Source organism: Melanotaenia boesemani, chromosome 9 (assembly GCF_017639745.1).
Source record: "Melanotaenia boesemani isolate fMelBoe1 chromosome 9, fMelBoe1.pri, whole genome shotgun sequence".
Classification (NCBI taxonomy): domain Eukaryota; kingdom Metazoa; phylum Chordata; class Actinopteri; order Atheriniformes; family Melanotaeniidae; genus Melanotaenia; species Melanotaenia boesemani.
The window spans coordinates 31,266,038-31,410,216 of record NC_055690.1 but is presented as its reverse complement, the minus strand read 5'-3'; the positions used below and the strand labels follow the sequence as shown (position 1 = coordinate 31,410,216).

The window sequence follows — 144,179 nt, the reverse complement described above, 5'->3', positions numbered from 1 at the left end:
TATCATTTGGTCTGTAGTGTGTTATGAGCCGATTTGTCCCGATAATTCGCTCCAAAACGGGTCGTAGCCAACAATTTGGAACAGTGAACATTTTTAATATTTCAATGCCGATTTCAACGCCGACAACACGTACATTCTGACTGCATGGATGGTGATGTGGTGCGGAATGTAGCCAATCAGAGAGCGAGCTGGCTGGGGAGCAAGGAGTAAGCAAGGACTAGATTGGATTTGAATTACTGGACAGCATCGTCATGTGTGTGTTGTTCCGTGATTACATTTTCAGAGCATACCACACACAGTACGATCATAACTGATTTTTTTTATCTTCACGTGTGACGTCTTGATCAGATAAAAAATCTCACAAGATTAAAAAAATCGTTATGTGTGTACCAGGCTGAAGATGTTCTCACTCTTTTCACTCGACACGGTGTTCCTGCGGCCCGGGGCTGAGTCACTGCGCCATGGGTTCCGGGTTGGCTGTTGAGCTCCTTCCCGCATTCCGCCCGCCATTCCTCTGGAAGTCCCGAGGCACCTGCCGTTCTCGACCGCCTCACAGCCTCGGCCGCTGCCTCCGGTCACGGTTATCTCTCTTCCCCCTGCTTCACTCTGCGGGCTCTGCTTAAATCCTCTCAGGACTGCTCGCACCTGTCTCTAATTGGGGCTCGTTAAGGCTTGATTGGCCTCAGAGGGTGTCAGTAAAACCAATACAATACACTGCATAAAACCAAGGATATAAAACAAGTAAAACATGTGGTTAAAATATAAATAGATATCAAATAAAATAACATGCAGTTAAAAAAAAAAAAAAAAACATGTCCTAATTAAAATAAGTCCCACACCCTCTTTGACCCCGTCACACAGGCGATAAACAGTCTTACCTCAGTTACAAAGCCAGAGGAAGGTCCAATGATAACATTAAGAAAGGAACACGTGTTAGGTGTCAAGAATCAACCACTTCCAGCAGTTTGGATGACTCCAGGATTGTGACGAGACTTAGCAATATAGCAGGAGCTGCAGCAACCACAGGTGCATGTATCTTGTCTTCAGTGTTGGGGGTAATGCGTCCATTACTAAAACAATATTACTTTTTTGGGTAACGTAAATTTGTGCATTACACTTAAAATATTGGTAGCAAAATTACTTTACTGGACTACAGTAATGTGTTTTTCTGCGTTACACGAGTCGTCTTTGCCTATGTGTAAAGTTCTGATCTGTTTTAAGTGGTACGCGCATGCTGCTTCCTGTGTGTGTGCTTGCCTGGGCACGTTGCCATAGAAATAGAGTTGCCTGATGTAGCTGATTGTGCACCAACTAAAATAAAGCTGTAGAGTCGCGATATGGGCTTTTGGTCAGTGGCATTATTTTCAGTTCAGTCCAGTTTCAGTCCAAACTTGTGGCGAAAGATCCTGCTCACCGGTCAGTGGAAGGAGTCATTCAGCAGCCGACCTGCCTAAAAAAGCTAAGTTTTTTTCAACGTTTCCTGGCGTGCAGCAGCCAGTAAGACAGACATTAACAAGCTAGTTGCAGGTTCATTGTAGGAGACATGCTTCCCCTGTCGACTATGGAATGGCCCAGGTTTAGAAAAATACTAGATAAAACGATTATGAGACAAGTGTGCCCATTTCTTCCCACAGACGGGAATGTTGTTCTTATGGTTTTAAAGCTGTTTTGTTTACAATATACAATAAACACTATGCAGACAGGCAGTGATGATTCGGCTATGATTTTTGTCCATGTCTACACGGTGAATTAAGAAATGGTAAAGTAATAAGTAGTGGCATTACCTTTCAAATGCAGTAATGAGTAAAGAAATTTTATTACAATTTACAGATGTAATGAGTAATTAGTATCTAATTACTTTTTTAGACTAACTACCACAACACTGCCCGTCTTCTTCTCTAGACCATCGTCTGTAGCTGGATTAAACTCAGTCCAACTCATCCTTACAAAGTGTAGTAAACAGCAATGACATTTTTAGTATGTTGCTAATACAATGAGGAGAAAAAGATGTACTGACATGCATCAGCATAGATTTTTAATCATGTCAAATGTTGAGGTGTAAACAGATTTCCTCCATTATGTCACGGTTTCTGGGTTTTGGTGGGTGTTTTGATTGTTTAGGATTTTGGTTTTTGTCATGATTAGTTTGGTCATGTTCTTGGTTTGTAGTTCTTATGTTCATGCTTTAGTTTTCAGTTTTGTCATGCTTGGTTTTCCCTCTTGTGTTCCTGTGGTTTTCTGTTCCTGCCTCGTTAGTTCACCTGGTCTGATTAGTCATCCACTTCACCTGTGTCTTGTTACTCCCTCTGTGTATAAGTACTCCCGGTTTTCAGTCATTCATTGTCAGATCCTCATTTTGTCATGTTTGGTTTTTGTTCTCTGGAGTTTATCCCCGTCGTCTGTGGTTCCCTGTCGTGAGTTCCTGGGTAATAAACCTTTTTACCTGCACCAGTTCTGCCTCCTGCCTGCATTTGGGTCCTCACCTTCACCTCCATTCGTGACACATTATGTCTCTGATGAGACCACTTTCTTTTGCAGGTTCTTTCCTGACTTCTCACAGGTTCGGTGGTGATAAAAACCTTTTAGAATTGGGCTTCATTTATTATAAAAACAGAATGAATAGAAGTTTTTCTAACATTGTAGCAAGATGCAGAGGTGCTTTGTCTTCCTCCGGATGGTGGGCTATATCTGCACCATGGGTGAGGAAGAGTAGGATGAGGAGGGACTGACTATGGTAATCACCAGGAGGTGGACCGGTTGCTATGGCGTCCATTCTGCATGGTGACACCAACAAGAGCTCATTGAGTTTCACAAAGGAGAGGAGAGCTGTGGAGAGCACCCAGCATCACACACAAAAACACACACTTGTATTGCACAATACAGTGTGGCTTACCAAACCTGTGAAGACCACTGGATTCATCCTCTGGCACAACCCGTGTCCCTAAACCCAACCCTGATACAACTGATAATAATAATAGAATGATGCATGTCATTGGGATAGAGCTTCTAGTTCTGCTCACAAACAAAAACAATGTCATTAAAAGCAAATTGACATACTCATCCAGAGACACACACAGCTGCACACATATTTACCTGAAATAAGCATATTCAAACACACACACAAACATGCGAGGCAGCAGTCACACCAACCATGTAAAACACACAGCAGCGGTTTCAGTTTGAGACAAAATGTTCTGATAACAAAGAACTTCAGTCCAACATCAAATACTGAGCTAAGGGGCTGAGTCAAACTAAGGCTGAGATTATATCTGCTTCAAATTTTGAGTCTGAATGTTTATCATGCATCATGCATTTTGCTTTTGTTTGTAGCGTCGTTTGTGCACATCTTCAGAAAATAAGCTACATGTTTGAAAGCTGCAGCATACAAGTAACCAGTAGGGGCAAGACATCCCAAATAGCAAACAATGTTTGGCCCAATTATGGCCCACATCTGCAGTATGGTTCGGCCTATATTTGGCCTCGACTCACGCCACTGACAAAACTCTGCTACATGAAAACCACATGTGACCCACAAGGGTCAGTAATCTAAAGTGCAGTAATCTATGTCCAGGCTGGCAACTGACTTTTGACTGGACACGACAACAACTGACATCTGGACCACGTCCGGCCAACCCAACGCTTGCTGGAGCTACTGAGCCCGAGGTGCCAAAAGCAACCTGGATTTGGCCCAAACGTGTTTTCTATCCCGAGTGTTGTGATGGGATTAGGGGCCCTACATACAATCTACGATACAAGTACGGTTGTTTTGTTCTCAAAATTCACAATTTTTTTAATCTAAAAATTAATCAAACACAAACCTCCTCTGTTGCTACCCTATTCAGTAACTCTATGTGGCCTTAGTTCTAAAATGCGCTCCCTAGTGAAATCCTCTGTTAACAAGGGTAGTTTACAAAGTGTGTGAACAATTATGCTCACAATGTGAACACAAGGTTATAAAGCAAAAACATCCTTGGCTTAGCTCCTCCAGATGTATGCGGCAAATAACGGAAGAAGAAGAGTTTACTCTGTGAGGAACCAAGCTAACATGCACAAAGACACACAAATCCCTGACAAATTCAGCACTCTGATTCTAATTCACATGATGCCTCCTGACACACACATACACACACACACCTACACACACACACACACATGTAGCACCTCAGTGCCAAAATAGCAATTACTGACTCTGAGCTGTGAGATGGGAGCTGCTGGCCCCGGAGCAGCCGTCTGTTATTACTTATGTAAATATTGCATGGCACTGTCTCTATCCAATCTGAAACACAGTGACACTGTGAATGTGTGTGTGTGTCTGCCAGGGAGGTTTATCTGCGTGTGTGTGTGTCGTGATGGTGGGTGCTGTCTGTGCAGCCGTGACAACAGAAGATGTTTTAAGTTATTTCCCTTCCGTGGGGAAAAAAGGAGCAGCTAACTTTAAAAACCAGAATAAATGTTTGTTTCTGGGGAAAAAAGACTTTGTTTTAATGAAGGGAGGGAGAGTCTGGAACCACCAAAACTATCTGACTCACTTTTTCTTTTTCAGAAATTAACAAGACTTATCTGAATATTCCTGTGTCAATATGTATTAATCAGCAAGTAATCAATCCAACAGAAACAAAGAATGATGTTATCACTACACCAATTAGAAAGATTTGGAAATCTGATGCTTTATATCCATGAAATAAATGTTTGTGTGAAAAACTTATTTGTGGAGAAATTACAGAATTCGCTCCTTTAAACTGCAGCCTTTGCTACGAGGATTTTAAACACCAATTCCAAAACTTTTAGCTCATTTTGAATTTGATGACAGCAACACATCTGTAAAAAGTTGGGACAGGGGCAATAAAAGAAATCATTAAAACCATTGGAAGATCCTTTGCATACTAATTAGGTTAACTGGCAACAGAGGCAGAGCCTCTCTGACCTAAAGATGGACAAAGGTTCATCAATCTGTGACAAGCTGCATCTAAAACTTGTGGAACAATTTTAGGAAATTGTTCTTAAATGTAAAATGTAAAGTCCTGTTTCCACTGAGCGGTGCGGTCCAGGTCGGTGCGGTTCAGAAGTTTTACAATGGTCCAGCAAAAGGTGATCGTTCCCACTCCGAGTCGGACCGCCACTGTGTATGCATGGTTTAGACTAAATGCCTAGCGTGGCATCATACTAGTGCGGCGTCAACAAACGTGATGTTACAAGCAACAATGGTGGCCAGTCAGCAGCGAGCTTTTGAACTGTGTTTATTTTGTTTTTGTTTGTTTGGGCCCATTTTATAATGGAAACACACAAAATAGCATACAGGACTGCACAACTCAGTGGACCCCAACAGCAAGAGATAACCAACTCCAGTCATTTTGTGCCAGAATAAAGCATATTACATGTTTCCCTGCTGCAACACACCGTACTCAGATTTGAGTAGGTGATCCCTGATACAGCTTGTATGATATTATCAAAAGAGTCAAACAATCAGAAGGAATCTCTGTGTACATGGGACAAGCCAAAGGTCAAAACTATGATTTTGTTTTGATCTTTGATGATCTTGGGGCATTTAGGTAACGCTGCACTAAAAACAGACATGATTCTCTACTGGAAATGACTGCACATAATGTAGTGATTCATTTCTGACATTGTGTAAAAGAGTTACTTTGAAAGTAAAGTTAAGTGGAGTTTCGATCTCTTAGATGATCGATTAAAAAATCGATCATCTAATCTGAATCAGATGACTGAGATCATTAAAAAAAAAAAAAAAAAAAAAGAAACAAGAAAGGGTAATTACATCCCAAAATAAGGAGAACAAAAATAATATGCTTAAAAATATGCTGACACATTTCAACATGATTATTTTTTATCTGTGATATGACCCAAGTAAAAGGGCTAAATGTGATTTTTTTTTTTTTTTTTTGCTTTAAATTGGAGACGTTCTATCCTCTTTCCTCAGTCAGACCCCCTTCGGACCACCTTCGGGGGGCGGCCCTGTCTGGGCCACTCTCGAAGGGGGTCCCTGCACCACCAGCCTCCTGTTTGGTCCCTGGAGGGGTCCCTGCTCCACCAGTCCCATTAGAATGTAAGTGGTCATCTGGTTTGTTCCAGTGTTGGTCCTGTGATGGACCTGCTGATAATTTTTTGGTTCTTTATTATTATTGATGTGCATCAATATAACACGTAGAATAAAAACTGCCAAATGATGGAAAAATATAAATATGACATAATTATGATGTAAAAACTGAAAACCATATTCTTCCTGCAGAAAGGGTGGGAAATATATTACACAAGTTCCTAAATGTATGTGTGACTGTGTTGACAGAAATATGAAAAAATTGCTGACTGGGACTTTTATTCAAACATTACTCTATCATCCAGCTGAGGGTCATGGAGGACCAGGTCTGTCCCAGTCCAAGACAGGGATGATTCATAGACGGATGACTCACCTGTTAACCTGCCGTGCAGGTGTTTGGACTGTGGGAGGGAACAGGAGACCCTGGCCCACAGAGAACAGCTTCCAACCCCTCTAACAGTGGGGTGACACTAATAAATATGAAAGAGCAACATTACATTTCCACCATATTAAAGGAAAGAAGAGCATGTCTGAAAGTGGGTGTATTTTTATCCTTCCTGAGTGTGTACAGCCTGCTGCAGCAGAGGAAGGTCTGCATTAAAGCACTTCACCTCAATCCACTCGCAGATAAAAGCAGGTGGGCTTCCATCCATCCATCCTCCCCCATATACTGTATATGGATATACCCTTGGAGTGCAGCCCCCCTCACATCCTAAATCCTGCAATAAAACCTGCTGTCCTCCTCTCCAGTTCCTTCTTAAAGGTTGCAGGTAAATGGAGTAATCTCCTGGCCCATCGCCCCCTCTCTGTGGATGGATGAAACTCAACCCCCCCTTCCATCACAGCATTTAAATCCCCACCCTGCCCACTCCCAACAAGGCCCTCCTATTTCTCTCTTCTCTCCCTCTCCTATCTAATCACAGTCCATTAGCCGCCCCATTAAAATTCTTTTGTCCAATTTGGGAGGAATGCTACCTTCGTGGAAAAACAGAACTGAGCCACAATAGAGCCTTTTCAAATCGTGCTCGACTTTTATTACCGAGAGTCGCTGAGGAGAGCCACCCACCTCTGAGCACCACTGTGTTCCACTTCAATGTGTGTGTAAGAGAGAGCAAGCTCCCTGGTTAATGGGTCTCTACATGTATATATATATATGTGTGTGTGTGTGTGTGTGTGTGTGTGTGTGTGTGTGTGTGTGTGTGTGTGTGTGGGTATTACATATAGTGCTTTGAATATAGCTTGATAAAAGAAGTCTAATATTTATTTTACAGTTATTAATGATTGTTTTTTTAAACCACTTCACACAGTTAGAACAACCATTCACACATTAATTTAAAACAACTCAGATCTGTTGCAAAATTAAGCCCTTTTTAAAAAAAAATATGTTAATTCGCACAAACTGTTCTGTTACCATATCAAAAACATATTGTTACCCCTGTAAGAAACCAGTAATGTAAAAAGGTCAATAATGTAATAATTGTCTAGCCTTTTAAATGTAATGAAGCCAGTTTTATAATCATACTAATTTGTGAGGGCCAAACTGCACAAAAACTGCTGAAAATGCTTGCATTTCTGAGAAATGCTGCATTATCGGCTTACATTTTTAAACAAATGTTTTCATGCTATGTCAGTGACAAACCTACAGCATAATACCTTTTTATGAAGGTTCCAAAACATTGCTTTATTAATAATTTACTTATTCTATGTACTTTATCCATCCCATTTGGGAAATTAGCTTGTGCATTTTATCCATTTCTAGTTTTACAGTGTTAGTGAGCTGCTATATTTTATATTCATTATATTTAAGTATGTATATTTATTTATATTCATTACATTTAAAATGCCTAAATGATTAAAGTTATTTGCAGGTAATTCTTTATTACATTACTGTTGCTTCAACCTCTTCACACACTGATGTCGCAATTTTGCAGGTTCACTTTCCTCCTTATATCTGTCAGTGAGGTTTACAAAAGGAATTTAGTAAACAGTGCTCAAACCAACCAGTAAACACCTCTCAAACTGATGAAAATTAATATTTCTTAGTCAGTCAACAAGGAACTCAGAACAATTTAAATTCCAGTTTTCCTGCTGCTTTAAGTTCAACAAACATTTGTGTAGACAAAAAAAAAAAAAAAAAGTCCTGGAAGAAGCTCCTGGTGTGTTGAATCCATCCCTACACAGACATTTAACCCTCTCTGAATCTATAACTGGATAAAGTTACTTCTTCTATTTTCTATGGACTCGGGTTAATGACAGAGAAACCTGATGAATATGAAAACACTGACAATATTGGCTTGAGTTTCTCTCAGCCTAAAAACATCCATGTTTAGATTTGTTCTGTCTTGTTTGGGTAACTCATGTTGGCCTTGTCAACCCTCAGTCACACGTAGGACAAGAAAGAAATCATGTATCCAACCAGAAGTGCTGATAAAGCTGCTGATTTTTCTTTTTACTGAAGTTAGAAAACAGTTTTCATCTCAGTTATTGACAAACTGTCCAAATTATGAACACCCTGTATACCTGTGATTTTAGTTAGTGGTTATTAGTGATAGTGGCAGATGTCTTTCCAAATGCAAGGGATTTACAGCGTGATATCTCTGTTTCACAGGTACATGAATGTGTGTAGTGTTTTGGAAAAAGTGTGAAGCAGTTTTTTTCTGCATTATTCACCTTTTTTTTCCTTGTATGTTTGAAACAGAGAAAAATACCAATACGATTTCTGAAATAAACTGAAACTTTACACATGTAATGTAATAAAGATAAAAAACCTTTAACAATGAAAATAGTTTCCTGTACGAGGTGAATTCAGTAGTAAGAACAATCCCTACTACGAGCACATACTGACTACATAAAATAGATAGATGAAAAAGATAGAACCAGTTAATAGTAGCAATCTTGTTATTTTTAGACTTGATTTTTGTATTTTTGAAGTTTTTTTTAACCATGTTATATGTAATTTAATTGTTATTATACATGAAAATGTCTTTCATTAAACAATTTAAAACCAAAATAAAACAAAAGATCGTTTGTAAAAGTATAAACTGTATTTTTATGATAGAATTTTATAATTTTTTTTCTGTTATTTCACAGTATTTTTCCATTTTAGATAACATTAATTTGGTTTTGTTTTCTTAACAGAGTAATTGTGCAAATCTGGTCTGATGTTTTAGTCCTTGAGTGTAAGGTTATGCTAGCTGTGGAATGATTTTTATTTTTAGTGGGTAAGCAATCATAAAACATGTAATGTGATCACCACACTGACCCAAAGAAAGACAGAGGAAGGGCAGGAGGAAGATAAGGCCGTTTCCACCCTCTGGCTCCACCGTCCTGTTCTCGTCAGGTTTCAAGGATCATGTGTTTGCTGAAGCTTCTCTGTATTTTTGTGACAAATCAAACCAATAAAACACATGAGCAGTGAGAAGCAGCTGTTTCATGTGTCTTCATTCTCAGTGATGATTTCCAGGTGTCGCTGCTGAAGCTGCTTCTACAACAAGACGTCTTCTGTGGCAACGTGTTTGTTTTCATAAGCATGTTGTTCACTGTGTGTGTGTAGATAACTCAGCAGAACATGGGAACTCCTTAAAAGTGGATGAGTGGAGGTTGCTAAAAGTGCACGCTGAAACTTGACTGGTATCCACTCTGCACACACACGCACACACACAGACACAGACACACACTCCTTCTATCTGTGAATATTTTAGGACACGAGCTGCAGACGACAGGCAGGTATGACAGGCCGAGACATGCTGATAACAGATTGGACTGACCGTCTGAAAGATGGCATGTGTGTGTGTGTGTGTGTGTGTGTGTGTGTGTGTGTGTGTGTGTGTGTGTGTGTGTGTGTGTGTGTGTGTTAGTGTGTGTTTCTGTTGGGAAGAATTCTGACTGCAGCTATAAAGAGAGTAATGCAGCTAAATGTGACAGTGAGAGGTGTTTGAGTGTGTGTGTGTGTTACTGTGAGTTGCTCAGGGGAGAAGGCTTCCATTACACCATCCACAGTAATTACTAAATGAGGCCAGGACATATCCGGGGCTTTCCATCAGGGTGTGTGTGTGCTTTCAGTGTTTTGCTGATTGTCCATTAACAGCGCTTACAAACAGATTATAACAAGTACATATGAAGTGGGATGTGAAATAGCTGTAGTGTCATTGTATGTGCACGTGTGTGTGTGTTATATACTGTAAATCCGGGGCAGGAAGCATTTCGGTGCTGTTACAGTAGGTGTTAAAGCTCTGCTGCTTCTCTGAAACTCTGCTGCTGACTGCTTCACTCACTGCCTACTAATACAGAACCCCTATTGGGTTTCAGCCCGGTCCGCCGGGCTCTACCAGCCTTTATCACCGCTGCAGGAACCAACCGAGCGTACACTCAAGGTCGCTCTGCGCTGAGACTCAGCAAAAGAACCAGTTGGCTCATTTATAAAAGTGTGAGACTGTGCAGCAGAGCAGAGAGGTGAAAGACACGTCCATGTTTCTGCAGAGCGACAGAACTGAAGGTTTATTAAAAAGCATGTTGAGATGCAGACATGTGAGCCGTCAGCACACAGCATGCTCATTTTTATATAAAACTTCTCCCAGCAGATGTTTAGAACCTGCATCAGAGTTCTTGGTTTTATCTCAACATGGAAAGATTTTCTTATGTTATGTTTCCCAGTTTTGACAGTCAGGAAATTACCCAACATGTTATTTCCTTGACTCTGAACCCTGTCTTGTTGAATCAGTGTAGAAGAAGACAATGTTATACATCACAACATGTCAAGGACTTCCTGTAACCCGTTGTGGCATCGCAGGAGATGTTCACTTACTTCCTCCACTGATGACGAGGACACGAAGACCCAGCTGTCTCTTCAAAGAGCAAGACACATCAACACGATTTGTGTGACCATCCCATCAGACACAGTGTGGCCCATCGGACAACGACCTGTCAACAAGATCTCAGAGCTTTATCACCCTGCCCTCCCTTTCCCAGACCACCCAGACTCTCTGAAGCTCAGATAGCGACAGGCGTTGCATCTCTGTGAAGGTGAGACTGACTCTGCTGCTCCTTCCTGCTGCTTTTAACTCTCAGCTTAAACATGAACTCTTATCCTGATTCATTGTCTTCCTGAGTGGACTCTGCACCATCTATTAATTTATGTTTATTGAGTAGATATAGCTCTTAAACTGGGCTGAGAACAGCTCATTCTCAACTTCTTCAAACCATTACATCATTTTACCAGAACCACTGAGTCATTCTTGGCTCCTCAGGCCTAATATTAAGGCTGCAGGAATCAATTCACTGAATCTTTTACGACTTTGCTCCACCACACTGTGTTGATTCCCTGAAATCTTCTACTGTCTCCATGTCAAACTGCTCCTTGGTTGTTTGCTCTGCTTTGTGGATGTTTGTTTGTCAGATTTCTTCAAATTTAATCTCTGTAAATGTATTGTCAAACTCAAAATTGTCTTATCAGGGTTTTTTTTTTTTTTTTAAATGCATTGGCCTGTTCTAATCTTACATGATAGATAAAGAGTGAATAAAAAGGTTAAAGCACACTTTGCTAAAGTCCCATTGCAGTGTCAATTCACCCATTAAGGAAAATTGCAACGTAGTCTGATTAAACACATTTGGTGATACTGGTAGAATAAAAGTTGCAGCTGAGCTCAAGTTTAGAGATTTCAAGACAAAAATCCAGAGTGGAAATCTTGGAGTTTTACTTGATGATGCGTTTGATTTGACTCTGAGCTCGGAAGTTGGTATCTGGGAATAACATCACATCCTAGCTAAAAGCATTCTTGCTGACAAAGATAAAATTCACAAAACCAATACATACAGGAAACTCTTTGTTTTGCTCATGCTGTCTCTTTACAGAAGTTTCTCACATGGGCAACTTGTTTTTAGCTTAGTGCATTTAGCACAAACTTTATTTACATATGGTGATGTTGGGCAGCCATTTTTACTGGGGGAAGTCAGGGTTGGTGAGTCAGATATCTGACTTCAAGGGGCGTTCTTGTTGGATTTCCAACTGGGAACTTGGAAAATCAGTCTTCCGAGTACATATTGAAAAATAAATAAATTAACATTTTATCATTTCAAATAATTATTGGAGAATCAGAGAGCTTGTGTTTGGATGTAACTGAGAGGCTCATTCTCCAGCAGATCTGACTAGTGTAACTGTCTTCTGTTGTCTCTTCCCAAAAGACAACGCAAACAGCTTCACCTCATTCGGAAAGCTGCACTGAAGAAATGATTTTTCCTGCTTTTATGTATAAATATTTACACAATATAGTTGTTTTCTAATGTGTGTACTACGGTTGTTACCGAAGGATTCCACTAGGGGTTGTCAAAGGCGACGAAGAAATGCTTGGTTAATTTTGAGATCACAACAGAAAAAACAGTTGTGCTGTAGATGATATGTGAGGCTCCCAAACAGTATGATCATGGCAAGTATGCCGCTGGCTTCGTCAACGAAAGAAACTGACAATGCATCATAAAGACATGGGTCTTTTCGGACTTGGTCAACAAGCTAGTCTTCAAAATGTTGTCATTTTTAATGCTGTTGATGTTGTCACCTTACTTAACCAGTTTATTTTGAAATCACAGCAGATAAAGACATCAGAGGTGTGTAAGTATCTGGTTTTACATCTATCAAGCTGGTCAATAGTTATTTAAAGCAAGTATATTCTCAACCTTAGAGCTCATTTATGCACAGTGGATGTTTTTGGCCAGTCTTCTGGCTGATCTCTGTGTTCATTTTGTGTCTCTTTCAGGACATTTTCAGAAAGCTTACTCATGGTTGTCAAATGCAACAAAGAGAGAAGTACCATCAGAAATCATGGAGGTTGTTCTACACCATATAGCTCACATTTCACCAGCAAAAGAAAACAAATAATAAGCTGCAATGTATTTAATGGCCACACAGACCACCACCATCTACTGTCTCCTTTTATCTCTCTTTCGAAGAATTGCATTGTCATGATGAACTTGACATTTGAACTCTGCACTACCTTCTAGTGGATGTATTATCCAACAACCATGTCAACATAAAGCACACATGGAGAGCATATGGTCAGTTTGACTATGTTTGGAGTGGATGTAACTAATTACATACGTGAAGAAAGCATAGAAGAGCCCTTCTTCATACAATAGACTTTGTTGCTGTTAGTTCACATATCCATCAACAATATGTGGCCACAATATATTTCTGATCTTTTTGAACAGTAGAGTATAAACCAAGTAGAGCACTTAGATAATTACAGAGCAGTCAGCTGGTAGACCATAGCGTCTGAGAAGGTAAAAAAGCCTTTAGCTCTGATGCTGCAGACAGATGGAAACCCCCCCCGTTGATATTAAACATATCACAGCTTCATCCACTTTTAAAGTTAAACTGTTGTTTTCTTGTGTGCACTGTAATGATACAAGTGTAAAGCTTTAATAAAAATCAACATATCTTAAAGGGGGTCACCTGAATGTGACCTAAAGTCTGTTTGATTCCATATATTATTCTGCAGTACTATGAAATGATCAACCGGAAACAGACAAAGAGAGGTAAAAGCTAATGTGTCAGAGAAGCAGAGGGAGGTGTTTATTGGAGGGTGGATGGAGGTGTGGATGATCCAGGAGATCAGTGAGGACTGGTGAGCTGTAAGTCAAGTATTAGTGAAGGTGTGAAAGCAGAGGTGTGAGGGCTGTTTTGGAGTAAAGTCAGTCTGTGGTGAGACTAATACCAGCTACTAGTTGTGAAGTCAGCCTTTTATCACTTAAAGAACATATCAAAGGATTAAAGGACTGACGTTACAACAGGATTTCTGCATTTATCTTTAGTAAACTAGACTACTGTAATGCTGCCCTTACAGGTCTCCCTAAAAAGTCCATCAGACAGGTGCAGTTAGTCCAGAACGTTGCTGCTCCAGTCCTCACTGAGACCAAGAAAATGGATCATATAACTCCAGTCCTCAGATCTTTACACTTTGGTCCTAGCTGTCAGCTGTAGCTCAGGAAGAAGAGCAGTTGTTTGCCAACCAGAAAGTTGGTGGATCGATTCCTTGACTACATGCTGAAGTGTCTTTAGGCAAGACACTGACACAGTGCCGCCTGATGTGGCTATTGGGGTATGAAGTATATAAGTACAGTCCATTTGTCATTGAATTGACTTCAAAATTCGGCTGTTAGTTAATGAAGCACTGAAAGGTTTAAATACAAAATCCATTTGGGATCTTCATCAGGGTCAAATCTACTTTCTGTTCCCAGAGTCAGAGCTAAATTGCAGGTATGCAGAAACTGCTTTAAATAAAGGTGAAAATCTTTTATCAAAACAACTCTTAACCTTTTAGTCACCAGAGTTTTAGGCATGTATGTAAGGCATACTGGAAATGAAAAAAAAAAGTTGATCATGAAGCAGAGTTTATGATAGCAGTGAAATTACCCATCTTATTTCATATTGTGGCATCACAGGTTGGGAGGTTCCATTCATGGTGCACACAGTTGTTTGTTTGTTTGTTTGTTTATTTGTTTGCTTGTTTGTTTGTTTTTCCTTTGGTTTTTTTGCGACGTCCTGTTAGAGAACAGCATGTTGTGAAATAGACACTCAAACACTGAGAAGTTGTACATTTGCATTCAAAAGTTTAGAGAACATCAAAATCAAGGTCACCTTTTAGTGTACTTTAGGTACACGTTTTTTCATTGTGCAAAACGTTTAACATCCCTAACTTTTTGTGAGTACTTTATATATCAGTCAGTGTTTGCCTTGGGTTTTTGGCTTTGGGGTGTTGGGGGGTGCGGCGGCGGCCAGTCATTTACAAACCACAGCCAATTCACATGTCTGCCATCTGGTGGAAAGTGGTGAAAGGTTTAAGCTCTCTTTCTGGAGACATGGTCTGGTGCTATGCACAGTTTTGCACTTTGGAACTTAGAGGGTTAACTCCTTACACTATAACTTATATTTCTTGCATTTTGTTTTATTTTAGCATTTTCTGTTTTTATTTAATTTCTTTTATTTCTCTTAGTTTGTTTTAAATGCATTTTTCAATGCTTCGGCTGCACTCCACGGTAATTCTTTCAAAGTTTTATGTAAAACACTTTTAATTGTTTTGTACATGAAATGTGCTTTACTAATAAACCTGATCCTTCGATGTCAGCTCTTCTTTTCATTGTGAAGCAGAATTCACCAAGTGTTGGATTGTTCACCCACTAATAGGGAACGTGAGCTGGGTTAGACCATCATGAGACAGAATAGTTTTACCCTAGTGATGATGTGTTGTTGAGATACCATACTCAGAAGTCAATCATCTATCCATTTTTCATAAATGCTGCATGATGTTGAGTAGAGGAGGTGGAGCCTGTCCCAGCTGCCATGAGGCCACAGGATGGGTACACCTGGACACACCACCAGTGAAAGACACTGAGCACTACATTTAAATTATGAACTGTAGATGAGGGAATCAGCAGGTATGTGTTTTTACATCTCAGACAGTTGCTATGATAATGTAGTTCCCTCATCAGAGTTTACCCTTAACTGCTGGAAATGCTGCTTTAAAAGTGCCACATATAACTTATGAATTTCCGATGTAAATACAGGAGACTAAACTATCATTTGAGCAGAGAGAGTATAAAAGCAGTTTTTCCTACAAGCGAAGTGAGCCAGCTGACTGTCAGATAAGATGTATGCTGGCCGTTTCAGTATTCAGCAGGATCGCATCATGGCCTCTTGTCTTTACTTTGGAATGACTGAAGACATATGAGAAGATAGAAGATAGATAGATAGATAGAAGTACTTTATTTATCCCAAGCTGGGAAATTTAGGTGTTGCAGCAATACAGTCATTTAGCAGTTGTGCTTCTTAAGGTAGCAAAAAATGAAAAACAGTATAAAAATTTCAATATTTACAAGACTTATACAAGGAGATATTTAGCTATACACAGTAAGAGTGAGAATAGCCAGCGGATAATATAGTCCAGTGCAATGATTAGTAGTGAAGATGAGGAGTTTAACTGTGCAAGGTTGATCCAGTCAGTGCAAAAATTCACCAGTTACAACAGTCACTCATATTGTTATCTCTGAGACCATGATGATGAGTTAAACAGTCTTATTGCGTGTGGCAGGAAAGATTTCCTAAAGCGGTCCTTGAGGCAGCGAAGCTGTCTGAGCCTTTTGGAAAAGGAGCTCCGCTGTCTGTCCAGCACAGGGTGGAGAGGGTGGTCCGGGTTATCCAAGATAGATAACAGTTTGTTCAGTGTCCTCCTCTCCACCACTGCTTCTAAAGTGTCCTGTCTGCAGCCAATGACAGAGCCAGCCTTCCTGATCAGTTTGTTCAGTCTGTTGGTGTCACTGGCTGCAATGCTGCCCCCCCAGCAGACCACAGATGAGAACAGGGCACCGGCCACAACAGACTGGTAAAAGATTTCCAGCATCTTGCTGCACACGTTGAACGACCGCAGCTTCCTCAGGAAGTAGAGTCTGCTGCAGGCCTTCTTGTACACAGCTGTGCTGTTGGTCTTCCAACTTAGTCTGTTATCGATAATCACTCCCAAGTATTTATATTCCTCAACCGTGTCCACATCACTACCCAGGATGCAGAGGGGCTGTGGAGCTGATCCTTTCTTCCTGAAGTCTAACACCATCTCTTTGGTCTTGTCCACATTAAGCAGCAGGTGATTCTTACCCGCCCACTCCACAAATCCGTCCACCAGCCCCCTGTACTCCTCCTCCCGTCCACCACTTATACACCCAGAAAAATACATAAAACAGCAAAACAGCGTGACTCTTTAAGTCTACTTGAGCAATCCAATAAAAACATCATTGTGTCTAAACAGGAAGTCAAACTAATGAGTTTAAATCTACAGTTTCTTATGTTTCTTGTGTTAGACTTTGAATCCATTTCAGTCTTGGACTTCCTTCTCTTATTGCCTTTCTGTTTACCTGTGTGTTTGTAAGGTGCAGTGGAGCATTTCTAAAACATAAAAATGGCTGCAGAAAGTGAAGCACACACAGCTGCATGATTGTCTGTGAAGCTTCATGTCTTGCCATCATCATTTGACTGTCTGACCTCAATGAAAAACACATGCAAATACTGCAGAACATGCATGAAACATGAGCTCTCTTTGTTTGGTCTGTGTCTCTGCATGACACACTGCTTTAAAAATGCAGAACTATGCAGCTCCAAGACAAAAGAAGCTGACGTTTAATGTGGCCGTTCAAGTCCTGCTGATGGCTCTTTTCTTGAATATTTAAAGGAGACTATACTGACGTTTTTCCCTAAAAATATTCCATACTTTTTTGGTTTCTCCTATGTAAAACCATTTAAATGACAATGATGCTTTGCTGTTTTGGTTGTATTTTACCTGAAACCAAGCAGTGATAGAACAACGGACTTGGACAGAGAATTACCACAAACACAGATCTGACAAAGATATACACTGCATCTTAGATTTAGAAGGATAAATACTTTGTAATGTTGAATGAATGCAACCCGAATTCCAAAAATGTCAGACGCTGTGTGAAATGCAAATAAATAAATAAGTAGCAGTGATCACACTGCTGAACAAAGTCTGTTTTTTTCTGAACCACAACTGTGGCTTGGAGATGATAAATGAACCAAATACCAATTTTACCATCAGAGCTGTGTGTCTGCAAAGAAAGGCACTGAAAAATATCATTGTCTGTTTGTTTTTCCAAATTTAACATTTGATGACCACATAATTTCTAATAAGCAGCTAATTATTTATTAAAATCTAGGCCTTAAAATTTTTTCATTTGTGCCCCCCTTTACCTGGTCAATGCTCCTGCTTGGCCCCCCATTGAAACTTTTCTAGACCCTCCCATGCATATAAATCTTTCCTATCACCTGTCAACCACATGCTTAGAGAAGGTCCTGCACTGATTTGTATTTCAGAACCTGCTTATAATTTCCCTTCACCTCCTTAAAGGTTAACCTGCCTATCCAACATCTGTATAGCACCACTAATTTAGAGAAGACATTGCTTGTTTAATCTTAACACTCGTTAGATATCTGAACCTGATCCATCAGGCTGTATTATGACCAGTAGATTTTACAGCTGTGTCACCAGCAAACCACAGCTAATAATGAAAATAATATAAAATTAGTGCAAACAAATGGCTGTCTAATTGAAAATGGCTACCATTTGGCATAAACATCCTGCAAGTTTCTTCCTCCCCAACATGAGCTGAATAATAAACAAACAATAAGAGAGACGCGATGGGACAGATAAGCCAATCAGCGGAGAGAGGAAGAGGAGTTGCAGACTGTATAACGTTTGCGCAAAAGTTTATAAAAAAAAGTGTAGGCGTTGGACCCTCTCACCACAAAAAATGCTGGTGTCAAAACATCCACATCTCCCACGGGTGCGACACCAATGCACAGAAGGCAAGGCTGAAAGCCAAAACTAGATGCTGGTGATGTTGGGGTTCTCAGGCAGCACTGCTTTAAAAACAGATACGATTCTCTACTGGAAATCACTGCTTGGACTCAGGAAGACTTCCAGAAATTTCTGTCTGTGAACACAGTTCACCCTGAAATCCACAAATGCAGGTTAAAGCTTTAACAAGCAAAGAAGAATACAGGTGTAAAAATGCTCCAGAAACACCGCCGTCTTCTCTGGACCAAAGCTCAATTAAAATGGTCTGAGGTAAAGTGGAAAACTGTTCAGTGGTCAGATGGATGAAAATGTGAAATTCTTTCTGGAAAGCATGGACGCCGCGTCCTGCAGACTAAAGAGGAGAGGGAGCATCCAGCTTGTTATTAGTGGACAAGTGAAAAGCCTGCATCTCTGATGGTATGCGGTTGCATTAGTCTCTATGATGTGGGCAGCTTCCACAGGTTATCCATAAAAATTAGAACAAAATTTCTTACTTAACCCCCATCACTCCGTTCTTTATGTCACCTCAGCATGACCTGTCAGAATTTGCAGGTGGTTTCACGATGACTCAAAAATCTCACCTATATTAAAGTTGTGTAACCTGTGATGTAGAACAAGGTGCTTCCTCCCCTTACTGTACTACATCATGGAAAAACATTGTGAAGGGCTGTTTGGCTTCTTTGTTTTTACAGTGTGTGTGCAGATTTATGTACACACAGTGACTGCTGCCATCCTTCTGAGCAGGTCCTACATTTATTTTTGGGAGAATTCTTTGTTTTCTTCAACCTTTTCCTCTCATTACTGCACGAAGGGCCCAGGAAATCGGCCTTCAGGATTGTTTTCCAACTCCAATAAAAACAGTGTGGAAATATGAGTTTCAGCAGCTGACCAAACAGTCTCACCTCAGTCAGTTTCACTGCTGTACTTCTGTGTTTGGTTGTTTTCAGTCATTTCTGATGATCCTCATTAACCTATGGAAACTAACAATGAGGTCATTAAAGCGAGCAGGAAAAGTGGAGATTCAAAAACATGCATTTCTGCTGTTGAAGATCATGTGACCTAGAACTCCAACATATCAAACAGACCTTGAAGTCAGGGGGTTTTGTCAACTGGACCAAAACAGGGTTTTACAGTTTTTCCTGCATAGACCTGTTTCACAAATAAACCCCAAACAGGAGTTGGAGCATGGATTATTTTCTCAGTGTAGCATCTAACAAGTTGAACATCGTCATATTAATCACTGACGGGTTGAAGTTTTCAGCACTGAAACGTTTCAAGGCTCCGACACACTGAGCTACATATGAGCCATGAACAGCGGCCCGAGGCAGCGGATTTCCAAATCAGCCTTTGTTTTTGCAGGAGGCCGGGAAGGAGAGCAGATGCCTCGCTCATTCAATCATGCATGTCACGTGCCGGATCGCTCTGTGGCTGCTGAGCTCGACCTCTTTATGGCCATGACTCCAGCATGCTCGGTGTGTATGTGTGTGGACGCTGCAGGAAGACACGTCAGTGTTAATCTGGACCAGGTGGTGGAAGACCCCATCACTGCTGTCATGAATGTGACAACAAACTGCCATCAACCTCACACCCTATCCTCACCCCACAATGAAGAGGAAATGTGTGTTTTATTTCTTCTGTGTTGTGTGTGAAAGAAACAGAAACCAAAGCAGCAATAAAAAGAAAGAAATCAATTGTCTTCAGCCATGTGTTGGTGTGTTTTAATCTGTGTCCACAGCAGCCCACCCATACGTTGTCACTTTGTGGATGAGGATCAGGGTCCTGGTGGAGTGTTATCAGGTGTCAGATGGCTGTTTACCTATCATGATGGATGGGAGCAGGGTCATCAGAGAGCTAAGTATTCATCTAACACCACCTTTGACCATATTCCACAACACACACACACTCTAACACACAGCCTCTTTTCAGGTTTTATTCAAACCCAGCTTCTCCCAGATAACTAATATTTATTCTTCTGCTCATTAATCTCAGAGTAGCTACGACAGCTTTGCTCCAGGTGCAGGTTGGACCTGAACCACATGGCTCTGCTGCTTCACAGCAGGAAGGTTAAAGCTGTTCATTTGGTTTTTTCTGTGTTTGGATGTTCTCCTCGTGCATGTGTGGGTTCTCTCCAGGTTTTCTAGTTTCCTCCCACAGTCCAAAGATATGATGTTGGGTTTACTGGAGAGGTGAAACGACCCGGAGAGTGAGTGTGAGTGGCTGTTCGTCTCTGGGATGAACTTTACTTTTCCAGGTGTACCTGCCTCTCACCTGAAAGTAGCTGGGATAGGCTCTGCCCCTCCATGATCAGGAATTGTGGAGAAAGTGGTTATAGAAAATAGATAAAGTAAATGTGTTGACTTGGTTAAGTTTAGTTATTATTAGTTATTGGTTTGACTGATTGTTTCTAGTTAAGTCATTTCAGATGGAACATATTTCTGTTTAACATTTTTAATCTCATCTTCATTTTATTTATGTGAATATATTTTCAAAAAAATCAAAATATGGTCTGAAAAATGTTTATTTTCTGTTTAGCCGGCTGTTTTCCATGTTTCAGCCTGTTTCCTCTAAAAAAAAGTCAGAAAAATTCCAGACAGAGTACAAACTTGTACAGGTATAAACAAAGAACGTGAAGTAAGTTACTGAGAAATTTAGATATTCAGAAACAATGTTTAGACAGCATAAGTGGGCTGGACTGCTGAACCTGATGCTCCGTCTCTGCTCACATCGCTGCACTGTGTAAACTTCAGCTTTCATACTGAGCGGATACACTTTGAGTTTAAAAGTTACAAAACCAGATCTGATTCCAGAGACTGGTTAAATTCAAACCTGTTATAAAACTTCCAGAAACATTTAAACTCTGTGTTCATTTTATGGAGTTGGTTTAATCTGTCAGTATATTAATGAAGATTTCTGCCTTGGAGTTTTCTTTCTTTTTTTTTTAAGTTGCGGTGGGCCAGTACAGCAGAGTTTGGATACAGCAGAAAAGGAGTGAAACAGATAGATTCTACAGCTCCTGATGTCTGGCGGCTTTAACTGACTTAAATCTACAGTAGTCACATGTTCAATCCATTTTTTATAACAAGGTTTACTATTCCAATTCCTCAATATAATCCTGGCTGCACTGATGACACACTTTAAGGGCCAAACCTCTCTGGGCCCGTTTTTGTCCAGCTGGACGAGCAGGTACATCTTAATCAATTTCATATAACCAACTTTGGTCCTACAGGAAGTCCTGCATAAATAAATAAATAAAGTCCCTTTATTCTAGTAAAGACAACACTCTTGTGCCATTTCAGTTCAAAGTCTCCATTTTGATACATGAGCAGCACACAGTGTGGTCATACTGACAAACAGTGATGATCTGTCAATAAAAACACCGTCGTATGAACCTGTGTGATGTAAAATAGTACATCCAAGATAAAACAGAGATTAAAAAGTAAGAAGTGTGTGAGGGAATGAGTGAAAGTGGCTTGTAGTTAAAAAGCTAATTGAATTGTCAAAAAGACTACAAAGATTTTATTTAAGTACAGCTCAATTATGGATTATAAAGTTTAATAATCTCTAGTTACGGTTCTCATCACAAAGTGTGGACCTACCTGAAACAAGGCTTCTAATTATACGTTGTCTTGATTGTGAATATACAACATATTGTATGTGTGGATAAACATTTGTAATTTCTGGTGAGGCTGGGCTGCAAAATCTGCTCGGAAACATGAAAAGAAGAAAAAGACCTGGTTGTTAAGGTTTCCGTGAAAGCACTGATCAGCATAAAGCTGAAGCTTAGCATGGCTTTAGTGCAGCCATCTCCTGCTGGATTTCCAGCTAGATCAGAGGGAGTTAATTCTACGAGGTGAAAGCCTCGCTGGGCTTCTGGCCTTTGAAACAAAAAAGTCATTAAAGGTGGCCTGAAAGGAGGATTGACCCCAAACCTTCTCAGCTGTAGACACGCAGAACAATTCACAGAACCAGCACTGGTTTGATTGGTTTAATCACACAAACAATACAGCTTAGAGACATCAGACACAAAGAGGGACATCTGAAGGATTAAAAAAAACAAAAAGGATTTCTCTTAAGTTGTGACAGCTGTAAATCATGACATAAAGAAAAATTGTTTGCCAGAGATATGAGTGCATTTTCAGGCAGGAAGAGAAAATGTTGATATGTAAGCCCAGGCTCAGAGCCAGTACAGAAATATTCTAAAGCTAATTAGGTTGATGTCTCCTGGGCTTAAACATAGGACCATTTAGTGACCACTTAAGCACTCACAGAGAAGTTCTCCAGCCTGCAGTGCCTCCTCTGATTATCTGAAAAGAAACAAACCACTGTAGATCCATTCTTTCCATTAGGAATCTGTGTTTTCTGATTGTTAGGCAACTTCAGGCCAAATAGGGGTAACACAGGGACAGTGATTCATAGCACTCTGTCCCTCATAATATGTTGCCTGCTTATCATTTAGGAAATAGTGAATGAATAAGGGAGTGATTGCAGTAGCAGCTGAGGGTCACATAAGTTCGCTGCCCTCATCCTGTCGGCAGAGGTTGTTTCTTTATCGCTGGAAAAAAAAAAAAAACAAACCTGCTCCAGCTTCAGCACAGTCTTACATGCAGGTTTCTTTGCACCAGCGTCGCCAGCAGTGTCCAAGAAAAACAGTCCACTGTAAAAGTCCCTGCAGCACAGCCCATGTGAGTTTAGGTTGGCATGGTGGGCAGTGAAAGTTCAGGTTCTCCAGGTTCCCTGACGAGCTGAACTGCTGCTGCTCACCAGGTGGCTGCACCAGCTGCTTCCTGCAGAAGTCCCAGCAACATAGCGTGTTAGAAATGCAGAGAAATATGTGTGGTTTGCTTCTGTTGACTGACAAGATTCTGGCAAAACTGATCAACATGTGCTTCCCATTTTTATTAATTTATTTTTTCCATTTAAATGTTTGTGTCGAACAGTTTATACAAAACAGTGAAGCAAGTTCAAATACATTTGTAGGACATTTTCTGGAACCTTCAAACATAACATTGCCCCTCCAACCCCATGCATGTCCTTTGCCAGCTAATTAATTTGCAAGCAGTGTGTCTCTAAATGCAACAGGATCAATAATAGAACAAGAATCATAATTTGCTGATGTAAAGGGGCCTCAGTCTGGAAGTAGTTTCCTTGTATCCGGCTATATTAGACATCAGTTCCATCCAGTGCTCAGATAATGATGGTGTGGGTGTTTTCTATTGTCTCACAATAATCCTGCATCCTGTTAGCATGGCCAGTTGGCACCACAGTCTGTTGCAGCCTCTAAGTTAGCATATGGCTTTTATACATAGCATCCTGGAGTACTACCTTTTAATCTTGAGTATTTTGGTCTAGACTTGATTTTAGTATAGAAAAGAGGCAGTGTCTAAGCTAGAAATATTTCTGTAGATCTGCTTGAGGCAAGTTCTATTTTCATTTCTGGTCGTCAAGCCTAAAAATTCCCCATTCTGCCTACTGGTTCCTGCAGAATGGCTTGCCATCTCTATTATCTTTTTCCTTGGATTACACCATACAGATGACGATGAAGTCAAAAAGGAGATCCCTTTGATGTGTTATCTAGCAATCTCTTAAAAATTTGATTTGAGCATGTTCTTTCTAGTGACACAATAGATAGTTTAAAAGTCATCTGATGTTTCGTGATGCATTTCATTAACAAAATATGTCAAATTTGTTTTAGATAAATTACAATTACAGATTAAACTATCCAAATAATGAACAATGTGGGATCTGAGCTGAAAGGTGAGCTGGGATTTAAATATAACGTAGAAATACACACTTCTACAGAGGCAGGTACATCTGTAACTATCACATCATTCTTTTTCTCTTCAGTCTGAGGCTGGCAGCAATGACTGGTGCAGACTGAGCTTCTGTGAGGAAGGTGCTGCTTATTTTAGCTGCTACCATCTCATGTGTCTCTGAATCATCTTTGGGTCTCAGCAGAAAATCATCCACATCTCTTTTCTACTTCTGTGAAACTGAGACAGTCGTAACACTAACTGAGTGCTGGGCAGCAGAGACCTTTGCTTGACTTGCGTGGGATCATGACACGATGGGAGTTTTCTCTGCTGTCTTCACATGTATTTGATATATTTTAGAAAAACAGCTGTCTGGAAAGTAAGGCCAATGATACTTGTGGGATGTGGGGGAAAAATGCTGTGCATTCCTACAGAAAGCAGGACACATGGAGGTGTTGATATAATTTAGCTATGAATAATAATTAATCTCTTGTCCTGTTGTTCACTGATTGGTCCATCAGCAGGGCTGAGCTTCTGCTCTGCTCCTGTAGCAAAGTAGTTGGACTGCTGGGTATCACTGAGCCTGTCTCCCCAACAAGTAAAATCAGAATAGATGAGGGGGAAGTGATCTAAATTCAGAGTGAGGAGCAGTGGTGATGATCCCAGAGATGACTGAAATGAATAATAAGAAGCAGAAAAGAGTAAAACATCAGCTTGTACACAATCAGCACTTTAATTAACCAGCTGATTACAGAGAGAGTGTTGGAACAAATTTATTAAACAACCTACATGGGAAATAAAGAAGCTAAATACATCTTCACATGCAGAGTTAAACATGCATGTTCGAGCTTTAACATTCTCGTTTAACATTAACTGTCCATTCAAACTGACTGACACAAGGAAAGAAAGGAGAAGGGCTGTCACATGTCTCATCTGCTAATAAGAGCTTTGCAGCTGATGCTGATCAGAGATAACAGCCTCTTTGTGTCTTTAAAGTGCCTCCCAAACAAATCAGACTTCAGACAAGTCTTCCTGAACATAATTGTGTCGTGTGACATCTATGAAATCACCACAATGCTGTGCTGCCTCAGCCTTTTTACGACTGATTGGGAGGGAGGACAGAGATGCTGTGATGACAGAGGTAAAAAAGACAGGTGGGTCACCTAAAGATAAAGGAAGGTCACTTCCTCTGTGAAGAAGACAGGAGCTTTATAACAATTCAGCAGCAGAATGAAACGTGTTTTTCACCAACATGAAGTCCATAAAATGACTGAGGAGATGTACAGTTAGGTCTGCAAATAGTTCATTAATAACTTTCCTTTTAGATGAGAAACAAAACCTCCTCAGGCTGCAGCTGTGTGACACATATGGGCTAAATGTTTAGATTCTTGGCCTTAATTTGAGCTTATTCACATAGAAACAGGAGAGAAAAAAGATTCAGAAACTTATTTTTCAAGAGAAAATTAAAGCTACTTGAACAAACAAAGATAACCATAAATACATTTCTTTAGAGAAGAAGTTTGGAGCCCATGACTATCAGCACAAAATGGATTCTTCAGCTGTTTCCAGTCCTTGTTTGCAGGTCTTTCTGTACCTAGTTCTGTCCTCATCAAATGAAATGCAGCTCAATGAGTCTGAGATCAGATTATAATCGCATTTATAGTAGGCTTGGAGTCATTGCTCATCTGTACCATCTGAGTTTTCCATCCAATATTTCCATCATTCTGGTTCAAGTTGGTCTCAGTTTCTTCACCAGTTCATAGACGGATCTGACTTTCTTACATGTTTCTTGGTCTGATTTCGTCTGAATCTTTTCTTCTGTGAATGATTTTCAAGTTGGAAGGGGCCTCTGTATGAGGTCTACTAAAGTCTTTTGTAAGGTAAAACCCTCCCAAAGACTTTTCTTTAACTGTCTGGATGTTTTTCTTCGTTATGGAACTGGACCGCCATCAAGCCATGTTTATGTCAGAAAAACCTACAGTTACCACCCATGTTTTTCATTTTTTCTCAGAATAAAACAAAATGTTGGAGCCACTTGGATTAAAGATTAGATTATTGTGGACCCAACAACATGCTGAATTTAGATTATATTATATCGCTGCTGTTAAATAAAATGTACAATTATTTGTGTCTAAATGCTTATTAACAGTCTATATGAGTTTAGTAAGTAAAAAATAAGTAGAAGAAACATTTGTTTCCATTCAAAGAAGTATTTTTATATCTAGATCTGGATTGCAATAGAAAAATAACAAATATGGCCAAATATGGAGAATCTTTTGCACCTGTTGCATTTCACCTGAATTTTATTGACTTTTAAATGTTTTTGTTCAGATTCATATGTTTTCAGGCACTTAGTTATAGATGGCCAGAAACTCACAAGCATGCTCAGTACTTAAGTCTAAAAAGTGGAATAAGAAACCTAGCCGAGCCAAAAGCCGATAAGCAAATGCAGCCTCTCCAAATGACACATGGCCTGAACCGCAGCTCGTGTCCTTGTCACGCATCAGTGGTTAGAAACCTGACAGCAGCATCGGTGCTGCAGCTCTGTTAATAATAAGCCAGCTCTTTCCCAGGGTTAAAGTCATTGACTACGCCTGTTCTCCTCCCTCATTCCTCAGAAACAAAACACTGCCTCCATCCTTCAATGGCACATAACCCAGACCAGCAGAGACAGCTCATATTTATCATACTAAGCCAATGACGACTCGGTCCAGAACACATCCCCGACCAGAGTCACCTGATTCGGCCTTAGAGCAGTGGAGGAATCAAATATGACTCTAGGAGCATGCTGTCACTCTGCTCTACAACAAATCCTGATTTTATCACTGTTCAGAAACTTAAAGACAACAACTGTGCCATGAATTCATCTGGACTTAGATGGACCATGATCTCCCACAGAAGAAGTTAGAAGCTGCTGAAGGTCTGCAACATTTCCTCACAGCAATGTGCTGTCGGACACGATTCCGTGGCCCGGTAAAATGTGACCATACTGACGACCACCTGGGAGATGTTCACCTGCCTGACCAACATGGCTTTATCTGAAGATTTACGTTGTAAAGGAGAAACCCTTGAAGGAGAAGCATCAAGGCTGCATTAGAAGATTAATGTTGGTGATACATGAAACCAGCTCCTCTGATCCGTTTTTTGTTCTTTGATATTAAATGAAGTGAAGAAACAGATGTACATTTTTTATAATTATTATTTAATTAGGGACCATGTACAATTTCAATCATAAATGTTTCCATTTGAGGCATTTTACTAAAGTTAGCCTAAAAACAATAATTGGACAAATGATCTCTATGCAGCAGTTTTTAATGTGAGCAGCTAAAACTCAGAAGAGTGGAGCGAAATGAAGTTGATATGTGATGGAGGAATTACAACAAGGTGTCATTAGTCATCCACCAATAATTGTTCTGCTGTTCTCTTTTATTAACTTGGACCAGTTTCGCCGTGGTGACTCATGAGAATGTCCATGGTTCAGCTGCAGATGAAGGAAATGTGAGTATTTTAGGATGATATTGTCTGTGATGTATTTTTCTGTCAGTTTGGTCTGAGCTCTTAGCCTGACAGTCTAAGAAAAGTCTGAAATGGGGCAGAGCCTGTGGAGGGAAAACAGGGTGGAGTCGAATGACCTGAACAGCAGCCATGGAGGAGCTAAGGAAAGGAGCTCTGATGCTTGCTTTATTTTGTACTTCAGGAAACAAAGGAGAGGAGATTATTAAGATCGCACTAAATGAAATATCTGAAGTTTTTTCTGTAGAAAATTTATTGATAATCTGTACTTTCAGAACATCAAAGATGAGAGTCAATAGTGGTCTGATTCTCATTGCGGTTGCTAAAGTGCCAAAAGCCGCTTCCTTTTCTGAGTTCTGGTGATGAACAGTTAAGCTGAATGTATTCTCCCGCGGCGTGTGTGTAAGGTTGGTTACGGCGTCACCACCGTAGGCACCACATGGATCCTTGGAAGATCGACGTGCACCTCTTCCATACCTGAGCTTCTCACTGAATTTGTGTGGTAAAACAACACCAATGAATGAAGTTAATGAGAGGCTAATCAAATTATTTCTTCATTTGCTTCCACAAGCTAATAAAGACTCTGCACCATGTTGGACGCCATTGTTGTTTTAAAACAAGAAATATCTTCCAGAGCTGAAGTGAATCATCAAAAGAACTCCAACCCGTTGTGTTTGCCAGGCGATACCACCACTGCTGCCACCTTCAGATTAGGAAGAGAAACTACAACATGACACCAAAATGACGCGTATCCCCTACGTTCAAGTGTGAGAGCACACTTAACCAGCATCAGCTACGCCATAACCGACCGCAGCCAGATGCCACACGAGTATAAATCCAGCTTTAGCATTCTAGCTCAGTGGTTCCTAAGGTCCTTGATCCCCAAGGGGGTTGCCAAAGAAGCACAAGGGGGTCTGTGAGGTTTTGACTGTACAGAGTCTGTTAAAATTGTTAACTCCATGTCCAGAGTAGGCCTGTCGCGATAAGCAATAAGTCAATTAATTGAACGATAAGAAAATAAGAGCACGATAAGTTTGCCGGCCGCGATAATTTTTTTTCGTCCCCCCTTTACCATAGACTGTGTATGACAATAGGTTTCACTATGGAGTATTTCGACTAAACGCTCTGGTTTCTTGCGGAGTGATCTCTCTAGTGTCACACTTGACTGCAGCATGTTGCAGCACGAGCCGGTAAGCCGCATTTGTTTTGCACGGCTGCCAACACGCAATGGCCATGAGACTTGCGTATTTAAGTGGCTTCTCACGCTCTCGCGCTAAACCTCCGATTCTCATGCTGAAATATGTAAATAATAGATGCAAGCATCTCCTCTTTTATTGTTTCGCTGCTTCCCACATGTAAGCAGAACACACACATTCTAGCTTACGACGTCAGTACAAAGCCCCCACTTCCTGGTCTACCGTAATAACCCCTGTAATCCGCAGGCACATTACGCAAATAGAATCAGCCTATATACTACCGTATATGACAAAATACACATTAAGAGCAATGCCGGCTAATCGAGAGGTTTGGGAGGATTCCCAGTGGGCCGCATAACTTTTGGGCCGGTGTCCCGGCGTATGTGAATGTGGTATCCCAGCTAACTGCTGGGTTGTAGTTACTTATAAGGCCAACAGAGGGCAGAATGACTTTGTTTCACAAGCAGTAGATTTTGAAGAGCAGAAGAAGAACACGGGTTTTTGTTCGATGTAAAGTGCTGAAGTTTGGTTCGTCATTAAAACCGGCATGCTTGTCTACTTGTCTGGAGTTTATTTGAAGATGCAACAGTGAAAAAGGCGCTTTTATTTATTTAGTTTATTGACCTTTGAAAATGTGTACTTGCATTATTACGGCATATGTCACTATATTAGTTGAGAATGGTCTCAAAATGACACATTAGCGCTCTGCGCAATATTATCGTTTATCGCGATAATTTCTGAGAAAATTTATCGTACAGCTAAATTTGTTATCGTGACAGGCCTAGTCCAGAGATGAGTTTGGGTTTGTCCACCTACGTGTTTTAGTTTTTGGATGTTTCATTCACATGTAACTGGTGTTCTGGGAGCCTGAAAATGCTCATTTTTATTTATATATATATATATATATATATATATATATATATATATATATATATATATATATATATATATATATATATATATATATATATATATATATATATATATATATATATATATATATATATATATATATATATGTATATATGTATATATGTATATATGTATGTATATATATGTATATATATATGTATATATATATGTATATATATATGTATATATATATGTATATATATATGTATATATATATGTATATATATATATATATATATATATATACATATATATATACATATATATATACATATATATATACATATATATATACATACATATATACATATATACATATATATATATATATATATATATATATATATATATATATATATATATATATATATATATATATATATATATGTGTGTATATATATATATATATGTATATGTATATATATATATATATATATATATATATATATATATATATATATATATGTGTGTATATATATATATATGTGTGTATATATATATATATATATATGTTAGTGGTTGCATTAAGGAGTCTTCAAGGAAACTGGGTTGGGAATCACTGTTCTAGTGAGCAATGTCAGTCAGAAAGCAGGTGTGTGTGGCGGTTTCAGGTAAACGTGCTCCACATTGCACACTACCATCCTTTCTTGTGAGTTGATGCTATCTGTCATTTGAAATAAAGGCCTCTTCTTCTTCTTCATTTTGAGTCCTGACCCTGGTGTTGTCCTTTCATTTTAACCAGCAGGTTGATGTTACACCCCTGTAATCGCTCTGAGATTTGCAGTCATTTCCTAATATGACAGCGACCTGAAACTCCACCTCAGTCAGCCTGGCAGGAGTTACGAGGGCTTCATCTCCAAGAATCATCTGCAGAAAGTGAAATCTGCTGCTTTGTGTTTGCTCTTGGTCTCTTTCACACGTTGCTTCACAGGAACTGTCGCTCTCCTCCCACGAGGATGTCACATTTCTGTGTGTGAGTGTTAACTGCTGCCATATGGCTCTTCGGTCCCAGATCTGCCGTTGGGGACGGGGCCCAGGGCCACAATTGCAAGTCATTAAAACTCATTGACTCAGGCAGAAACAGAGAAGTGAGGCTGCTAACAGATCCGGAAATGTGGACACAGTGTTTGTTAAACATGTGATGCAGCTGTACTGTGTGTGTTCATCTATATAAAACAGAGCTCCTCATGAACTCTTTGGTTTGTGATGAGAAAGTGTTGGACAACATGTCTCAACTGAGATCCAGCATCAGGACGTTACACAAACAAAAGCTGCAGCATCTTTTTTATTGGCATCTTCAGCCTCTTCCTCCCCATCACATCATCTCTCAGCCTTATTTAGCATGAGAAAGACTTCAGAGCGTACCTTTAAATCTCACAAGTCACTTACCCAAAACTTAATCACGTTTTGGGACGTCAACCCCCTCCACTGGTTTCGTTAATCCTCCCCCGGCTTTTGTCTTCAACTGAGACTGGAACTTAAAGGAGCTTAGAGTCATCCTGAGAGACAGAGGCCGGGTTTGTCAGAAGCACTCTGAGCATCGACTCTATGTACACAGAAATATTCACATATCAGCACAAACCTTTAAATGCAGCGTGTGTGTGTGTGTGTGTGTGTAAGACCAGAGGAGTGTGTAATCAGTCCCAACTGGTTGAGTCTGATTATTATTTATTATTATTTCCTCTAAAGCTTTTATTCACCAAACCTCAGGAAACAGCTCCTAATTACTAATGAATGATGATTAAACCGTGAGGTCGGCCAGGGTGTGTTTATGTTTGTGTGGATATGTAGAAGTGTGTAAGAAGTGGAAAAAGACACAAAGAAACACAAAATAGTGTCACTTTTAGAATGTTTAATCAATAAATTAACTAATTTCCTCACATTTATAGATATTTTTCCAAAAAAAGAAAAACAGCATCCTGCAGAATCATTTGTTCATGACCCAGTTTAAATGCGTGTAATGTAATTTCCCATCATTTGTTTAGAAAAACCACAAAACCAATGTTTACTTAAAAAAATGATGTTAAAGAAATCATTCTGACTTTGAAATCATCCCTCTGAGATGATGATGAACTAAAACTTTGATGATCCACAACAGAGAAGCTGCTGAGCTTCTTCAGTCAGAAAGAAAGAAAGAAAGAAAGAAAGAAAGAAAGAAAGAAAGAAAGAAAGAAAGAAAGAAAGAAAGAAAGAAAGAAAGAAAGAAAGAAAGAAAGAAAGAGAAAAACAACATTTAGAAATAGTTATACTAAGATGGCTGGAAGAAATTACTATCCACCCTGTAACAGAAGACCTGACATAAAGGTTGATCGGCCAAATCACATGTTAAAATTAAATTTCAAAGAAAAAATTGGAGGCTGTATTTTCCTTTCTGTTAAATCTGCCGTCATGTCTGCATGAAACGAGAATCTTGAGCACAAGTTTGCAGACAGGAAAACAAACCCAGAAATGTTCCTGTGTCTAAAACAGCTCTGATAATGCTTACCAGAGTTTTAAATAAAGTTTGAAGAGGCAGTTTTTCAGTACAAAGACAACACACACCGCTCAGCAAACCCTTTTCTACTTCAGTCAGGGGGGAGGTGCTGTTTCAGGTATGCCCCCATGTGGTTTAGGGACCCCCGGCTGCTCATCATTAATCATAAACTACTGAACAGAATTTTCTTTCCACCGTAAGAAAGGAGGTTTCAGGACTGGAGGAAAGAAAGAAGGGGGACACTGGTGAAGGATGTGTGTGGGTGTGTGTTCCCACCCCTAAGAAAAAATCACAGACCCCCCGACCTCCCCCCCCCACACAAGAGCACACAAAGTGGCATGAACACACATTTGTGTCATACCCTGGAGGTATCATTACATCTGTTAGAAGACGGGTGTTAAACGGCTCATTGATTTTTTTTCTTGCTTCTCCTTCAGTGCACATCTTAATTTAGCTGCTGCTGTGTGTGTGTGTGTGTGTGTGTGTGTGTGTGTGTGTGTGTGTGTGTGTGTGTGTGTGTGTGTGTGTGTTTGCATTCCTTTCATTGACAGAGATAAGAGTGGCCTCCAGACATTCCCAATCCCCCCTGCTTTGCTCTTCTTCATACCACCTTACAATCCATCTATCCTTTTATTTCTGCTCCACATTTGGCCTCTTTGTCCTCTCTCTCCCGCCCTCAATACTCACGGACCACAATGTTAACTTCACCAGTTTATTTCTTCTCTTTTGTTGTCAGCATCTTTGTTTCTTCATCAGTTAACACTACCTTACAGTCGCCTTGATCCTTTGCCTTGAATCAACATCATTTATCAAACCAGACCGATGTTTGCTGCACTAATTCAAACAGGAAAGTCATGCTGCCTGAAAAATGGCATTCCTCATGGGAGGGAGAGGAGTGTGTGTATGTGTGTGTGTATTTGTTATGTCATGATCTCATCAGCCTCCCAGTCTGACCTGTGGCATAAAAACAATGACAAACTCTCAGACAGGAAGTCTCACTTATCCACGATTGAAGCATCACACAGAGTATGATACATACACACCAAGCATGTTTCTCATGTGCACAAACTTGCGAATTGATCCATTCACACACACACACACACACCCACACGCACACACACTCCGGTGTGGAGCGTCCAGGTGCAGAGTCTGGCGCTGATAAAGTCCCAGCAGGTCAGAGTCCAGACAGACATGCTGGCTAACATGGGAAGTAACACGGCTGTACATGTAAACATTTACTCTTCTGACTGTGGAGGTGAGATTGATCGCTGCTCTCTGCGTTTCTTATCACACACAGTTAATTAGAGCTGGATGGGTCGAATGTGAAAGGTGACATTGCAGCTCAGGATGGGATAAATCAGTGAAATGGAGCCGAAATGCTTCACATCAGGAAGGTGAATTATTTCCCAGCCAATCCATTAAATTAAACAAGTCAGCTTTAAAAATGCAGGAAACATAAACTGGAAGTAAATGATGGGAGATTTTAATTAGATTGGATTGGAATCTAAATAAATTACAGTTTCTGTTCACCACAGCAACGACTCACCAACATGAAACAACATTTAAAGTGTGCACTATGCCACAACCCCAATTCCCAAAAAGTTATGACGCTGTGTAAAATGTAAATAAAAACAGAATGCAATGACTTGCAAACCTCATAAATCCAGATTTTATTCCCAATAAAACTTAATCAACATACTAGATGTTAAAACAGAGACAAACTGAGACATTTTACTATTTCATGGAAAATATTAGCTTATGGCAAATCTAATGGCAGCAACATGTCTATAAAAAGTAGTTCCAGGGTTATGTTTAGCATTGTGTAGCATCTCTGCTTCTTTAACATCTGTCTGTAAACATCTGGGAAGTGTGGAGGTCAGTTGCAGGAGTTTTAGGAGAGGAATGTTGACCCATTCTGGTCTAATGCAGGATTCTAGCTGCTCTACAGTCCTGAACCTTTGTTGCTAGATTTTTGCTTTCATGATGCTACAGATGCTGTATATTAGTGAAAGGTCTGGACTGCAGGCAGACCAGTTCAGCAGCCGGACTTTTCTCCTGTGAAGCCGTGCTGTTGTGATGGATGCAGGATGTGGTTTAGCACAACTGATAACAAGCTGGATGCTCCCTCTCCTCTTTAGTCTGAATGACACTGCATCCATGGTTTCTAAACAGAATTTTAAATTTTCATCCATCTGACCACATAACAGTTTTTCACTTTGCCTCAGAACTTTTAAAATTAGCTTTTGTCTCAAGAAGCCGAAAAAGAATTAAGTAGCTCTTTCTCAAGCACACACTCAAATACTGAAATTGAAATTTTTAACCATGTGAGTATTATTATAATGTTGGTAGGATATTACATTGTTTTTAAACATAGATACATATTTTTTTCTTAAACAATAAAGGTTATACAGTAATACCTGGTCAGTATCTTCATTTTTTTTTCTCATTTTTATGCTACATGTGTTGTATTCAGCAAGCTGGGATGTAGCCTGATCTTTGGTGATTGGTGTGGAGACTTCAGTGCGGTTCTATGATTTCATGGACAAGCATGAAGAGGCGTTTTGTATGTCCAATGAAATATACAAATATGGTTCTTTACCCAATAAAGGGTTATGGGAAAAAGAGGTCTAAAATCCAAGGTGGTGGTTTAGATGAATTTATTGGTTTTGGGTGACCTTTTAAAACAAACAAATAAGCCAAAAAAAACTTATTTGTATGAGACATATTGCAGAAGCCTTTATTTGTAGGTCCTCTTTCTCAGCTTCTGGGGGTCAATAGGTAAGATCTGCATCTGTGAGCATTCATTCATACCAAGGTTTTGTAACACTGCCCCATTAAGATATCACCTGACAGCACTGAGGTGTCCTGGGAGGAGACACCTGCCAGACTTGATCAGGTTAAGTAACAAGTTGAGTGGTGACTGTATGGGTTTAAAGGAATAGGGTAGCTGTTGTTGGGTAAAGTTTTATGAGCAGCATCATTTACTGTGAGGTGAACAAGGTGTGTGAGTGGTTGTGTTTTTCTTGTTCACGTCGCAGTTGTTTTCCACACAGACATGTCTGGGATGTTTGTAATAGAAGACTTTTCTTAGCACACCAAGCGCAGAATAATGAAAACCTTTTCTAACCATGAGCTTCTTTGCATGCATCAGTTTAACAAGGTTTAAGATGCTGCACACACACACAAAGCTCAGAGATTGAAAACAGAGCGGGACACATGTTCGTGCTTTATCCCACTGCGGTTTTTGTTGCTTTACTCTGAGCCAAGCTGCACCTGTGACTCTACGGCTGTTGGCTGATGAGCTAACTGATAAGCAAATCTTTTCTGTATCTTATCCATCCACACTCAGAAAGAGCAACTGGTGTTTCGCTTTGCCTCCAGGGCCTGTCACCCTTTCTCCTCCGCCTCCCCTGGGACCCCAGCTCACTCTGACCAACTGCAGGGCGTGAGACAGCCATCTAACTGACCTCTGTGTGAATGAATAAGAAAGCAAAGGGAAGCATAGTCAATAATGAGGGAGGCCTCTTTATTGTCAGGTGCTGATTATGTGCAAGTCATCATCTGAGTCCCGAGCCAACTCTTGTTCCACTTGCGTTAGCCTGGACTGAGTGATGAATCACAGATCAATAGGAACAGTTAGATAAATCCCTGCTCAGGATGCCACAGAATGCAGATTTTATTCCCTGATTCTCCTCCATGTGGAGGTAAATCTAAGGTTTTACAGGCTGAATTGGTCTTTTTTCCTCCCGTCTTTGCAGGAGTTGCATAAAAAAGAGGAAGCCGTTAAGCTGTAATTCTGATAAATAAATAATTAGTAAAGCGCTTTAATGAGAGCAGTAGGGGTGATGTAAAATTTATGGTGCTGGTAAAAACGTGTGAAATATAACCATGACGACATGTGAGCAGCCTGTTCATTTGGTTAAGTGAGTGTTTGACGATAAGTTAGTGCAGTTTGGGGGGTGGAGGTCAGATCTTGCCTGGCGCTGGTGCTGCCCGTTCCTTTACCCACTGTTTCTGTATGGGGATGATTAAGATGCCCCGTCCTCCTGCGCTCCATAAACTCATGAACTTTAGGGCCAATTAAAAAGATTAAAACTATAAAATCCACCTGCAGCCATCCGTCTTATGGTTTGAGCAGAAATCATGTTAACCATGGCTGCAAATGTCCTTATAAAGACATGACAATATTAACATCATGAATGCTGTGAGAGACGTTCAGGTGGTGCTGCTCCCTCTTCTTCAAGGAGAGTCTAACCCAAGCATGTAAATGCAATTATCCAAATGACTGAGGTAACCTTTAACATTAGAATAATCATGTTCTGGGTGTCCCATTTGTACAATTTGCAGCTGGTAATTACATATTTAGATCCTGCTGGCGCCCCGGTGCAGAAAGCTGCAGAGCATCTGTGTTGCAGAGGGAAATATGAAATGCTAACAGCTTCATCCAGGTCCAAATATAAACACACACCAATCCTTTCTCCGGTGGGGATGCTCCAAAGACAATAATTTCCATCTTTTATTCATGCTGTTTACTGTAACCCTTTAATCTGGGTGGGAGCCCAGGGGGCCTCTAATCCAGGAGTGCCAGCCGCCTGCTGTTTGCTGTATACCACTCTGAGTACATGAGCTTCTATTGTGGTCCCAATCAATCACACACTCATTACACCAGCTCTAAAAATGCCAACAGTCATGCCCACAGCCACAGTCTGCATGTCTTCCAGATCACGTTCCTGACAGACCCACCAGAATCTGGGCAGGATTATTAGTTTTCCAGCCTGGCTATCTGCCGCGTCTCATGTCCTGCACCTTTCAGTGCCATGTTGTTGTGTTGCACGGTTGCTGTCTGATGCTGTCACATAGCAGCACTTTCAAGTTGGAAGAGCCCTCTGGGAACGCCAGTAGCTGTTTCAACCATTCCTGATTATTCATCCTCATCTGCCTGCCAACACACTGCTGCATAAAAGGAAGAATGCACAGTGGAATCATGGGATATTGTTAGATTTGCATGACTGGCATTTTTATTCAGAAAAGGTGGAAGCAACACAAAGCAGTTTCTACAGCTGTGATTTAAAAAGGAAGAAAACATAAAAACACTAAAACTTACTTATCTCCACCAAGGCGGAGGTTGTGATTTCAGTGGCTTTGGTCTGTCTGTCTGTCTGTTAGCAACATAACTCAAAAAGTAATGGCTGGATTTAGATGAAATTATCAGGAAATCTCTGAAGTGGAATAAGGAGCAACTGATTAGATTTAGGGGGTTATCTGGATCACGGCCTGGATCCAGTAATTTTTTTAAAGGATTCTTCAAGGCACAGGGCAGGTGCAGTCAGGCACAAACATCCGGGAACATCTGTGAACTCTGTCACATCCGGATCTTTCGCCGGTGGAAACAAAATGTTGCTAAAGCGAAACACCATTGGATTTTCAGGGCCAATCCTCATAGATTTTTCTTTGATTTTCATAGAATTTCCTTTAAATATGCTGAAAAGTTGTGTTGTACCACAAAATGTCTGGTTACAGTAACAATAACAAACATCTGTTGGTGGTTTTTGTGAAGTTCTCAATGTTTCCTGTTCACAGTGTGACGGCGGATAGACATGAGGGCACTGGCATGATGGAGGCTGTGGTCACATGACCAACGGGTTGCGACGCAGGTTCCTTGTTCTCTAGGGATAACTTTGCCATTAGAGCCTCCAACTCAAAAACTAATACAATCATTGGCACAAGAAAAATTACAATGATTTGGTGGAGGTCTGCCTTCTCTGAGTACTTTTGGTTTCTTCTGTTTTTGCTGCAGTTTACAAAAACAGAAAGAATGTTTCTTGAAGCACATCAGGCCTGTTAACCCTTTCAGTTACAGCCAACGCAAGTGGCTGGTGGATAAAAGGGGGGAAGTGACAGGAAGAGGACCACAAAAGACCAAATCATAGAACAGTTTGAGCCACCTTTACCCCTCAGTTGTCTTAGTGATGACCTCTAACCCCTCTTTGTGTTTGACAGCATGATGGCTACACAGTCGTGTCTGACCATGTTCTGTGTATACAATTAGTTTGCTGCCTCTTGGCTGGTTTCTGGAACCAGATCAGGACAGATTAGTAAAATTTTATATGAAAATGTGAGTTCAGACTGTGCAATTTGAGTTCTAGAGAACCTAGTTAACACAAGTTTGTGTAATGTCCTTTCATTTTTAGAATATAAAAGTCAAAGTCCTGCACAGTTACTGATAAATAAATCTCTATCAGACGCTAACATACTTTACAATTGTTTCTATATTTTTTTGTCCAATAAAGACCTGTTGTTGGATTATATTTTGTCTTTTTTAAAAAAAACTGCTATGCGTGCGTCATAAAATTATGGAAATTGTATTATATATTCAATTTCACAACTTTTTCACACATTAATGTGAAACTTTTTTTTTTCCTTTTTGAACAAAGTTACGTCTGACTTATTTTCGCAGCTTTGTAAACCCATCTTCTTCTGAGTCCTGGTCACCTGTCCCCCTCCTTGGCTTCTCCAGTCTCCTCACTGATTGGTCAACTTTAAAGCTCCCCTTCACAAAGAAACACACAAAGCTTAAGAGGATTACTGAAACACTTCTGTCCTACACTGTCCTGTAATCACAGGTACTTGTAGCTAACAATGACCTACAGGCTTAATTAAAAACCAGGTTTTTGTTCAATACTGGTTTCAAAAGAGTCCACCAGGAGCTTCAGCTTCACTGTCAGAGCATCTTCACAGTTCTCCAACATATTTCTTCAAACAAATAACTTCTGTTAGTGGAGCATGAATTATGTCTCTTTCTCCTGTAAAGCCCTTTGATGATTCACATTATTATCATTCAAAGAGCAACTCCATCACTTTTAGACTCCCTAAAGTCTTTAAACAGGTGTTGGGAAGTGCTGCTGTATATGATCTGAGCTGAAGACTGAACATCAGAAAGTAAAAAAGATGGATGTGAGTTTATCATATCCCTGCAGCCTCCATCCATACATGAATAAATGAATAAAGATGTTATTTTTTCCATAGAGGTATGTGTATTCATGAAAAGAAAGTCCCCTTTCTTTCACTGTAAGGATGTCAGGTCACAATGAAAGTAATCTGGTTCTTATCACCTCTGTCATTTCTCCTTCATAGCAGAACAAGAACACCTGGCTGGTTGCTAAAATTTTGACAATTTAATATCACAGTAATTAAAGGCATTGTTTTGATTCAAGTTTTTAGTTCCCTTCACTGTTGGAGGATCTCACTGACTCCACTAGCATACAAGATCCTTCCAGTACCAGCAAAACCATCACTCACAAAAAGTTGGGGATATTTTTGTCCGTGTAAACTTAAAATGCACTATAACTTTTACAGGTGAACTTAATTAGACCTTCTTTAAACTTTTAAATGCACACAGACGTGTGGTAAATGTTTAAGTGCTAAATGCACAACATGCTGTTCTCTAACAACGTGATTAACCACGAAAAACAGTGTCTGAATCATGTACTGACTATTAATTGCTCTGATTCAAAGAGTTTGTATATAAATAGTCTTCATCATCATGCTGTTCATATCTTAACATCATCAGACCAAGATGGGACCTAACACAATGAGTTATTGAGACATTTCTGTGTTGTGATATACCCACCACTGTTCTTAGCTTTAGTTTAAATTGTTTGAGAAGAAGGAATTATCATTGCATGAGTTCACCTAAGAGTCCTACATATGAGCATATGTGTAAGAATTTATTTAGTCTACTAGGTTCATATAAATAGATATAATGTGCAGCTGGTGGATGGATGGGTGGGTGGGAGCCCAGGGGGCATCTAATCCAGGAGAGCCAGCCACCTGCTGTGTGTTGTACAACAATCTGAGTATATGAAACACATGAAGAAAACACAACTTTTATTCAACAATACCTGTGTAAACATGGATTAAACAGTGGCCAAATAACCAATCTGATGTTTAGGTTTAAAAATAGTGCAAACCACAGAGAAAGGAACTCTTATCAAAGCCAGTGATTTATAGGGTCTTATTCTATAGAGAATACATGAAGTTTTGACCTGATTTCACATCTCCAGCTGGATAATGTATCTCTTAGGGGTTCCTGTTAGACAGCAAGAAAAAAGAGGATCACTCTGTCTCTTCTCTCAAAGAGTCCCGAGTGCTGTTTGGTCCTAAAGTACCAGCCAGAAACCAGTCCAGAACTGGTCTAAACACACTGCAGAGGCAATCCAAAGAGCAGATGACTCAGTTCAATATTAAAAAAAGAAAGATGTGAACAGCACCATTACACTACAGTGTGGAGTTACAGCTCTGATTCAGGGCTCTGATCCTCCCAGGAGCCCCTGTCAAGCTGACCTTTCAACAGACAGAGGACAGAAGACAGAGATTATTATGTTCTATGCTGCATTTTCTACCAGCAGTTAGCTCATTGTGTCTGACTCCTAACAAGGAAGAAAACCGTAGGAGAATTCTCCACTGCTGCTTTTTTCTTGCCTTCAGGAGCTTTCCTGATTGACACCATTGTCTCAGCGAAAGCCAGCTGAAGCTGTTTTATCATTTCAGTTTAGCTGTTTCACCCCTGTTGTTGTGTTAAACTGCAGCTGGAAGTGTGGGGGCGCTGCCAGGGGAAATCATCTGAATCCCAATATTCCAATCATTCTGCAGGAGACTTGTGAATGGCTGAGGTACCAAGGGTGCAGACAATGTCAACGAAGTTGTACTGGCAGCATCCTGCAAGATTGCCAAGTCTTAGCCCCTTATCTAATGGGTTTCCACACAATAACAATGAGGAGACAGAGAGGACCACAAAGACAAAATCCTTCCTGAATCTCAATGAGGACAGATGCATTTTTACATGTGCAGCTGCTTTGCATGATGAGCTCTCATGCACTTCCAGTCACTGTTAATCTAGAAAGACATTGGCGAGAGGTGTTCTTGTTACAGGACATATTTTCTGTATGATGAAAGGAGCAGGAAGGAAAACTTGTCCCAAAGAAGTCTCTACTGCAATCTGAGTCCAAACCACCACACCCAGCAAACAATCACAACACTCGCGGTGGTTTTCAAGCTCTGGATGACGTGTTGGAGCAGAAACCATCAATCATCCATTTCAGCGAGAAACATGTTCAACTGGATGATGTCTTTTTTCTATCTTACTCTGAAACATGAGCACAGTTTGACATTTGAAACAGCTTGTGTTGAAAACTCAAGCAGGAACTTTAGCAGGTATGACGTATGACACCAAAACACATGCTGTATATTTAGTTTATGAAGAGTACTAATATAGACAAGCAGGTGTTGTGGACTGCACAGCATAGGCTACATTACATGACCAAAATATGGAGCAATGGTATCAAATAAAGTGGGTTAGTGGGTCGGAGGCATGAGCTAACAAGAAACACACTTTTTACATATGCTGCAGATGCTCATATAGATTTATTTATCATGTGCAGGTTTCTAATGTTGAGTCAGCGTTCAACATCCGAGAAGTAATAAAACATTTACAGGATATGGTGTGATGGGTCAAAATTCCTAACTTCAAGAAGGTGTGGGCGGCTGTAGCTCAGGAGGAAGAGCAGTCGTCTTTTGACCGGAAAGTAGGCAGATCGATTCCAGGCTTCCACTGACTACATGCCGAAGTGTCCTTGGGCAAGACACTTAACCCCACGTTGCCTCCCGATGTGCCTATCGAGGTGTGAATGTGTGTGTGTGAATGGGTGAATGTGATAAGTAGTGTAAAGCGCTTTGAGTGGTCAAACTGACTGGAAAAGCTCTATATAAGTACAAGTCCATCCAAGTCCAAGTCCAAGACCAGTCTGGCACACGGTTAGCTGGAGCTTGTTTGACCTCAGACAGACAGATATAAGCAGAAGTAAATGTCACCTATTGTTTCTTTGACTGAGTAAAAAAAAGTGTGAGGACCAACCATTTAATGCTAAGGGTGAGCAATACCACAAATTTCATATTGATTCGATATCAAGTAAATCCAGGGCAAGTATCGCAGATACTGATGTTAATACCAATATCTTTTACTTAAAATTTCACAAACATTTAATTGCTTTGTTTTGGATGTTTACATGGAGGTACCTCCTTATGATTGGTCAACTTGGGATCATGTGTTGCCAGATATCTGGATCTTCTGGCTGAATTTGTGCAGTAACCACCGTTTTTAAAAACAATAACCAATGGATCAAGTTGATGAGAGGCTGATCGAATTATTTCTTTGTTTTCTACCACAAGCTAATAAAGACACTGAACCACACTGGACACCATTGTTGTTTTAAAACAGAAAATACCTACCAACCTGAAGTGAACATCAAAAGAACTCCGACCTGGTGAGTTTACCAGCAGATACACCCCCCCTGCTGCCACCTTGAAGTGCAAGAGCAAACTCACCAGTGTCAGCTACACTGTAGCGTACCACACGCAGACACCGCACGAGTATAAATCCGCCTTTTGCGTATAAACCCACTGGACAACTCTGTGTCAGGAAGTGCAGTGACTGTGTCGGCATGCAGAGTATGAGGAATGAAGAGTGATCAGAGATGAGTGTGATGTGACCACGCCTCTATGGAGGCATCCTAGAGACCTGGGCGATCAGCAGCAATCCAGGAACACAAACCCAAGCCCCCTTACCATGATGACCTCGGACCCACCCTGAAGGTGGCAGAGGAATGCCCCAGCCAGAGCCCCCCACGGCCACGGGGCACAGGCCCCTGCGAGCTAAGATCGATAGCCGCCGACCCCACCAGACATTGTCCATCCAAGGCAGCCAGAGTGAAAGGCCTAGCCCCCAGGAGCCCGAAAGTGACCACCAATGCAGAGGGGCCACGCAAAGGAGGACCTGGCCCCCCCAGATGACCATCAGCACCCACCCCAAAGTTCCAGCTGCACACCCCAGGAACAGCGCACCATTGAACACTCCCCCCTTCTTCCCTTTACCCACCCTTACCCCCGACGTGCTCTCTCCACTCACCCACAAACGAGCCCCAAATCCAGCCCTTACCACCAAACCCGGCTAACACAGTACTTGCAAGGTGGACATGGAAGCAGCTGATGATCCACATCTTATTTCTGACAATCGAGGTCAAAATACGGTGTGAAACACCTTTTCCTTCTCTTTTGTCCTTCTTACTTGCTAGTTTATATTCCCTTGCAGTTTCTCCATCTCTATGTATCAAGTTGTGGTGATACTCAGTGTTTGTGTTTTTGCAGCAAACTGCCTCATCTCTTAAAAATGGAAAGGTGATGCATCTGAAGGGATAAAACATTTATCGGAGGACGATTTTTCATTACAGCAACAGAAGAACTTACATCAATATTTCAATGGGCCTGCCGCCCACAGTATGTTAGTGTGTGCTTGTGTGTTCCTGCATATTTTATAATGACAAAATGCCTCGCGGGAAAAGACCAAATCCTTGGGTTTTAAGGTTTAAGTTTAAAATTTACATCTAGATTCAAAACTTAAGGCTATTAAAATAAGTTTTTTCACTTCCATCAGTGATCACAAAATTGTAGTTTCTTCTTCTTCGGCAGATTCTCCTGCAGATGTTCTGCAGTCTCACCTCATCCTCTACTCTCACACGATGCAGCTCTGCCTTTATTTTGCTTCTCCATGGCTGTTGTGAGCCTCCCTCCTCTGAGCATTTTTTTCAGCTGTCACACTTTCAGAGTTCACTGCGCTGGTTTTAGTACCCAACATCAAATATTTATTGAGACAGGAGAGGCAGGTTTACCATGTGATTTCTTTCCAGATTCTTCTTTAATCTCCTTACTCTTCTCCTCCTTGTCATCTCCTGCTGTCCACCATCAGATTTACATCTGATGGATGCTCCTGAGGACAGAGATGAAAGATAGAAAGAAAAATATCAGTGAAATATTCCAACGGTATTACAGCACTGCATTATGAGTTACAGCTCCACAGTCATGTTTTTTACTGGGGTTGTTACTGTAGTATGAACAACTTTATTGTTGTTTCTGATTGCTCCTAATCACTGACACATGCAGGAATCATAACCTGATTTGATAGTCAGAAAACCTCCAGTAGATGAATTTAAAATATGCTGTCATGTTCAAAGCTGTCAGTCTACAGCAGCTGCAGCAGAAACCATGAAGATGTCTGACATTTTCACAGTGTTCACCAGTCACTAAACAGGCCGTCATCTTCTCTTTGGTTTAGTGGGAACACTGCTAAAAATCTTACAACTGAAATAGAAAAACTGTGATTTTAAATCCACATGAGCTCAGATGGGCTTCTTAAGAAATTAAACCATAAACATAAAATAGATGTCATAATTGCATATCAGGGTTATATTATTGACTTAATAATACGTATGCATGCAAAGCACTGCAAAATATCTTGTAATCTCTAGAGGATTTTTCAGACTCAGCAAAAAATTGGAACTAAGCACTAAAACCTGCAGTTTGAACGTAGCCAACGCCCGTGTCCAGACATTTCTTGGTGGCATGTTTTGAACAGGTTTCTCCACCATTACTGCCACACTGAACCCTACTGCATATTTAAAAAAAAATTAATTTACATGCATTAGAATAAGCTATATGTTTTTTCACATAATCGACTTAGTGTAAGTTATATACAGGTTATTCCATTCATAAAGATTATGCAGTAACTATATCATTGTACTTTGTGACTGTGTGGTGTTCATAGTGATGTTGGAAAAAAATTAGATTTTATGGTTTTACAATAGATAAACTCAGCCCTTTAACACCTGACCTAAGAAATAATAATCATATTAAACAAAAAAAACCTTATGGTTATCAATGTGCTGAACATATAGTATAGAAAACACAAAGACATTCCAAACACAGCCAGAAAACTAAAGTATAACTAAAAGACACTCAAAGAAATTAAGACCGTGATACACAAAAGACTAAAGTACACTAAAAGAAATCATTTTAAAGAAATTAAAATATACTGAAATCTAAAATACACTTAAACATAAAAAACAACTAAAAATACATATGAACAAATTGTGTTTATTATGTTATCAAAATTATTAAAAAATGTATCTACCACGAGAAGACAAGTATCAGATCGTATACAACAGGGTTTTGAGCAAAGTTTTCACCATAAAATCATGCAATAGGTCTCAGAAACATCATGTATAAAATATTATTCATGTTATTGAAGGATATAATGCTGTGCTCTATTTCTGATAGTGTCAGAAGTCACATTTGGAGATGAGACTAACATCTGGTGTTTTTAATTGGTGCGATGACATCCAATCTCAGTGGTTTGGTGTGTGTACTATAATTTAAAAAACACGCACACATACACAAATCTAAAGTCTAATTTAAACAAATCTAAGAGCGTGTGCTCTGTATGATATGTTAAGATTTCTGATGTTGACACTCATCAGGATGGAGAGAGCTAGGTTTTCGCTGTAATTCACTGAAAGCTGGCTCTAAGCAGACACGCCCAACGGTCTTTTTGAAATTCTAGGCTTTACTCTGGTACAAGCAGACATAAATGCGGCCTGTGGGAAAAGCAGAAGAGGAGGCATCTTCATGGACATAAACAACTGTTAGTACCTTCAACATACAGTAAAACAAACTATCTGTAACTCCAAAGTGGAGATTCTTGCCATAACTATTCATTCATTCAACCTACCAAGAGAATTGGGGAATTATTTACTGTTTGTAGTTTATGCACCTCCCAGTGGCAAACCCTTTCAGACAGCTACCATCATAGCAGACTGTGTTCATGAACTGCAATAGTTATTATTGATCTAAATCAGTGTCACCTTGAGAGTGTGTTACCTGGCTTTTTACAGCATGTGAAAGAATATAAACAAAAGGAAAATATTCTAGACAAGTGCTTTGTGGATGTGAAGGATGCATCTGTGTCCAAATGCAGACCTCCTGTGCTGAACTCAGATCACAGTGTTGTACATATGAGTTGTCCCAGTATACAAAACTCAATTAAAGAGGGAAAAGAAAATATTTAGGACAAAAAACTAAAAGCATGTTTTGACTTGACTGATATTTCATGAAAGTCACTACTTTCTAGTCACCACTGTTCTAAGTAGCTGCATTCATTTCTGTGTGCAGATTATCATTGCAAGAAAAAAGGAGACAGAGATATAGCCAAATAACAAATCCTATGTGACTAAAGATATTAAAAAAGTAATAAGGAGTTTCGCCTTAAATATAAAAACATAGAAACACTAATAGACCAAAAAACAGCTGAAAACTGAAGTGAGGCAAAAAAAATCAAAACATATAGAAAAACTAGAGGAAGCCCTTAATACATGCAATCCAAAAATGTTTTTTGACACGTATTTCATGACAAGAATTTCAAATACAGCAAAACCCATAATGATCGACACTAAAATTCAGTTTTCCAAAGACTTAAACATTTTCTTTGCTAAATTTAAACATTCTTATAACCCTGACAAGTGCAACGAGAGTCTGTAAAATATAAAACCTAATGTTCATCAATGAGGATGATGTCAGGAAATCCTTCAAACATACAAATTCTAAAAAAGCTGCTGGACCTGATGGTTGCAGCAATTTTCTTCCTGAAAGCAAAATCTGAAAAATTTTGCATCTAAATTGGCTCCAGTGTGACAACCAATATTATAATCCTCAGCAGCTCAGTAGACTGTAGTTTAGAAAACTTCAGATATAAAACCATCACCAAAACTCCAGAGTCCATTTTACTGACGTGATATAAAACAAATTTCAGGCATTTCTGACAATAATACGATCAATACAATCATAATGTATCGTATCGCATCGTAAGACAACCACATAACAAATAAACATTAATGAAAAGAAAAACAAAGCAATTAAGTTAAAACATGCATGCAGAAGTCCACATATGCATGTATCAAAGCACATGGTACACATAAGCAGTGGTTTGGATGTAGTGGAATTGGTATGGAGGTGTTGAATAGCAGAAACCAGTGTTAGCCTCCACAGCAGTTGTTGACCAATAAAAATCTCTGTAAGAAGACAAAGACACATACATGACTGTGAGGTACCTGAGTTCAGGGTAACAGCTTAGGCATCTAAGACCCCTTTCACATTAGCTGACTATGATGTTCATGAGTCCACCATCAGGAAAGCACTGCTTAATAGGGACGGTTGAACTGAGGAGAAAGGCAGCATCATACAACAGAGGGAGGTCATCTGTGGAGCATGGTGGTAGTATGATCATGGTTTGAGCCTGTGCTATTATATCTGGGTCAAGATTGAACGGAAAACATAAATTCGTGTGTCAGTAGCTGCATTTACATGGAGCAATTTTGATCCGATTGAACATCCAAAAGGAATAAAAATGTCACGTAAACAATTCAGCTTATCCAATCGGAAAGATTTTTCTTTGATCAAGAAGGGTGGTTTAAAGGATGGTCAGGGGGAGGTGGTGAGTGTGATGGAGGCTGTCAGTGCCTGAAGAGGAAGGAGGAAGACAAGCTACATCTTCCATTTATTTCCTCCTCTTTCAGCTTCCAGTCAGAGGCATCAGTGTGTCATATTAACGTTGCCCCGCTGACACACATCTGATGTGTTAACTGTATGTGAGGTGAGAGCCACATATGACACACACACATATGCTGCTACAGCTTCACAGCCGGCTGCTCCACCGGCATATGGACACAGAGGGATGTGGGAGCTGAAGTGTGGAGATGTGAAACGTGAGCAGCGTGAGTGGGAGTGACAGAACTGAAAATGACGAGCTGTGGGGGTTAAACACACCGAGGAGAGCAGAGATGATGGGAGGACATATGAATATTTGAACTTGTTGAGACGGGGTGTGTGTGTGTGTGTGTGTGTGTGTGTGTGTGTGTGTGTGTGTGTGTGTGTGTGTGTGTGTGTGTGTGTGTGTGTGTGTGTGTGTGTCTGTGTGTCTGTGTGCTGTTTCAGAAGTCCTTGTGATGAGTGGAGCTGTGAAAATATTTACCTTCAACATAGCAGTATGGGACATGTTCCTCTTCCTCAGTCATTGCTTCTATCAGATTAAGTGGGTCAGCATTACACATCCGAGCAGCACGCTGGAGAGGAGGAAGAGGTGGGCTTAACTTGGGAGACAGACAGAGAGACTAAATTAAAGAGACACTTTGTAGGAATCCAAGACGAAGCAGAGGTGCTAGAGAGGGGAAATGAAGAGGTGCATGAAGCAAAGTCAATGATTTATTTATCTTGATGTTTCTGTGGGCCTCATGCAGACCTGTTCTGTCCGCTGCAGGTCCTGAGAGGCTCTGCATGATGGAGAGCCAGCCATTAGCATACCTAAAGCTCTGCTTCCCCACACTCCTCCAACTCCCCCCTCATTTAGATCCTCAGGTTTGAGCAGCTCTGTCTCAAAGTGTGTGAAACGATGAGGAGATTAAGAAGGAGAGCTGGGGGAGAGGAAGACTGAGAGTGAGAGAGATAGATTAAGAGTTTAAGAGAAAGATTAGCTCGGCTGTGTGTTAGCACGGCATGCCACTTGATTTAACCCAGATCCAGTATTTGTGAACACAGCAGCAGTCTTTTCTGAAAGCAACCTCAGAATCAAACCAGGCCAATAACATCTACAAATCTGAGCAGACGATTCACCGATTGAGCTATGAGAAACAATCTAAAGACAATTACTCATATTTTGAACAGAAGAAGAAATATGTCAGACTCCACATCAAGCTTATGATGATGGAAATATCCTGAGAACTGTTGGTGTTTCAGAAGTCTCAGCCACGGTATTGAGGACAGGATCTCTAAAGAAAATACATGAACTACAGATTTAGGGCCTAGAAAAAATTCTCATTTTACTTACTTACATCAAGGTATTTCTTATCAACCCTCACCTACTCTAAATACAAACATAAAAAACAAAAAACAAAAAAAAAACACATCAAAAATAAATAAGAAAGAAAATGAGAAATATTTGCAATAAAGCTTTATATCTGGGGCAGCCATGTCTCTGTGATGCTGCTGCTGTGTAGCTTCTGTGACAGTCTGAACATTCAGCTGAGCTTCTCTGTTTGCCACCAATTCCCTTACCTCCTCTACTTTCTGTTTAAGCATCTGCCAAAACAAATCAGCCACGTCTCAGACTCCGTTAACCTTCCTGAGGAGCCTTCATGTTACGCAATCCAAACCCACCTCAGCTCCCGACAAGACTGCTACCAGAAGAAAATGCTGGGACTGTTCTTGGTGTGTTTTAACAGCAAAGCAGAGGAGTCTTTTTGCTTTGCAGCATTTGGCAGCAGGATGCCGTCACAAGAACCTTGCTGAGCTCCTCCTCAACATCAAACGGTTGGCAGAGGGTTTGCCACCCAGCTGGTGCAGATGGTCGCACTCAAGTGGGACGTTGTAAGGAGGAGCAGGTCGAGCATTTGCAGTCTGAGCAGGGTGGCTGCAGACACACACACACACACATACACATACACACACAAATACATGCAGCTCTTACAGACGGTGAATGTGTGCATGCTTCAAGGAGGAAAAAGGAGGAAGCCATGCTGGACAACTTACTTTACCCTCTGGACATATTCACATATTTACAGGCATGCACACACATACAGAACCTCCCACAGCTCAGTCTGACAGCTCAGCATGTCAGGAGCTGAAACAGCATCACACTGGCTCATATTTCTGGTGGAGTTGGGAGGCTGAGGATTCTCTCTGTGGGGAGGAAAGTGGGGGCTAATGGGTTCATCAACCCGAGTTATCAGAGCAGGCTGTTACTGCCACCCAGTGGGCTGATCTGTTAAGAACTGACCTTGCTAAGAAAGATGAGTGGATTTAAATCTATTGTGTTGGACAAATGAGCAGTTTATTTTTATTTCCTAGAAGAAACATTTGTCTATTTGAGCAGAGAGAATCAGCGAAGAGAAAAAGAGAATTAGATGAGTTAGATGATGATGAACTTATTTGTTTTATTCTGAAGATGGAGATGCAGTTTGTTCTCAGACAGAGGGTGGACAGAGTCCGTTAAGGTCACAATGTCCAACATCCACACACTTCATCACATTTTCACTTATTATTACAAAACCAGTTCCAAAAAGACTGGATTGCTTTGAAGTTTCATTATGTTTTATTTACAAAAAACTCGGGGGCCTCGTGTCAGAATGTTCCGTACATAATTTTCTACGCACACGTTGGACGTACAACAAACAACTTTGCGTGGATCTGTGTGGACCACCATGAAAATTTTCCACCTGCCACGAGAATGTGCGTACACAAACTTTTGGAATTTGAAAGCAACGAACTACAGTGAGATTCTCCTTTATACACTTAAATATTTCACCATAAACTGTCTGAAGTTAAAATGGAGTTGCAAAAAAGTGACATGCGTTGAGCTTTCAAGATGAACACCCATTTAATAAAACTAAACCACATTTAATCTCATTTCCTCCATATATTGTGCCTTAATAAAATCCCACATCCTAACTGCTCAGTTTTTCTCTGTTTATGTCATGTTACACATCAATGAGCACACACATTTACGCACATGACATGAAATGCTTTGATTCTCACTGAGAAAGCTACACAGTGTCACACGATTTATTAAGAACAAAATAGTTTATATAGGTTCCTAAATGTAGAATATTTCAGCGTCAGTCGCCTCATCCTAACTCCCCCAACATCTCTCTGGGATCAAAGCTTAGTGTTGGTCAGTACGCGGTCAGACTGGTGTTCCTCAGCATCTGAGCTGAGATCAGAGATGCCTCAGATCTGTGCTCCTCCCGTTACGCAGCTGCAGTGGAGATTACTGGCCTCGTCCGTGTCCACCTCCTCGCTCATGGCGGTGGATGGTGTGTCTGTGACACTGCTCTCAGTTTACACTTTTTCTTAAATGTGCTGGCAGAAAGTCAGAAAGAGTAATTGATGATGGAGGCTCCGTCATCTCTCTGAACCTCGTCCTGAGGCTGCAATACTTCACTGATGTGCAGCATTCCTCTTTTTTTTTTCTTTTTTTTTTAATTTGACTTTGATGTTGGGTCTTTTTCTTTTTACTTCATCTGGATACACAGGAGTCTGTGTATTTGTCTGAATAAATTATAAACACTGGATCCTCACAGCTCCTTAGAGACTGCAGCCTTATCAATGAAAAAATATCTCTTTAAGTTTAAACATAAGTTGGTAGTTCCTTTCACAATACATCACAAAGAATGCAATTAAAGTATGTCAGCAGAGGATTAAAGACATCCTAACTCAAGTTACCTTCTGAATAATGGTTCCACCTTATTCCACCTTATACACCATTTTACTTTTCCTCGAACTTTGATTATTCAGTTTCATATTAGTCCTCTCTTTTACATTTCTGGTGTGTTTCTCATTGTAATCTGCGCTGAAAGCATCTATTTATTGTTATTTGCCTATTTATTGATAGGAGGAGACGATGTGGCCTTGAAGTTTCCGCAGTTCAATTGTGATGTATCAAGAAAAGATGCGCAGAAGCAAGCGTTCACAGAGATTCATGCATATGAATATCTTTGGGCATTCAAAACTAGGCAATCCTTCATACATGAAGCCCATGGGGCCACTTATAGTTTGTTAAAGATAGGTAGGCGGAGTGTTCCAGCTTGTGTTCAGTATCTCAGTAGTGTTTAAATTTGTTCAGATTTACTTAAATACAGTAGTTATGCAACTAGAGTACAGAAATCTATGTTTTTCTGTTTTAGTGCTGTTTTTTTTTTCTTTTTTCTTTTCTTTTTTTTAACTGATGGGGAACCATTGTTCAGAAGGTAATTACAGTTCAACTGTGTTTATTATTGCACTGTCGTTTTCACAGCTTGATAGACTGGGAAAATCACACGATGATCTTATATGCTGTGTCCCAATTCAGGGTCTACACACATCGAAGTGCAGGTTTGTAGGACACTAGCCTACGTAGTCTGTGCATTCTGAAGTGTGTAGACCCTGACTTGAGACACAGGTATAGCGTGTCATAGACCAAACTGGATTTAAGCTGGATTTATAGTCGCACAGCATCTGTACTCCCTTGTGATTGGTCAGTCTGTGATTACGTGTTTCCGGATTTATGGAGCTTCTTGTGGAATTTGTGCAGTAACTGCGAAAGAGAACATGATGCAGTAACCCTATGCTCGGTGCGAGAGCACATTTCACCAGCGTTAGCTGGACCACCCCATCCGTTACACACAAAGAACTAACTATTGATGTTAAACACCAAATTTATTTATTCCATTCCATATTCAACACCACAACGTCCCTCACTTCCGTCATCTTCATCTCTACAGCAACCAGATTTTCACCACCTTCACAATGACATACACATGTGACAACTACGCAATAAATACTTTAGTATGTGATAACTAGTAACAGTTACTGTATTTCAAACTTAACAAACTCACTCTCTTCTTTAAAAAAAACCACATTGTATCTTTAAGAATAAATTCTCAGCTCTAACCACCAAGACAAAGTGAGCAAAAAGAAACACGTTCCCCTGAATAAGAACTGTACTTAACACTTTAATCAAGTTTCTATTGTCCTTCACTTAATGTCTTAAATAAATTGTATGTAGATGCCCCCTTGCCCCCCACTCTGCAAGCTGTTCTTTGGTATTGTGCCACAACACTTGCTCAGCTTTCTGTATCGGAATAAGTCTTTGATGCCACTAATCTCTAGATGGAGTGTTTTTTCAGTGACTGACTTTAGTGCATCAGCAAGTTCAGGACCACCTTCCTGTGTTTCAGTTTGCACACTGTTCTATTTGTTTCATGGATTTTGTAGCACAGTTACATTTTTAATGCTTGAGGCCAAAGTGCTTGCATCAACCAAGACATCTGGTCAGCTCTGCCTTGCGACCCATGGAACCACGGAACTGGGTAAATCCTTTTCCTCTGCAGAGGTGAGTCTTGCCGTACAGCCCGCAAAGGATCCATGTGTATGGCCTGCAGATGCTGGATGTAGTTTTCCTGGTGTATCTGAACTTTTCTGTGAAGAGACACAAACTCTATTCCCACATAACAGAAGTTTTCATGCTTCACGCATCCAGCTTAAAAAGCAGATCTCAGTTCAGGTATTACAGTTGTGGAGAAACTTTGTGTGCCACGCCACCCATAAGAAGTCATCCACATGGCAGGCAAGAACCCTAGTAACAGTGTTTCTCTAGAAAACAGCAGGATCAATCTTTTTCCTCCAACTACCTGCACAATGTCCATCACGTTGTTGTTTGTGAAGGATAATAATTTTTTAAAATGTTTGAACCTAAGGCTGAACTGTCCTTCATTGAAAATCATTGAAAATGTTCTTTTTAATCTCACATTAATCTCAACATAGATTAATACATTAATTTATATAAAGTTTTTATGTTGAAGGACAAGCCTTCAACTTGTAATTTTTATAGTAGTTTACCAGATAGTGTCACTTTTTCATCTTTCACCCCATGCAGCAAATATCAGTTTTTTACCGTTTTCTGCAAAGATGCCACACTACTGAAATGATAAGTGTGTGTCACAAATGGTGTTGGATAATGGCGTGTTTTTATGAAAAAAATACAAAGGTTTGTGCATATGTGTGTGTACACGTGCACGTATTTCTTTCAAGTCCAAATTTACTGACAGTTCGACTGATGACTGATAACTACTAACATGCCTTGTGGTTGAGAGTGTGGGTGAGACTTAGAGGTGTGTGTGTGTGTGTGTGTGTGTGTGTGTGTGTGTGTGTGTAGTTATGCATGAGTGTTTATCTGCCAGGGTAGCCGGGATATAGGTGTGTATGTGGGGAGGGATCACATGCACTTTTGGAGGAGGCCAGGGTGGGCCCAGGGGTGGTGGGTCGTGGTAGATGGTGGGTGGTGCCTTCTGTGGTTGGTGGTGGCTCATTGGCTGCCTTCGCTGTGCGTCCTAGTTGTGGCGGACGGCTGCTCCTGGTCTGTCCTGCCCTGGGGGCCTTCCAGGGAACAGGGGTGCCTACTGCCACCAGCAGCTCATCCTCTGAGCTCATCCACTGAGCTTCAGATATGTCTTCAAATATCTGAAGCTGTTAGGGCCCTGGGCTCTGGCTGCCTTGGGTGGCCGGTGCCTGGCGGGGTCGGCAGTTGCCGATCTTAGTCAGCCAGGGCCAGTGCCCCATGACCACAGGGTTTTCTGCCTTGGGCCTTCGTCTGCCGCCCTCTGGGTGGGTCCAGGGTGGTCTTCATGGTGGGGTGGCTTGGGTTCGTGCTCCAGGATTGCTGCTGATCGCCCGTGTCTCTGAGCCACTCTAATCTGCCTCTAGCCTCTGTAAAGGCATGGTCACATTTACACGATCACACTTATCTCTGAACACTCCTCATTCCTCATACTCTGCATGCTGACACAGTCACCGGGTTGTCTAGTGGGTCTATACACTAAGAGCTCTTGATGATATTCAGCTTAGTTTACTTGTAAAAGATGTAAGAAATTTTCTTTTGTGTTTCTGTACAGGTGCAGCAGTTGGTTGTGTGGTTTTAGGTTGGACTGAAGGCTCATTGCTCTTTATCTGCTGTATCTTTGTCTCCTTAACCTTTTTTCCACTTTCCTTTTTACTTTTTTTTTATTATTCTCCTTTTTTCTGTCCCCTAAATAAATAAATAAATAAATAAAAATATCGGATTTTCAAGAGAAGTCTTATACCCATAAAGCAAATTTGTTCAGCACAACACAGCAGCCAGACTATTATTGTGTTTGTGACAATGCTGGACAGGACAAGTTAAAAAAAAAAACCAAGTTCAACTTTATAAGTTATTTCTCTAAAAAGGTCACACTGTGTTATTGTAATGAGGGACCTCAAGCAGACAGATCAGATCAAGGCTTTTATTCACAGAGAAGGATCCTGTACTTTACACTGGATCTTGGAGTAGCTCAGAGGAGAACTCTGGAATCAGGATAATCCCCAGGGAGTCGAGACCAGGAAGGGGGATAGTATTAACACATTACTAATATATATTATATATTTATTTTCATATATATATATAATATATAATATATATTACTATATATATTATATATACATATATTAATATGGACAGCTCCATACATATATATATATATATATATATATATATATATATATATATATATATATATATATATATATGTATATATTAATTACCTTTTTATAACTTTTTTTTTTTGGCACATGTTGCATATTATGGCCTTAAGATCAAATGTGTGAGTTTGTATGAAAAACAGAGATTTCTAATATTAATATAATGTTAGAAATTTACTATATATATATATATATATATATATATATATATCCTCTGCTGTTGCCACCCACAGTCAATAATCATCTCCTTAGTGGTAAGTAAGTAAGTGAATTGAACAGGGTCCACAGACTCAGGGAGAGAGGAACAGATGTGCCCCCTGACCAGTCTCTCGAAGCACTTCATGGACTCAGACGTAAGGGCTCTGGGTCAGGAGGTTGACACAGACGAGGCTTCGCTCCAGATTTGCAACAGGAGGTTAATAGATCTGAGAAATCTCTGACATCAGCTCCTGAGGAATATCAGTCTGACCACATACTGATTAATATTGTGTTGGAATCCCAGAGAAACTTGTAGAGATATGAGAGTAGTTATGATTAAACAACGATTCAGACTCAGAAAAATCATACATTTAGGGAATTTATCAAATGTTTTTTGGGGTGCACACAATGTTGTTTTGTGTACACCCCAATGTGTGCATGGGAAACAGAGCTAACCATTTCCTGTCATCCTCCACCAGATGGTGGTGTTACTCTGAAACCAATGTCCTGTAGGGCATTTTCAGTGGATCTAATACTAACCAGTGTAGTGACTGCTGCACTGACGTTTATTACCTTCAGGTCATGCAGACTGCAACAGGAACTCAAAAGGAGTAACAACACCTGATACAGATGTAAGCAAATAAATCAAATATGTCTGTTAATTCTTTGATGGAGAATTAATATGAGGCACATAGTTACTCCAACATTTTATAGGAGTCAGCCTATTAATTATATGTATATATTTGAAATTCTCCACATATTTTTCAGTCTGCTCCAACAATGTATGAGTTTCACGTTATGAGAGGAAGATGTTAGCAGCTAGAAGCCAAGTTATATTCGGAAAAAAGTTCAAATTTAAAGTTTTAGTTCAGGGATCTCCAACTCCGGTCCTCATGAACTACTGTCCTGCAAGTTTTGGATTCTACCCTGATGCAACACACCTGACTCAAATCACTGGGTCACTAACAGGCTTGTGCAAAGGTGTGTTGTAGTAGGAGACATCTAAAACATGCGGGATAGTAGCTCACGAGGACCGGAGTTGAAGATCCCTGTTTTAGTTCTTCTGTTTTTAACCAACAGACTATTTTCCATGCATAGACTTGATTGGCTGACGGTCTAAATGTGCAACAAAAGTTACACAAGAACCTTCAAAACGATAGAATCAGCACATGTTCATTTTTTTTTATTTCATTTCATTTTGTGTGTGTGTGTGTGTGTGTGTGTGTGTGTGTGTGTTTTTTTAAAGAAAGGTATGATACAGTTTATAATTTTACATTTGTATTATTTTAAGTGTTAATTTAAAGAATTTTTTGCTTTTTTTGCAGGTTAGATAGAGAACACATTATGGAATCACTGAGCCATAAAGGGATGAAAAAAAAAGAATTGTGTTATAATCTGCATTTCTGAAAACAGTTCAAGTCGCTCAATTTATTGCTGCTGATGGGAAACGTAGTTCCCACAAAGACCTTCGACAACAACTATATTGACAAAACTCCACTCACGTCCAACGTCACACTTTTTACATTTCATCACCAGCAGAGGTCAGTGTTGAGCAAGAAATGGCCATCAGAGGAATCGCAACAACTTTCTGGTGTTTATTATTATTATTATTATTATTTATTTAAAGTTTCGATGGGAGGGTTCAACATGTTGCACAAAAAGTAGAAAAATATCATTCATTTTGTCATCCATCCATTTGATCATGGATTGTGTTTTATTCCTTATTTCAATGTAGCATTGCTTATTTGATCAGAAGAATTTATTGATCCCAGTAAGTCTGCTTCAGACGAGGCCATGACGTAACATGGGAAAGAAAATATGTTTATTGTAAGAACCCAAAAGAAAACTTCAGTTTTTTTTTTTTTTTTTTTTTGTCTTCACCTGAAGAGCAGTCACATCAGATTTTGTGCTTGTGGTGCTGCGGTTAATTATTCCCCTCATGAAGCTGCAGCAGTCGGTAGGATCTAAATCTGTTTTTGCTTTTCAGCTGCTGATTCTGTTTCTTGTGATTTTTCTGAATATCTTGGAGGTTGTACAGCAGGGATTCTTCCATCTGGAAACTTCACTTCTCTGATTAGTTTTACTTTGCTCTACCTTCACAGGATCTGATTTATTGTGGAGATGATGACACCAAAAACAAATCTTGCCATGGAGCTGCTGCTCAGGCTGAGGCCTGTCGGGGGATAAAACCACAGAAATCTTTAATGTGTCGGTTTGCATCATGTTTCTGTGTAAATGAATGTTTCATCATATATTACAATTAAAGACAGTTCAAATACAACAAAAACTTTGTTTAACACAGATTTACCTTAATGAAATGTGTTTTTCACAAAGCTTTTTTTTATCTCCATCTAGTTTTCTGTTCCATCTGTTTCTTTTCCTCTCATTGGCTTCTTCTAATGTCTGAGGAAGAAATCTGGAATTAGACCCGAAGTGGAGATTTCATGTTCAGCTGCCAGAGGATTTTTTCTGATTTCCAACCATCTCACAAATATCAAGATGTCGTACATGGAAAATGACCAAATGGACAGAAACAGAAACAACGGACTGTTTTTCTCTTGCATGGGCCCTTCTTTGATTAACAATGTATTAGGACAACACTGAGCATGTGCAGACAGATCTGGGGACTTTGTCCTAAAACCTAATAAATTTTACTTGATACTGTCTGGAAAAAACTTGAAAATGAAATGAATATAAATGACAAAAGTTGCCTTTTAGAGAAGGGGGCCACCGATTAGTTTTCTACCTTTTATAGGAGGAAATGTGATGCTAATGTGAAGAAAACAGCAGAAAACTCAGACAACATCAGCAGCAGTCTTTTCTGTTGGATTTTTTTTTTTTTTTAAAGCCATACAATATGTTTGATGAACTGAATGAGCAAAAATTAGACAGTCTTACAGACTAAAACCATTCACAACAAGCTGCAGGGATAAAAACTATTCAGTTACCCATGTTTGGTAAGTCAGTAACACACACACACACCTCACATATAGTCCTGCACACACACACAAGTGAGTCATGTTACATTATATTAGTCAGTTTCCATGAAGAAGGTCAAAATTGTAATTAAATATATTATTCTAATGTACTTATCTTTTCAATTCACTAATAATAAGAGGAAAAGTTAATCCAGAAAATCTGACTATTTTATTTATTAGGATCAGCTGATTTCTGTATTTAATGATACATTTGAAACATCTGATTATTACTTTCATTTCTCAGTTTACTTTCACCGATTACACATCTAAAACTGTTGGTGCTGAATGTGGTGTAAATCTGCAGCACGCATAAGAGCTTGTTGTCTCAGTGTGTGTGTGAGAGAGAGAGAGAGCCAAGGCCCATCTGGCTCCTGTGAGGGCCGCAGCTTCACGGTGCCTCAGCCTGATTCATGGGCAATGGACAGCTTCAGCTGCTCTCACACTTCCACCGTTTTACATCCCATACCTCTCCAGAAAAACTCTGCACACCTCCCACAGCCTGAGATGATATATTTCACTGAGTCTGTAGAAAAGTTGGCCATCATTTCCATCTGTTTCTGTCCATCTGCTCTGTAGAAATCCCTGCTTGTTCTTGATCTGAGTTGTTTCTCAGAGATGTTAAACACTCCTCTGTGCTGCCATCATTTAGGAATGTGTGTGTGTGTGTGTGTTTTCCCCTTTCTCTTCCTTTTAATTCAATCTGCATCTTCGTTGCTCACTTTCTTTCCTTGTCTTTTCAGCTTTCACACTCGTCAACATGATGTAACCACATGTGCAGCGTTGCCAGTTTGTCCTCACACTGCAGGCCAAACCTCACAGCATTGGCTGTGCAGCTTGTAGGCAATTCTGTTGCACAATCCAGAGCCACAAGGCCTTCATGAAGTCTCAGATATGCACTCATAGGAGTTCTTCTGTCAATCATGAAGTAATACCACACATCCAATGAACAGACTAAAGGAAATGATGGTCATGTATTATGAATGGTTATTGACAGCCGGATTGGAGTCATCTCCTCTCTGGTTGTAGCTGTATGACCTCCAACATGCTGCTGCTGCAGTGAGGTCCATTACCTCTGATGCACTTATCACACAAGCAGAGAGAAATTCAACTGATGCTAGCTGAGCTGACGCATGCTAACACATCGCTTCAGTGACCACATCACAAGACAAATCCAACAAAACGTTGAATTTCAGAACTTTTAAAAGAGGAATTTCATCTTTAAAAATTCAAGCAGATTTTTCAGATTTTCTTGATGTTTACGTAGCTTCTTCTGCACAGTGAAATCTCATAACGTTAAATTGAATTAACTGTACTTTTATTAAGAATTTGGTGTAATTAGATGAATTGTCAACGTCATGTCAGGTGAAGTCACGAGTTCAGGGTCCATACTAATGAACTGGCTCAGAGTCCAACTAATTGTTCCCCTGTTCAATTATTTTCTGCTAATGCCCATAATGCATTGCACCTGGGTTGGAATTGTCCACTAAACATTTACATAATTGAGGTTGTGTCTTTCAGATGAGTCACATGAACTTGTCTAATAAGATTACAGAGATCCCTGAGTTCTGGTATCCACTTCAAATGCTCCATATGCTGTGTGGGCATTAAAGCCATATTTTATTTATCTGAGCTGATGCTGGCCTAAATATAGATGCCAGCGGCAGATTTTTTTTACCAGTTGCAGGGAAATAATTATTAGTGCTCTGCAGATTTCCTTCTCTCTTTTTAACTTGGTGTAGAGTTGAAATTTTTATTTTATTTTTTAGTTTTATTTCTTTGATATTTTTTGGTCTTATTTTTAATTTTTTTTTTATTTGTTTCTTTTTTTAAGTTCATTAATATCCAGCAAGGATTCTAGCTAAAATAATATCAAATGTTCCGTTTAAAGTTCAGGGTTTCCTCTTCTCTACTCAGCTGATTTCATTATAGAAAAAAAATCTTTGGAAAGATCTCATGTAAACAATATAATCTAAAGAGATTAGATTTTCTTCTTTTTAATGATATAAAACCTGCATGCAACATTATCTTTAGTTTAGGTCATCTTGGGAATGATTTATTGCTGGCTGAAAATAAGCATGTACATCCTCTCAGTTCAGGAAGATTTCTGTTATTCACATGCAGTCAGTCATCACGCTTCAGTTTTTTCTAATGGGATTTCTTTCTGCTGGAAACTAAAGAGTATTTGGACTTTCTCATGAATAAATGAGGTCTGTGTTGTCATGTGATGTTTTATGAGCTACCTTTATAACTTTGCAGTTGATCTCACAGCCGCTGGCTTTCCATCGACTTGCAAATTAGATAAAAAAAAAATGCTTCACAGCAAATATGCATCATGATTGGTTCCATGACCTGATTCAGAATGAATGAAATAGGCAGAGCGATGTCTGCAGGCGGCAGTGTAGGCTACAACACCCAGACAACAGGAAGAAGACACAAACTAAACCTCCAGAGTGTATCTGAGAGAATCAGCCAGTTTTTACTGATGTTGTGACACATGTTCATTCGGTTTACAAGCTGGTTGGTTTTCTTTCTTTCTTTTTTTCCAGGACAGACCTGCTAATGAGACAGAAGAGGAATATTGAATTTTCAAATGTGCAATGGAGCTTAACACAGGACCTGGATGCTGATGTTTGCTTTCAGATGAGTGAAGTCAAAGGTTTTTCTGACTCCATGTTGGACCACATGACTGTCAGGAGAGATTAAACAGAAACAAACTTCTCATATTTTCATTCATTTATTATTTGTCTTTGCAAGCCGTCATCAGTAGCACCACTCAGTTGCATTAACATAGATTGCATCATACTGTATGCTTATATTAACAGTGACACATGCAGACACGAGGCCCTGATGTTACAGACATGGTTTTAAGCAAAGTAAACTGGTGGTGCTGCTTCTGAGCTGGTGTTGATGCTGTCACATTGCTCTTAATTTCTTCAAACTTCTGATCTGACTTCATTCCTCCAGCTCTTCTGATCTGCGTCACTGTCTGCAAGCTGTCTTCTTCCTTCACAGAGAAACACATGCTAGCTGCATCATTACTTCCGCTGACACACATACAAAACACTGAACATATTGTCCGCAGCCCTCCAACGTCCCTCTCTCCTTCCCTCACATCATTTCTGTCTGATCATGTGAGTCCATAAAAATGAATCAAGCCAGTCCTCCTCTCAGAAAACAGTCTTTCTCCACGGTTTAATCTTAAACAAAATTGGTCAACATTCACCAGCTGCTGGCTTATGAACTAATGTTTTCCATCTTTGTATCAAACAGCAGCTTGGATTCATTTCATGGAGACTGATTTCAACAGTGAAGACGTTTCATGCTGGAAATATGGCTGCAAAACTTAGAAGCAGTGTAACAAGCGAACATGTGGAGTTGGAGTGGCTATATTTTTACAGAAAAGTTGGTGATATGGTGATAAACCAATGTGTAATCACCTGACTCTGCAGTTTCCCTCAGACAAAATGAGCCTTTTAGCTCTTGATTAATATAAAATTTTTGGTTTGGCAGTTGATTCACTCCCAGAGACGTCAGTTGCATTTTTTACATTTTTTTGGTGTAAGCAGCAGCTTTAAGTACCAAAAGCTTCTGAGCACACTTCACATTTCCTGTCCTGCTCTAAGTATTGTTTAACAATACTAAGGAAGTATTGTTAGCATTTAGCCAACCAACCACGAAAAAAATAAAAATAAATCCCAGAGGGAAATTGCAAAATCACAGTAGATTTTGCAATTATTCAGATCTCAAACATTAAAATGGTTTCTCTGAAATATCCTGTCTCTCAATATTGGGCCATTTAGCAAATAGAAATCTCCTAAAACTGGCAGAGTTTAGTCTTTTTTAACTTCAAACAGTGAGGGAAAAAAAAGATGTATGTCATTTTACAGAGTGTATGTAAACTTCTGGCTTCAAACTGGAAAATGAGGAATTTCAGCTGCTAGTTTACAAGCAGACCATGTATGTATGCAAAGGTCAGAAATATACAAATGAAAATATATAAATCAATAAGATATCAAAGTATACAGTATCTCACAGAGATGACTATAAAAATGAAACTTTGATATACAGGACACCAAATAATAAAAACTAAACTTTGATATTCTGTATGTCAAAGTTTAACTTCTATAGTGTTGTCCCATGAGAAGATATAATAAAATATTAGTTGAAATGTAAAGGGAGATACTGTAAGTATAATCAATAATATATAAAAGTTTTCAGCAGGGGTGTCAAACTCCGGTCCTCGAGGGCCAGTATCCTGCACAACTGTTAGATCTATTATCAACTTCATTTGTTTATATGAGTTTTGTTTGTCAAAAGCATTTTCTCCATATTAAACCAAGCAAGCATTAACCCTAGAACACTAACATTATGTGAGTAGCCATTCAACACCAATGCAGCATGGGTGACTTTTACCCAACCTTAGTGTTCAAGGGTTAATAGAACTAGTGATTTTTGCACAGTTTGCATGTATTTGTGGGTTCACTGTGGGAACTCCGGCTTCCTCCCACCGTCCAAAGACATACATGTTAGGTTAAGTAATCACTCTAGATTCTCCCAAGGAGTGAGTGTGAGTGTGAATGGTTTTTTGTCTCTCTGTGTTGGCCCTGCGATGGACTAGCGACCTGCCCAGGGCGTACCCTGCTAATTGCTGAGATCGGCTGTTTCCCTGCGACCCTGAACTGGACTGAAGTGGTACAGAAAATTGATGAATGGACAGTCAAGCAATCTGTACTGATTCACTGAAACTTAAACATTTGTTAACACCAGTTTGAGTTTAAAATTTTTCCAGTTTGCCTTTTTATTCAAGAAGTTATTAGCTAAGACTTTATCATCAGGATTTTCAGCAGTTGTAATCAATCTCACAGGAGCAGCTAATCCTAGCCTGATTATCAGCATTTCTGGAAGATCACCCAGTAAACAAAAAAGAGAAGAATTTATAAGACAGTGAAGAAAACCCATGAAAACACGACATCATAGTAATAAGTTTTTCTTAAAACTCTGTATTTTGTGATGCCTTCTTACTTTCTTTCTTTTTGGCTGATAGTTTGTAAAAGATACATAGCCAACACAAAGAAGGGCAGGTAAGTACAGACATTTAGTGCACAAAATGTTCATGCATGACAGAAAAAAAAATACTGAATCTCCAGATTCGCAATGGAGAGTCAGATTAATGAGTAAATATCAGAACACAACCACTGATCACTCGTCCTCCTCTGTCTGTTCCCTCCCCCTGGTCGGATGCCACCCTCTTCCCTGTCAATGTGTTTTTCTGTCTGGAGGTCCAGAGGTTAAGTTGTCCCCAGCATGTGTTGTTGCTCAGGTCAACAGCAGCCAAGCCCTGTGATGACAGAGTGTGTGAATGCAAAGGAGTGTCAGGGGTTAAGTGTGTGTACAGGGACTGCACGGTGGGCTGGGGCATGCAGGAGACGCCCCGAAACACTTCCCTCCACCTGGGGCACAGAGAGGACAGAGATGATGTTTCACTACATCCCAGCACTGGAACAAGTTCACATCAGATCAGTATTTAACTACACTATCTATTCTATGAATCCAGTACAGATGAGAGTTGATTCAGACCATTTTCAGTGAGTACTGATTCTTTAAGACCGGTATGCAAAGCTTTTAAGTTTGGACTCAGTTATAATTTTCAACAAATTTAATGATCCTTATTTAATATGTTTTAAAAGTACCTGCTTGGGTCTCTCACAGAGACGGACTAACACTGATCCAAATGGAAGGTTACTACATCCATTCTGTGTTTGGACTGAATGAGACCAGAACATCTGGACGGAGATGGAGCGAACACCAGCTGGGCATCAGATTCCAACTGAACCTCCTCAGAGTCAAAGTGCCAACAGCTTTTTCTTTCACTACACGATTCTTCTAAAGTTACACAAACAATGTCAGAAAAAGCCACAGAATGCAAGCTGTGGAGACAATCACACACACTCACGTACACACTCGCAGTAAGAATGACAGAAGCAGCTGCTGGGCTGATCTAGAGGTCATGTTAAATCACAACACAGAGGAAAAAACAAATTCTTTAACCTAGAGGGTTGTCTAAGATGTGAGTTCCGGGATCACATGGTTATACAAGGCTGTGAGTGTTTCCCTCACTGTGCAAGATAAAAACAGTGTGTGTTCATGTTTGTAAGAAAGCTCTTCCATTTGAGCCAAAACAGGCTGAGCAGGAACATGTTTGTCTCAACGGGGTGAGATGTAGAAGCTCATCAACAGTAAATGATCCATTACAGAAACACAAACCAGCTGATTTTGGGTTTTGTAATGCAGAAGGAAAAAATCTGATTAAATTATAATTTTGAGGAAAAATCATATTATTAAATTTGGATTCCTTGGAGCAGAAAGGCCATTTCAGTATGAAATGTCAATAAAATATTTCTCTGTAACGACACTCTGGGGTGTATTGGAGAAATAATCGCCTTTTCAGAGCTGCAGTGTTCATTAATAAGAATAATTTCCCAGTTTAGGAACTCTGCAGGTGTGATTTGTCTTCATCTTTAATGGTACGGACTGATTAAGAAAGCAAACAGTGTGTGTGTGTGTGTGTGTGTGTGTGTGTGTGTGTGTGTGTGTGTGTGTGTGTGTGTGTGTGTGTGTGTGTGTGTGTGTGTGTGTGTGTGTGTGTGAAGGTGTGTATCCGCAGGAGTGTTTGGGTACATTGCAGGGGATTAGAGCACCAAAGCTTGTACTCAGTGTGTGTGTGTCCTCTTATTGGCTGCATGATTCAGGCTCAGCAAACAGAGTTGACAAGACTGTGAGTGATCCTCCACGTTGTTATTGACTCAGGCTTTATTTATGGAGTGTGTGTTGAGTGTGTGTGGTGCAGCAGACCTGAGGCCTGTGAGCAGACACCATTAATCAGAAGAATGTTATAATTAGGCCTAATACCCTCAGGCTGCTCCAACACATATGCACACAGAAACAACAGTGAGCATGACCATAATGTATGAATACATCCGATCCACACACACTCACACACAGTGAAGCCCTGTTTGTGTGTGTGTGTGTACGTGGCTGTGCTGTTTGTGCAAAACGCTTTAAGGCGTCTCTCTTCATTGGAGAGTTTGTTAAACAAAAGTCAGTTTGTTGCAGTAGTTGGCGAGGGGGGGTTGGGTATTAATACACACCGATGCAGATGTCTGAACATTTACTGCCATCAGTGAGAAAGCCTGTTGTGTTCGGAGTTGAAGCTAATGTCTGGTGATCCCCGTCTGGCTGGGCCTATTTTGGTTGGAGGGTTCACATGAGCCCCTTCAAAAGTACATGTTTGTCTCCCAGTGAGTTTTTCTTCTTCTGTGGCCTGAATCACAGTCACTCGCTTTCTTCTTCTCATGTTGTGGCAAAAATAAACACAAAGCCTCCATTTAGTAATTACTGCTGGATGAACAACAGAAGAGACCAAAACAGCAACTATTTTCAGAAGTTTTTATTTTAATATAAATAGCAATGATAATGTGCTTGTACACATGACATTATGTCATATTGTTTTGTCAAATACTACAAAAAATATACTGAAGGAATGAAAGAACCGGGTCAGTCTGTGCAGACAGATGGACAAAACTAGAGTGGATGTTGTCAGTTTGATAGATAAAGTATTTTTGTCTCCATCACTCTGTTGTATCACATGGAAAAGCTTTTCTATGACACAGCTGACACACAGAACACCTGTGATAATAAATATGTTCACATCAGAAACCTCATCTGCATTTTCTGCTTCTGCAAAATGGAAGTAAAACAAAAGGTCCCAAGCAACACAATTTTGGCTTTGTCATTCCTTAACTGGCATTCCCTTGATTCGGTCTCTTGTTCCACTGCTGATTCCTTACAAACATGGTCCCCTCGGTCTGCTGCTATAGCAACATTAACCATGGTTTCTATTTCGTTTGGCCTCTGAAAGCACATGTGTTGTTCCTTTACAGAGTCCTAAACTGGATCCAGAGTGTAAATCCATAAGACTTCAAGATCCACATTTTTTCTCTTTTTTTTAATGCTGAGGTTGACTCTGAGATACATGATATTGCACTTCTGGTCAGCTGGGTGAATGGCTGTCTTAAGTCTAAACCCTTTCTGTTTCTCGAGTGTCTCTGAGTCGTGACTTGTGACCCACAAAGAGAGAATCTTTAAAGGTTTTTTTTTTTTTTTATTTTAACACTGTGATCGATCTTGCTTGTCCCCCGACCCTTCCCACCCCTCTGCTGCTCTCTCATCTGTCACTTTCCCTAAAGTCGCCCTTTGACCTCCTCTGAGTTGCTCTAAAAACTACAAAAGGCCGGGATTTCTGCCTCACCGGCCCAAACGTGGACGAAGGGGGGAAGAGGAATGTTTGAATCAACTCTCTGCAGTACAGCTGGGGTGTACATTAGAGTGTCTGGTACAATAAAAACCCACACATTCGTTAGCGTGTGTTTGTTTTCCTTTTCTCTGGAATTTCTCTCCATGTGTGGGATGTGGAGATCTCAAATAAATGCTATATAAATCAACAAAGCCCATTTCTTTTCCTTCTGCGATTGGGGGATTAATTTGGAGAAAAACTGAATTTTTTAGACATGTAAACAGGTCTGTGATGATAGGTTTGGGTTTCTGTCCACAGGCAGAGCGTGTTGGGTCGCTGCCTGTGGAAAGTGCCTCCTCGTGGCGCAGCAGATGGTCACAGCTCCACAGAGCCAACCTCATTAAGCGCTGGAATCTCACCGTTCAACCACCTCTGCAGCAATGTTCAAGCTACACTTTAAGCTCCAACATTCCTTCTTGTGATCCCTTCTTCTTCTTTTTTCAATTTATTTTTAAAAGTCCATTTCTCCAGCAGAAATTAAAGGTTAAATCCTGTAGGAGAGAATGTGTCCTGATAAATTTTGGTCCAGATATTCAGGCATTTCCGCCACTGTGCACACCCGCCTCTCTGCGAAGAGCTGAGCGGCTGATCAGGTGATTTCAGGCCTCAGATAAGGAAGGGCACCTGTGAAGAAACAGACCAAATGGTTTTTTAAGTATTACAAAGGAAAATATATGATGGCCATAAATTTCCGGCATGTGTTTTAGTTCTGCTAACATGTGTCTACTGTTAGCTTGGCATGTCACAACACGGATTTGAGGTGGAGGGTAAGAACAGAGCGATGTTGGAGGTGTAAAAAAATGTGACAAGGCAAAAATCTGCTTTAACATAGTGGAAATAGAGCGTATGGAAAAAAATGCTGCAGTAGTTTAGTTTTTATGCTGAGAACATTCAACCACCAGAAAGCAGCACACGGTCGACAAACAAACAAATAAATAAAAAAATTTAATTAAATAAATAAATAAGGCTATATCATATGATATACATAATTTTAAGCTAATTGATCAGCTCATGTGATTCATTGATGTTATCTATTTATTTATTTTATGGGGTTATGGTTTTGTTAAACTCCTCTTTCCTGTTGTCTCTTCCCCAACCAGTCAAGACGCATGAGCAGAACCAGAACCTTTCCTGATTCTGGTTCTGCTGGAGGTTTTCTTTCCTGCTAACATTTTAAAACCTGAGGTTCTCTAATGTTGCTCTACTTACTTTCAGAGATAATGTTTACATATTGGACTATGATTTGATAGTTTCAGAGCTAAAGCTGCATAATTCCAAAGAGATTTTCATATTCATCCTGAAACCGTTTTCATTTGTGCCATCTTTATTTATTTTGCACTAGTAACACATCTTGATATTTACACATCTTAACAAATCTCACAAGTTCCCTTCACTATGACTCCAAAAGTATTCAAAAATGCCTTGTGGTTGTAGATATATACTCATTTTATGATGAGTATGCGATCTTCAAGCAGAGGCCTAAATAAATACTGTAGGTACAGGGCTCAAAGGGTTAAAAGAGTTTTTCCTCTCCACTGTCTCCTTGTGCAGCTCAAGATGGAGGATTGAAAGTTTAATGTAATCTGTTGGTTTCCTTAGTGAGGAATATTTTTTCTAAATGAATACAGTCATTATGATCTGGGCTTGTTACTGTAAAATAACAAGGTGCCTTTATGCAAATTGTTTTAGAAACTTAAATTGAGTTAACTGGAACTATTTGAGTTTGTAGAACTTAAATTAACTGAGGCTGTACAAAAAATGTGATGCAATCAAATTTGTGTAAATGAGAAGTAATGCTTCACATGGTGATTTTACGTTTGCCGTACTTAGATCAATTAACTGTAAACGCTCTTTCAGCTGTTTTGCAGCAGCAACTTGGTGTGGATGTGCTTTTTGTATGTACAATTTAGGGATTACAACAGAGACCATAAACACAGTTTTATGTAATCAATTGATGATACAACTTGAAAGGTGAAGACATTTAAGTTACCCGACAGCAAGTTGAGAGCATTCACAGGGTTCATAAAAACTATTTAACTGTATAACAATTAATTGTATTTTTATGCCTAGAACAGGGGTGCCCAAGTTCGGTCCTCAATCTACCATCCTGCAACTTTTAGATGCAACCCTTCCCCAACACACTTCAATCAGATGTCATTTGCATGTCATTCAGCTCTGCAGAGGCCTGGTAACCAGCCAGTCATTTGATTTAGGTGTGTTGGAGAGGGTTGCATCTAAAAGTTACAGGATGGTAGATCTCGAGGACCAGACTTGGGCACCCCTGGCCTAGAACATCTTGTCTTTACACTGAAACTATGGTGAGAAGTGAATAATCGATAATATTGGGTCAATATGGTGACCAAACAATGTTTTCCTGCCTGTTTTTAAGAGGTTTAATACAATGAATTGCCTCTAATTAGTTGTCTTTATATAAAGATTTCTGAAGCTGATGACTAAAAAACAACAAGCATTTCTATCCAATTCAGACATTATATGTGGACATTTGTTTTTGACATTTCATAAAATGGCCTCACTCCCTGGTTCTGGTTCTGCTGGTGGTTTTCCTTCCTGTTTCAAGAGGTTCTCCTCTCCACTCCTCTCCTCCTGCAGCTCAGGACGGAGGGTTAAATCAATAAGAATATTTGATGCAATCTGTGGGTTTCCTTCTCACAGTAATTATTTTCTATGAATTGTTTTTTATGAACACAGTTATTGTAAATTTATTTTAAATGGATTACAACTGGGCAGCAATGAACTGGACTGAATTGGACTGTATCTTTAAAAGTGCCTTGAGATGATTTTGTTGTGATTTGATGCTGTACAAATAAAGCTGAATTTATTTTTACCAATATTTCTTAAAAAACATATCCAGAGAAAAAATTCAGAGAAACACTTCCTTTTCCACAGCTTGAGTGATTAAATGGTCAACTAATAACTTAACAGACTGGGCCCAGACTGAGTTTGATCAGTGTGTTAACCAGCTGAGCTTCTTACACTTCAAACAGAAGCAGTGCATCTAAATGAAGATAACAGACATGACTAAATTCATCTTTATGGATTAAGGAGTAGGTTTGTCCTCTGATGAGCAGAAAGAGATGATTTTATGTCTCTAGAAGACTTAACAGCTGATCAGATGAGGAAAACACCTCACAGGTAACCTAAAGCCCTGCAGCAGTGTCTGCCAGGCAGCAGAGACGTTAGCTAAAGAACAGGAAGTGTTTCTGTATCCGTGCTGTAGTTTCCGTGAGGCGTTCCAGTGAGATCCGTGTTGTCAGTGTGCTGCCTCCCCAGCTGACCTCAGTCCCAGCACCTGTTTCTAATAGCCGCCCTGCCAGAGGCGATTAGGATCCATCCACCCCCAGAAAAGACCTTTCCTCTGCAGCTCCAAGCCCAGCCCCACACCAGCTATCCAGTCACACTGATTAATCACATCAAGATGGAGCATTCAGGTTCATAACGCTGCTGACGAATGTGTGTGTGTGTGTGTGCCACAGGATCTGATTCTTTACTCTGTCCACGTTCAGATATTTAACCGAGATATTTCATCAGACATGTGTTGCTCTCAGATATTAGGTTAGATTTTCATTTGATACCTGCTCCACACAGAGCTGCGAGGAGTCCCACTCACTGGGCCCCTAACGCACTCTTTGAAGGGCACAGTTTTCTTGAGGTTGCCATGGGGTCAGTGGATGAACCTGATTGGTCAACCTCCTGTGGAACAGAATTGGAAACGCAGCTGCTGTAATCATGCTGACGGAGGATGACGTTGGCCTCCAGTGTTAGATGGTTGTGTGTTTGAAGTTGATTTTACCCTCTTAAAGTAAGAGTAATGTGAAGTGAAAAGAGCCTCTTGCTGCAGGTATCCTCTGAGGACAAACACTCTGAGGAGGCCCGACAGACAGAACTGCAGCTTTGCTTCACCCTGATGGGAGCTCAGGATCAGCAACGGATCACCACAATCACTTTGTATGTGGAATCAGATCTGCACAATTAACCTTGATGCCTAAGAGTGCACCACAGGAGTGAGATAGACCACCACCACCACACCAGACTCTGATTCGCCTCAGATGTTTTCATCTAAAATATTTTATACAATTAGTCAGCAGTTTGCACCGAGGGTCACATATTAGAAAAACTATTCTGGAGCTTTATGGTTGAGTGGTAACTTCAGCTTAGATAATATCTAGTTTTATGGAGCTGAACTGTGCAGCACCATTACAAAACAAGCTGCTGTAACAGTTATTGATAAAGCTGCATAATGCATGAATATGTCTTGCTACATGCAAACATATTTTCCCAAAGTGAAAGATAAGAATAAAAAAAGTGAATTTATTGACCTTACTTTGTCCGTACTGGCCATACTGGTAGGATGCAACGTGGTCGACGGTGTAGCCCTGTGAGCTGTAGGACGGGGGACAGTAGGACTGTGAGCTGGGCAGGGAGGGCAGAGCCGACATGGAGGGGACACTACTAAGACCCTCCAAGCCCTTGATGTGATCCATGCGCTGGCTGCAGCTGGCAGCCATGCCGGCAGGGGGCTCGAGGCCGCTCGTCAGAGGAGAGATGGCATAGTCGCTTTGGGGCTGGTGAGGCACGCCGCCTGGGTTCAGCAAGCCCATCACCTGGTTGGAAAGAAGGAAAGAAAAGGAGAGGTGTGACAGTTAACTCAGTCAAGGTTGGATTTTGTGTCGTGCTACACTGAACTAAGTAGAAAATTAATCAGTAATTTTCATGTAGAAGCTCAGGAGTTTGCAACAGGTATCACCTCTGACATTGAGACAAAAACAGCCGGTCAGGAAACCTCCCTCCCTGCTGCAGACATCAAAAAGCTCCCAGTCAGCATGGTCCAGACACAGATAGCACCAGTACGGAAGAATTAAGCAATTTGTCTCTGAACCATGGCTCCACTTGCTCAAAATTCCCTTTTTGACACTGCTCCAAAAAGCCATGATACAAGATAAGAACTTATCCCCGACAGAGATGTGCCGACACACACAGCACAAAGGAAAGGTCTGTGTGAGCAAGGCTCGGCGAAACCTCACAATAGATCTGCAGATTGAGGAATTCTCCAGCTCTTGACCTGGTCTCTATTAGCAACTAGATAATCAAATTTGGCCCATGAAGGATGGAAAAGAGCCGTGAGTCAAAGTGTTTCAGCTGCCTAAAAACAGATCCACGATACCAGCAACAGCTCCCACATACACCCGCTGAATTTACCTGTCCATCATCAAACTGGATGGAGTGGAGACGATAAAAGTGTCTCTAACTGAATCTACTGCCTCTAAATGTATCACATCCCACCTTCCTCCCAACAGAGCGAAGGCCTTCAGGCTCTTCTCCATGTCCTAATGAAAAGCAGGTACTCTGCTCTTTGCGTCCTCTTGGCCCTCTAAGTGACATATTATTCAACATCCACGCACACATGGTCCTGCTTAAATCATTTCCCAAGTAGGGGAGGTGAGTGGAGGCGTCCATGTTGATTTTCAGAGGGGTGTTATGTTTCCTCCCATGCCTGGTAACATTTTCCTAAAAGATTAACCTGTGTTTGGAGAGGTTTGTTTCAACTGAAAGAGCGGAGAGACGCAGGAAGGCCTGCAGAAATCCAGAGATGCTGCTTTGGTGCCTTTTCTGTTTGTGATGACTCTCTTTCCTGAGCTTCTCCTGCCACATCCAGGTTCTTTCATTATCGGAGCACTGCCGTTGCCAGCGGCCTAACTCAGTGCATCCAGGAGTTAGCAGAGAAGAATGTCGGGATGAGCGGAAACAACTGAGACGGGACATTCCCTCTCTGCTATATGAAATATATACAAATAAATTAGAACCTTTGCTTTCATATGGAAGAATGCTGAGGCAAACATTTTAAGAATGCCATCCTGAGCAGCTTCCCCCGAGGCTGGAGTCCAGCTTCGAGTGTGTAGCAGTGTTTGTGCTCATATGCAGGCCCGTGACCGTCTCGTCAAGCTGCTTCTGTGTTCTCAGTATTGCATGAACAGTATATGCATGGAGGAGTCACATTATCACACAACAAAATATACAAACATCTGAAATAAGTTGGAGCTCTTTTCTTAAAATGAAATCTCAGTAATCTAAGGTCCAAACTCAGCAGAGGGTTGAATAGCTCAACTATGTCATGTAGTATTTGTGTAAAAGATGTCACAAAATCCTGAGAGGACCCTCTGAATCTTACAATTTATCAATTATATGCATGTTGTGTCTGTAATTCTGAGTATCTCCACCCCATCCTCATACTCTGAGGACTTGGACCCCATTGGGCTGAAATCTCATTTTATGCCTGTTAGGGTCCCCTCTCCTGCATCTCCTATGTCCAAGAGTAGGACTTCATGCCTGGATAATTGACTGTAATTGTCTTTTCACTTCTCATTTGTCACACTCCGTGGTGTCCTCTGTCCTACGAATCATCTGACTTCTCTCCCATCCTCCACTCAGTATACACTTCAGACCTTATTCTGCTCAGCTAGGAGGGGTGTCATGTCATGGTGTTATTCATGCACCTGTGCCTCTTTGTTCTGCTTTGTGTTTCACCTGTGGAGAGAGCCCATTTCCGATGGCAGGGTTCATGGGATTGGTTGGTCCACCAGGGCTGACAAAGCTGTCTGAGTAGCCTGAGAAAGAGTGACGTCCAGAGGCGAGACAGTAGGCAGAGCCGCCCTCTCCCTGTCCAGCAACACTGGAGGCCTGATGGCCTGAAGAGGGAGGCAGTGGCTGGGGACGGTGCACCGTGCTGGGAGGCTCCGACACTGCCGAAGAGAGAAAATAGAGATGGGATAATCACATTCACTGCAGAACGTCTCTGCATATGAAGCAGACTATATCAGAACATGTGCTACCTTGTGCTATAGAAGACGGGGGGTAGGATCCATCAGAGAGTTGGTAAGGAGGGATGCTGGACATGGCTGAGGCTGGGAATCCTGGGATCAGGTGATTAAATGCCATCAGCTGATTGGCTCCAGCTTGCTTCCTCCACCTGGCCCGCCTGTTGCTGAACCACACCTGGAAAAGTTGATGATCATTAAATCCTCCTGCTTCATCAGCAGCCATATTCAAAACTGACACCAAAAATACATGTTTTAGTGTTACACAAAGGGAGGTGGAGAAATAATTTATATCATGGTGAGAAGCTGAAAACAAAGGTGACGGACAGTGTGAGGGTGTGTGTGATGGCTGGCTGCAGTGAGCAATATGTGGACTGGGCTCCTGCTGGGCCTGTTTACACTTCTCACATAAAGCCGTGGAACAGATTTAACTTGACTCTACATCGTAGATAGGAAAGCCCAGATCACAAAACCACAGTTATGGATGATTTTTAACTTAAGTTTTTAAGATTAAGTTTATTTATAACCAGATAAACAGACATGTTCGTACCTGTACCCGGGCCTCTGTGAGCTTGGCCCTCTGAGCAAGCTCCTCCCTGGTGTAGATGTCAGGGTAATGTGTCCTCTCAAAGGCCCTCTCCAGCTCCTCCAGCTGCTCAGCGGTGAAGGTGGTCCGGCTGCGCCGTTGCTTTCTCTTCAGAGGCAGGTCAGGCTCCGACTCCACATCTGAACCGTCGTCTGAGTGGCTCGCTGTTCAAATGCAGAAGAAAGGAACAGACCGATGGAGACCTGGACGAGAGTTTCTCCTGATATCAGATGTTTAACCAGGATCAGGCTGGCGAGTCTAAAAACTCACTGTGCTTTGAGTTATTTATTTTTTCTGTTGTTTACTTGTGCCTTGAGCACACACTCAGCGAAACAGACGGGAAAAAGATTCCCTGAGCATGAGGAGTGTGGTGGACTAACAGTTCATTTGGACCAAGTATCCATTTGTAGAAGCATAAATTAATCATAAATATGATCATAATAAAATATGAATAAACATATGATAGAAAATAAAAAAATTAATTAAGAGGAATTTTGCACTGTGTATTGGATGAATAAATAAAAATGCAAACATACACATGCATACATACACATGCACACACACACACACACATATATACTCATATACTTACACATACATAAACACATATAGATGCAAACATGCACACACATATAGAGAGGTTTATGACTTGCACTTTAAGTTTAGCTTTTTTCCAAATCAATAATCAAATTATCATCTTTCTATTCAAATACATTCAATGTTCAAATTTCAAAAGAAATCTTTTTACATAAGTCTGTTTTTCCTCGCTATCTTCAGGGGGGCTGAGGCTCACAAATGTGATCTTTCCTGACAGCTTTTGTGTTTTCTTTTTGCTTTTCATCTCTCAGATTAGTATTAAAACTTTAAATTGTCTGTTTTGTGTGCTTTTGAAAGCACTTCAAACACTCCACTGGCTCCCTTCTAAAATCACCATGGCAAGATCGCCCACTTTTTGTGTTACACCTAATTAATTCCCCCTCAGCATAGTGGAAGTTTTGTGTGCAACACTGTATTAGTTCCCCCCTCAGAAGCAACAATAAAATACAAGAGAATCCAAATAGCTCAGGGCCCCTCATGTGAAACTGATCCTCTCTCCCCCTTCGGCGATTTTTCTCCTCACAACACCGACAGCAGTGGGAGTCAACTTAACATGCATTAGGAGCAAATTGGTAAAGAAACACTAAAGAATGAGGGAACTAATAAGTAAAATATTTTCAAAGGGGAGGAGAGCAAGAAATTGAGATGTGGCTTTAAGCCTGCAGCTGAATATTTAGCAGTTTAGTATTTTAACAGGAATGAAACACAAGCAGCTCCTCAAACAGGTGCCACTGAAAATGGCCAGTTTGTATGAAGGTTTCAGTTTTACAGGATCAGCTGTTTGTGGGACATTTCAGATGTGGTCGTCCTGGTGCAGTGACAAAGCCTCTGGTCCGAAGGCCGCATTTTATATCTGACCAGTGAGCAGAGAATTCAGGGAATGAAGACAGGACGGCTGACAAACAAGTGATGAGGCCTTTTGTAGCCTCCCCCTGCAGTTCTTGCATGAGGAGGGCTGTGAGGAATGCCTTCCCCCCCCTTTTTTTTTATCCCCCTGCCCCCCAACCCATGCCTGCATACACGTTCCTCAGATTTTCACAGGGATTTGGGCCTTGGGAAAGCTGAGGCAGCCCAGGAAAAACCTTAATCACTTTGGAATTACCTATCACCGCTACCGAGGTTTCTAGAAGTTTTCAAAAGAAGCGACAGAGTGGCACCTCTTAAGTCTGTGATACAGTCCCTTACCCAGAACCAAAGCCGGATCATCTGACTTTTCTGGACCACTACCAAGTTATCGTAAGATACAAGATAAGATGGTGAGCAGAGATGATAGCAGTCTCAGAGAGGAAATGCTTTTCACTGACAGGTAAGACACGGATGGATCTGTTACATAGAAAACATCACATTTGAACACGTTCCAAAAAATGAAAAAACAAATGTTTTTTTACATTTATTTTGGCACAAGACCTCCTTTAAACAAGCACCACCTTCTCCTCCCTCTTCTCTCTGGGTTTCCCTCCTTCTCCCCCTCTTTGCCCCCGTCCCTCCATCTCTCTCCTTTCCACCCATATTTCTCTCTGACTCTTTGTTGCTCCACAGAGCTGAGGTCTTTGCCGGCAATTTCCACGCTCCATCTGTGGAATCCGTCATGGCTCCCTCAGCCCTTCACAGCAGAGGCCTGTCACCTGCCCCATGGGGGAGCTTGGGAGGCTTGGGGGACATAAAGAGCCTCTACAAAGAGCTTGGGGAAGGGGGTACAATGCCCCTGGCTTTGTACCCCAGTTTTACTACCCAAAAAGAAGATAAAAAAAGCCCTCAATGCTTACAGAAGGAACTGTATGCACCTGAGTGGGTGAGCTGGGGCAGCAGGGGCTGTTGTAGTGGGAGTAAATGTCCCCGTGGAGCAGGTGGGGTCGGATGAAGCAACAGTTTGTGGCTCCTTATTAATTCATGGACACCAGCTGAGCTGAATTTATTCTTTGTTTATTTCCTCTAAAAGATTAACTTTTTCTGTCCTTCATCCATAACTGTTCATAGAGTGATTAAAAAATCTAAAAATGGTTAAAAATATATTTATAAAACAGGTTTTACTTGGTGGCTTGTTTGGTAAAACTACATATACAGTGAACGGTTAAATTCTGTGAACAATCATAAAAACATAAATCCATATAAAAACTTCCATTTAGAAATGATCTTTGCAGGCGGTTGGAGCATAGTGCAGCCAGTAAATGATCAGTGTGCCTCCAAGGAGACTAAATCTGGGATTAAGTCTGCAGAAACATATAAAGTTTGCTTTGCTGTCAAATAGCCTATACATATAGATAAATTTCTAAAAACCTTTTCCACATTTTTAAGAGCTTAAGTTTGCATGTTTGATCCCACATGTCAAAACATTAAGTCTCAGGTTATGACAATCTGTGAGGTGTTGGGGAGCCACCCAAACAACCCAAATGTGCAAATCTTCCCATATTAGATTATGTAAACTGAATACACACTAGACTGCAGTGCACCATCCTCTTATTCTACATGCATTTTTAAGCCATGTTAATTGAGCTCATCAGCCCTGAGGTATAAAGTGTCAATTAATTCTCACGGGGCTTTAAATGTGATTAAGCACACACACCGACTCTCCACAATGATTCAGATGGACTGAAATGTCAGTGTTCATAGGTAACTAGGGCAGAGGAGGTTGAAATGATGATGGTGAAAGCTTTCTCCTGCCTTGCAGATCTTTTCCAGTCTGTGGTTTCAGAGTGCCCTGCTTGCCATCATCGCCTCTATCCCCAAGATCTGATCGCATCATTTTGGCACTGTCAAATACCTTCAGCCAATCAAATTATCCGCTCTAACCCTGACATCGCTCTGCATGTATACACATGCTGTATCATACTCATAAACCCCTATAAACACTGGACTTCACTCTGTATACTTTAGCTCCACCTCAGCTTGAAGGAGCCGGGTCTGCAGATGTGATCCCAGCTTTTGTCAATTCATCCAAATATGAGAAAATATGAGCCTTAAAAGGGTAAAATTATCTAAGTGGGAGAGGGCTTGGAAAAGCAGCCCCGGCGAGCCCGCTCGGGAGCCGGAAAACATTAAGCTGCAAACTAAGAGAGGAGCAGTAGGATGGGGGGTAGGGTGGAGGAGGTTAGAGGAGAAAAGAAAACTGTTTAATTTAACCAAACTGAAGCCCTGAGAGGCACAAAGTGCAGGGGGCTCCAAGCCAAAACAACTTCTCTGGAGCCAAGAAAGCCCAAAATGGCTCCCACCAATGCAACGCCATCCCAGAGGAGAGGAAAGCCAGGAGGAGGAGGGGAGGAGAGGATTTAGCTGAAACAGTCTATTGGAAAGACTACAGCTTTACCGAATCTCTTGTGGGGGTGTACAAAAGCTTAAATATGTCCACTGAGACAGGAGACAGTACACACTGAGCATGCATGCATATGTGCGTGAGAGACGGAGGGAAGGAGCGAATAGGGATGTGTCAAATGTGGGTTTTGGGACTGCAGGGAATTGACTGACCATATGTGGGTTATTTACACCCTTCTTCAGACACCCCACTAACTCTTCTGGGGCTTGGGTTAATAGCAAGGGTAAATCGAGCCTCTGACATGTTGCCCCCCTTCTCTCCACCTACCTCTCTCAAAAACCACAAAACAAAAGGCAGAGGAGACAAACGCAGCATTTATTTGGGCGGGCCGACCACGCTGCTCCTATTCAGGAGCTGTGGAACTAAGTGACTGGCTGACTGCATTAAACAGTATATAGAAGTCAAGGCAGGCAGATGCCGGCCCAGATAATGGCTTTACTGACAGCTTATGGACCCATCTGTGACTCTTTCTACTGGGTGAAGAAAAACACACTGCCTGCATATGAGTCCATGTGGATGGCTGTGTGGGAGGAGGGGTGGTCATTTGTAGCTGGATGGCAAACTCACTTGACTTGCTAAGGAGTTGTAACCAGCACAGCTGCCCTGAAAATGAGTGTTTGTGAATATACATGAAAATACAAAATAAATTAAAGCTGCAAGCAGCGATGAAGGCCCTCGCACCTCTGGCGCCGCTCTGGCCTATTGCACCGCCCCCTCGGCCTGCAACCTCTCTCCCCAAGCAAGCTCGCTCTGGCTGGCAGCTGTACGCTCAGTCGTCCCCATGTTTCTGCCTCGTGTGGTCATTGTCTCTCTCTGACCATCATCTCATACATCAATGGGCCTAATAATGACATCAGAAGTGGTCATGACCTTGTTCTGACCAATAGTGTGAAACAAATCCAAACACAATCATGCTTTTAAGATCTGCAGATATCAACATGGCCAGTAGGTGGAGCTATAGTGTTTGATCTTGTACTAACATGTTGAGGTTCGGACTTTAATGACAACTGCCAAGTATCACGTCATTGGGTCAACCGAGTCCAGAGTTATAGCCACTTCCTGTTTGATGGCGAGGGACAGAAACCTCACAGGCAGCCATTTTATTCATGATGGTGTAAGCAGTTTGTTATATTGTGAGTCATGTGTTCATCAAGGATAATATTGATGAGTTTGAGTAGGTGTGTAGGGTTTTCAATGGGATAAAAGGGGTACTTCCTGTTTCCAGGGGGCGGGGCTATGGCGTTGAAAACATCAGGACATGAAGAGGCTTTTTGGTTTGTACTGGCATGTTATATAAATATGCCACATTTCATGAATGTCAGTCAAAGCAGTGGTTGGAGCTGATAGAATAAATAATTATAGGGGGCGCTATAGAGCCACATAACCAGCATATGTCTATTTAAATCAGTTCCAGGCCTGACCACTGTCCTTCCTGCCGAGTTTGGTGGAGATCGGGAGTACAATGGGTCAATTGCAAATACTTCCTGTTTCATGGCGATGAACGCCATTCGCCATGGTTTTGCTTGAGGAAGGAACTTGAGGATTGTTTTCGGTAGTATCACGAAAGAGTTTGACCTGATCTGAAGCACTTTTGAGTGTGTGGAGTTCATTCCTGAGGAGAGGGACCCCAGTGTCTGAAAAAGACACTTCCTGTTGAAAGTGGGCGGGGCTTAGACCAAGACCAGAAGTTGTTCAATGTATCTGTTCAGGAACAGACCCTGAGTAATTACTGTGAGTGTGATGGTGATTGGATGAAAATTGAGGGATTTATACTGATTAATGATGTCATGGCGTTTTATCCAAGTTTGTCATGACGCCACCGTCTGGCCATGCAGCGTTGAGCAATGTCCAGGTGACAACATCTGGACATGTAGATGTGGTCAGCATGGAAATGACATCAAACGGGACCATTTTGGTCAAGATAGGTTGTTTTATATGTAAGTTATGTCAGTTTCGTCTCTCATGGCGAGATATCAAAGTTTGAGGCCACGCCCCCGCCATGCCCTTTCTCCTTTGAGAAAGTTTTGCATAACTTTTGATCACACATGCCTCTGGAAGCTTCAGAGTGATTTTGAGGTAAATACGATAAAATCTGTAGGAGGAGTTCGTTCAAATGCAATGGCAAGAAACAGGCCAAAATGACCCTGAAAATGACACGTTTTACAAAATGGCCGACTTCCTGTTGAAATTAGCAAATAGGTCTAAAGGACCGTTTTGTGCATCCTGGCATAGTAAATCAATGTGGTGAATTTCATGCATGTCGGTCCACGTAGGGGGCGAAGCTGGTTGATCAAAATATTGTAGGGGGCGCTATAGAGCCACTATGTCACTATTCCAGCATATGTCAATTTGGCTCAGTTCCACGTCTGAATACGATCCTTCCTGCCGAGTTTGGTGGAGATCGATGATACACCGGGTGAGTTCCAAGTACTTCCTGTTTGATGGCGTCGGACCAAGATTCGCCATGGTTACGTTTGGCGAAGGAACTTGAGATTTTTATTGTAGTATCATGAAAGGGTTTGACCTGTTGTGAAGCACTTTCAAGTGTCTGGGGTTCATGCCTGAGGAGAAGGACCACGACAACTGCAAAAAAGCACTTCCTGTTGAAAGTGGGCGGGGCTTAGGGCTAGACCGGAAGTGGTCATATGGGTGTGTTCGGGACCGGACCATGACTAAGCCCTGTGAGTTTGATGGTGATTGGGTGAAAAATGAGGGAGTTATAGTGATTGATGATGTCATGGCGTCTTATCGAAGTTCGCCATGGCGCCACGGTCTTGCTTTGCAGTGTAGAGCAACAGTCTTCACCGGATATCATCCCCAACTTGTTTTCAGGTGTCTGATGCAGTTTGACCCCGGTTGTGTTCAAAACGTCAGAGAAGTGGGTCTTCGAGTAAAAAACATGACTTCCTGTTGCCAGGGGGCGTGGCCTATTCATAATACAATAATGACCACATAGATGTGTTGAGGATGGGACTAGTATCATACGTGGCTGTTTTGGTTCAGAAATGTTGTTTTATGTGGGAGTTATATCAATTTCGTCTTTCATGGCGAGACATCAAACTTTGAGGCCACGCCCCCTGTACGCCGTTACTCCTTTGAGAGAGTTTTGCATAACTTTTGATCACACATGCCTTCTGAACATCCTCAGCCATTTTGGTGTCAATACGATAATATCTCTAGGAGGAGTTCGTTCAAATGCGAGGTCAGTAAAACGCCAAAATGGCGACTTTGACCCAAAATGGCCGACTTCCTGTTCTATTTAGACCTATACTATAATTTCATTTTTCGTTTGCCCTCCCATGTGGAACATGTGTACAAAGTTTCATGAAGATTGATAACTTGCAATGGAGGGGCATCACAAATAGGTGGCGCTCTCGTTCAATTTTGCCTGAACAGTCCTGAGCACCCCAAATTATTAAATTTTTCGCATTCCAATGGGGGGGTAGGCAAAATTTGGTGAGTTTTGGAGCATGTTCAGGCCCCCAAAAATGCGATTCATTGTGCGAAATAAAAATAATAATAAACGCTTGCATTACAATAGGCCTTCGCACCGCCTTCGGTGCTCGGGCCTAATTACATATGATGCCACACACAGGCAAACTGTCATCAATCAAAGTCTCACTATGGTGAGAAACATGACACAACCAGTCAGAAGGACTACAGGGATGTTGTATGAGGAAGTAGTTACCTGTCATTTGTAGCTAAATGTGTTTTTAACCCTGTTTCCTGGGTAGCACCCGGGGAGACTGACCCCCTGTGGCCCACTGACCCTGCACTTCTTCTCTGTCTTTTAACTTAAAAAAGGAAAAGACTCTCAGCAGCCATCTGGGGATCTACTTTCTTTCAGTCTCTGCTTTTTTGACATGAAAGACAAAAATGAACAGCATAATGATGTGCTCATTTTATGCCACGATTCAGAGATTTCTGATTCATAAATCCTATTTGAATGTCTGTAATTAAGTTGATAAGGATAAAGTGTGCTTTTTTCCTTAAAATATTCCCACATAAGGACAAATCTCAGTGTGGGTTAATTAGTTAACAAAGCTCTGAAAGAGAGTCAAGCTTCATTGGTCCGGTGATTGACAGCTGCCTGTCCCCCATCAGCTGCAGAAATGCTGCATTCACTGGCTTCCGAACACCCGAAGCTGACCCTGCTGCGACCATGCAGACAGATGTATGAGAGAAAAACACACACATTCCTCTTTATTTTCTCAGAAACACACAAACACACTCACATGCACATTAAAAAATATCCCCTCCCTCTCTCTCTCTCTGAACCTACCCTCCACCCCCCCCAGCTGTTGTGCCTATGGTGCATACTTGCAGCAGATAAAGAAGGCTCTTTTTCTAAGGCGAGCCATTCTACTTGACCTTCGCTGAGCCTTTTCACTCTTTCACTCCCTTCAAACCGTCTTTGGGGGCTCAATGTGGCTGCTCCATCACGGGTGAAGACTGGGGCGCTACAGTGGCTCTGAAAGGGGGGGGGGGGGGATACCCCAAACACCGTGGCCCCTTCTCCTAAACGCACACACATGAGCTTCCACGCAGGCAAACACAAAGCCCCGCCCTTTCAGAAATCACTCTGACTTCAAAGTTGGTGTGCATTCATTAATTGCCCTTTGAATTGATATCAGAGGGTCACAATAAGAGTGTGAAAGAGAAAAAGAGGCTTTAATGAAGCATAGAGCAGCCATTCATTTGCAGATAACTATGTTTTCGTGCTTGGATAGTCATACTGCATGAGCTTATTAGAAAAAACCCACGAGAGAGGGAGGAGTGTGGGATGACGAGAGCAGGACAGAGATGAAGGAGCCCCAGGGTAGGAGAGAGTGATTTGGTGCTCGCCACTTGGCCCTCGTGCCCCCTTTGCCCTCATACCCAGAGTCTCACTGAGTGACACATTCATTCTTACAATGGACAGACAGACAGAGCCCTTCTTCACGAGACACTAGGATCAGGCCAGTAATAGCCACTAGCTATTACAGGATCCATCAAGAGCTTGCTAGGACAAAAAAAAAGTTTAAACACATGACAGCCATAATTTTCACTAATTCACTCAATTAAACTTGTGATTTACTATGTGAAAAAGTAAAAAATGTCAACTAAAATATTAATTATTACTGACATCTGTTTAGTCCAAAGTCCAAATATATTCTGTATAAAACAAAACAAATCGTCACGTTAACTTTCTGTAGGCTGAGTGTCTGCTTTAGTTCCACAACTCCATGAAATGTTCCATGTTTTATCTCTTTGTAAAACATGTTCATCAGTGATCTACGGGTCTGAAATGTAAAAGCTAATCTGAGCTCCGGTGTCCTCACACACTAAAGTCGCTTCCTCTCCTTCCTGCTCTTCTTCTTCTCCTCTTCCCTCCTGCTGTGGCACCAATCCAGGGTGTGCCCCCTTATTACAGTTGCAGCACGACATCCTTCACCCCGAGCGGCAGAGGAACCCGAGGTCCTCATTCTGTTGGTATTATTTACACAAACAAAGTCCTACTCTGTTTTTGTGACAAAGCTAGCTAAATCTTTCTGGTTCTTTCATGTATTGTCTGCTGACGGTTCCCTTTTGTCCCTCAGCCATTGGCCTGAGCTGTGGATACAATGAGCCCAGCAGAATGGAGGCAGATTGAAGGAATGCGCCTCAATAAACCTAATTATGACATGATGACTGCGCTCACCATGGTAGGGGTTTTTCAAAGATCCTGGGTTTATTCAATTAGCCCTTTCCAGGATCCTCTTTCACCAAAATGAAGTTATCCCTTTGACTGTTTGCATTGCAGAGTGGAATGTGTGTGTATGCATGAGCTGGTGTGTATATGTGTGTGTGTACAAATGGAAATAGACCTAAGTGGAAATGTATTGGCCCTCAACAAGGATCCTCTGTATTATCTGGTTAATTTCACCTCTCCATGTATGGAGTCTAAAAGATACACTGTGAACATGTGAGGCAGGAGGTGGGAGGAGGCAGGAGGAGGAGGGGGCACTGTCTGTTTTAATCATTAACTTTGTCTCCAGGGTTAATTGCTGTGACGTTAGGAGTTTGGTGAAGCCCAACAACAGGCCTGCAGGGCCAAAGCTGCTGTCAAATAAATACACATCAAAATGAAAACAAGCTGGAGCTTCACTTTACTCATTTAATTCCTTCTTATTAAAAATTTAGAAGACAGTGGGATTCATTTATGTTTAGATGTTTTTATTACCAAATAAAAGCATTTTATTTTTTTGTAGAGCCTCTTAAGATAAATCATTACATCATGGCTATTTAGATAATTTTTATTTAGTTTATTTGTTTGAACTATATATATATATATACATATATATATATATATATATATATATATATATATATATATATATATATATATATATATATATAGATGTATATATAGCTCTACAATAAACAGCCTTGAAAATCCAGCTTAACCCTTTGATATCCTGATCCAACATTTGGAAGAGCAAAGTGTTCAGGGGCTATAATGAGTCTTATTAAAACTTTGTGGAAATTAACCTGCCTTATCCATCTCTATCACTTGATGTGGTTATGTAATAGCCACAGTAAGTGTTTGTTATCCCATTACTGTTTATAGTTTTGACTATTTTACTGTTGTTTATTAACTCTTTTCTCAACCCATTGTTAAAACATTGATTCTTATAATTATTGTCTTATATGAACCTTAAAGGCTTAACGGTTTAAAGATGCAACAAAAAAATATGAATGATCAGCCAACAAACAGTTAATCCAGAACTTAATAAGGTTACGGGCTGGACTGACTCTCCTTTGTGCGCTCTGGAGGATGCGGCACAGATATGAGCTGAGTTCTGCGCCGCGGGCTGCGAGGGGCGGTTCTGCTCTCCACATGAAAGTGGGATGAAATAAAAGAGGCGATTTAATCTGCTTGAAGAGATTTTGGGAGTATGTGGGGGAGACGGTGGCGGCGAAGAGGTTTGAGGGAAGGGGGGTTGAGTTTTTTGGGTTCTATGCGCAGCGCGGGACGGGTGGCCATGGCCCCCTTTGTGAAGCTGCGCTCCGGGCCAGACTGGGGTTCTCCGGGGAGAACATTGGTCCCTATTCACCGAAAACACTCTTTAATACACTCCCCCCGTCATTAAATGTGACATCGCACAATATCGACATCATTTAGGGGACATTATTAATGTTTGAGGGGGCAAGGCCGGGACGCATCAAAGAATCAATAATGGATCACGAGTTTGAGGCTCACAGAGATCATCATCCTCGTCAGTAATAGGCTGATTCTTAATGAGACTGGGTGTTCTTTATAAGGCACAAAACAGTTATTTAAAGTTTATTGACTAATTAACAATAACAGTTGACTATTTTTTTCTTCAGACGTATTTGCGTCTTTTCTTCATTACATATTGTTACTGTTTCCAACTTTAAGCGGCTTTAAAAATCTTAAACCGTTTTTAGTGTTCCGGGGGTTACGCGCACAGGTGTTAACTTGCGAAGTTTGTCTTTTTAGTGGGCGAGCACGCAGCCAATATGTGAGTAAATTATTTTTTTTTTTTTCCTGAATGGTTCCAGCTTTCTTTATCTGAGGCCAAAAGAGAACATTTAGTCGTGAAAGTGTCCGGTGCGCGGCCTGCCGAGCCGCGCCGGAGCCTCCCTGAATAATTCATCCTTCATTCCGGTCTCAGAATGTGTTTTTTCTCCTCTCCCCTTCTTTTCTGGGGCTGAATTTTAAACAGGTCGCCCTTCTCTTCAGCGGCGGCCAAAGCTGTTTCCAAGCTGGCCTTTTGTCCGCGCGCAGCCCGAGCGTGAGCCTCAAATAGACTCTCGCTCCTTTGTCTCCCAAGTTCATCCCTGAGCTTCCCGTTGTGCGCGCGAGGCGTGTCTTTGTGCCGAGATGGAAACCGTTGAACAAATGTTTGATCAACTCATCTGGGGGACATTTTGTCTCTTCAAACCAGAGTCCTTCATCTCTCCCCCACATGCCTCCATTGCCAGAGACCGAGCCCGTGCGCAAACTGCGGGTTAAATGTTCGCATTTAGAGGCTATAATTGTTTGGAAAGTGGGAAGCGACATATTTGAACAACACATCCAGGAAAAGTTTAAGCTGTTGTGCCAATATCGATATGATGCCTGACAATTTATAAATGTCTAAACGGAAGCCAAAAACTTAGTGCTGACAACCCCCTTCCTCTGAGTTTTAGGCCTCAGCCAGAAAACTCAGGTGGATCTTCAAGTGAACGTTTCCAGCTCGTTGAATTAATGTAGAAACCAACTTATCCTCACGTCCCTCCTGCCAGTCACCCTAAGTGAAAAATAAGCAGCATGTGAGCAGCACGCGGGGTGTGATATTGGTGAAAGTGCTCAATTAACGGAGCTGCCACGCGTGACGAATTCCCACTCTTATGGCGCTAGTGAAAAAAAATAAAGTGATGACATTCAGAGCAGGCTAACTGAGCCTAATGAATCTCAGATATGTGTGAGAAATCCAGGCTAACAGAGAGGTTTTCTTCTTTGACTTAAATATTTTTCCTGAAGCAAAAGTTTGTCCTGCATGTCAAGGCTAATTATTCACACTTGCAATGTTTTTATCGTTTATTATTCAAAAGACAATAAATTAAATTCTAATCTATTCGTCTTCTAAAAAAAATGTGTCAAATGGACGTGGTGAACATGTTAAATGTACGCTTTAATGAGCAATGAAATATTTCCAAAGAGTAATAAAATTTAAACAAGTGTTTAAAACAACAATAATAAAAAATAAATAAAATTAAAAAAATACCGAAAGCATTGAGATATGTTTTAATAATTAATGAAGATGTTATACTTTAAAACGGCGGACGGGTTTAAAGTTATGCAGTAGTAAGCTGTGTAGTCTTACTGTAACCAGGCCGTCCTGTCAACCCTTTCATGTTTTATACAATATTAAGAAGACTAACTTTTAAAAAATTGAATTAGTTATTATAATAAGAATCTTTTAGGATTATCCGAACCAGGTGGTAGAGATGACTCAGCCAGATGTTTTGTTTTGTTTTTTGTTTGTTTGTTTGTTTGTTTTAGACAAAGTTCATTATTGTCACAAATAAAAATACCAAGCATCAGAGCAGAAACATTAAAGGGTTAAACCCGCGCGCGCAAAAGCATTCTCCCGTTTCCCGCACACGCACCATCACCTGCTGTTTGATTTACGGTAAGGCCTCATGGGAAAAGCATTACCCGGAGAGATGGACGATAAAGAATTCCTAACAAAGGATGACACAGACACACACACACGCACGCACTAACTTCACCCACATGCAACTACTTGACACACACTCTCTTTACACACACTCTCCACCCACATTCAACTACTTTACAGCGAGCTAAAAACGCTACACCTCCTCATAAAAACTCCCTGTGAACAAGTTGGAGGAGATTCTTCCGTTTCATGTAGAATAACTCGTGTATTTCTTCCCAGTTTGACCAGATTACTATACAAAGAAATTGAAGTTTCAGGTCTCCCGACACGAACTCACTGGTACCTGCTGGTGAGTCTGACTGGGAGACACAAACTTTTTCGCCTAACAACAATTCCTCCAGGTGATTACTTACATCTGTCTCCTAAGATGCCCTCGATGCTGTGTTTGGCCCTCCGGTCGCTCTCCTCCAGCTCCTTCTTCTCCACTTCATCTTCATCCTCCTCTTCATCGCCTTTACTCCCGAATTTAGTCCGCATGATGCGACTGATGGAGCTCACTGTGGAAGTTGGTCCAAACAGATAAGATTTCACTGAACTGAAATACGACAATATGAAGTTTTGTGAATATATTCAATAAATATTTTTAAATCCCGGTTGTGAAATTTTTAAAATATGTATTCAGAGTTGTAAAAGGGAAAATAGATTTTTTATATTTAAACTTGAGCATTAAAAAAGATTAATGAATACAGTCAAGTGAAATTAAATGTAGGCTGTAATGTAAGAAAAATCTGAAGAATTACATCTATCCATTTCTTCCCTTTTTTACCTGAGGGAACGTTGTTGCGGTCACATATCCCATCCTTCAGTAATTTATCCCGAATCTCCCAGCTAAACATACCCGGGTTTTCCCGCTTGTATTCTTCTATTCTCCTCTCTACGTCCGGCGTGGTTCCCTGCTTCAGAGATTACAAAACTTAATTTTATTGACTGATTCTGGCCTTCATGGCTCAATGAACAGATTAAACTTGAAAATCAACAAGTTAGAGCTCTGTATTATTTTCTATGACAGCATGTTATTCCTGCTCCAATCTCTGGTCCTGTACCTTGGGTTTGCTGCCTCCGATGGCCCCGGGTCTGATGGAGCCTGTCTCCTGGTACCGGCACAGGATTTTGGACACGCAGCCGTGGGAGACCCGCAGCTGTCGGGAGATGACGCATGGCCTGATCCCGTGGTGGGCCATCTCTACGATCTTATGTCGGATGTGGTTCGGCAGAGGTCTGCCATTTATGAAAACTCCTCCGAGCTGGTTGACTCGGCCCTGACCCAGTGGGGTGGACACTAGTTCATCAGAATATGAAGAGAACTTGTCAGAGAGATTAAAATCTGTAACTTCACAGCTTACAGAGGAGGAGAAATGTCCTGAACTAGTAGCCAAGGAAACAGCTTTTCTTTTGCTTTCCACAAGTTGTTAAAATCAAGACAGGACAAACTGTAAACAAATTACAAAACAAAACACATCCAAATAAAAACACAAGAAAGTAGATAATTTGATTCTAAAAGAAAATCCAAAATTGAAGTTATTTGATGCTTGAAACGGGGCTAGCAGCTAGAAGAGGCCTCTCGTCAAAAACCATTAAACTCAAAGTTCTTCTGTTAACATTCAGAACACCAAATCCAAATCTTTACCTTCCAGTGGGAAACCGCTGCGGGGGTAGTTCTGAGTCAGCGTGGGCCGCATCATCCTGGGTACCGACCCCGCCAACGCAGTCATACCTCCGCCGCCCCGCCGACTACACACACCGCCTCCTCACTCACAGGCTGCTCCGGTGTCGGTAAAAAGTTTGCCTCGGTGAGGGTGAGCGGCGCTCGGGCCACTGCCGAGCTTCACTGTCCCGGGACAGCCTAGATCCTCTGAAGAGTCCAACCTGAAGAGGAAAGGCAGAAAGCGTGATGTGGGTCGGTTAGGCGGCTGGTTTCCTGGTCCAGTTGGGTTTAGCCGCCAGGGTTGAGGTTTAAGGGGGGAAATGCGTCCTTGTAGCGGGGAGGAGATGTTGTTATTGTTGTTGTTTGTTGATACTAATTCGAAGTGAGAGGAGCGCGTCAAAAGTACCCGATCTTTTCTGTGACCCAGTCAGCGCTCCGCGCTCTGATTGGTCCTCAGATGGACCAGGGCGCGAGGATTGGCTGAGGCTGAAAACTTTAGCCCAATCAGAACCGCTGTCTTAGCTCCTTTCAGACCGGAGAGAGGCGTCAATTCACAAAGCGCAGATCTGCGGGTCCAGCCTCACTGCAGGTACCGTCCAGCCACCAAAACTCCGGCCCAGGTTAAAAACAGAACCAACACAGATGATGGAGGAGGAAAAGCTGTTTGGTTATTCTGAGAAAAATCTGGAAAGCCATCGAATATTTTGCACAGATCTGTTTACCCACAGCGGGTCTGAACATTTACTGTGAGTTGATCAACCTTTAAATCATCCCATCACAAAAATTTACAAAAATAATCCAGTTTTATAATCTAGCAGTTTACAACAAAACTTCCTAATTAAAGATGATAAACCAAACATTTATGGTACTTTTGTTTTCCGCACATTTTCCCTTCATACGCATGACTGATGCAACCAAAATTTCAGTAATAAAAAAAGAATCAGATATTTTTCTTTAAATAAACCGAATGAACACATCACCCCTTTTGTTGACAAAAACTGAAGTTTATTCCACAGAGATCCACATAGAATGCTGCACATTTGGACCAAACTGGAAGTGATGCTAATTAAAATCTGAATTTAAACCCACATAAATTCATTTTAAATAACTTATATGTCAACGCTATAGCTGTAATCTGTCTCCTGTTCTTATAGATTATATAGCCTATAGCAGACGTTCCTGACATAATTCTGTTTTCTGATGGTTATAAAGAATGCAACTTCTCAGAAAAAGAACTTATTCTAGGCCAGAAACTGCAGGACTTATAAAGTCTTTAAGTTTTTATTAAATTAAAATTCAATAAGGTTATATTAAAGCCAGAGGGAAATTATAAAGCCATCAGATTATGTTGCTAACCTGTGCGTAATATCATCTCTGAAGTGTTTAACGCACACGACCTCTAATTTGTTTCCACCCTGTGGCCTCATATCTTAAACAAATGGCGCTAAAACGTGTGCACTTCAAGGAATTTATTGAGGTTTTCAGATCGAGTACAGAGCAGTCTGAAAGGGGACGTGCGCCACAGCAGGATACGACGCCAGGGCGGCCGTAAAGCCAGTCTGTGAGTGGATTTACTCCCCCAAATGTCTAATAATCAATATCTTCTCCTGCCTGTAAAGACAACAGGGTTTCTTTTAAAGTTCAGTAATTATTTTCTGTGTTTAATCGTATAATTTGTCACTGACTTTACCTCAAAGACAACTCTCTTATCATCATTTGAGAATGAAGTGGACTGTATACGAACGGGCTGAAAAATAAACATGTTACTCTCAAAAAGTTAGATTCGCATCATTTTAAATTTCAATTATTTCATCCTTTTAGACCCTCTTGAGCCAACCAGGTAACTTCTTACAGGAATTGATGAAGAAAATGCAAACAATCATTGAGTGATCACATGTGGATGAGGAGAGGTAATAAACTCTTAAAGCTAAACATTCTGCTTCTTCACGTTCAATGCTGAAATCCTGAAAGCTTCGTGTGAGTCAGACAAACTGAAGCTGAATCTCCCCGAGCACCTGATCAGCCCTGTAACATCTCAGAGAACTCACCTGTGGGCAGTACGTGGGGGTCCACTGTTATGCACCTTCAGTCACTCAGGGAGGGGGAATCCTGCATAATCTGCTTCAGTTAACATCAGTCGCTTTTATTGGTTCTTCAGATTTAGTCCTTTACCGTCAAAACGAATTCTTGCTTTAAAATAAGCAGCACCAACAGGGTCTTTCACTGCTGGGTGAAATGAAGAACCCATGCAGGTTCCCCCCCCCCAACATAACAGCCTCACAGAGGTGGGATGTTTGCGGTTGATTTTGCAAAAATAATAAACCAAATATACGTTATTGTCTCGTCTTAACTGAGTTAATTGCAATGTTCCACTAATTATAATCAAGCAAGACTTAGTCTTTTAGTGCTAATGTGTAAATTTTTGTGTGAAAAACCCTGAGAATAAATTATGGGATAAGTTAAAGGGGGGAACATCACTGACAGACGTGACGATTTGAGAGGGATCTTACTGAAACTGGATATTACAGACTTAAAGAAAAACAACAGAAAGGGAAAATGGAAAACAGAAAGACGCATGATGCATACCTCGGTTCTTTCTTTTAAAGTGACATTGAATCTCCGTGTCCAATCCATTACCGGGGCACCAATTCAAAGTCAGAAATCTCTCCTGATGAGAAATAAATGAGTTGCATCACATGAGCGGAGGGCGTTCAAGTACTCTTATCTTTTACCAGCAGGAATAATTCAGAGACGATTGGACAGAGTTTACCAAAAACCATCCAAAATTAGAAGAAAATATAGTTTTAACACGATTTGAGAATTTTGTTGGTCTGTAACAACCTGCAGATATTTGCCCAACATGCAGCATCAAATCAGTCTGTGTTGTTGAGGTTTGGTTCACCTTGATATATTATTCACACACACCATAAACACACAGAATTATGCCCTTTTACGTCATTATGTTTTATATTTAAAAAATTATTATTTATTATTTTATTTTATTCCATTGTGCACTACCGTATCGGTGTGCATACAGGCTTTTTTTTCTTAAACATTTCAACCTCTGGACATAGAACCTGTGGAGACAAAGATCATGGCATAAAACATGCACCTATACAGAATAATCTTATAGTCATTACTACTGTTATTAGCTAAATGTTGAATCAATGGCTCAAAGGAAGAATTCTTTTTTTATTCTCAATGAAAAGCGCATTTCTTATTGTTAACGGTGTAGGCTATTATTAAATCCAAAGTTATTGTAAAATGTTAAAGTTTTGTAAAAGACAGACTAAATGTAAAATATTAGTTCGTTTTTATTGAAAATGTCGGTTTAGAGGTGTTTGTATCATGTGTGGAGGTAAAGTTTTGTATTAACATGTCAGACTTTCACTTAATAAGTGTTTTAAAAAAAAAACAGCTTATTAAACGTTTAATTGGTTGTTTATTTTTATGTCAATGAAACGCAAAGTTTCTCTAGACATGGATGGAAATTTGAGTTTGTTAAAACTGGAGCTTAAGAATCAATCTGCTCCCGCACTGAGAGACTTTAAAATGAATCAGACTCACAAACAGGATCTAGTTCGTTGCGCTGTGAATTTGCGCTCTAACTGCAAAATGCTGCTAATTTACCTCAAAACAAACGTCAGTGTCAGTGAGTCCTGCTTAAATCCTGAAAAGGGTGTATAGGTTATATTATTGAGGGAAAACTGTGTGACAGAGCTGATTTATGGACTCAAAGTAACCGCGGAGGGAACAGAAAGCAACAGTTCGCTGCTGAAAATCCTAAACTGGGTTTTTATCTCTCCTGCTGTTACTTTAGGAGGGAAAATCTTGCTGAATAGTTGGATTTAGAGAAACTGAAATAAAGGATCTTTGTGTGAAAATATGTGACAAATATCAGTCTGTGATATTAACGGAACATCAACTTCCAGCTCATACTGAAAAATATATTTACTTTTAATCAAGCTTAGGCCACAAGTTTACACAAGAGCACACACACGGAAGAGCAGGCAGGGGGATCAGTTTTCTACTGCATGCAGCACAACCCACCATCCAGCAGGGGGCGTGTTTGATACACAGCAGGGAGCTAAACGTGTCAACTCTGATCATCCTCAGTCATTATGTAAGATAAAGCACAGCCTCTCCATCAGCTGCTGTTTTTCCCCTTAAACACTAAACACAGTTGATATTCATGTTTCCTTTATTACTGAAATGTGTTTATGTAAAACAGCACATAAAGAACATTTCTCTGTGCAAATACATTTAACAACAACCACAGATTCTCATAAAATCCAACAAGATCTCTGAGATCCTTTGAAATAAATACATGTTTATACTGGTCGAAGATAACTTCCCCTTTTGTCACATAAGAGGGTGAAAGTGCATCATACTGAAGTTGGGAAACGGTTGAGCAGGATGAGTGAAGCAGTCAGATAGCGGGGCATGTTAAAGGGAACTAAAATGCACCAATAAACCTCTTTAGATCCTAATCAGATGTTTGCCCATCACTCCCTCCAGCTTAGGCTGCTTTTGTTTCAAAACATATTTCAGAGTGCAAAAAGCTCAAATGTAAATAAAGAGGTTTAAGTTGAGTAAAGCTCATCAACATCAGGTGTTAGTGCAAATTTGTGGGGCAACACTGACTCTCACAGCCTCCATGATTCTTTCTGAAAGTTCTCTGTCTGATCTCAAACACACATTTCTGGAAGTTTCCAGATGTAATTGTGACCCCAAACTATCTCAGACTGACCCCGACTGGATCTTTGTGTCTGTTCAGTGGATAAATTCCAATTATGGCTTTTAAAGATAAATTGATTTGGAAGTTGGATCCCAGTTACAGTTTTTTCACATATTTCTTGTTCTCAAAAGCCAGATCCAAAAACAGAGCATTTTCAACATTTTTCTGAAGTATAAAAAAAGGTGCTAAATGCTAGAAACCCTGTTTGAAACTTTCCATGTGTAAATAAGAGGAAAAAATCCCTGCTGACTCCCCAGGGTGAATGAGTCCCCATGAAGGATTCTGATTATGATTGCAGTGAAGTTTAACTTCATTCAGTTACAAGGTGAGGCACACAAGTCAGGAGATACACCATCCCTTCTGTTTGAAAGAAATTCTCAGTAGCAAAGCATGCACAGAAGGAGCAAATCACAAGCTTTCTCTTTGTATCCCTTTGCTTGGAAGAGGTGCAGCTTTACAGTGACCATGGAAACGGTGCCGTCCTGACGGATAAAAGTTAAAGCACGAGGTTAAGGAAGGTCCTCAAGAAAAGGCTGATCACACCTACCTACTCAGCAGTTCTCTGTATATGTGACATATTTACAGGTTTGGTTGTAGATACAGCTCATCAGTGATGGAATGAGATTAAAGGCTCACCACATTAACATATGCAATAAGCCCCCATATAAAACAACCCCCCCACCCCCATCAAAACCCAGAGGGGAGTATCTGTACAGTGAAAGCACTTTAAGTGGTCAACAAGACTAGAAAAGCGCCATATAAATACAGTTCATTTACCATTTAGTGCTTTGTTAAGATATGAGTGAATCGTCAGTTATCATACAGTGATTGGCAGAGTGGGAAATGCATATTCAGCAGGATACGGTGGGGGTGGGGGGAGTGTCAAACCCTGGATGAATCACATCACATTCAGTCATCAAACTAAATCCAACCTGGACCAACAACAGTCTGAAGTTCAGTTCAGTCAGTGGGGCCCACATCAAATTCAAGTGCAGAACTCCAGGAAAAGATCCAGGGTCTATCTGGTCAGGATGGTCGTGTTGGCCTATTGCTCCAAACAACATAAAGGCCTTTGGGTGTTTGCTGTACTGCTAAAAGGCCATCTTGGGCAGGATTTATCCCTAGAAAAAGTAAATGGAACAGGAGAATCTGTTGCCAGCAGGCGTCTATGTACATGATCATACCCACAGCACAACATCTTCATCACAGCCAGCAGCCTGTCAGGCGTTTCTCCTGGAGTTGCTGGTGGCGGACGCGCGGCCTGTCTCGTTGTCTGGTCTATATTTGAGCCAGCAGATGAGCCATGTGACGACCACCGAGAACATGGCCAGGATACTGGCTACCGACAAGCAGATGGGTCCCGCCGGTGAGGGAGGAATGCTGTGACTGTGCACAAAGATCAGGCCCATGAACAGCAGCACCAGCATGGACAGGAAGGAGAAGATCACGCACACGCAGCCGGTGGTCAGCGCCACCCGCTTGCAGCTCTGACAGCTGTCATAGCGCACCGAGTCCTGGGAGAGGGTGGTGGCCGTGGACACGGTGGTGGACGGTGTCGCCTGGCTGGCGCTGGACGCCCCCGATGCCTCCTCCCGGCGGAGGGCGACAAGGGCTGGGTGCAGCGGGGGAGGGTACGGAGGCAGAGCGTCCTGCGGGAGGGGGTCTGAATCGATATAGAGCGGAAAATCCTCCGTCACTTTGGTGTTGTTGGGCAGGTTCTGTATCCGATAATCCGGCACCGGAGTCCGGTGGCGACAGACGGGGCAGCTGATGCGCCATGGCCGCTCCTCCCGGAGGTGCAGCGTGTTCAGGCACTCCTCGCAGAACGTGTGCAGACACTCCAAGATCTTCGGCGCGCGCCTGTCAAGGTCGAAATAATTATAACAGATTTTACATTCGTACTCCTCGTAAGGAAACGAGGCCTCACCGGGGGGATCTGCTCCGTTCGGGGGCAAATCTACCTCTGCCATGTCATCTTTCGCCATCCACGCTCTCCGGTGAACACAAAGGGAGCTGGCGGACAGATGCTGATGACGGTGCACGTCTCTCCTCCTCTCCCCTTATCCTCCCCTCCCCCCTCTCATTGAAACGCCATCATTGTTGATGTATTTTAATAATCCTCTGTTCGAGCTGCTCAACCCGAACCGCCCGGATCCACCGGGTCACGGATTAAAAAGCTGTGTGGGAACAGATGATGTCATGGTGGCGAGGACTTCTCCTTCAGATAGCATCTCTCTCTCTCTCTCTCTCTCTCGCTCTCTCTCTCTCTCTCTCTCTCTCACACACACACACGCACACACACAGAGCCGCTTTAAAGTCCAGTTAAAGAACGGGAATGCGTGTTGTTTTCTGAGCTTTGTGTGTGCACGCAGCCTGTGACAGCCGTGCACAGCAAAAATGACGTAGATGCTGCCGTAGAGAAGGAGGATGCGCTTATTTTGGTCAACGGGGGGCGTCGAGCCATCGTTTCCTGTAAGAAGGAGCATCACGTGTGTCCAACCTGCATCTCGCTTGACATCATCTTCATCACTCCATCCCACATCCTCTACTGTTCCTGTTTAATTTAAAAGAACGAAAAGCAAAGGTCAGTGCTACTAAAATCACCTTTAAGAAGTCCTCATTATTTATATATATATATATATATATATATATATATATATATATATATATATATATATATATATATATATACACACACACACAGGGTGTGCAGAATTATTAGGCAAGTTGTATTTTTGAGGATTAAATTAATTATAGAACAACTACTATGTTCGCAATGAACACAAAAGACTCATAAATATCAAAGCTGAATATTTTTGGAAGTTGGAGTGGGGCTTTTTTTTGTTTTAGTATCTTAGGAACATATGTGTGTGCAGGTAACTATTACTGTGCATAATTATTAGGCAACTTAACAAAAACCAAATATATACCCATTTCACTTATTTATTTTCACCAGGGAAACTGATATAACAACTCAAAATTTACAAATAAACATTTCTGGCATTCAAAAACAAAACAAAAACCAATCAGTGACCAATATAACCACCTTTCTTTACGAGGACACTCAAAAGCCTGCCATCCATAGATTCTGTCAGTGTCTTGATCTGTTCACGATCAACATTGTGTGCAGCAGCAACCACAGCCTCCCAGACACTGTTCAGAGAGGTGTACTGTTTTCCCTCCCTGTAGATCTCACATTTGATGAGGAACCACAGGTTCTCTATGGGGTTAAGATCAGGTGAACAAGGAGGCCATGTCATTTTAGACCTTTTCTGGCCAGCCACGCAGGGGAGTACTTGGATGCGTGTGATGGAGCATTGTCCTGCATGAAAATCATGTTTTTCTTGAACGATGCTGACTTCTTCCTGTACCACTGCTTGAAGAAGGTGTCTTCCAGAAACTGGCAGTAGGACTGGGAGTTGAGCTTGACTCCATCCTCAGCCCGAAAAGGTCCCACAAGCTCATCTTTGATGATACCAGCCCATACCAGTACCCCACCTCCACCTTGCTGGCGTGTGAGTCGGAGTGGAGCTCTCTGCCCTGTACTGATCCAGCCACGGGCCCATCCATCTGGCCCATCAAGACTCACTCTCATTTCATCAGTCCATAAAACCTTAGAAAAATCAGTCTTGTGATATTTCTTGGCCCAGTCTTGACGTTTTATCTTGTGTGTCTTGTTCAGTGGTGGTCGTTTTTCAGCCTTCCTTACCTTGGCCATGTCCCTGAGTATTGCACACCTTGTGCTTCTTGGCACTCCAATGATGTTGCAGCTTCACGCTTGATTTTCCTCAGTTCATGGGCAGTTATTTTGCGCCTTGTTTTTTCAACATGCTTCTTGCGACCCTGTTGACTATTTTGAATGAAACGCTTGATTGTTCGATGATCACGCCTCAAAAGCTTGGCAATTTTAAGAGTGCTGCATCCCTCTGCAAGACATCTCACTATTTTTGACTTTTCAGAGTCCGTCAAATCTCTCTTCTGACCCATTTTGCCAAAGGAATGGAAGTTGCCTAATAATTATGCACACCTGATATAGGGTGTTGATGTCATTAGACCACACCCCTTCTCATTACAGAGATGCACATCACCTGATATGCTTAGTTGGTAGTAGGCTTTTAAGCCTGTACCGTTTGGAGTAGAACAACATGCATAAAGAGGATGATGTGGTCAAAATACTCATTTGCCTAATAATTCTGCACACACTGTATGTATCTGCTCAGATTCAGTAAAATACAACAAAGCTGATGGACTTGTGTCTACCAGTACACGTGCAGGGGTGTCTGAGGGGGATGTGGGATGTTCTGTTAAAACTGAGTCAGTGATCAAAACCTTCAAACAGACAACATGAAGCTCAGGAAAGGAAACTCTTTCTCTGATGATGCCCTTAAAGACTTCACACAGTCACTGACTGCAAAAGAATCCAAACCGTGTTAAAATAAATATTTTATTCATGGTTATATTGAGTCATCAAAGAGCTGCTATTGCTGAGGGTTTCCTCCCAACAATATAACTGTAAGGTGAATATATTTAGGTAAATCTCTATCCAATTACCTGCACTTAGTCACACTGTTGGTTATTCACACTAGGATATAAAAAGCTCCTGATAAGTCCCTTCACCTGCTGAGGTTAAAGTTCCTGCTGATATAACTCATAAAGAAAGAACTCCACTGTTCTTTCAAGACCAAGATCATAACAGGAAGAGCTAGATCTGGATCAGGTCTGGTCACATTCAGCTCCATCGATTAAATGTTGCATGTTTGATTCCAAACATGTTGTACAGCGACAACCTAATGTAAAAACACCAGAACAGACTGAAATACAAATCCACACAGTGTGTGTGGTGATGGTGGTGGTTTAGATTTAACAAATATTAAACAAATAAAACCCAATCAATAGTTTCATCTTTGGGGAATCATGTTAACAGTTAAAAACAAATTTGAAAAATGCTCCGTTTATAATAACTGTATTCACATAAACCAATTCATAAAAATTACTAAGGAACCAATTACCATCCTGAGCTGCACGATGCAACAGTGAAGAAGAAAAACTGCTCTGAGAAAACTTTGAGGAGAACCAGAATAAGGAAGGGCGGACATCTTCCTGGATCGGTTGGGGTGCAGAGGACAGGAAAGAGGGGCCAGCAAGCAGCATAACTCTAAGCCAGGGATACCTGCTGGGAAAGAAAAAGAGAAACACAAATGAAAGACAACAACCATATCAGATATTTATACATGGAGAGTAAAGAGAGTAGAGAGGAGCCCAGTGCATCATGGGATGTCTCCAATCAGCCTCGGCCTATAGCAGCAAAACTAAAGGGATGAATAAGCCAGACAATATGTCTCTGCAGACCTGTTGAGCTGCAGATTCAGACCTGCAATTCTGGACCCGCTCTTCCAGACCCCTGATGATTTTGTGACAGTGCCACATATTGGCTGACAAAACGGCGACTACTAATTTAGTGTCCCACCCAAATACCATTTTCTGTTGTTTCCTTTTTACTGTAAAAAGTTATACTTTTAAAGCTTTATTATGCTTAAATAAAAGTAAAAAAAAAAAGAAAAAAAAAAGAAAGACAATTCATTTAAAAATTTTATTACACCCAGATATAAATACTCATATTTAACTGCTCATGAAGCTTCTAACTAAAGAATTTCCCTCTGGGGATCAATACTTCTGATTCTAATGAAGCTAAATGTTTCCTCCTACAGCTGTGAAGGTTTATTACAGCATCAGTTCTCACAGTTTAAAGGGTTAGTTCACCCTCATACTAAACAATTTTAAGGCTTATTACACCAAACAACTACTAACAAGTGAATAAAGTTTGTTTAATTTATGTTTCCTTGAACTTTACACAGAAAGTATGCATGTAGTACACATGTTTCAGTCGGTTTGTCATCATGGGAAATGTAAACTCTGTGCCCAACGATAGTGATGAGCAGGAGATATTAGTGAAGGCTATACTGTTTTATTCAAATGCTTATAATACTTATGTACACCACATCTACGGCTACTGAAGTTCCATGTAAAGTTCTCCATGAAGTTGTTGCTAGGATACAGACTAAAAATAATCATTTTATTAATAATAATAATAATAATAACACAAGACTATTGTGTTTCCCTGATGGATTCACTGAGCGATGTGGTGGAGAGATGTGCACTATAGGTGATAATGGGGGATGTCAGGTTACCCACGTTATAACACCTTGATGGACCAAACTGTGGTAGAAGAGGACTGCTCCCTACTTATAATGCAGGACAGAGAGATTTAGAAGATCCCCCATGCCTGCAGCCATCAGGCTTTTAAATTTATCTGCAGATGGTAGATGAGCTGCCAGACAAATGAATTTCCATTTGTTGTTTATTGAAGCAATTCTTATTTTTCTTAAGGGCAAAATATAAAATGAACAAGTAAACAAAAAGTTGCTGTACAGGCTGTTGAATTGTCTTTGAAGCTGAACTTGAATAACTTCTGCTTGTTTGTTTCTGCCTGGCTGCTGTTCTTCATTAACAATGTTTGATGGCTGTTTTGTGGTTTAATCCAACCATTTTAGTTATTTTTCTTAATATTTGTCAGGCTCAATTCTGGCACTTCAAAACCTTATACTGATCAAAACCACTAAAACATGCAATAGGAAATGTCTGCTCTTTTGTGTCCAGTCCTCAGTGTTGTTGTGGGAATTTGAAAGAAAGACCAAAATAGTTTAAAATGTTTTATTGAGGGCAATAAAACACCAGGGAGATCTGTAGAGAAAAGAAAAGGAACAAGCCTAACTGTCACAAAGCTGTCAGGATCTTGGGTTGGACTGGTTTACAATGAAGATCTAGTCCTGTCCAAAAATGAGCTGGTTGACACATGTTTGACAGAAGATCCTTTCCCACAAATTCAATCTTTTTTTTTCTCTTGTGAAATAAATCATCTTTCCAACTTAACTTTAAATTCTGTTAGTTTGATATAACCCCTCATCTGCTTGAGGACCAATGATGTGGGTGGTAAGCGGATATAAAAACTGCAATAGCACATTTATTTAAAAAACCTTATGATAGAATCGGAGACACTTCGGTGTGAAGGTCAAGCACACACCCCGCCCATGACTACCGGGTTAACATGTTGTGGCCCCGCCCTGCTGCACTCACCTGTGACTGCAGCCGCACCTGGATGCGCCCTGAAGGGGCAGAGTCTTTCCATTTCTCCAACAAACACACATTCATATATACACACTTCCCGCTCTTTCGGCTTGTTTCCCTTACACACTGGAGTTCTTGGCTTTTCTCCACGACCCGGAGCTGGTGGCCCGGTTCCAGAGACGATGCGGACTCTTCCTGGTCGAAGATTCGCATCACAGTGGGGGAACGACACGAGCGCATGGAGCTCAGGTCAACGGAGCGGTGTCCCGTGGCCAGCTGAAGGGGAAATGGGATCACCAGGACAGAAACTCCAACTATAAATACAAGGAGGCCGGATGCGCTCAGAGTGTAAGTCCTTAACTGCCCAGTCTCTTTGTGGGCCGAAATAAAACGAATTAATCCGATTTTTAATGAGTAGAAGAGTTAAATCGGAATTCAGAAGAAGTTCATTTGCATTTTATTCTGACAAAGTTGAGTGGAAAAGAAACACAAGAAGTTAAACACACACACACACACACAGCAGGTTAAAAAACGAACAAACTGAAACAAAGCCTGAGATCTATCTCCAGATTGTGCAGACTACTAAAGCCTAACAGGATTTTCTCGTTTATCTGGGTGGTTCTGTCAGACAGAATTTCTTCTGCAATAAGATAGAAACATTTTTTGCTTTAGTGAAGCTGCAGCTGTAGTATATTCTAGTTCAAAGATTTATTATTCACTGATTATTGAAAAGAAGAACATGAATAAAGAACAAACAGGTTTATAACAGAAGTCAACGAGGGTTACAGTTTGAAATAAACAGGCCTTTAGAAGGCAGTGGGCTGTCTGATGAAACAGGTAAACTACTTGCATTATGGGAAATGTTGACCTACAATCATGTGATTCAGTGGTTTATAAGGACATATTAAAACTCACACGTGTTCCTCATCAGGTGTTAAAATTCAGTAAATCCATCCTCAAGTGAACAATATTACATATCAAACTCTCACAGTTAACAAAAACTAAAAATCTGAATCAGTGTGTGGAGAAACTGTGTCCACCTCATGATGACCCATGACACCACTGGCCTTGACTGTTGGCCCTTGCCCTCCATACTACCATGAGTCTTTTACATTGCCATGGTTATGAAGTCAATTCGCCCACTAGTGGGTAGAGCTGATTTCAGAGTTAACTCCTACGTTCTGATGTCATTTTCAGACACTGAGGGGTGGCAGTAATGCACCGCCATAAAGTTGTTTCCAACACTCTCACGCAGCCTTTCTTTAAAAGCTCTAGCCATCTCTACAGTTGTTGTCCTCGTCATTATTCTCTTCTTTTTCTCTGGTTTGTTCCTTTCGATGGTCACATGTCAGCTATACTTTAGTGGCCCCCCGGTTTCCCGTGGCATTTCTCCATTTGCTGCGTCAAGCAACAGATCTGCCAGGCCCCTGAAAACACATTACTTATGCTCATAAAGGACACAGGAGTTGGACGAAAGTGTCCATCCGCCTGCAAGCATAAATGGGCCAATTTGCCAACCGAGGCCTGGAGAGTCTGAGATGTTGCCCTTGGTTTTTTGTTTTGTCTGTTTGTCTGAGCATTGCACAGTCTGACCTTGGGCTGAATTGACTGGGACCTTGCTGGGACGTCCACTTCTGTGAAGATTGACTACTGTGCTAAATGTTTTCCACTTGTGAATAATCTTTCTGTAGAATAGTTTGGAAAATACCTTTATAACCCTTCACTTGACTTCATCCAGCATCACCTGGCTGCTACTGACCCTTTCTATTCCCCAAACTTCCCTCTATGGAAGTTTTCACACACTGATTCAGACTTTTGGATTAATTCTGTAAATAGAGACAGTGATGTGTCATGTTGTTAACTGAGTACAGTAAGTAAAGAAGTGTTGTAGGTATTGAATTGCTTTTCAGGCCTCTTGTATGAATGAAAAAGGTATCAGACATGTAAAAAATAGATGGTGAGTGTGAGGTTGGACAGGACCAACTGGTACCAGCCCTGTCTTTCTTGTCATATATTTGTGTTCATTCTCTGCAGGCCGGCAGAAAACCTCAGTACGAGGTGAGGAACAGGCTGCTGCACTTCCTCTTCCTGTTGTCAGCTGGGTTAGGACATGAAATCTTTTACATCACCTGCCTGCCCTGCATACACTGGAATCTGGACCCTTTTCTTTGTCGCCGGCTTGTTAACATGTGGGCTGTAAGTCTCAAAGAGAAACCGTCTTTGTGCGTGCGTGCGTGTATGTGTGTGTTCACCTCAGTGTGCACAAACCACGTCTTCAGTCTGAAGTCCATCTCCTCCACAATGCCATCTCTCTTCTCTCTGCTGCTATGTCTCCTTCTCTTCACCTTTCAACCTCCTTTCATCTCCCCTCCCCTCCTTCACTGACCTGTCTCTGACACCACACAGTTCATGTGTCCCCAGGCCTGGCGGGGTGGTGGGGGCACAGGGGCCAGCCTGACTGGGGCCCCGCACATTAAAAAGACTGTTTGGATCTCTGTTTATTCTGACAGAATTCAGCAGTGTGATCAACATGTAGCGTCCATGAAACAGTGACTATTGTTGACGCACAGACATCCCGTGCACGTGCATGCTCGCTATGCGTGTGCGTGTATGATGGGCAGTGTGTTTTTGTGCCCTTTGTGTCCTCCACCCTCAGCTCTTGGTGGTGCCCTGTGTCTGAACCCCGTGTTTGGACCCCCAGGGGAACAGATACCATTCTTCTGGAATCCAGGCTGCACCATGCCCCCTTGTGAACTCCGTTCAAACACATACATAAACTCCAACACACACACACTACTGTTGCCTGCTAAACACACTTATTGCCTTCAATCTAGTTAGACATTACCAGCTTTTCCTCTGTGCCCCTCCCTCCCTCGCTCTAACAGCAGTGTTTTATTGGCCTCATCAGCCTTTGAGCTTCTCTGTCTGTGGACCATTTGGTCCCTCAGCCCTCAGGGAGCATCACCCTGCACCTTCTTCCAGCACCCTGCTGCTGTGCTGGTGGAACCAGCTAAGACTCATACAGACTTCTTCTCTCAGTATCACACACACATCTGTTAGTGTCAGCTCCTCATGCCAATAACACATTCACACACACTCATTTTACTTCCATTCTGACTTTGGTTGACTTACAAAACACTGGGAACCATCTGCTCATGAATCAAATTTACTGTCATACAAATCATACACCTGCTGTTCAGAATACTGAAATAAAATCAACTTTCATTATTTATTTCTTTTATTCCACTAGAAAAAAGTCAGTACCAAGATTAAAGATCTCTTTTCCTAAAGTGACTTGGACTACAGCTCAGAACTTGTTTTATTAGACAGCTCCTCCAGGTTCAGGTGTTTTTATTTGTGATTCCAGAGAGAAACTCACAAGATTTTCTTTTTTCCTCAGGTCACAGACATTATGGATAAATATACTGAATAATATACTGAAAGTAAAGAAAGCTCTCAGTAGGTCTGTACATGAGTTCACGAAGAGCTTCATAAATCAGAATATTACCATAGTTTGAGTCCAGAGGAGGACAAATCTAATCATCCAACCTGATCATGCAGCACACAGAGGTGTGAGAGGGGTTTGTGATTAAACTCAGAGCTTTAAAATAGATTCCATTATGTTTAATAAATACAAAGATGAATGGATGCAAGGTTTTGATTCGGACATTGATAGAAACATAAAAGTTGTTTTGAGAGGCCCCTGGACCATCATAAATGCTGTTTTTTCACTTAGATATTTATTTGCAATATTATGTAATTTAGAGTGGACAGAAAATCTAAACAGGCAAAAGTATATTGAATGCAGGACTATTTTAATGAATGATTTTTGTCATAATCAAAGGCTTCACCGTGACCCTGCCTCTGCTCGTCTCAGTGCTGCCTGGCAGCTTTGCTTTTATCACCTGACAAAATAACATAGTGATGCCACAAAACAAAATGCGCTCTTCAAAAGTCCTAATTTTCATGTTTACATAACTGTTCTCATTTTAACTGAAAAACATGTTAAAATTATTATGGTCCATTTATTGCAGAGGTCTGTACCAAATAAAAGTCTTAAGTTTGTACAACATTATGTGAAGGTCATGTAAAACGTAACAATGCCATATTGTGACTAAATCTGATTAATTATTTTAGCCCAAGTCACAACTGTAGCTGACTGGCCTCTCCACCTGCGTCTCCACCTGCCTCAGCATCTCCTTATCTGCAGCTTTGAGTTAGTCACCTAAAAAAATAACCAGGACTGTTAGAATTAAAGGACTAATTTGTGAAACTAAGTTATACGCATGAATAGCCATTTGATATTTGTCATTGCATCTGACCTTCGGGTCCACACTACTTGGCACCAAATCTGTGCATGCCAACTGCCGCCAACAACAACAATTTTTGTATATGTTATGGGTGAGTGTGACCAGAGCTGGATAGAAGAACCTTTTAGCCATTTAGACGGGAAGTTTAATAATATTATTACAAAGATGGAGCAATAAATAAATAAAACGCTGTCATTTCCAGACAGAGCAAAAAGGAGCATCTCTAGGTTAACGTACTATTTTAAAAAAAGAACTCTCTCTCTCTCTCTCTCTCTCTCTCTCTCTCTCTCTCTCTCTCTCTATATATATATATATATATATATATATATATATATATATATATGATAGATTGATAGATAGACAGATATACATACATGCATACACATATATATATATGTGTATATATATATATATATATATATATATATATGTGTGTGTGTATATATATATATATATATATATATATATATATATATATATATATATATATATATATGTATATATGTGTGTGTATGTATATGTATGTATATATATATGTGTGTATGTATGTATGCATATGTGTATATATATATATATATATATATATATATATATATATATATATATATATATATATATATATATATATATATATATATATACATACATATATGTATGTTATTTTAATGTTTTTTGTATATCTTACCAGCATGATTCCTGTGACACGACCTTATTCTGCAGTTCTGTGAGGTCACTGAGCTGCCTCACATAAATATGAGCTAATAACAAAAGCAGCTATTTATCTCATCACCATGGAACAAAACCATTATCACGTGTTTCCTCCATCACAAATAGAGACCTGTACAACTCCATGTCTGCTATAAATACACACTGAGACTCAGAGTCATCCTTGTGTTGACAGATCAAAGTCGGAAGCTGCCCTGCCCTCGATCAATATTCTTATTCAAGAGGTCAGAGCGTCTTTAGCTCTTCTCTTAATGTGACCAGACTGTCTGAGGGTCAGACTGTTTGATGTGGAGCTCACAAAGGCACCAATGAGGCTGCACTGCTGAATGTGATGTTTGTGTAGATGGTGCGGAGGGTGTTGATATAATTTTAGCTGTGGGAACTTCTGTGTCTCATCTTAGTGGGTTAAATTGTTGTCTGTTTGTCATCCAGTACCTGTTTCCAGTCAGGATGTGTGGAGATTCACTGCAGAAAGAAACTTATCTTCATGTGCAACCAAAGTTAGGATTAGAAAAATATGCTCTTTTAGGACCACTCTGTATTAACCTGATAAAATAGATAAAAGTAAGCAGATATAAATATCTGCTGATTTCACACCATGGGATTCTTCCAAAGATGGAGAATGAGGAGGTAAACTTTATCCTCCATCATTCGAATTTCAAATTAATTGACATAATGCTCATCAAATTTTGCTGAAGTGTTTGTTCAAACTTCAAACTTTTATTCACAGCATAAATGTTAAAATATTGTGTTGCCATTTAAGCATCAGGTTGTCGGCCTGCTACAGACATGGTGAACTTGTGCTGTAAAAACAGTTCAACCTATAGGAACCCGACTTGATATTTGTAACATACAGTTTCTGAGACATTTTGCTTCAATTTATGGTATAAACTTTGCTCAAAATCCTGTTGTATACAATCTGATACTTGTCTTCTGTCCCCTAATAGATACTCAGAAGCAGAAAACCATATTATAATATTTTTAATATATCACATGGTAATAAATGGTAGAAATCCCCCCCAAAAAATGTTAGTTTTTTGTTATATTTTGTTAAAGGGCCAAAAAAAGACCTCATATTTAAAAAAATGGACTTTTCTTACTTTTTTTATGGGTTGAGCCTAAACGGGTTTAAAAAACAGCTGGAAAAATAAGTAAAAAAATGAAATGAAATAGATTATTTTCAACCACGAACTCATCCTACGTGTCCACAGATGCTCCTCCCAGCAGGTCCTCACCCTGCTCCCCCTGCTCACCCAACCAGGGAAATGAACTTTCTGTCAGACTGGAAGATTATATTCCTGCTTTGGAGGAAAACCACGCAAACAATCAGAGATGAAGGTTTAGATTTCAGAGCTCTCTCTCTTCATTCATTCTGGAGCTCCCTCGACCAACACTTCTCCGTTTTAACTGATGTGAACAGCTGAGTGTACATGTGATTTTTGAGTTTTCATCAGATTAGAAATTAATCCACCTGAAACAGTTCGGTTGAACTAACTCTTCTGTTTTCCTCTGAGATCTAGTTCTGCCTTTTTACTGGTTGTATTTGTTTTAATGGTTTAGTTCCACACGTTCAGCTCGCCTTCACACACCTTCACTCCCACCACATTAAACCAGCTGGATCATGGGAAACTTTAATTCAGATTTAAAAACATGTCTTTTTCTCTCTACTGTTTTATATTGATTGATTAGTTGCAGATTTGATCTTTTATTATCGGCTTTTATATTTGTTTTTAAAGATACTGAGAGGATTGTACATGACAGCTGGATTACCCTAACAGCCTTTTTACTTGTCTTAATGGAAAAATCCCTGGACAGACTACAGACAGAACACAACTCTGCTGCTGGGCTTTTCACCAGAAAATAAAACATGATCACATTACACCCATTTTAGCACCATTACACTGGCTGATGGTACATTTAAGGATTGATTTTAAGATTTAACTGATTACTTTCAAAGCACTCAGTGGTCTTTGTTAAATCACTGAGCCGTTAACACCTTATGGTGCTTGGGTAGAAGTCTCATCTGTTCCAGCTGCTTAGCAGAAAATTAAATGGGGAACAGAGCTTAAGTCCAGGCTCCAAAACTCAGGAACAACCTGCCCAAGGAAATCAAATCGGCTGACTGTGTGCTGTCTTTTTAGAAATATATTTTTAGCTGAAAACCTTTGACTGATATGCAGTTTGTAGTAACAATATTAAAGCTTTATTTGTGCAGTGCTTAATGTAGCGGCAGAGAATAAAAACATGTAAAATAGCTGGAGATAATAATATAAAACAATGAAATTCTAGGGCAGAAGTCAATAAATAAATAACATCAGTTAGTAAAAAGACCATCAGATAAAGCTAACCGTAACGTGGTAATAACAGCAACAACGAGGTATTGCATCTGTCCTAACAAGATTACAAAATAACTAACCCATAAAAGGAGGATAATACAGAGTGTCAGCAGCTGAATATCTTATATTCGTCAGACAATACCAAAGTCCCTCTGAAAAATACAGTTTTAAAGAGGACTAAAGGGTATCAAGAGATGTCTGCACTCAAACACACAAAACTTAGAGGTCCATAAGGTTGGGGGTTCGGATAGAAAAGGCCTTATCGCCCTTTTTTTTACAAACTGTGATCAGGGGACAATTAAAAGGGCACTATCTACCAATCTCAGTGATCAGGAGGAATCAAGTCAGTAAGTCTGAAACTGATGTGAGCAGGAAGATTTTGAAATCAATACAAAATCTAACAGGAAGCCAGTGAAAGTAAATTAGTTTTATGTATTGTTTTGAATTTACTCAAAGAGAGAGAAAGCCCTGACTAATACATGAGTACAGTGAATTACTGTAGTCACGGCAAGAACAGACAAAAGCATGCACCACCTCTTGTTGGTCATCAATTGATAGAAATGAGCTGATTTTAAATTTGACCCAAGCAAGGTTGGAATCTTTGGATGATATTATCTGAGAGATTACCAAGAACTTGGAGGACCACAAAGAATTACCTCTAATTTTTAGTCAATAAATGCAAATGAGACAGAAGGGTGGAAATAAAATGAAGAAACGTTCAGTGCTGAAGACTCAAAGCTCTTCCGTCAGTAGTCATTTCTGGTTCTCCCCAGAACTCTGCTCAACTTCTGGGGTGGGCCAAAGAAAGGAGCTCAAAAAAGACCCTGATTCCTGAGTGTTGGAGGTCTTCATATATAAACCTCCAGCAGGTCAGCCTCATGCAGTGAGGTTTCAGCTGTGTGGTGTAAAGGTACATTTAGTGCGGGTGCATTAATTAATCCCTCTGATTACTGCATAGTGTTTCAGGAATTTTCTCTCTGTCTCTACTCCCATCTATACTCCACGTCTATGTGTTTTGTTTTAAATATTTGGTGTAACTCCAGAGTATTTGGGAAGAACCGGGCAGTCTGATCTGGTCTGTGCCTGCACACAGTAGCAGATGCATGAATCTCTCCATCTCTGTGTTCAGGTTACTGCACCAACTGTGGGTCAATACATGTACATTCCTACCTCAGTCACCACAGTAACGAGCACGACCTGATTGCAGCGTCAGTAGATTGTAATAACAACCTCTCTCTTCTGTTCCTTAAACACACACATTAGTGTGTTGCTCCCTGTGTGTGCACCTCCTCCCTGCTCCTCACTGAGACAGCCATTCATTAAATATAGAAGGCAGAGCTTTAAATAAACTTGGAGCTGCAGCAGGCTGCCCCTCTGACGGCCGACCGGGATTTCAGGGAAGAGAATAGGTTACACATTTGGCTGAAGACGCACACACACATCTTCCAGTGATTGTTGCAACCTACCAACTGCAGATGGAGTTTCTGTCCTGTGGTGTTGCTATGTCTGTGCAGTTTTCCTTCTTCCTCTCATGCTGATTTGGTGATTATTTATTCATGAGAAAGTGAACTTAGTTGAAAGCACATGATTTTTACTTCCTCTTATCATGTGACTCCCCTTCTTGCTTCTTACTGTCCTCTGGCTCTCCAGAATTTGACTGCAAAGATTTTGTTAAATTATTCACACAAGGTGGAAATTAATAATCTGTACTTTTGTACCTCCATACATGTCTCCTCCAGTTGGTGATGTACATCGGCCAGGTGATGAAAGACATGCTGAAGCTGCCTCGTCCTCCCTCACCACCTGTGGTCAAGCTGGAGAAGCGTGTGGATGCAGAGTATGGCCTCCCCTCCACCCATGCCATGGCTGCCACTTCCATCTCTTTCACGCTTTTACTAAGCGCTCCCTCCAGAGTCCAGGTGAGTCTGAGACTGCGCTCAAACACTAGAGCATCTACAGATTATTAATCATTATAAACTAATTACTAAAAGTAAGGTGAATATGTAAATTAATCTCAACTCAAAGTTGCTTTTTTGGAGTTAAGGGGGCCAGTAGCAGTCAGGTGTTGCTGGATGAAGTCAGGGTTATAAGGCCATTTCCAAACTATTTGGATGATTATTCACAAGTGGAAAAAATTTATTACAGCTGCCAATCTTCCCAGGCTGTATGTCCCAGCATGTTTGGCCCTAGGTCATATAATGCAATGCTCAGAGAAACTGCAAAAAAACTGAACGAGCTACGTCTCAGACTCTCCAGACTTCAGTTCAGTGGCAGAGCTAGACTTTTCTTCACGGGGTGGTCAGAGAGTGGACAAGACTTTATTTTACTTAAAATATGATTGGTTTATGTTTTTCTCTTTAATGCACACTCACTCACTGCTTTGATAACTATGGTCACATTAGACCAGAGATCTTTATATTAATAATCTGTGGAAATAAAGTACCTCACAGAATTAAGTACGCCCTTCACATTTTTGCAAATATTTTATTATATCTTTTCATGGAACAACACTATAGAAACTAAACTTTGATATTCTGTATGTCAAAGTGTAATTTCTATAGTGTTGGCCCATGACAAGATATAATAAAATATTTGCAAAAATGTGATGGGTGTACTCACTTCTGTGAGATAGTGTATTAGCAACTAGTTAAAAAGTTAATAGAAAGATAAGTTGGTTGTTTTGGGATGCAGTATGTGGCACTTAATGTGGTAGTAAGGGGATCAGTGGCTTCCTCCATGGCTAGCTGTCTAGTGGTTGTAAACTGGATCTTGGTGACTTGAGTGGCTAACTCTACGTTGGGAGCCGTCAGGCTGCTGATACTGGGGCTGGGGTCAGTCTCGGCCTGCTCTGTGTCTTTACAAAAAAGTCAGACATATCTCCCTTTATTTTCACTATTATATTTTTTATACAAATTAAGTCTAGTTCCAGATTATATTTCTCCAAATTTTCACACCGTAACTACTTTAAAGTCGACTAACATCCTTGCTAGCCTCCTGTTTCAATCAAATTGGACATAGCTCTAGCTTCGTCAGTTCTAACTCAGATAATTTGTGCATCTTTACAGATTTTTTCAACTCCAATGTGAAACTCTTGATTCACTGAGTTGATTTGTAGTTCCTAAATACACTCACTGAAAACTAAATATGACATGGTTTCTACACCTGATCTTAAAACTAATCTAGTGCTACTATAGAACTAGATTAGCACTGCTATGTAGCTTGATGCTAACATCAGTTTAATTGCCTTGCATAACATTTAAGGTTGTACTTGCACAAAGACAAAATCTCTTCTCAATAAGTGCAGCGAGATGTCAATATTTTCAAAGGAAAAATAATTAGGAAACTACTTTAAAATCTACTTCAAACTGATGTAGTGATACTGGTGATCCATGTGTGTCTAAAAAGAATTTCTGTCCCCCTCCTAAAGGGACCTGTCAATCACCTGAGGTGGCACCTTGGGTGTCCAATCAGATTTCAGAAGTGGCAAGCATCACCCTGGCCACCCTTCTTGCTGTGCTTCTGCATATGTTTGATTTCTGTTAGAAAAGAAAACTAATAAAAATAAATTAAAAAAAAAAAAAAAAACACTCAACAAGTTTGGCTTGTTTCGAAGGGTTACAGGAGAAATCCTCTTCTCTAAAAAAAAAAAAAAAAAAAAAAAGAACACAGCAGCATAGCTTAGATTTGCTTAGCTGCATCTTAACAAACCACAACCAAACATAGCTTAACATCACAAACACCTCATACCATCTGTCAAGGACAGTTTGGAGAGCTGGTGATTTTCGACCTGGACACCTTGAAGTCATTAAGTGGACCATGAATTCCTCTGAATACTAAAGTATTCTACAGTCAAATGTGAGACCACCTGCCTGACAGCTAAAGTTTGACTGAAACTGGCTCAACCTCAACCTGGTTGAAATGCTGTGATGGGACCTTCAGAGAGCTGTACAGAAAACAATGCTGCAAATCTCAATGAACTGAGACAACACTGAAAAAGAGTGGACCAAAGTTCCTCTCGAGCCATATGACAACGTCATACAGAAAATCATTACTGCAACTTATTGCTGCCAAAGGAGCTTCTATTTGAACCTAAAGACCATGTGTATAGAAGGAGTTTGGATTTGAGGCAGTGGGAGTTGTCTATGAAGGGAGTGTCCCTGCTGTCCATCACAGTTTTGACTGATCTGTTAGACAATGAGCTGTGGGAGGCAGGCCCAGCAGTCACCATCAGTCACCATCATCCACACCCACTGAGGTGCTGCTTCATCCTCTGATAGACTGAACTGAGTCAATGACTGTCAGAGCCATTCCCCACCTCCCGTCCTGCTCCTGATTCATCCTGCCAAGTCAATAAAACACTGACAGACTGAATCATCTTAAACGAGCACCATGTTGTAGAGAAGTACAGCAGTTAAGACTTTACAGTCTCCAGAGCTGTCAGGCTGATTTGTGACAGGATCATATTGACTAGCTTGCTGTTCTCAAGGTCAGAGAAATCACATCACTACCCCAGACACTCATGTACAGTAGAGCACTTAACTGTGACCTGAAATTCCTCCAGGAATCCCCGGCCGAAAAGAAACATGGCTGTCGATGAGCAGCAGGCTGTTTACTGAGGCTCCTGAATGGCTGAAAGTCCTCGGGGCATCTCGGCCCGTTCCCGAAGAGGGTCAGAGGTCACCGCAGTCAATCACACACTGACCCCCTCCTGTCCCTCTCAGCCTTTGTGGCCATTCATAAAAAAACCTCCCTTCATGAAGTACCACTGAATAGGCTTCCAGCTGCAAAGGACAGGAAAAGACAGAGGAAAAAAGGAGGAGGAGATGGAGCGCAGGAGGGGAGGAGGGTGGAGGAGGTGAATGAATACATGAGGCCTCTCCTCACTGTTATTGAAATAGAGGGAAATAAAACCTGCGGCCGCAGGTAAAAGAAGGGAGGAGATTTAGACAGCAGAGGAATAAAGGGGCAGTGAGGCGATGACAGACTGTACGTCAGCCAGGGAGGAAGAGGAGGCAAACGTCAGGATGAAGGCAGAAACCATGTGATGAGTGAGAGGCTCGGCCCAGTTTTAATCTGACATGTTTTCTCTGATGTTGGTCTGTTTGTGCCTCAGGTCCAGTTTGAGGTGGGTCTGCTGCTGGCCTTGACGCTGTCGTCCTTGGTGTGTCTGAGCCGTCTTTACACCGGCATGCACTCAGTTTTGGTGAGATATACGTACACACATTACACACTGTACACACAACAGTGTGTACAGTGACAGTGGAAAATATTTAACTCCACCACGCGATTTATAATTATTAAACTGTGTCTCGGGAAATACTGCAAAGAAATTAATGTTTTCTTTATTTAACTAGGGAATATACTGTCACAGGCCACTTTATCAGGTTTGTCTGTTTAGTTACTTGTTAACACACATATCTAATCAGCCAATCACATGGCAGCAACTCAATACATTTAGTCATGCAGACATAGCGAAGATGACTTGATGAAGCTCAAACTGAGCATCAGAATGAGGAAGAAAAGGGATTTAGGTGATTTTGAATGTGGCATGTTTGTTGGTCTGAGTATTTTAGAAAATGCTGATCTACTGGGACTTTCACACACACCATCTCTAAGGTTGACAGAGAATGGTCTGAAGAAATATCCAGTGAGCAGCAGTTGTCTGGACCTGAATGTTTGAAGTCAGAGGAGAATGGCCAGACTGGCTGGAGATGATAGAAAGGAAACCGGAAGTCCAGTAAGCACTGGTTCCAACCAGAATAGAAACAAATATCTTTAATGTCATTGTAACAAGTATGATGAGATTTAAAAGTGCCATCCAATTAATACCCCGGATATAAAATTTGTATAAAACATTTAAATAAAACCCATAAAAGCAAAATATAAAAAGTCAGCACAAGCAGAGACCCATCACACTGTTGCTACACAACTACACAGTTCCTGCTGCCTTAAAAAAATAAAAAATAAAAAAGCACACAATGTCATTAGGTATGCAGAATACCGTCACCCAACACGTTCAAATCTTATCCTCCTGCCTTGTATCAACAGTTCAAGCAGTTTGGACCCTTTATTACCAACATCACATGGTTTAACCAGCACAGCCTACCTGAGTATTGTGGCTGACCATGTTCATCCCTTTATGACCAGAGTGTAGCATCTTCTGATGGCTTCTTCCAGCAGGATAATGCACCATGTCACAAAGCTCAGATCATCTCCAACTGCTTTCTAGAACATGACACAGAACATGTACTCCAGTGGCCTCCACAGTCAGCAGATCTCAATCCAGTAGAGCAGCTTTGGGATGTGGTGGAATGGGAGATTCTCATCATGGATGCAGCCGACAAACCTGCAGCAGCTGTGTGATGCTGTCATGTCAATATGGAGCAAAACCTCTGAGGAATGTTTCCAACACCTTGTTGAATCTATGACACCAAGAATTGGGGTGTTTTTTTTTAAGTACACTGCTCAAAAAAAAAACAAAGGGAACATAAATAACACAATGTATGTCCAAGTCAATCACACTTCTGTGAAATCAAACTGTCCACTTAGGAAACAACACCGATTGACAATCAATTTTACATGCTGTTGTGCAAATGGAATAGCCAACAGGTGGAAATTATAGGCAATTAACAAGACACCTTCAATAAAGGAGGGGTTCTGCAGGTGGTAACCACAAACCACTTCTCAGTTCCTGCTTTCTGGCTGATGTTTTGGCCACTTTTGAATGCTGGCTGTGCTTTCATTCTAGTGGTAGCATGAGACGGAGTCTACAACCCACACAAGTGACTCAGGTAGTGCAACTCATCCAGGATGGCACATCAATGCAAGCTGTGGCAAGAAGGTTTGCTGTGTCTGTCAACGTAGTGTCCAGAGCATGGAGGTGCTACCAGGAGACAGGCCAGTATCAGGAGACATGGAGGAGGCCGTAGGAGGGCAACAACCCAGCAGCAGGTCCGCTACCTCTGCCTTTGTGCAAGGAGAAACAGGAGGAGCACTGCCAGAGCCCTGCAACATGACCTCCAGCAGGCCACAAATGTGCATGTGTCTGCTCAAACGGTCAGAAACAGAGTCCATGAGGGTGGTATGAGGGCCCGACACCGTGCAGGATGTTTGGCATTTGCCAGAGAACACAGAGATTGGCAAATTCGCCATTGGCGCCCTGTGCTCTTCACTGAGCACGGGACAGACGTGACAGAGTCTGGAGACACCGGGGAGAATGTTCTGCTGCCTGCAACATCCTCCAGCATGATGGTTTGGCAGTGGGTCAGTAATGGTGTGGGGTGGCCACACAGCCCTCCATGTGCCCGCCTTGTAGCCTGACTGCCATTAGGTACCAAGATGAGATCCTCAGACCACTTGTGAGATCATATGCTGATGCAGTTGACTATGGGTTCCTCCTAATGCAAGACAATGCTAGACCTCATGTGGCTGGAGTGTGTCAGCAGTTCGTGCAAGACGAAGGCATTGATGCTTTGGACTTGCCTGCCCGTTCCCCAGAACTGAATCCAAATGAGTACATCTGGGACATCATGTCTCGTTCCATCCACCAACAGACTGCACAACAGACTGTCCAGGAGTTTGCTGATGCTTTAGTCCAGGTCTGGGAGGAGATCCCTCAGGAGACCATCCGCCACCTCATCAGGAGCATGCCCAGGCGTTGTAGGGAGGTCATACAGGCACTTGGAGGCCACGCACACTACTGAGCCTCATTTTGACTTGTTTTAAGGACATTACATCAACGTTGGACCAGCCTGTAGTGTGTTTTTCCACTTTACTTTTGAGTGTGACTCCAAATCCAGACCTCCATGGGTTAATAAATCTGATTTCCATTGATAATTTTTGTGTGATTTTGTTGTCAGGACATTTAACTATGTAAAGAACAAAGTGTTTAATTAGAATATTTCATTCATTCAAATCTAGGATGTTATTTTAGTGTTCCCTTTATTTTTTTGAGCAGTGTGAAAGGGGCCTAACCCAGTACTAAAGAAGTAGACCTGAAAAAGTGACCATGGAGTGTAAGTGATTAATTTTGGCACTTTTCTTCAATCTACCATAAACATCCAAAGTTCTCATCATGTAAAATACTCATGCAGTTACTTTATATATGAGAAGATCCCCTGAAAACGGTCGTGTGAACATTCAGCTGCGCTCTGATGGTAAATCACACATCATCTTCCTCTACCAGCTGCTGTTTGATGACAGAAAATGTACAAAAATAAAATAAATGACTGATGTGCCACTCTAACAAAGCGCTAATGTACTCGCTGTCTCTTTTATTGTTGCTTCACATTCTTATGAAATGTGATTGTGAAGTAAATCCATCATTTCTGTTCTCCTCTGTTGGAGCATCACTGTGGTTTACTGGGTTCTGATAACCAAACAGCTTTTCACCTTTTATTTCTAATGGAACTGCATTTTCTCCATGGTAAATTTTTAATTAAAATGTAATTTTCTGATTGGCTGGTAGGACGAGGTGTAAGATTTTTAAGGTGTTAACAACGCTGTCATGGTTCTGCTTCTAGGATGTGGTCTGTGGCGTTTTCATCTCGGCTGTCCTCATTTTGCTCACCTACCCTCACTGGGAAACCTTTGACCGCCTCCAGCTTAACAGCTGGATCTCCCCCATCGTGGCTCTGTCGCTGCTCTTCTTCCTCAGCTACACATACCCAGATCTGGACCATTACACCACCACCAGGGGCGATACCACCACCATCCTGGGAGCATGTGCAGGCAGCTCAGTGGGATACTGGCTGAACAAGCAGCTGGGTCAGACCTTTGAGCCCCAGGGGACGTTACCGGTCCCCCTGCCCACCCTGACAGCTGCATCAGCAGCACGGGGTGCTGCTCGCAGCCTGATGGGTATCGTGGCGTTGGTGGGGACTCGGCATATTGTGAAAAAACTTAGTCTGCGCTTGTTATATTTGTGGTATGGAGTATCAAAAACTGACGAGAGCGCCAGGAGGAGGAAAGAGATCGAAGTGCCGTCAAAGTTCACCACATACACAGCTGTGGGACTCGTTCATTCAATACTGGTTGACAGACTGTTTGTTTTACTGGGGCTGCATTGACCTGTGTGTAAATAGCTGAACAAAGTGTTAAATGATCTTTTTGTAATATGTAAGGAAAGTGAGAATCCTCAGAGGAAATGATTCACTGCGTGTGACTGACCCAACCGAGGAGAAATCCTCACAGCAATAAAGTTTGTATCCTTCAGCTCTTGGTGAGGTCATCATGTAGATTATGAAGCAAAGATTAGAGATGTTTCAGTTTCCTACTCCTCCACTTTCTGCTACATTTGCTGATATGGGTTAAGAAATCAGAGAAAAACCAGTTTAACCTCTTTATCTTCCCACTAGGGTTACTACGCAGGCTGCAGCAGGTTACAGTTTGGGTTAGGAGGAATGTCAGCACACCTGTCAAACTCCATTTACTAATCTGACATTCAGATGGAAGTCCACTAAAGCTCCAACAGAAACACTGTTTCCTGCTGATAAGATAGTCTAGAGAAAGCTTCAAGGCACAAGTCAGAAGTTAGAACAGCTTTATTTAAAGATTGGTTTATATGAAAGGATGAGGAGTCTTTTCTACGTGAAGCACCTGAGTTTGTAGGAAAAACTTCTGAACGGTTACAAACATCAGATCTTATTGAAGGCAGCTACGTCCACAGACTGAACATGCTCCTCGAAGGCAGTGATGGCTTCCTCCAGCTGATCCGTCCCCACCTTATCATCCTCCACCACACAACCAATCTGGAGCTTCTTGATGCCGTAGCCCACCGGGACCAGCTTGGACTGCCCCCACAGCAGCCCGTCCATGCTGATGCTGCGGACGCACTCCTCCAGCTTGGCCATGTCCGTCTCATCGTCCCAGGGCTTCACGTCCAGGAGGATGGAGGACTTGGCCACAAGCACAGGCTTCTTGGATTTCTTGGCGGCATACTCAGCAAGGCGCTGCTCCTTGATTTTGGCCGCCTCCTCGCTCTCGGCCTCATCGTCTGAGCCAAAAAGGTCGATTTCATCATCGCTGGTGTTGTTAGTGGAAGTGGGGGGAGTGAGGGGGAGTACAAACTTGCTGCTGGCTGATGGGAGATAAGCTCTCTCCAGCTGGAACGACTGGATGTGGTTGTACCAGCGCCTGACGTGGCAGAAGGTGTGCGTGGGAGGAGAGGGGATGGCGTCGAACATGGCGGTGTCTGCTTGGGACGCCATGAAGCCCTCTATGTAGCTTCTGTCTGCCAGGAAAACATTGAGAGCTTTGAGGCCCGTGTGTGTGTTCATGTCACCAAACACAGTTTTTGTGGAGCGAAGGTAGGGGGGCGGGGCCTGCGTGGGAAACTTGTGTGTGATGAATTCCTGCATGGGAACGTCGTGTGTGAGGAGGGTTTCAGCAGTGTGGCCACTGAAAGAGTCAAAGCAACAGGTAATGAGTCACGACAAGAAGTACGGCCTAAAGTAAGAGCAGGCATGCACACACACTGAGGTAACCTTTTAATTTTTCCATCCTCATTACAGATATAAAACATCTCCACATCCTGAAACGCCTTCACTCTTTCACACACATCACACTTTCACTACACACTCCGTATAGATCATCTCTGAATTAGCCTGCTGTGGAAGAGGTTTAGGAAGGTGAAATCACAGGAAGGGCTCGATGTCCATCTCCAGGGCAGAGCAGGGCATGGTGAGCTCGAAGCGGTTGACAACGTCCGGGTGGAGGACTCCAAGACGCCCAACACTCTTTCCACAGACGAAGATCTCAGCACAGCGCCCGGGGAAGAAAGTGGAATCTGGAAAGAAATACAAAAAAAATATCAACCTTCATCTTCATGAGGCCTTTTTTTATATATGTCTGAAATGACAAACCCAAAAGAAAGCTGACATGTGAGATTACTACAGAAGTACCAGAATCAGGATATGTGTTACTGTGTCAGATTAATTCACCTGGAACACAGTAGAAAATGCAAATGGTTATTTCCAGCTAAAAGTAAACCACATTACTTTCAGTGAAAACCAGAGGATAGCAGCCCAGTTCATCTAGGAATTAGTAAGGTAGACCTAGGAACTAGCATAGTAATGTCAAATGAAGAACTGTGATATAGTAAAAGGTAAAAATGTGAACCTGAGCAGTTTTCCAGATGTTTTAATAGAGGTGTTACATAGGTAAATATCTTAGCAAACCATCGGCCGAAGCTGATGGTGGACACCTCTATCAACAGTCAGAATCCAGGGATAGCCCCCACATTCAATTCAGAAACACCATGAGGATCCAGAAAGAAATGAAGCCCAAGATAGCCTATGATAGGAAGAGTGCTGACTTCACCATGTAACCCCCTTCATCTCCATGGAAACTAGCAGGACATTCATGATTTATTTCAAATAAAGCCAGAGTCGTAGGACACATTAGCAGTTTTTAGAGCTGGAATCAAACTTCAAATCAAAAGACGCGAGTTTTGTCCCACAGCGAGACTGACATCTTTGTAATCAGCAGTCTCTGCTTTCATGTGACACCTGGTTTGTGTGGTTTCCTTGGAGAAATTAGCAGAAGCTGTAAAGTGGACAGTGCTGTTCTCATGTTTTTCTTACATTCCCACATAATTGCTTGTAATTAATCAGATCCCGACTTCTCCTTCAACAATCCAGGGCCCTGTTTTGTTCAACCACGCTTATACACAGATTTGTGCATATCAAGTGCATAAGAACATTTTCACATGAAATGTGAAATTTACCAACTTCTACTTAAACTGTTCCTAAATATAAGAACAGCTCAGACCATTTGAACTGGTGGTAGAAAACAGAAACTGCAAACATCTTTGCAGGTTTCACTGAAGGAAGTCTCAGCATCCACATGCATTTTTATCTCAGAAACGTAATTAATGATCTTTTTTTATTATTTTTATAGATACACATGTAGCTTAGCTAGTTTCAAAACTTGCAACAGACACCTGTGACAGACAGGTGAGAACTTATCACTGATCTGGTGTTGTGGAAAAATTTTTCCGACTTTGCTGCGAGTTTATCTTCAGAAAACTGATTTGTTTGGTGAGATCACGGTGACTTCTGATCAGATTCTAAATCCCAAAAGAATTCTTGTTAGATTTCGGCTGTGATCTGAGACCTGTGTTACCGAGCTAGACTAACTGGATAGAAAGTATTCCAGTGAATATCCCAGTGAGTTTCTGTCACCAACATGAGATAAGAGACCTGTCAGACATTTCCTGACCCTCACTGAGCTGGATTACACCATCCATGCTGGATGGGGTCTTTTCTCTGGGATCCATTTATTTCTCTGGAACAATGCAACATCAAGCTGAAATCAAACAGAAAAGAGCTGCAGTGATGTGTGTGTTCAAGTCACGTCTTTATTTCTACAGAACTAACCGGGGTTTGCCAAAGAGCTTTAAGGGATTAAAATACAACATCCAAACAGTTCTGTTTGGTTTTGTCCTCCAGTTGCAGATACGACGTCTGTGTGCAGTGAAAAGATTCCTTTTTTTAAAAAAAATAACATAACAGATTTTATGTTGATTTAAAGCGATTTTATGTTTTGTATATTGTAAAAATGTATATTGTTTCAGAGTATTGTTAAATAGCGTAAAATGTATCTTCTGCTCTTGCACGATTGTAAGTGTGCTATCCATCTGATAAATGAAGGTCCAAAACTCCTGAATGAAGCATCATGGTTCTGGATTTTGCTTCCCAACTGCTACATTTGTTTGAAGTGGATTTGATTTTTCCAGAACATGTTTGGTGTTCCTATCACAGACTGAGTCAGGCGTACAGCGTGGGTGATGCTGTGCTGCTTTTCATTGTCATTTGTTCACCCACATTCATCATCAGCAATTACTTCTCCATCTGTTGGTCCAAAACTAATCAAAATCTAAACCAGAACCTCACTACTACAACATGCAGAGTAAAAATGGTTTCTGTTTAACAATGAGCCCTGATGGGACAGAAAAAAGGACAGTTAATGCGACAACATTTCAAGTTCTTAACATTAGTAATATTGGACCATTTGACCATGACCGAGTTTTCTTTCTCTAATTACCAGAACCAATCTAGACCTCCATCACCACTGAAACCAGCAGACTCCTGTCAAGCTGAAGCAAAAGCCTTCACAGACTTGTCAGAAAAAGATAAGATACAGGGATTGCTATGGCAACACAACCCTTCCTACACAGAGCACTTTCCCATCATTCCCTAATTTTTCCCACACTGCCTTTCTAATGGTTTCCAGAGCCCACAGCCTCCATGAACAAGAGGAGTGAGGATGCTGCCGAGTCCAGCTGCTCCGTGTCTGTTCGGAAACGTCAAACTGCTGGAATGTGCCCAAGTTGGTTTGCACGTCACCTGAATCACTATAAGCGGGATGCCATGGCAACCATATAAATAGCTCTGGTATATCTTAAATAACTGATCAGTCAATGAAAAGCCCGGAAACTTTCCACCCACTCTCCTCCAACTTCCAGCTCATCTGCAACAAAAACTGGATCCAACCAAAACCAGGATTTTGACCGGTTTCGAAGAAAAACTAAAAGCCACTTCATCCTGCAAGCAGCAAGTATGAGATGCTTCATTTATGGATGATTTCTGATTTGTTTGGTTTTTTTAGGTGTTTCTGAGCTCATCATATTACATCTGACTCAGTGTGTCTGTGTGTGTGTGTGTGTGTCTGGCAGCCCAATGAAGATCAATAGTCAGTAAAATGGGCACTTTTCATATTTTGGCTAAAAGCTGCTTCCACAGCATCAATGACTGTGTGAGAGGCATTCAGGGAACTTTAGTAAATTGGAACTGCATAATTCACCTAACTGAAGTGAAGATAAGAGGAACAGATACATGAAATCTGACAATTCCTGCTGGTTTTATCAGAAGAAGCTAAAAGATGAGATTTGTTTGGCTTTTTAAAGCTCAGCATCAGCATGCCATTAAATGAGTACAACTGCTGTATTTTCTTCTGAACAAAACCACTGTGTGTATGTGTCAAACTGAACAATTGACATCCTGCACATGTGCAGTTCAGCAGTAAAATTAACATGTCACACACCCACAGATTTCCTCTGTGCATCTGAATTCAGGTCTACTTTGTGAATCTCGACCATCATTCTGTTGAATTTGTTGATTTGATCAGAATTCATACACATGATTTCTGATATGCAACCAATGAAACCACCTGGGTCCCCATTTATACGAAGAAACTGTCCTAAATTTCATCCGACTGAAATTTAGAATGCTCCTAAGTACAACAAATAAAAAAATCTGTATTTATCCAACATGTGGAGGCCAGTCATCCACACATTAGGAAGTAAACGGCTGTTGATAAACCCCACATTTTCTTGCACGTGCTCGTTCATGGTCTTTTTTTGTCAGAAACGCCCTCTTTTAACCACATATGGTGACAACACATTTCTTAAAAAGCCACGCGGAAATCGCTTGTGTTCCTCCCCAAAGATGGGTGAAGAAGAAAGAATTCATTTCTGCTGAGTTTGAAGCCAAGCAAACATCCCCGGTTAGTTCACGCATTCAAATACAGCTAATATTTATTTTAAAAAAAAAAGAAAGATCTGAAGCACAGTTGCAAAATTTTAGGAGTGAGAAAGGATTTGATCTCCATCACAAATGTTAATAAAAAAAAGATTGTTAAAACGTTTATTATTTTCTAAAAGATCACTAATTGAGTTATTTTTTAGCTGAAATAAAGAATGCATGAGAAAGCAGAGATTGCTTCGACACCTGTAGAAATAAAGCAGTTTCCCTGTTCTAGCACCAGATTCTGTGCATACGCAGGCCGTTAGCAAGCTAGTTGCAGGGTTCATTGTAGGAGACATGCTTCCCTGTCGACTATTGAAACGCCCAGGTTTAGAAAAATACTAGATAAAATGATTATGAGACAAGTGTGCCCATTTCTTCCCACAGACGGGGATGTTGTTTCTATGGTTTTAAAGCTATTTTGTTTACAATATACAATAAACACTATGCAGACAGGCAGTGATGATTCGGCTATGATGTTTGTCCATGTCTACTAAGAAATGGCAAAAGTTTTTCCTAGTTTTTTTTTGTTTTGTTTTTTTTGTCTCTGCGTTACAATAAGGGAAATTAGTCCGTGATGAGGCTTGAACATAACTTCACAGCTGAGCGTAGGATAGCTACGGGTTTGAAACCTAGATCAGGTTCTGTGTAACATAAAAATGAATCGCAATCATTTCTGTTTTGCCAGTTGCAACAGTTGTGATTTTGATTTAAAAATGATTCATTGTTGAGCTCTAGTGTGGTGCTGACAGAGAACACACTCATCACAGAGCACAATGTTTTTACCGTGAATTGTTTCCTGTAATTTCCGTTAACAGGTGAGCTGTAAAGTCTTCAGACACAGTTTGTTCATTTACTGCAACATTAAACTTAAACTAGAAATTATAAAAAAGCAGCTTTTTTTTCCACACACGAAAACTGAAAAGTTTGAACCGACTGTTTACATCAAATCTAGCGACTCATCACTGCCTCCGTGTGTCAGATATTCTCCCAAAAAGCCACACTTCCAAAGCTAACCCTAAAACATGCAAGGTTGATTACTGACAAAAACAAAACATCACATTACCACCATCTCCGGTCTGAGACCCTCCATTGGACACAGCTTTTAGGTGAAAAATCAACATCTGCCTGATAAGTGTCTTCTGACTCTTTTGGCCACACCCCCTCATTGCTGACCGGGCTGATGGACATGTCCTGACAACACGTGTCAGCTACTCGCAAAGCAGGTCATGACCTCATAACAGGGTTAAGGACACGCTGACATATGTAGGTGGAGGGTTGGTCTAGCTAATGGAACAGAGTGTGTGGAAAAATTAGGGGAAGACGACGGGCTGAGTGTGTGTTAGAGCACACCAAGTCCATTTCAGCTCAGCTCTTGAGTATGTGTGCCTGTCAGATGGCTGCTGTCTCAGCACTGCTGACATGACTCTCGTGCACTCTCCCTCATGTTATAATCTTTCAGCTGTCACTATTTCACCCTCCCGTCTTTTTCTGGTTACATCTATTCTTCCACCCTCTTTGTTCTCAGCCGCTGATACTTGAGCTCATTGATCTGCAGAGGCAGGAGGATACCCTACACTGTGACCTTGGAGCATGCAGACCAAGGGAAGACGGAAACAAGAGTAGACAGGATGGAGAGTAATCATGTCTATTTGGGGAAAATGTAGGCCGAGATGCATCCAGATCAACCTGTGAGACCTTCCTCTGAGATATTACTGAGAGAGCCATGAATAAAACTCTGCACTTTAATAAAGAATAAAGGTAATAAAGAAAGTTCCAGTTCTGATGACTCAGACCCATTTCATCCTTAAAACTCAGTGAAGCTGATAAGACAAGTTTAGATTTTTGTACATCAAACTGATGACAGGAAAAACATCCAGTTTCCCACATAAACTGAAGGAGAGGCGACTCTGCGATCCTGAGTTAATGAGGTGACATGATGTAACTGCTGAATGTGGGTGAGACAATAAAAAAAAAAAAAAAAAAACCCTTAAAAGAGGTGAGATCATCATTGTCCAGAGTTTCTCTGCAGGTCTTTAGTTTATTTAGATTTGAACTGATACTAAAATTTTTAATTCAAAGAGAAGCTGAATAAATTTTAAAGGTAGGGTAGGAGATCCTGGAAAAACGGTTCGAGCAAGCTACATTTTGAAAATACACAATTCAAAAATCCAGACACCTTTCTTAAGACTTCCCCTCTGAAGCCACGCCTCCAACACACAAATGTGCAGTGCTTGTTCCGGAGGGTTCACGAGCGCTAGGCAGCATCGATCCCCTAACACTCTGCTCTTGCCCCGCTCTCCTTCAGCTTTTGTTCTTGGAAGCAGCCTCTAGTTTTTCTTTTCCGACCTAATATAGGCACCTTTACTGCTATAATGTCCCTTAGGTTTAAGTGTGTACCATTTTTTGATGTAAGAAGCGAACTACGCTCTGGCTTTCGCTTTGTTGCCTCTACAAGTGCTCCAAGCCTCAGAGGGTGTGTGACTCGTGCATGAAGAGGGGCACAAACAGAGGGGTTGAGGGAGAGGGACAAATGGCAGTTGAGTTTGATAGACAATTTACCTATAAATCTTTTAGAAAGGGTCGGTAAAATGATTGTTTTTTTCATACCTGTCCGTTCCATGGGTGACTACATTTTTTTTTTTTTTTTTTTGTATTAGGAGCATTTCATTAATTGGCTGGAATTGGGGTGTGAAGGGGATTTTAAGCAATGTAAGAAAAAATGCTCCTGGAAAACACCTCCTATCCTGCTTTTAACTGACTGAAAGGGTGTCTTCCTAAAAGTATTTGGGAATGTGGATTGGTGAAAAGCTTTTCTCTAATGTAGATATCTCTAATTTAAATCAACTCAAAATTAAGTTAGGCTTTTACTTTAAAAACAAACCATGTTTTACATTTTCTGCAAATAAAAAGCTTGTGGAAGCCACCTTTCTGTCTCTGAGTGATCATAGTGATGTACTGTACAAGGATGGATATCGTTAACCAGTCATAGACAACACTGGTATATGTTCAGTTCATACATTACATACACAACTTGTACTACTGTTAACTTGGTTTGTATGGGCACAAATGACTCATAATACAGTACTGTCATTTATTTCTGTTATTGCCACATCTGCACATCTGTTTATGGTGCACTTATTTTATTTTAGTATGTACAATGATGGTAGATTTGGCTTGTTCAGCTACGTCTTCGTGATGGACGTGAAGTTTTCCGTATCTGTCTGATTTTTGGGTGAATGAGGCCTCATATTTTCCAACCTTCATTCTCTACGTGTTGGTGTTGGCCTGCCTACACGTGCACACAACTGTCTGTATGTACGCGCGTGTGTGTGTGGCATTAGTGTGAAACTCTGTCATGTGTGATTCAGAAATCGTGTAGAGAGAAATGAGTAGTTGTGGTATAAACCAGATAAATAACATCAGACTGTTTAGTTTTTACTACAAGGACAAGGCATCTTGCAGTTGGTAAGTGACGCCATTCATGTCTCATTTTTGTTAGAATATAGAGCACTTTATATGCTGGTGTCATCTCATGTGGTAATCCTCCATCTAATAAAGAAAATATATTTCTTGATGAACACTGATCAAATCGCAATATTGGTCCAAAAAGTCAGAATTACATTTTTTATCCATATAGTTCAGGCCGAGGATGAACGGTGTACTTCAGTATGTTTTATCATGACCTTGTAAAGTTGAACAAGTCTCTGCTGCCTTTAAAATCATCACTTTCTCAGCGATCTCCTGTTTGCATTAAACCCTTTAAAGTTCAGCTCAGAGACACAAACAAGCTGCACAGACTCAGGAAAAACATGATGAATCAGATCTGTCTGTTAGATGGTGAGAAAAGAGCTGCAGAGACTCCTTCCTATACACCTGTCACATCAGTCACCTGCAGCACAACAGGTAATCCAGGGTTCCAACTTCACTCTTTTCACATTGTCTGTGTATTTTTTGACGACACTAAAGCTGTGCTGCTTTTGACTTCTGCTACTTTAAGTATTTTTCTGATCTGTGGGTTTTGATTTAGGTTTTTGTAGTCCTGTCACGTCTAGTTCTGTTTTCCTGTTTTATTTTTGTAGTTCCTTTCCTTCTGTTTTGCTTTCCTTTTCCTGTTCATTAGTTCACCTGGTTGAACAACAATTGAACAACCAGATGCTCCAGAATTTCTTCTATTGAACAAAGACAAAACAGATTATCACCCAAAGTGAGTTGAGCTCAAAAAAATATACAATGCAGATTAAAAAGCTCTTTCAAAGCCAATTTGGAGCTTAAATTATATGGTGCATATAAGTCTCATGAAAACTGTGCCCCCCTCAGCAGGGTGCATGATGCTCTGCTCACAAACACAGCAGGACCAATCACAGACTGGATTTATGTAATCTGAACAAAACCTGCCTTTTAACCTCCCCTGAGGCAGATTATTCTCCACCAGCTTGTAGATATATGAAATCTGTTGTTGGGATTTTCTACTGGTTGTTGATTCCCAGCCCCCACCCTGCCCATCCTCCTCACCATCTGAAGCCTGGATGTGGTATCCTTCTCCCGGTGCTGCCTTCACGTCCAGTAGCTGCATGGTCCGGTCCAACAGGCCGTGGATCACCTCGAAACCTGGACTCTTGTTGTAGTAAATGGCACAGAAACGGCGGCTGTTCATCGCCCCAACATCTGATGGAAATGAGAGAGAGGGCATTAAAACAGCGCTGTCTCATGAACTTACTGATGATCTAAACCCTCAGAAATGATTGACATGATCCTTTTCACTAATTTGTTTATGTTTACAGAAATAATCTGGTTAATCAGATTTACTGAATGATGTTTGTCTCTCATATTTAACAAGGAGATAAGTCGGTGTTTAAATCATTATTTTTAATATACACCCATAAAATATCAGAGCAGTAACATGGTTTTAGATAAATGGAGCAGAACTCTGGATTCTTCCATCATTTCACCCATGCAGAGGCAAACCTTTGGTCTCCTCCTTCAGCACAATGTCCGATATCTCAAACAGTTTGAGGGGAAGGGGCATTTTCCTGTTGGCAGCCACAGTTTTCAGCAGGCCTGGCAACAGGGTGGTGCGCGCCACCTGGTGGTGAAAAACTACTGTCAGGATGGAAACAGAGGGAGGGAGTGCCCTCTGCTGGAAGAATGGTTTGTAATTTGACTTTTCCAAAACTGACTTCATCCTCATAACTTTCAAAGCTTTAGACCAGTGTTTCTCAATCCAGGAACTCCGGACCCCCTGCCCTGCATGTTTTAGAAGTAACCCTACTTTAACACACCTGAATTAAATGAATGGCTTGTTAACATGCTGCAAAGAACTTGATGAGGAAGTTCATTAATTTGAATCAGGTGCTGGAGTAGGAACACGTCTAAGACATGCAGGACAGTGGGTCCCAAGGACCTGGATTGAGAAACATTGAATTGAACATTGAATAATTAGACATTATTCTAAGAATGTGACTAATTTTTCACATCGGTTATGGACTAAACTTAGTCTCTTTTGTGTTGGTCATTACCTGGAATTCAGCGGTCTTGGGATTGGAAATATGAACCGCTCTGGTCTCTGACATCTTCTTCCTAAGCTTGTCTGCTATATCTTCTTGAGAACACTGCAGGGAGAGCAGAGGGACACATTTCTTACATTAAAAGACAAGAAAAAAGAAACCAAGTAGGGATTTTCTGTATGCGTGTCTTCATGATGCTTCACCAGAGCAAAGTTGAGGGCCTCAGTGAATCCTGCAGCTGCCAGGTCTTGTCTCAGCAGCTCAGTCAGTTTGTTCAGAGGGAACTGTGAATGAAAACACTGGAAGTAAAATCCTCCCCAGATGAAACATAACAACATTAAGCTGCAGTAATGCAGTAAGGAAGCAAAGCCAGGCACCTGGTTGGCTACCGTGTAGGTGCGAGGCGTGGTACGGGTGATGTTGTTGAAACCGTAGGCAATGGCAGCATCTTCCATGATGTCACAGGCGTGGATGACGTCTGAACGGGTGGGCGGGATCTCCACCTCGATCTCATCAGCAACACCGGTGGCTTGAGAGCGGAGACACATCCGGGTTAGCAGCTGAGCGATTTTGTCAGTGGATTCGCTGTCACAAGGAGGAACAAAGAAAAACTTTCTTCATTCTGAACCCTAATCATCAACTGAATCATGACCGAAAATTACTCAACATAAATATTTTAAATTTCTTTGGATCTAAAAGACTCACTTGATGCCAACTTTTCTGTTGATGAACTCTCCAGACAGCTTCTCCTTCCTGTAGGCCAGTTCCTGAACAACAAACAAGTCAACATCAGCAGGAAGTCAGGAGACGTTAAAAAAACAAAACGAAGAAAAAAAACTAACATATCTAAAAGTGTGTGAGATGATACAGTACAGGATATATGCAGGTCTTCCCATCTGGGTACACCACCTCTGCCTCCTCCACCCTGAAAAACAGCAGGAAGAAAGAAACCATCACCTTCACCGCAACAATCTGGCCCAACCTGAATGATAAAAGCAAGTATGCTGCTGAAATTTGAAGAAAATTAAATCATATGGAGTCCATGAGACAAATTCCAGATCTTACAAGCATTTATAGAGATGTCAGAGCAGAGGTCAACAGCATCAACACAAAGTTAATGACATTACGGAGAAATGGCCCGATCTTTGAATCTTAAGTTAGACTGCAGCAAAAAGCTTTTAAACGATGAACTGATGTGATGGAAAGCAGATCTCACAGGATGCAGGAGAAAGTCAAACTAACGCTTTCCATCCTACAAGAGCCACCTGTTTACTTAACAAACACAGCAACATAGAGTAGACATGTTTGCAATTATCTGAATTTTTAACATCCCATCTTCTGTCAGAGTGAGACAGAGGTGACTTACGTGAATGGCTGAGAACAATACTCGCTGAACATGGTCACCATCATGTCCAACACAATCTTTGCCTGCAGGGAACATGGTCAGGTTTCAGTATTTTATTCATGGTGAGATTTCAAAATTTTAGATGACTTTTCTCCTTTATACCTTGGTCAGGTCTGTGGCCGTACACTCGATGAAGACATTTTTCGTCTGCAGGCTGATCTTTGAATGATCCCCTGTAAAAACAACATTATTTTGTACAAGCTAATCTTTTGTCTTTTCATTTTCTCAAACTGAAAACTTCTGTTTTCTACATGAAAAGAGGATCAGAAGTTCAGAAGTTTGTCACACTCTGATGAAGTGTGGAGCAGAAACCAGGATAAAGATCCTGTCCTCACCATTGATGATCGGAGGCATAGACAGGACTACACCATTGCTGTCATAGATGATCGGGTACACAGGTTTGTCCTCGATAATGTGGAGATAATGCTTCAGGTGACTGTCAGTCTGTAGGAACCAGAACAATAACACCGGGTCAGCACTGCTCACACGAGATACACTGGACCAACATGCAACTGTCTGCTGGTCACCTTGTACAGGCTCATGAGCTGGGTTGCAGTGTACTCTTTGGTCTGGTTGAGTGGCTTGAAGCTGATATCTCCGGGGGGTTTGGCTGTGTATGTGAAAGGTCCGGAAATGGTGTCGAGGTCATGGGTCCCGATGGCCACCAGACTCCTTTTCCTGCATAAACACAGTCAGAGCCAACCTCGGTTACATCAGATGACAACATCACTCATAAATTACACTGTAAAATAAGCAGTTTTACTGGCTCTGATGCAGGTCACCTCTGCAAACTACAGTCAAACGGAAGTTTTCTGCAGTTTTCACAGTTTTATTCCCAGGTTTAATTCCTGCCATCTGGTCCCAGACCCTGCTGCTCCCTTTGCATGGTGTCAGCTTCAAAATAGCATTAAATTAAATAAGTTGGTCCTCCTGAATTAATTCAAATCAAATCTAAGAGGCAGACACATTATGATGTACAACTTCTGCTTGATCTAACTTTGAAATTTTATGATCTGTGATATTATCTTCTGATTTAATGATTTAGTAATCCATTCATGCTGTCCAATTTGTATGATTGGCTGGCTATTTTTCAAATTTCAGTGGAATTTTCCTCATTAAATTAACTATTATAATGCACAAACTCTTAATATAACATAGCAGGACCAAACATGGAGCATCAAACAATTTTAAGGAGCTGGAATATGTGCCGATCATGTCTCAACATTCAGTTCAAGAAGCTGGTAACTCTCAAGACCAATAGGACAGACCTGAAACTTTGGCTCTGCACTCAGTTACAGAAATTAACAGAAAGCACAAGAATGAGGTTGCATGTGATGTGACCTATTCTATTCTATTCTATTCTATTCTACAGTCATTTGGCAAATGCTTTTCTCCAAAGCAACTTACATCTGAGAGTAAGAACACAAGCAAGAATTTAAACAGGATGGGACGTCATAATTAAATGGTAGTTACACTGCTGTGAGTCCAGTTGGACCCAGGTGCTGTCATGTAGTGCTAGAGATAGTGCTTTTCCCCCCTCCTTTCCTCTCCATAATAGTCCTTTGTTTAAATGCAAGATCATAATTTTATATCACAATAACATCTTGGGCATAAGTGCACACAGTTGATTCAGTGCTGAGTTTTGTCAAAAGCTGGACAAATCTTTCTAACTCAATCGGACGAGTAGAAGAGTTAAGCTAAGTGCGGCAATACTTCTTAAACAGGTGAGTCTTTAGCTTGCTGTTAAAATGACATGGGTATATATCTATGGCTACACTAAACCTTGTTCAGTATATATATATATATATTGCTTTGTGGCGACGTTTAAGGTGATTGCCTTTGTGGTGTTGCTTTGCGGTGTTGTAACAAGGTCAAAGCACACTTTACTATGCAATTCACACTGTTTGTCATCATCTGGCTTAAAGGGGATATATAATGAAAAATCCACTTTTTTTAGCCAGTAAATACATGTTTATGTGCACTAATAGTGTTTATCAATGCAGAAAATTTAAATACTTTCTCTCCTGATGCTGTGTATATATCTTTATACTCTTTTTGGGTCATATTTCTTAGTCTGTTTAGTCTTCTCTATTCGCTATTACATTTTCTTATCTATTACGTCACAGTATTTGCTGTGGGTCTGCTATGTATGTCAATCCACCATTTTTTTTTTTATTTTTCTTTTCTTTTTCTCCACGTTTAGTTATTCCAAAGTTACCAGTAGACAAGTCAAAATGTGCGGTTGTTGGGTGTATTAACCCACAGAATCCCTTACATCTCCCCCCGGCATCAGAGCCTCTTCGAAGTGCCTGGTTGGTTTTAATTTTTCACGGAAATGTACCAACATCAGTGAGAAAAGTCCTTTATGTTTGCATGAAGCACTTCAAGGACGAGTGCTTCAGCAACCTCCGCCAGATGGATTTGCAGAAAGACTTTGTCTGAATGAGGGGTCAGTGAGTGGTTCTACTTTATATAGACCCAAAATTAATGATTTACATGTGAAAAGGAAGGATGATATGTCCACTTTAAATCCAAAATACTTCCACACTGCTGCTGAATGCAACATTTTTTGGGTACAAGTCTGGTTTGGGTGAGGGGGTGTCTCTCGCCACTACCACTTGGGTTTTCATCGCTATGCATTTAAACCTCCTTACCACAGACTTTGCTCCACTTTCACTGTCATTCACTTTTCTTTGCAAACACTTGACTGCAGGTGGGTTTCCTCTACTGAATCCGTGTTGTAATGGCACTTTATCATTGGTTGAGGGGGGAGGCAACTGCAGTGCTGCGTTTGGGGACGCTTGAAAAAATCCGGGAGGAAATTAGGAGTGTTTGTTTGTGATGCTCACAAAATAAAATGCTTGAGAATTGGTGTGTGTAGAAATGAAATCACGTATATAAGCGAATCGAGATCGCGATTTTTTAACGATATATCGTGCAGCCCTACTATGTAACAATTTAGTGACTGTGTTACTGAATCTATAAAGTGTTAATGTAAAGGGTTAAAACTGCTTATAAAGTATTTGGACATTGACGAGACCACACGTTTCAAATCCCCATGAAGCAGTTCAACTCGTGTTTGATGCACGTCCAACGCAACAAAGTCCCAGTTGATGTGGTCATGTGACTTTTGACATGCTGAAGCAACATATTACAACAGCTCTTGCAACACTTCTGCGTCATAAGGTCGATACAGTCGCGTAGACGAGCTCAATCATAACATCACTACCTGAAACACACGTCACAGAAGTGACAGATAGTCATTTCTGTAGTAACAAAAATGCCTTATGTTTGATCTGCACTGACCTGCAGATGTTCTGATGTAGCTTCTCCTGCAGCTCGATAAAACTGTCATAGCGCTCTTGTGTGAAGGTGATGTTCCTCAACACGGCTGCCACAGCGTGGGGTCGTACCGCTGCCGTCTGCACAGAACAAACATCAGTAACTGCCAGCTGAATAGCTTCAGGAAAACAAATTGGACAGGGTTAAAAAGTTTTCTACACACCTCCTTAGTGATGATTAATCTCTGAGGGCCTCCACTGGCTGGACGCACACGTCTGTAGCGAGGTGCCTCCAACCTGAAACGCAGATTTAATCTCAGTGTTAGCTGTGAAGTTTCATTGATTTCAATAAACATCATCCAAAATCAAATTTGTAGAATTAAAGTGTGGCCAAAAGTTCTACAGAGTATAAGACTCACTTATTCTTGAAGACTTGCAGACCACGAACCAGCCCCTCCAGACACAGCAGGTCATAGCGGTTGGCAGGTACGTCAATCTTGTACAGAATGACGTCAGATGCACCTGACGCCTTGCAGTCGCCCTGCTCTTTGCTGATGATCTCCTTTTCTGAGGTCTGTGATGGTGGCCGAGTAATTGTTCAGACAGAAAACCACAATGTACTTTAAACAAGTTTTACAAACTAAAAAGCTCTTGGGTTGATCTAATTAAAAGTAATTTACTTACTATTTCATCCAGCTCCAGGCCAAACTCAAAGCACAGCTCGTCAAACTCTTCGTCAGCTGAAAAAAATGAAACAGACATCATTAATAATCCAGGTTTATAAACAGTTAAGCGACTATCAGTTGCTGCCTTCTGCCTGTTTGCAGTCAGGGGAAATGATGCAACAACACCGACATAAGAGAACTACCACACATCAGCAAAACATCACCAATGTAAAAATTATCATATGGTGACAAATGATCTAAAACACTTAACTTTTCATTCAAGACAACCGCAATAAATCCTGTTAGCTTGTTGAAGTTAGCATTCACCCCGGTATGCTAACTGTCAGGCAGCAAGCTCCGTCAATATTCTGACTTATTTCCTCTCTTAAAACCAAAATCCCTCGATGGAAGTAAAACAGACAGTTTGTCTATGACTTGACTTGTAGTCGTAAATATGACTTACTGTAGGTTTTGCCCAGAGCCTTGAACAGAAGTTCCTGTTTCACTCCGACAGTCGGCATGTTGGCTGATAATCCTTCCCAGCTCAACGAGAAAAGGACCCCATAACGGCTACAGCTGTCCAGAGCGCTGCCTGACTCTGCAGTCAGGCACCATCACGCACTCGTCTCCGGAAAATTATGCTTGTCATTGTCATTTAATTAAATACATATGTACACGTATATAAATTTAATTCAGGATTCTAAATTATACTTACAGTGGATTAAACGAAATTTATTTAATTTAATTTAATTTAATTTAATTTAATTTTGTTTTATTTTATTTTATTTTATTTTTAAATCATATTTTCATTGTAATTACAAAGAATATACGCGAACATATATTTAAATGAGAGAAACAGCGTAAGGCACGCTGACGTTTTTATTTCACTTGTAATAACTTTAATTATTACTTTTTATATTGCATTTTAACAGAGAGTGAGAGTGAGAGTGAGACTTTCAAGTAAGCAGCATCACATCATTGAAAGAGGCCATAATGAAAATTCATTCCTTTATTTATTCTTTGTCTAAACCGCTTATTCAAAGGAAGGAAGGAAGGAAGGAAGGAAGGAAGAAAGAAAGAAAGAAAGAAAGAAAGAAAGAAAGAAAGAAAGAAAGAAAGAAAGAAAGAAAGAAAGAAAGAAAGAAAGAAAGAAAGAAAGAAAGAAAGAAAGAAAGAAAGAAAGAAAGAAAGAAAGAAAGAAAGAAAGAAATTAGTGTTATTATTGTTTTCTGTTATTATTATTATTATCATTATTGTTATTCGATTATGTATGAAGAGATGTTTTACTTACATTTTGCACACCTTCCGATTCATACTGCCTTTGTGCTCAAGTTATTTTACTCTACTGCACTGCTGCTGAGACACAAGCTATCAATGACATATGAGAAACAATAACTAAGGGTTTAGCAGAAAGATTGAAATCCAAAACTTTAAATTATATCAAGATATCTTAAATATTTCAGTCATGTTTATAAGATGATTTATGTAGACAAGAAGCTGGATGGTTTCTCCAGCAGATAAGATTTAACACAGAAATTTAAAAAAGGTCCTCAATATGTTTGAAAGCTTGGTGGTTGAACTGATAACTGATACATTCCCATCATGAAAGAATTAACCAAATTCTCCTCATCATCAGAGAATGGAGTGGACAGAATGAAAAGTGAGAATATCACTAGGAGTAACAGCCGACAGTGAGGAGTATTTCACTATTTCATTGTTTTTCTACAGTAATTCTGCAGCAACTCTGCCAAAGGAGAGTCATTCACTTTGTTATATCACTGTATTATCATGTGTAACTATATCGTAAGTCACACTGCAGACATCACACTGCAAACATTATACTGAAAACATTGTTTTGCAAACATCAGACTTCAGAAATTCTCACTGCAAATACCCCACACATCTTTGTCACGTGAATGTGTCTATTCACTTTCGATAGCCACTTAATCCAATTAAGGGTCACCTATCCCGGCTGCTGTCAGCAGAGAGGCAAGTGTATCTGGACACCTTCACCAGTTCATTACAGAGACAAATGAGGCAAACAATCACTCACACTTACTTTTATAGTCAGTGAAGAACCACCATCATGTTTTTGGACTGTGGGAGGAAGCTGGAGAACCTGGAAAGAAGCCACAGATGCATAGGGAGAACATGCAAACTCCACACAGAAAGAACCACCTGAGATTAGAACCAGCAACCTTCATGTTGTGAGGAGACAGAGCTGACTACCACACAACCCTGCAGTTTGTATGAATGTGTGTGTGACAGAGAAAGATCACCGTGTAGCCTATAACACTACTGTTTTCTTGTTGCAGTATTGCTGAAGCAGCCTCTCACTGCACAAACTGTTTCCTGACTGTGTCATGTAAAGTGTGTGTGGCATCCAATATGCTGAGCCGCTTTTGCATAATCAGCTCCAGGAGCTCCAGACTCAGGCTGAAGACCTGCTGTAGAATCCCATAGCTGTTCCACCGAGGTCTTCAGAACTCTAAGATCCATAACTGAGGTGCACGCTAAAACTGTAGAGATATGATGCGAAAGTCCAGGTTCAGGGAGTGTGTGAGCTTCATCCCAGGAACAGAGCTAGAGAGGTGACCAGGGTGGCACTGGAGACCTCTGAAATCTCATTTGACACCCAAGGTGCCACCTCACGTGATTGTAACAAATGGTACAAACATTTACTGCCCTTAATTAAAGGGTTAGTGCACCTTAAAATATTGCAATTTGACCTGTAAACAGGATTTGACTTGTGGTTGCAGCAACATTAGTCGCAATGCTCAGTTGACGTTGCCTGGATGTCGTCATGGAAATTTTTCTAAAGTTCCGCTGACGTTCACCAAAGGTCGCAGTTAACAGTCAGCAAACTATCCACCAACGTTCGTCGAGAGTTACAATTGTGACCTTCATATAACCTTCCCCAAACCCTCATTTTTCGTACCTTTTCCTCTTCTCCATGGATGACCACAGCACCTCAGACAGTATCAAATTTCCTAGCCTTGCATGATACTGTCAGAATACAAGTTTCCTCTCTTGTAATGAGAAATATAGAGGAAAATAGATGTTTCAGCCACGTGGCAGTCATTTTAACTGACTAACACGTTCCTCACTGTCAAATACCATCAGTTAAGACGACTGCAGGGATTAAAGTTTTCAGTCAAAACGACAGATTTCCGTCAACTGGAAAAATGAGAGGAGAAAAACATCCACGTGTATTTTGTTGTAGTACCATTTAGACTCCTCAATCCAGTTTTATTTGAGGAGCCTTTCAACCAATAAAACTTGGCAGAGTCAACATATTAGCCAATCAGGAAGAGCAGGGCAAATCTTTGGACAGTGAACACCATGTCAGCCTGAGATTTGCCTGAACTTTTGTTTTAATTTTGGCAGAATATCACAAACTGGGCACTGGTGACTGAATGGAAGCAATAACGGCCAAAAGGAATCTTTGGATTTATGTAACTCAGTAAATCCAAACGAACAATAGAACAATAACATCTGAGAACAGCTTCCTCGGTAAGTGTGTCTACTTTTGCTGCTTATTACTTACCCTGAAATCAATGAGTGTTTTTTTTTTTATCTGTACTACTTGAACATCTGCTGTCACCATCAGTTGATTCCTTCTGCCTTTGTAACAGTCTTCGAGGGCCACTATCCTGGAGATTTTTGTTGTTTCCCTGCTCCAAAACACCTGACTGTAATTAGCCGGCCATTGTGAGGAAGTTGACAAGAAGCTGTTGCATCCATTTTATTTGAATCAGGTGTGTTGGAGCAGGGGAACAACAAAACCCTGTCGGATAGCGGTTATCAAGGACCAGAGTTTACACCCATGTTTTGGATTATCAACAGCCTATATCTAATGCACATGCCTCCTGCCTCTGCCCACATGCCCAGTACAAAACAAAACAAAATAAATTTGCATTTCAGATGCTCGCATTTAAATCAATGTGAAATTACATGTCTCAGCTGAATCACATAATCAATGTTATATGGTACAGAGAACTGATCAGTCAGTTTTTGAGATGGTGTAGAAAAAAATCACCTCATCTTGAACACAAACAAAACAAAACAGATGATTGATCACTTCAGGAGGAAAAAGAGAAAACAAAAACAATGACCTACATCCTGGAAAAAGAGGGGAAGATGGTGGAATAATAAAAGTACCTCGGAATTCAGCAAGAGCAGACCAGACTCTGCAAAACAGAGGCATCTACAAGAAGGGACAGAGCAGACTCTACTTTTAATGGAAGCAGTGATCATTCAATGTCTGCACCAAAATGTCACTGATTGTCTACAAGCTCTCCAATGTAAAAGGGATGGTGTTGGCATCGATGAGCAACCGCAAACAGAAACAGCTTTTTAGGGCAAATCTCTTACAAGAATAGTTTGGCTCACATCCAGCAGCTGTATGGCTTGCTCTCCTCAAATTTAAGGGTTTAGAACAAAGACAGCCGATGTAATGAACTTAAACACACTACTAATCCATTCGGAAAACACAAGAGATGCAAAAACAAACCCTATTCAGGTTTGAGCTGATCCTTTTCTTATGTTTCTGTGTTTTGTTTTATTGGTTTATTTTACTGGGACAATGTACATTAACAGACATTACTGTAAATGTGCCAGACTCAGCCTAATGGCTATTTTTCATCTGCACTCCGCTCTTAAAAAACCAGACTGGTGTCTTCATAGTGCCCTCTTCTGGTCGTAGGAAGGAACTGTTAAAGGAAGTGTAATTCAGAGTAAGTCCCTTAAATCAGTGGTCCCCAACCCTGGTCATGAAGACCCACTATCCTGAAGATCTTAGATGTCTTCCTGTTGCAACACACCTGATTCAAATGAATGGCTCATTAGCAGACTTGTGCAGAGCTTGTCAGAGAACCATCCATGGTGGAGCAAAGGGTTGAGGAGCGTTAAATATGGGCGATGGCTTGTCAGACTGTACCATGTGCCACTTGGAGGTGTTTTGATTTGTTAATTTACCTTTTTTGAGCATAGTTTATATTAGTTTACCTCTTTTATTAATTATTAATTTTTGGGGGGATTTTTGGTATTAATCTTGGGTCAACAAAAAACAATTATTACTATTATCATTGTTGTTGTTATTTTTATTATTATTATTATTATTATGTGTCCTCAGAGCTTTACTGCTTGATCTCTGGAAGTTTATTCGTTTGTTGGACCCTCTGATTAAAAAAAGGTTCCAGTCAATATCTTCACCAAGATGTTGCATATATTGTATAAGCCTGTTGTGGAAAGTGCTATCGGTTTCGCAGCATCTGTTGTGGCAGCGGCATCAGAGTCAGAAACTTAAAGAGAAAACTGGCCTGGTTCTGTGCAGAGGATAATTCTGGAGCCAATAGAGCTGATTGTCCAGAGAAGAATTCTGCACAAGCTGCTGAAAATAATGGCTGATTCTGTGAAGAGACAACAGAGTGTGTTCAGTGTGAGGCTAAACAGAAATAACTTGTGTAATTTTTTTTCCATTTTCTCAACTAAAATGGGGAAATAAAAACATTGCTAGTTTAAGAACTGTTGAAAATAACTTAAAGGCCTGACCGTAATGTGTATGTGCGCGCACGTGTGGCTTCTAATTCCTTATGACCGTCAGTAACCCCATTCAGTCACCTCGAGGACCTCCTTCATCCTGCCCTTCGCACGCGCCACCTCCACCAGTCCAATCACAGAGCAGAGTTCCCCTCCCTCCACAACAGCACGACGAGCGCGTGCCTTCTGCGCTCAGGTGGGCGCAGCAGCATCAGCAGAGAGCCGCCAGACTGGAGGCGGAGGCGCAGTGAGCGGCGTTCAGCGGTGAGTTTCCTGTGCGGGTTGAGTGCGTGATGTTGCGGATGCGGCAGACTTTGTATTTCACGTACTGCTGTGCTTCATGTTCTTATTGCTTCAGCAAACCATATTAACAAACTAATAAGTAACTCTCGTGATGTTCAGTTCTAAAACCAGTTTCAGCCTTATCTTTAAAACATGACAGCTAACTGGTGCGTTAGTGGAGTTTTATTTGGTCAGAGGAGTTATCTTTAAAGTTAGAGTGAAATAAATCTGCCCTGGACAGAGGCGTTTTATAATTGTGAACCGGAAGTTATGTTCCATGAATTTGTGTTTGGCACTTGTTACTGTGTGTTGCAGCTGGAACATCTGTGGCTTCCTACTGAGACATCTGCAGTAATATGATCTAAATGACACGTCTCTTAAAGTTTCTCAATGTTTCTGCTCTGACTTCAGACTCCATCAATCATATCTCTCTATGAAATTGAGCTTTATTGACATCAACTCATATTTCTTACATTGTGAACGTTTCTGAAATGTAATGAAATGTCTATTCAATCAGCTGCAGTGGAGTGGCCTGTGTCAGCAGTTATCAAATGATAAAGGTCCATTAGAGTGTTCCTGTACCAACGTACAGAGACACTGTTGTCTTCCAAGGATGGTCCAATGGGATTAGATAGCCCCCCCCCCCACACACACACACACACTCCTCCCTCAGGAAAGGCACATGTCTACTTGTTCATGGTGCTGTAAAGCACATCTGAAGCTGACATTTTTAATATTTTAATTAAGAAAATTCTGTTGGGAATTTTCTGGCTGCTGTATGTGAGCTTACAGCAGAAAGGCAGGGATGTCTGCCAGCAGTTTGTGTCACCATGTGCACACAAAGCAAAGCTGAAGTCTTATCCGCATAATCCAAAACAATCCTGTTTTGTGTTTTCCTCACGTCACGAAATCACAATTTCAACGCTTTGAGTGTTTCACAAGCTTTTGATTATGTCACTGTGTGAAACTGCCAGATCTGTCCTGCAGCAGCCACAGATACAAACCAGCCACATATACACACATCCTCATTCTTTTCACACACACCTACACACAAATGCAACAGTCTGACCTATTGGACTGAGTCATCGTGTGCTGCTGCATCGTCTCCCTACAATGGCTATGTTGAAGTTTCTGCTAGACTTCAGCTCAGTGGGTGTCAGCACGATGACATCTGCACACAAAAGACACCATTCACTCAGTGTCTTCAGGAAGCAATGATTCCCTCTCACACGCATATGCATGCTCACCCCACCACTACGCAGACAGTGCCACAATCTTACTCAATCCCTGAGTGGAGGCTGGCCACAGAAGCATAAAAACGAGTGTTGAGCAACGACACAGAGACCACCGAAGGTAGGAGTTTAGAAATGTCCAGAAGATCCACATGAATATTGTAGCTGCCTACCTCAGTATGACACTTGAATTTGTGTAAGCAAGTAATTTTCAATCCGTCATCAGGGCTTTTCAGATTAATTTCATGTTGGAACTGAAAGTCAGGGCAGGAAGTTTTAAAACTGTGATAAGGAGGGGTCAAACTAAATTAATTACAACAATGTAGTATGGAGAATGATGACAGTTTAACTGTCTTTATGTTACATCAGTCCCCTTTAACATCCTGTATAAAGCTTTAACTTACATCCATTAATCCATTATCTGTTAGTCCAGTTCAGAGTCGTGGGGAATTTGGAGCCTATCCCAGCAATTAGCAAGCAAGAGGCAGAGTACACTTTGGACAGGTCGCCAGGCCTCACAGGGCACTTTAACTTACAGTTTCCTTTTTCATCATAGGCTAATGTTCTGTTAAGGGAATATTGTTCCAGGAAGCAGCGATTAATTATAGGTCAGTTTCCGTCTCATTGGTTCATTCAGCTGGAAACCAGCTTGGTTTCATTTCCTTCAGCTGTTTAACAATTTAAAGCAGCATTACATAACTTTCCCATTTTAAAACCCCATGCTTCTGACTAGTTTTGATGGCACGGTGGCATTTATTATGTAAATTCCTGGAGGTATCATTGTCAAGTAGCTTTCCAAGACTGAGAAACCACAATTCACAGCTTCATTTTCTGTCCCAGCACAACACTTTACAGCAACATTTTGCTTCATGGTTATGTTTCACAAGCTAGCAACTGGATATCAACACAATCGCCATTTTGGAAGCAAGTTATAGCTAATTCAGCAAAGAAACACAAGAGTACATTATTGGAGGAAGCTAGAAAAGTGGCACAGCAAGAGTTAAAACAACATTCAACATTGGTGTCAGGGTTGCTGCGAGGATAAGGTGAAGTGCAGGCTTACGAGGCAGGAGAGAGACCAGTGCAGGAATGAAGGTTTTACTGATGATGACAAACCAGAAAACATAACAAACACATGATGTGAAGACTACATGGAAGACACATGACATGAAGACTACAAAAACAAAACAGGAAACCAGACAGGACTGTGACAAAGAAAACCTACAGAACAGTAAAAAAAAAAAAAAAAAAAAAAACTTAATTAAAAACCCATGGACCATGACAATTGGACTGGACTTTTACTGGATGGTGAGATCTCAGAGAAGAGACAGGATGTAATATGGGTTGCTGAATTAGCCGTCATTAGTGGCACCTCACAGAGAAATTTGCCAAAGTTCAGTAGTGGTGCTTTAAAATACAAAAAACTACTTATATTAATTATATTATATTAATATTCTATGAGTGTAAGTCAGGTGAATTTTTTGATAGTCATGAGACATTATAAATAGTAGTAAGTGTTTTATAGCTGGTTCCAAGACTTGTTTTCATGTCTCAGTTATGAACATACTGCTTTTTGTCAGTTGATAATAACTTTTTAAATAAAGAGAGCAAACACTTTATTTCTCCTGTAATAAATAAATGTGTTTTCTAAACAGAAAGGAGTCCGTTTGGGTCAGGGAGCAGATGGTAATCTGGAAGACACTGCTGGTAAAATCTTTCATTTATTTATCAGTCTCACACACACTCCTGATAGATGGCTGTATGAGGAGGGACAGTGTGTAGAAGGTGTAGAAGAACAATGTGCTGTTTCAGGGAAGCAAGACGAGTCTGTCCCTTTTATGAATAATGAATTCAGACTGTTGGATGACTTCAGAGTGCGTATATGTGCACACACCATTTTTACAAAGGATTTTTAAAGGCTTTAAGGCTCCAAAGAGATGCAAGTTCCTGAACATAAACATCATTGCACAAGAGGTCTTCCCACCCTGGTGAAGTCATATTAACACTGAAGGGTCTTAAAATGCGGATATAGTATCTGCATTATAAGATATAAGATATGTGTGTGTCAGAAGGAGTGGGGGCATTATAGATTATTAGTATAAACAATACTGATAATCAGTCTGATATTCTACTAAATAAAGTTTCATTGAATATAAATGGTCTCTAAGAAATCAGAGAAACCATAAAACCATGTTCAAGTAAACATCTTGTTATAACAGATTAACTTGCAGTGTGATTCACTGCTTACTGTGACAAAATATTGTAATATACTGTGAACTTAAGGTCCAGATTGTTCCAGTTTATTTTCTGCAATCCGATTTTGAGGTGAAAATGGAGCAGTTTTATAACAACTACATATACATTCTATCAAAATGTGTCTGTTGCTCTGACTTTTGAGGTTTTCTTTTTAGAAAAGGGAAAGTAATTTTAACTCAGACATCATTTTCCTTCAAATATGTGGTGCCTTTTAATACAGTTGGTAGTGTTTGACAGATGAATGGTCATTTGGGACACTAGTTGGACAAAAAACCTTGTGATTTCTGCTCCATAACTGTTTTTTTTTTCTTTTTTTTAAGATACTGTAGTAGTTTAAAGAAAGGGGATTGGAGAGGAAGGCTGTTGAGAAACATTGATGCTAAGCTCTGATCAGAACCCTGGACAGCTCCTAAACACCTCAGTCACCTGCTCTGTGTTCAGGTGTCCATGACACCTGGATGGGAGTGTTACTTATGTGACAGTCACTTGTTTAAATACTCACATATTATAACATATATTGTCAAACAAATATAAGGCAATAACTTTACATAAGTACACCAATAATTTCATTGCAGATAATTTTACTTTGAAATTAGTTATTATTTCTTCACTGATGTTTATTTTCTCTCAAATTCTCTTACAAGTTTCAAATTTCAAGCTTCAAGTTGTTTATTTGTCACATGTACATGCAAGATGACAGTAAATGCTATCATGCATGCATCCAAGGCTGTACACACCCATTATACCACTAGTGGAAAAACAAAAACAACATGGTAATAAACTAAAAAGACAATAAATATAATAAGCCACAGTGCAATGATTGTGCAGTGATGCGCATGCTACACAGACCGACAATATGCATATATGTACATCCTGTTCTCTCTGGCTGTTGTTCTCCTCATGAAGATTGGTTTAGAGGGTGGGGAGTGTTGTACCTGACTCTCCTGATCTCAGCACCCCTCTGCAGGGCCCTCCAGTCATGACCTGTATTGTTCCTGTACCACTGGGTGATGTTAATAGTCAGAGTTTACTGGGATAAGAGCAGAGGGCAAAGGATGCAGCCCTGTGGAGATCCAGTATTGAGGGTTTTGGGGGCTGGAGGTACACGACCTGAGTTCTGTTTGACATGAAGTCCAGGATCCAGGCACACAGGGTGGAGTTCAGCCCCAGGCTGAGCAGCTTGGAGTGGAGCATGGTGGGAACTATGGTGTTGAAAGCTGATCTAAAGTCAATGAACGGCATCCTTACTTTGTCCCATGTGCACTTGTCAGGTGGGTGAGGGTGGTGTGCAGTGCCTGGAAGATGGCATCATCCATGGAAATTC

At 40.9% G+C, this 144,179-nt stretch overlaps 5 protein-coding genes across 13 annotated transcripts in view; 2 read left to right on the top strand and 3 right to left on the bottom strand.

The window, feature by feature from the left end:
* Nucleotides 1-65,825: 65,825 nt before the first annotated feature.
* pax3b (paired box 3b) lies at nucleotides 65,826-89,276 on the bottom strand. Of its 6 annotated transcripts, none has more exons than XM_041995713.1 (9): nucleotides 88,909-89,276; nucleotides 88,325-88,560; nucleotides 88,048-88,177; nucleotides 87,635-87,778; nucleotides 74,130-74,329; nucleotides 73,595-73,757; nucleotides 73,290-73,504; nucleotides 71,084-71,368; nucleotides 65,826-67,370 (listed from the first exon to the last, which is right to left on the bottom strand). In XM_041995713.1, exons 1-9 carry the CDS (start codon nucleotides 88,991-88,993, stop codon nucleotides 67,353-67,355), a joined length of 1,476 nt encoding a protein of 491 aa, XP_041851647.1. In that variant the 5' UTR covers nucleotides 88,994-89,276; the 3' UTR covers nucleotides 65,826-67,352. The 6 variants fall into 6 exon arrangements, with proteins under 6 accessions (XP_041851647.1, XP_041851645.1, XP_041851650.1 ...); XM_041995711.1 differs by having other exon boundaries at nucleotides 71,089-71,368; XM_041995716.1 differs by having other exon boundaries at nucleotides 88,120-88,177.
* A 3,628-nt stretch (nucleotides 89,277-92,904) lies between these two features.
* On the bottom strand, nucleotides 92,905-96,237 carry LOC121645489 (E3 ubiquitin-protein ligase rnf152-B). Its single transcript, XM_041993967.1, has one exon. The coding sequence runs from the start codon at nucleotides 95,647-95,649 to the stop codon at nucleotides 94,885-94,887; it is 765 nt and encodes a 254-aa protein (XP_041849901.1). The 5' UTR covers nucleotides 95,650-96,237; the 3' UTR covers nucleotides 92,905-94,884.
* Nucleotides 96,238-100,851: 4,614 nt separating this feature from the next.
* sgpp2 (sphingosine-1-phosphate phosphatase 2) lies at nucleotides 100,852-117,374 on the top strand. Its single transcript, XM_041994566.1, has 5 exons — nucleotides 100,852-101,137; nucleotides 102,824-102,985; nucleotides 109,901-110,080; nucleotides 113,275-113,364; nucleotides 116,684-117,374. The coding sequence occupies exons 2-5, from the start codon at nucleotides 102,977-102,979 to the stop codon at nucleotides 117,227-117,229; spliced, it is 825 nt and encodes a 274-aa protein (XP_041850500.1). The 5' UTR covers nucleotides 100,852-101,137; nucleotides 102,824-102,976; the 3' UTR covers nucleotides 117,230-117,374.
* A 314-nt stretch (nucleotides 117,375-117,688) lies between these two features.
* On the bottom strand, nucleotides 117,689-134,118 carry farsb (phenylalanyl-tRNA synthetase subunit beta). 3 transcript variants are annotated; one of them, XM_041994564.1, is made up of 18 exons: nucleotides 134,008-134,118; nucleotides 133,564-133,619; nucleotides 133,299-133,453; nucleotides 133,104-133,176; nucleotides 132,905-133,020; nucleotides 130,126-130,276; nucleotides 129,934-130,042; nucleotides 129,701-129,771; nucleotides 129,560-129,621; nucleotides 129,067-129,118; nucleotides 128,899-128,960; nucleotides 128,571-128,778; nucleotides 128,397-128,477; nucleotides 128,206-128,298; nucleotides 127,655-127,772; nucleotides 127,202-127,354; nucleotides 118,800-118,947; nucleotides 117,689-118,559 (listed from the first exon to the last, which is right to left on the bottom strand). In XM_041994564.1, the coding sequence occupies exons 1-18, from the start codon at nucleotides 134,063-134,065 to the stop codon at nucleotides 117,797-117,799; spliced, it is 2,529 nt and encodes an 842-aa protein (XP_041850498.1). In that variant the 5' UTR covers nucleotides 134,066-134,118; the 3' UTR covers nucleotides 117,689-117,796. The 3 variants fall into 3 exon arrangements, 2 of the variants coding, with proteins under 2 accessions (XP_041850498.1, XP_041850499.1); XR_006011516.1 differs by having other exon boundaries at nucleotides 118,419-118,559; nucleotides 118,740-118,947; XM_041994565.1 differs by lacking the exons at nucleotides 127,202-127,354; nucleotides 127,655-127,772; nucleotides 128,206-128,298; ... (11 more) ...; nucleotides 133,564-133,619; nucleotides 134,008-134,118 and having other exon boundaries at nucleotides 118,740-118,902.
* Nucleotides 134,119-139,272: 5,154 nt separating this feature from the next.
* The window catches only part of acsl3a (acyl-CoA synthetase long chain family member 3a), a 28,020-nt gene continuing 23,113 nt past the window's right edge, over nucleotides 139,273-144,179 (top strand). The window contains exon 1 of one of the 2 annotated variants that reach the window (XM_041994817.1): nucleotides 139,273-139,349. The gene's annotated coding sequence lies outside the window, so the exon portion shown is untranslated. Of the gene's footprint in view, nucleotides 139,350-142,253; nucleotides 142,307-144,179 lie in introns of those variants that run through there. The other variant, XM_041994818.1, reaches the window with a different exon arrangement.

Excerpts from the sequence above, each read along its gene's own strand:
- pax3b (XM_041995711.1), bottom strand. The coding sequence starts at position 88,993 with ATGACTGCGTTGGCGGGGTCGGTACCCAGGATGATGCGGCCCACGCTG. Across the intron at positions 73,758-74,129 it reads TCACAGAGGCCCGGGTACAG|GTGTGGTTCAGCAACAGGCG; the intron begins GTACGAACATGT and ends CAACTTTTCCAG. Across the intron at positions 67,371-71,088 it reads GTATGGCCAGTACGGACAAA|GTGCCCTTCCTTATCTGAGG; the intron begins GTAAGGTCAATA and ends GTTTCTTCACAG.
- sgpp2 (XM_041994566.1), top strand. Across the intron at positions 110,081-113,274 it reads GCGCTCCCTCCAGAGTCCAG|GTCCAGTTTGAGGTGGGTCT; the intron begins GTGAGTCTGAGA and ends TTTGTGCCTCAG. Across the intron at positions 113,365-116,683 it reads CCGGCATGCACTCAGTTTTG|GATGTGGTCTGTGGCGTTTT; the intron begins GTGAGATATACG and ends TTCTGCTTCTAG.
- LOC121645489 (XM_041993967.1), bottom strand. The coding sequence starts at position 95,649 with ATGGCGAAAGATGACATGGCAGAGGTAGATTTGCCCCCGAACGGAGCA.
- farsb (XM_041994564.1), bottom strand. The coding sequence starts at position 134,065 with ATGCCGACTGTCGGAGTGAAACAGGAACTTCTGTTCAAGGCTCTGGGC. Across the intron at positions 129,772-129,933 it reads TATGCCTCCGATCATCAATG|GGGATCATTCAAAGATCAGC; the intron begins GTGAGGACAGGA and ends TTGTTTTTACAG. Across the intron at positions 118,948-127,201 it reads CCACATCCAGGCTTCAGATG|ATTCCACTTTCTTCCCCGGG; the intron begins GTGAGGAGGATG and ends ATTTCTTTCCAG.